Source organism: Callithrix jacchus, chromosome 12, assembly GCF_049354715.1.
Source record: "Callithrix jacchus isolate 240 chromosome 12, calJac240_pri, whole genome shotgun sequence".
NCBI classification, from domain to species: Eukaryota; Metazoa; Chordata; class Mammalia; order Primates; family Cebidae; genus Callithrix; species Callithrix jacchus.
The window spans coordinates 29,254,191-29,365,811 of record NC_133513.1 but is presented as its reverse complement, the minus strand read 5'-3'; the positions used below and the strand labels follow the sequence as shown (position 1 = coordinate 29,365,811).

General features: G+C 51.0%; 10 protein-coding genes across 25 annotated transcripts; 6 read left to right on the top strand and 4 right to left on the bottom strand.

The window, feature by feature from the left end:
- Positions 1 to 9,225: 9,225 nt before the first annotated feature.
- BOLA2B (bolA family member 2B) lies at positions 9,226 to 27,249 on the bottom strand. 2 transcript variants are annotated; one of them, XR_013524769.1, is made up of 5 exons: positions 27,150 to 27,249; positions 17,838 to 26,760; positions 17,663 to 17,760; positions 10,687 to 17,376; positions 9,226 to 10,252 (listed from the first exon to the last, which is right to left on the bottom strand). XR_013524769.1 is itself a non-coding variant. In XM_002756031.6 (5 exons), exons 3-5 carry the CDS (start codon positions 18,096 to 18,098, stop codon positions 17,277 to 17,279), a joined length of 459 nt encoding a protein of 152 aa, XP_002756077.3. In that variant the 5' UTR covers positions 18,099 to 25,501; positions 26,500 to 26,760; positions 27,150 to 27,249; the 3' UTR covers positions 17,234 to 17,276. The 2 variants fall into 2 exon arrangements, 1 of the variants encoding a protein (XP_002756077.3); XM_002756031.6 differs by lacking the exon at positions 9,226 to 10,252 and having other exon boundaries at positions 17,234 to 17,376; positions 17,838 to 25,501; positions 26,500 to 26,760.
- On the top strand, positions 9,442 to 14,908 carry CORO1A (coronin 1A). 2 transcript variants are annotated; one of them, XM_002756032.6, is made up of 11 exons: positions 9,442 to 9,558; positions 11,064 to 11,262; positions 12,443 to 12,565; positions 12,665 to 12,794; positions 12,884 to 13,068; positions 13,226 to 13,345; positions 13,568 to 13,672; positions 13,785 to 13,930; positions 14,028 to 14,085; positions 14,198 to 14,413; positions 14,691 to 14,908. In XM_002756032.6, exons 2-11 carry the CDS (start codon positions 11,065 to 11,067, stop codon positions 14,793 to 14,795), a joined length of 1,386 nt encoding a protein of 461 aa, XP_002756078.1. In that variant the 5' UTR covers positions 9,442 to 9,558; position 11,064; the 3' UTR covers positions 14,796 to 14,908. The 2 variants fall into 2 exon arrangements, with proteins under 2 accessions (XP_002756078.1, XP_035123227.1); XM_035267336.3 differs by lacking the exon at positions 9,442 to 9,558 and adding an exon at positions 9,668 to 9,794.
- On the top strand, positions 18,198 to 21,726 carry SLX1A (structure-specific endonuclease subunit SLX1A). 2 transcript variants are annotated; one of them, XM_078345094.1, is made up of 6 exons: positions 18,198 to 18,577; positions 19,086 to 19,137; positions 19,231 to 19,572; positions 21,136 to 21,263; positions 21,432 to 21,516; positions 21,593 to 21,726. In XM_078345094.1, exons 1-6 carry the CDS (start codon positions 18,390 to 18,392, stop codon positions 21,620 to 21,622), a joined length of 825 nt encoding a protein of 274 aa, XP_078201220.1. In that variant the 5' UTR covers positions 18,198 to 18,389; the 3' UTR covers positions 21,623 to 21,726. The 2 variants fall into 2 exon arrangements, with proteins under 2 accessions (XP_078201220.1, XP_009007634.1); XM_009009386.4 differs by lacking the exon at positions 19,231 to 19,572.
- On the top strand, positions 18,198 to 28,262 carry SULT1A3 (sulfotransferase family 1A member 3). Of its 4 annotated transcripts, none has more exons than XM_078345093.1 (12): positions 18,198 to 18,577; positions 19,086 to 19,137; positions 19,231 to 19,572; positions 21,136 to 21,263; positions 21,432 to 21,516; positions 24,830 to 24,981; positions 25,066 to 25,191; positions 25,281 to 25,378; positions 26,625 to 26,751; positions 26,846 to 26,940; positions 27,451 to 27,631; positions 27,759 to 28,262. In XM_078345093.1, exons 6-12 carry the CDS (start codon positions 24,834 to 24,836, stop codon positions 27,869 to 27,871), a joined length of 888 nt encoding a protein of 295 aa, XP_078201219.1. In that variant the 5' UTR covers positions 18,198 to 18,577; positions 19,086 to 19,137; positions 19,231 to 19,572; positions 21,136 to 21,263; positions 21,432 to 21,516; positions 24,830 to 24,833; the 3' UTR covers positions 27,872 to 28,262. The 4 variants fall into 4 exon arrangements, with proteins under 4 accessions (XP_078201219.1, XP_078201218.1, XP_054098714.1 ...); XM_078345092.1 differs by having other exon boundaries at positions 27,433 to 27,631; XM_054242739.2 differs by lacking the exons at positions 18,198 to 18,577; positions 19,086 to 19,137 and having other exon boundaries at positions 19,297 to 20,207; positions 27,433 to 27,631.
- A 177-nt stretch (positions 28,263 to 28,439) lies between these two features.
- On the bottom strand, positions 28,440 to 33,184 carry LOC144578796 (uncharacterized). Its single transcript, XM_078346847.1, has 3 exons — positions 33,134 to 33,184; positions 28,887 to 30,461; positions 28,440 to 28,816 (listed from the first exon to the last, which is right to left on the bottom strand). Exons 1-2 carry the CDS (start codon positions 33,182 to 33,184, stop codon positions 29,289 to 29,291), a joined length of 1,224 nt encoding a protein of 407 aa, XP_078202973.1. The 3' UTR covers positions 28,440 to 28,816; positions 28,887 to 29,288.
- Positions 32,998 to 37,433, top strand: LOC100390305 (sulfotransferase 1A1). Of its 2 annotated transcripts, none has more exons than XM_002756027.5 (8): positions 32,998 to 33,096; positions 34,533 to 34,684; positions 34,789 to 34,914; positions 35,004 to 35,101; positions 35,919 to 36,045; positions 36,140 to 36,234; positions 36,779 to 36,959; positions 37,082 to 37,433. In XM_002756027.5, exons 2-8 carry the CDS (start codon positions 34,537 to 34,539, stop codon positions 37,192 to 37,194), a joined length of 888 nt encoding a protein of 295 aa, XP_002756073.1. In that variant the 5' UTR covers positions 32,998 to 33,096; positions 34,533 to 34,536; the 3' UTR covers positions 37,195 to 37,433. The 2 variants fall into 2 exon arrangements, with proteins under 2 accessions (XP_002756073.1, XP_009007632.1); XM_009009384.5 differs by having other exon boundaries at positions 34,472 to 34,684.
- Positions 37,434 to 38,017: 584 nt separating this feature from the next.
- On the bottom strand, positions 38,018 to 50,458 carry LOC103796600 (uncharacterized). 4 transcript variants are annotated; one of them, XM_078345095.1, is made up of 8 exons: positions 43,436 to 50,458; positions 42,629 to 42,821; positions 41,662 to 41,988; positions 39,979 to 40,033; positions 39,213 to 39,329; positions 38,990 to 39,135; positions 38,744 to 38,779; positions 38,018 to 38,636 (listed from the first exon to the last, which is right to left on the bottom strand). In XM_078345095.1, exons 2-6 carry the CDS (start codon positions 42,651 to 42,653, stop codon positions 39,057 to 39,059), a joined length of 603 nt encoding a protein of 200 aa, XP_078201221.1. In that variant the 5' UTR covers positions 42,654 to 42,821; positions 43,436 to 50,458; the 3' UTR covers positions 38,018 to 38,636; positions 38,744 to 38,779; positions 38,990 to 39,056. The 4 variants fall into 4 exon arrangements, 1 of the variants encoding a protein (XP_078201221.1); XR_013524767.1 differs by lacking the exons at positions 41,662 to 41,988; positions 42,629 to 42,821; positions 43,436 to 50,458 and adding an exon at positions 39,750 to 39,883 and having other exon boundaries at positions 39,206 to 39,329; positions 39,979 to 40,219; XR_013524768.1 differs by lacking the exons at positions 41,662 to 41,988; positions 42,629 to 42,821; positions 43,436 to 50,458 and adding an exon at positions 39,750 to 39,883 and having other exon boundaries at positions 39,979 to 40,219.
- LOC100389703 (sulfotransferase 1A1) lies at positions 40,090 to 50,132 on the top strand. 5 transcript variants are annotated; one of them, XM_054242741.2, is made up of 9 exons: positions 44,569 to 44,635; positions 45,862 to 46,013; positions 46,117 to 46,242; positions 46,331 to 46,428; positions 46,569 to 46,634; positions 48,498 to 48,624; positions 48,719 to 48,813; positions 49,628 to 49,808; positions 49,931 to 50,132. In XM_054242741.2, exons 2-9 carry the CDS (start codon positions 45,866 to 45,868, stop codon positions 50,041 to 50,043), a joined length of 954 nt encoding a protein of 317 aa, XP_054098716.1. In that variant the 5' UTR covers positions 44,569 to 44,635; positions 45,862 to 45,865; the 3' UTR covers positions 50,044 to 50,132. The 5 variants fall into 5 exon arrangements, with proteins under 5 accessions (XP_054098718.1, XP_054098716.1, XP_054098717.1 ...); XM_054242742.2 differs by having other exon boundaries at positions 45,831 to 46,013; XM_009009382.5 differs by lacking the exon at positions 46,569 to 46,634.
- Positions 50,281 to 83,337, bottom strand: SGF29 (SAGA complex associated factor 29). 2 transcript variants are annotated; one of them, XM_035267334.3, is made up of 11 exons: positions 83,159 to 83,337; positions 73,945 to 79,228; positions 58,577 to 58,666; positions 56,111 to 56,186; positions 55,367 to 55,439; positions 52,830 to 52,894; positions 51,786 to 51,915; positions 51,570 to 51,716; positions 51,406 to 51,441; positions 51,136 to 51,298; positions 50,281 to 50,481 (listed from the first exon to the last, which is right to left on the bottom strand). In XM_035267334.3, the coding sequence occupies exons 3-11, from the start codon at positions 58,649 to 58,651 to the stop codon at positions 50,365 to 50,367; spliced, it is 882 nt and encodes a 293-aa protein (XP_035123225.1). In that variant the 5' UTR covers positions 58,652 to 58,666; positions 73,945 to 79,228; positions 83,159 to 83,337; the 3' UTR covers positions 50,281 to 50,364. The 2 variants fall into 2 exon arrangements, with proteins under 2 accessions (XP_035123225.1, XP_002756069.1); XM_002756023.7 differs by lacking the exon at positions 73,945 to 79,228.
- Positions 83,338 to 99,465: 16,128 nt separating this feature from the next.
- NUPR1 (nuclear protein 1, transcriptional regulator) lies at positions 99,466 to 101,108 on the top strand. Its single transcript, XM_002756022.6, has 3 exons — positions 99,466 to 99,654; positions 100,318 to 100,467; positions 100,812 to 101,108. Exons 1-2 carry the CDS (start codon positions 99,543 to 99,545, stop codon positions 100,452 to 100,454), a joined length of 249 nt encoding a protein of 82 aa, XP_002756068.1. The 5' UTR covers positions 99,466 to 99,542; the 3' UTR covers positions 100,455 to 100,467; positions 100,812 to 101,108.
- The last annotated feature ends 10,513 nt before the right edge of the window (positions 101,109 to 111,621 follow it).

Sequence of the window (111,621 nt, the reverse complement as noted above, 5' to 3'; positions counted from 1 at the left end):
CATTGGAAAGTGTCAGCATCCCAGAATTCAAAAAAGAAACCTGATGAGGCTTCTCCTGCTTTATATATTACATGGAGAATTTAGATCTTACGTTGGTTTGCACAAATTCCCTGCGGAAAAAAAATTGGTCTGTGTCTCTCTTAGACTATAAGACAATAGTATTTATCCTTTGCAAAGGCAGCTTTAACCGATGTGAAAATACACTCAATTTTAATGTGATCATACAGAAGAGCATGGATGCATTTCAAATGTTAGATATTGCAACTATTATCAAATGATTTCTTCCTTCCTTCCTTTCTTTCTTTTTCTTCCTTTCTCTTTCTCTCTTTCCTTCCTTCCTTCTTTCTTTTGTTCTTTTTCTTTCTTTCTTCTTTTGACAGAGTCTCACTCTCTCACCCAGGTTAGAGTGCAGTGGCACAATCTCGGCTCACTGTAACCTCCGCCTCCCAGGTTCAAGTGATTCTCTTGCCTCAGCCTCCCGAGTAGCTGGGACCGCAGGTGTGTGCCACTACACCTGGCTAATTTTTGTACTTTTAGTATAAACAGGGTTTCGCCATGTTGTCCAGGTTGGTCTCAAACTCCTGACCTCACGTGATCTGCCTGCCTTGGTTTCCCAAAGTGCTAGGATTATAGGCATGAGCCACTGTGGCCTGGCCTATTATCAAATGTTTTCTTTCCTACTTTCTCTCTCTCTCTCTTTTTTTTTTTTTTTTTTTTGAGACAGGATCTCTCTCTGTCACTGAGGCTGGAGTGCAGTGACACAATCTTAGACACTATAACCTTGACCTTCTGGGTCTAAGCAATCCTCCCACCTCAGCCACCACCCGAGTAGCTGAGACTGCAGGCATGCGCCACCATGCCCAGTCACTTGTTTTTTCCTTTTTTTTTTTTTTTTTTGAGATGGAGTCTTGCTCTTGTTACCCAGGCTGGAGTGCAATGGCGCGATCTCGGCTCACCGCAACCTCCTCCTCCTGGGTTCAGGCAATTCTCCTGCCTCAGCCTCCTGAGTAGGTGGGATTACAGGCATGCACCACCATGTCCAACTAATTTTTTGTATTTTTAGTAGAGACGGGGTTTCATCATGTTGACCAGGATGGTCTCGATCTCTTGACCTCGTGATCCACCGGCCTCGGCCTCCCAGAGTGCTGGGATTACAGGCGTGAGCCACCATGCCCAGCCTGTTTTTTCCTTTTAAATTTTTGGTAGAGACAAGGTCCTACTATGTTGCCTAGGCTGGTCTTGAACTCCTGGGTTCAAGCAGTCCTCCCACTTTGGCTTTCTGAAGTGCTAGGATTACAGGCATGAGTCACCACACTCAGCCTCAAATGATTTCATATAGACCTTTTAATCATGATTCCTCTCTGCCAAGCACTGAAAAGTCAAATCATTATATCTGCAATGATATATATTATGAAACTTGCCCTCAAATTCTTGCAGCAGATAACTTTTTGAGCCATTGACTTCATGTTATATTTTAAAAATTATGAGAAATCATCTGTCATTGCATTATAATTAAAATTTGCGCAGAAGGCTTTGGGAAAATGGATCTTTTATAGAAAAAAAGTGGGACAAATGATTTCTATGGCTTTCAAAGGTAAAATATATAATATACTAAACCAGGGTGTCCAATCTTTTGCCTTCCCTGGAGCACAATGGAAGAAGAAGAATTGTCTTGGGCCACACATAAAATACACTAACACTAACGATATATGATGAGCTTAAGAAAAAAAAAATCTCAAAATGTTTTAAGAAAGTTTACAAATTTGTGTTGGGCTGCACTCAAAGCCGTCCTGGGCCACAGGTTGCACAAGCTTATACTAAACCAACTCTAACACAGCTTATTATGTTTTACTGTTAAATTACATCTCTGGGCTGGGTGTGGTGGCTCATGCCTGTAACCCCAGCACTTTGGGAGGCCAAGGTGGGCAGATCACTAGAGGCCAGGAGTTCGAGACCAGCCTGACGAACTGGCGAAACCCCATCTCCACTAAAAATACAAACATTAGCCAGGAGGGGTGGTGCACTCCTGTAGTCCCTGATACTTGGAGGCTGAAGGATGAGAATTGCTTGAACCCAGGAAGTGGAGGCTGTAGTAAACTGAGATTGTCACTGCACTCCAGCCTGGGTGACAGAGCAAGACCCTTTTTGGAAAAATAAACAAAAAACAAAAACCCTTTTATGGATGATTAAATTTTAGTACATTTTAAAAAAATTATTGCTAAATTTTTAAGGTGTAATTAGTTATGTATTACATAATGGTGTTGTGGTAAAATAATCCTAACCTGACATACAATAACGTTATGAATCTTAAAACATTATAAAGAGTGAAAAAACCAGACCCATACTGTATATTTCATTTGTGTGGAACATTCTAGAACAGGCAAAATTAGTTTATAATGACAGCAAATGGCTCAGTGGTTGCTTGGGGCTGAGGCTGGGGATTGTGGAAGGAGCTTTTAAGGGTGATGGGAGTATTTTATATTTTGATTACAGTGGCAATTACATGGGTATCTATATTTGTCAAAACTGACATGCACTTCAAATGAATGTGTTTTATTGTATGAAAATTAAAGTGCATTTTGCTGTATGTAAATACAGATGGTTTTAAAAAGAAAAAAACAAAGTTACAAGTAGAATAAAAATAATCTGCCAGGTATGGTGGTGCACACCTGTAATCCCAGCATTTTGGGAGGCCAAGGTGGGAGGATCGCTTGAGCCCAAGAAATAAGACCAGCCTAGGCAACATGGTGAAACTCTATGTCTACAAAAAATGCAAAAATTAGCCAGGTGTGGTGGTGTGCACCTATCCCAGCTACTCGGGAGGCTGAGGCAGGAGACTCACTTGAACATGGGAGGCAGAAGTTGCAGTGGGCTGAGATCACACCACTGCACTGGGATTATAGGCACATACCACCACGCCCAGATAATTTTTGTATTTTATTAGAGAAAGGGTTTTGTGATGTTGGCCAGGCTCGTCTCGAACTTCTGGCCTCAGGTGATCTGCCCACCTTGATCTCCCTAAGTGCTGGGATTACAGGTGTAAACCACTGCATCTGGCCAGATTAAAGAGATTTTTTTTAAGTCCCTGTGTGTTAGAGGTAAATACTGAAGTATTTAAGTTGAAATGCTAGGATGTCTGAGATTTGTTTTAATATATTCTAAGAAAATAGTGTGGAAGAAGAAATGAATCAATGTTTGTTAATATTGCCATATTTGAATCAAATATTGCCAATATATGTTGACCATTGTCAAAGCTGGATGATGGGTACAAGAGTTTATTATATCATTATTCCCATTTTCTGTATTCAAAAATGTCTACAGGCCGGGCGCGGTGGCTCATGCCTATAATCCCAGCACTTTGGGAGGTCAAAGCAGGTGGATTACCTGTGGTCAGGTGTTCAAGACCAGCCTGGTCAACATGGTGAACCCCCATCTCTACTACAAATACAACATTAGCTAGGTGTGGTAGTGTGCACCTGTAATCCCAGCTACTTGGGAGGCTGAGGCAGGAGAACCGCTTGAACCCAGGAGGTGAAGTTTGCAGTAAATTGAGATTGCACCACTGCACTCCCGCCTGAGCAACAGCATGAGATTCCATTTAAAAAAAAAAAAAAAAAACTACAATAAAAGCTTAAAAGTGTAAATGGTTGCATGCAGTGGCTCATGCTGGTAGTCCCAGCACTTTAGGAAACCAAGGTAGAGGATTGCTTGAGCCTAGGAGATTGAGGCCACAGTGAGCCGGATGTGGTGGTGAACATCTGTAATCCCAGCTACTCGGGTGGCTGAGGCAGGAGAATCGCCTGAACCTGGGAGGCAGAGGTTGCAGTGAGCCAAGATTAAGCATTGCACTCTAGCCTGAACAACAGAGTGAAATGCCATCTCAAAAAAAAATTTTTTTTAAATAAAAAGAGCTAAATAAAACCTTATTACCATCACAAGTTAAAAAGAAAGAAAGAAACCTAGCTCACATTTGATAAGAAAAAAAAGAGAGAATTTGAAGCTAGAAAAAGCGAGCTTCAAGTGCAGCTGGATCCAGGACTCCAGGAGTCTAGTCTGTCTTGCTTTCTCCCTTTCTTGACTTTACCGTCCTCTAGGCTGGTTTTGTTCTCAGGCAGTCCTGCTTCAGATGGTGAGATGACTACCAGCATTTCTTAGACCTCTATCCTATAACGTGAGTTATCCAACAGAAAGTTCCAATTAAAGGCCTGGAATTAGCACTTCGGGAGGCTGAGGTGGGTGGATCACCTGAGGTCAGGAGTTCCAAACCAGCCTGACCAATATGGTGAAACCCCATCTCTACTAAAAAATTAAAATTAGCTGGGCATGGTGGTGCATGCCTATAATCCCAGCTACTCAGGAGGCTGAGGCAGGACAATCTCTTGAAACAGGGAAGCGGAGGTTGCAGTGAGCTGAGATTGCACCATTGCACTCCAGCCTAGGCAACAAGAGTGAAACTGTCTCAACAAAAAAAAAAAAAAAAAAAAAGGCCTGGAACTAGTTTGCAGGGCACTGTTGGCCTGGCCTGGGTCGCCAGCGTTCATCAGACCTCTCTTGATCAGCTGTCCTCTAAGGGTAAGGGTGTGCTAATTAGCCTCTGAATTCCCCCCCGCCCCCCATCAAGCATCCTTCCTGGGACACAATTACATGGGTGGGTCAGTGGAAGGATGGGTGAGGAAGAGGATGGCAAATAAGCAACACAGTGAGACCCTGTCTCTAAAAAAAATTGAAAGAGGGCTGGCTGAGGTGGCGCACACCTGTAATCCCAGCACTTTGGGAAAAGCTGAGGCAGGAGAATTGCTTGCATTCAGGAGTTCAGGACCAGCCCGGGCAATATAGCAAAACCCCTGTCTCTACAAAAAATTTAAGTTAGGTGGGTATTACGGCATGTACCTGTAGTCCCAGCGACTTGAGAGGCTGAGGTGGGAAGATTGCTCACTTGAACCTGGGAGGTGGAGGCTGCAGCAAGCTGTGTTTGTGCCACTGCACTCCAGTCTGGGTGACAGTGAGACCCTGTCTCAAAAATAAATAAGTTAATTAAATTAAATTAAAAATAAGAAAAAGGGCCAGGTGCAGTGGCTCACACCTGTAATTTCAGCACTTTGGGAGGCAAAGGCAGGTAGATCACCTGAGATCAGGAGTTGGAGACCAGCCTGGCCAACATGGTGAAACCCTGTGTCTACTAAAAATACAAAAAATTAGCCGGGCATGGTGACAAGTGCCTGTAATCCCAGCTATTCAGGAGGCTGAGGCAGGAGACTCGCTTGAACCCGGGAGGCAGAGGTTACAGTGAACCAAGATCGGGCCACTGCTCTCCAGCCTGGGCAACAGAGTAAGACTCTTGCAAAAAAAAAAAAGAAAGAAAGAAAAAGAGTCCCTTTCATGTGTATATAAAGCATGCTACCAAGAGAAGGGCAGAAACTCCAAGAGGAAGTGACTTCCCAAAGACAACATGTTACTTGTTCTAGGGCCACACTTTCTCCATGGAGAAGGCAGAGCGGATGGGGAAATTTGCCAGCACACTCCAGCCTGGTTCCTGGTGCCATGCTGTGCATTTATATACAGTTTCCATTAGTCCTCATCCTCTGTAAAGTAAGGGCCACTGTGCACCTGTCCTAGATGAGGAAACCACACCTGGTCAGGGACAGCCAGGAGATGCTGAAACCAGGGTTCTCAGGGATTCCCCACCCCACCATGCCCCACAGCCTCCTTTGGGTGGGACAGACCAGGGAAGCTCTGTGAACCTTGCTATAGACTCTGGACTTTGGCTGGGCATGGTGGCTCACGCCTGCAATCCCAACACTTTGGGAGGTCAAGGCTGGTGGATCACCTGAGCTCAGGAGTTCGAGACCAGCCTGGCCAACATGGTGAAACCCCTCTCTACTAAAAATACAAAAATTTGCCAGGCAAGGTGGCATGAGCCCATAATCCCAGCTACTTCGGAGGCTGAGTCAGTAGAATCGCTCAAACCTGGGAGGCGCATGTTGCAGTGAGCAGAGATGGTACCACTGTACTCAAGCCTGGGTGACAGAGCGAGACTGCCTCAAAAAAAAAAAAATAGTCTGGACTTTATCCCAACACTACAATCTACTTCTACTGTAGGTATCTGGCTCCTTGGAAAGATCTCTCTCTGGTCCTGTCTCCCTCCTGAGTAGGTGTAATCAGAACCTTTTCAGCTGCAAGTGACAGAAATCCAACTCAAATTTATTGGCTTTCGTGAAAAAGGACTGCATTGCCTTACACAACACAAAAGTTAAGGATTTCAGACACAGCTTGATCTAGATACTCTAACGATCTCAAGAATATGTCTGCATATCTTGCCTCTGCAGACCTCTGTGTAGACACATTCTGGCCAGCTTTCTTTTTTTTTTTTTTTATGGAGTCTTGTGTTGTCATCCAGGCTGGAGTACAGTGGTGTGATCTCAGTTTACCAAAACCTCTGCCTCCCAGGTTCAAGTGATTCTCATGCCTCAGCCTTCCAAGCAACTGGGACTACAGGTGCACACCACCATGCCTGGCAAATTTTTGTATTTTTAGTGGAGATGGGGTTTCGCCATGTTGGCCAGCCTGGTCTCAAACTCCTGGCCTCAGGTGATCCACCTGCCTTGGCCTCCCAAAGTGCTGGGATTACAGGCGTAAGCCACCATGCCCAGCTCTGGCCAGCTTTTTCTGCATGCCAACAAGATGTCACCAGTAGTGCTGGGCTTACATCCTATCAGTTTCCTAACCCCCAGGGGAAAGAGGGCATCTTTTCACAGCAGCTCCAAGATGAGTCTTGGGCACAAGATGAATCATCAAGTGCCCATCCCTGTGCCAATGAAAACAGATTGCTTTGGCTGGAAAGCACAGGCCATGTGACTACGCTAGGTCCCCTCCTGAACCTCATGGACTGCCTGTGAGGAAGTTGGTTCCCCAAAAGAAAATCCAATGAAGGGGCACTGGGGCCAGGCACAGTGGTTCATGCCTGTTAATTGAAGCACTTTGGGAGGCTGAGGCAGGAGGGTTGCTGGAGCCCAAGAGGTTGAGACTCACCTAGGCCACATAGTGAGATCCTGTCTCTACCAAAATTTAAAAATTAGGCTGGCCACGGTGGCTCACACTTGTAATCCCAGTACTTTGGGAGGTCGAGGTGGGCAGATCACAAGGTCAGGAGATCATGACCACCCTAGTGAACACATTGAAACCCCATCTCTACTAAAAAAAACATTAGCCAGGCATGGTGGCATGCACCTATAGTCCCAGCTACTTGGGAGGCTGAGGCAGGAGAATCGCTTGAACCCAGGAGGCGGAAGTTGCAGTGAGCTGAGATCACACCATTGCACTCCAGTCTGGGTGACAGAGAGACTCCATCTCAAAAAGAAAATAATTAGCTAGGTATGGTGGGCATGTGCCTGTGGTCCCGGCTACTAGGGAGACTCCAAGGATGGATGGGAGGATCGTTTGAGCATGGGAGATTGAGGCTGCAGTGAGCTGTGATCATGCCACTGCACCCCAGACTGAGCAACAAAGCAAGACCCTGTCTAAAAAATAGAGAGAGAGAGAGGCAATGATAAGAGGCTAGACCAGCAGGAGCAAGAGAGGCAAAGGTCCCCCCTTTTTATTCTTTGAATTGAGACTGGTTCTCCCTCTGTCATCCAGGGTGGAGCGCAATGGTGCAATCACAGCCCACTGTTAACCTGGAACTCCTGTGCTCAACCAATCCTCCCCCCTCCCTCCTAAGTACCTGGGAGCACAGGTGCATGCCATCACAGCTGGCTAATTTCAATTTTTTTTGTAGAGATGAGGTCTTGTTATGTTGCCCAGGCTGGTCTCCAACTCCCGACCTCAGGTCTGCCTGCCTTGACCTTCCAAACTGTTGGGATTACAGGCATGAGCCACCACACCCGGCTGGAGCCTCATAACTTAGTGAGTTGGGCAGGACAAATCTTATTAATTCCCCATTTACCAATGAGAAAATGAGGTTCAGAGAGATTAGGCTTCTTGGTCAAGATGGCACAGTCAATCAATGGCAGGGGTGGGACTTGAACCCATCCCTTGCTGTTCCTTGAACCTTTCCACATGACTGGGCTGTTCCTCAGCCTACAGGACACCCCTCTAGCCTTACCTGTTGGCTCTTCCTCATCCTTTCAGGCCCAGCCCAGATACTTTAAACAAGAATGATGAGAGTTAACCTTTTCTTTTCTATTTTAATGAGACAGAGTCTTGCTCTTTCTCAAGTCTGGAGTGTAGTGGTGCGATCTTGGCTCACTGCAGCCTCTGCCTCCTGTGTTCAAGCTATTCTCATGCCTCAGCCTCCTGAGTAGCTAGGATTACAGGCATGTGCCACCACAACAGGCTAATATTTGTATTTTTAGTAGAGATGCAATTTCACCGTGTTGGCCAGGCCAGTCTCAAACTCCTGACCTCAGGGGATCGGCCAGCCTTGGCTTCCAAAGTGCTGGGATTACAGGCATGAGCCACAGTGACTGCCCCAGAACTAACATTTATTAAGCACCTGCCATTTTCTAGATGAGGTGCTTACTACCTTCCTTGAGTTATTTTAGGTAATCATCCCCATACCTCTTATGTGGCAGGTATGAGTGTTACAGAGGGAGAAACTAAGGCTGAGAAAAGCTAAGTAGCAGCCCCACGTCAGTCAACAGGTGACAGATTGCGGTCACACTCACGACAGAGTCTGACTCTAGAGCGGACCTTTTCTGCCCTCTGTTGCTGCCTCCAGGAGCCCCTCTGATTCCAAGGGTGGGAACTACCCCTCCTTGCCCTCGAGCCCGATGGAAGTCTGGGCTAGGAGCGGCTGTGGGCTCTTCCTCCTTCTCCCAGGCTGGCTCTTCAGGGGCGGAAGCCTGCCTGGCTTGCTCGCCTCTATAGTCCCTGGCACAAAGTAGGTGCCCGTGATGCCCAATTATTTCAGCAGGAGGGCAGGGGTGCCCCCAATGAAGACAGGAGAGCCAGGGAGGCGAAGCGACTCCCGGGGCCACCTATGCGTAGATTTTAGAGCCAGGCAAGAGCCAGGTCCCCTAGGTCCAGGGGCGCGCCCGGGGCTCCTTCTCGCCCGCCCTCCCTGCGCCCCCAGAGCTCGCGTCTGCAGGGCTGGGAGGCGGCGGCGGCGCAGCCGGGCCGGGCCGGACACCTAGGCCTGGAGGGCTGGCCTGGGGCGCTTTCGTGCCTGCCAGGGAAAGGCTGGAGAGGAGGCTGGGGGCGGACGCAGGAAGGAAAGAAGCAACGGGGTATTTTTGCGTTTTGACATGTTAAAAAGAAGTGCAGATTCACTTCCCGGCGGCGGACCGGTAGCCTATGCTTCTGTTGGGGACCCGCGTAGGGCGCGGGCTGGGGGCCGGGGAGGGAGGTGGCCGCCGCGGGGACCGGGGGAACGCAGGGCGGGCCTGAAAGAGCTCCGCCCCAAGGGGCGCGGCCACCCCGGAGGCGGGCGCACGGCTGCTTCTCATTCATTGTCTTGACAAGAGCATCCTCAGCGGGCGAGTCCCCGGCTCCTCCAGCTCCTTCCTCCTTCTCCTCCTCCACCTCCGGCTTCTGGGGGTCACTGTCCTCTCTTGGCAGCAGGTGAGGCTGGGCCTGGGAGGCGCGGGTGGGCCGCGGCGAGGGCCACCTGTGGGGCGGCGCGCGCGTGGGAGCCGCGGGCTGCGGGGGCGCGCGGCTGTCACAGCAACCCGGCCGGCGCCGGGGCCAGGGAGCGGGCGCAGCAGCACGCGGGGGGACGCTGCCTGGAGTGGGGGCTGCCGGGGCTCCAGATCGCTCTGTGGAGGCGAGGGCGAGGGACCACCGTGGCCAAGATGGAGGTGGGTGGCCGGGGGTCAGCACAGTGGCGAGGCCCCGACTCCCCCCGCAATTGAGTCTCGAGGAGGGTGGGGATGGGGGCAGGGTAGGGTGAGTGGGGCAGCTGCCCTAGCCTTGGAGACAGGAAGAGGTTGAGAGCAAAACAAGAAAAGCCCAAGTTCCCCTTTCCGTGGTTTCCGGGCCTGGTACCTGTGGCGGGGGAGGAGGCAGGGTGGGGCGATGGCTTCCTGCCCCCCACCTCTGGTCCGGGGCTCCCCTCTCTCTAGACCCAGGCTGCTCCTCAAGACTAGGGCTCTTCACTTATGCTCCTCACCGCTCTCTCAGCAGGCCGACCTAGCAGCCTCCTCGGGAATCCTGGGGTGGCTGGGGGTGCTAGAGCCCCCAGTGAGCAGGCGAAACTGAGGCTAGGGGCAGAAGCTCTGGGCATGGCATCCTCTGAGCGGCAGCAAAGATCCCTTCCCTGAGCAAGAAGGTGATGCGGTTGGCACAGGGTCGCCCCTGGAGTTCCTGGCTCCCCACCCAGACACGGGGGAAATCATCCTAGCTGGACATCAGAGAAGTCGGGGTGGCCTCTCCCTTCCTGTGTGTAGTTCACAAGGGGGTGGAGATGGCTCTTAAGGGCACCTGCTTTTCTGAGCGGAGGCGAGAGGCAGAGGTATGGGGAGGAGGAGATACTGGGACCTGAGCCACTGATGGCTTCTGGTGCCCAGAGACCTGCTGGGGAAGCCATCCTGCCGCCTCACTTTGCTCCAGCAGCCCCCACGCCACTTCCTCCTGTATCCAGCCCTGTGCCAGCAGGCAAGGGAAGCCAGCCCCTGCCCCTGCCTTTAGGAGGCACTCTGTGTGGGTGTGAGGGAGGTGGGCTCTGGACACGGTAACTAAGAGAGAACCCACCCTCAGAGCCATCTGGGCTGATGACGCCTGAGTCTGAACCATTAGGAAGGATGGGCTCTGCATCCGTCAGCCAGTCAGTCAGTCAGTCAGCAAACATGCAGTGGGGGCAACACCACGCCGGGCTCTGCTGCAGAGGCTAAGGGTACAGAGTGAGAAGGTGGCTCAGAGTGGCCGGGGGCCAAGGAGAAAGGAGCTTGCAGGTTAGACAGGAGGAGAGGCTGGCAAAGGGGAGCAGGCATCAGCCACAGTAGGGAGCCTCTGGAGATGATGCTGGGACCTCAAAAGCCAGACTGAGGGGTGTCCTAGGGGAGGTGGAGGCCATTGGAAGATCAGAGTTGACCTGAAGGGAGAAACGCTCTTAATCTGTGTGCCCCCAGAATGAGCCGGCAGGTAGTCCGTTCCAGCAAGTTCCGCCACGTGTTTGGACAGCCAGCCAAGGCCGACCAGTGCTATGAGGATGTTCGCGTCTCACAGACCACCTGGGACAGTGGTTTCTGTGCCGTCAACCCTAAGTTCGTGGCCCTGATCTGTGAGGCCAGTGGGGGAGGGGCCTTCCTGGTGCTGCCCCTGGCCAAGGTGAGCCCCTGGGGCCCTGTGGGGAGCAGCTTCTCCACCTGACCATGGCTCTGTGGAGGTCCTGATTAGGTGACTGTCACCAAGTCTTCTGGGGCCTGTGTTGCCATCTGGAAAACTGAGCTGGGCCCCAGGAGCCTCATGCTTCCTCCAGCACCTCTGTGCAGTGGCTGTGTGGAAACTGACGCTCAGAAGGAGCCAACACAAGATGGGTCACACCACTGCCCAGGACTGCAGACAGTCCTGCACACCCACAACCCACCCTCCCGAGCCTCAGCCTGGGGCTTTCTCCCCATGGAAACACCGAGAAGGCTGGGATGGGGTCTGGGGGCCCGGCAGCATTTTCAGGGTTGGGAGGGACTCTGGCTCTGGGCCTGCCTGAGGACCTCGAAACTCTGGCCCCCAGCTCACAGGCAGAGAGGATGCAAGAGGCGCTCTCCCCTCCCCCAGCCCTGCCCTCCCCTGAAGCCTGCTGTCCCTTCCACCGGCTGCCTGCTGCCCTGCACCCCCAGCACACTCCTGTGCTCTTTGGGGGGTGAGACAGGAAGGGGAGATGGGCCCCAAGTTGTTACCTTAAAAGGGCCGATAGAAGCAAAGAGAAGAGGAAGTGGTTGTCGGGGTGAGAGCTGGGCCTGAGCCCCGCACTGCCGTCACACAGGAAGCCCTGCTGGAGCAGCTGTCCCCGGAAGAAGCCATTTCCAAACCTCTGCCCTCGCCTGGGGCTGGTTATGACAGGCTCCCTGGCCCCTCTCCTTTGGGGAGGACCCACCCCTGCAGCCCCACCACTCACACTCGCTCTCTGGGGAGCCAACCGTGCCCCCCTACTCCCCATACACCTGTCCTGGCTCTAGGGCCAGTTGGGCCCATGGAAGGCTCACTCAGGGAAGCTGGGGTGGGGTGCAAACCCTAAGGGCAGAGAGAGACTGAGACAGAGACCAGCGGGAACTCTGCCAGGGTCTCGCATGGCCCACATCCTCTGCCATGCGTGGCCAGCCCTCCTGGGGTTTACCCAGGCCATTTTGGGACTAGAACAAGAGAACAAACCCTCTCCACCCCAGGGCCTGGTCCAGCTCCCAGGGACCCCACAGTCTTCCTCTCTGGGCCTCTCTGAAGGAGGTGTGGGGAGGTTGGATTGGGTTTGGGGGCAAAAGCAACTCCATCCAAGGCCCTGCTGTGCCTTTAGACTGGACGTGTGGACAAGAACGTGCCCATGGTCTGTGGCCACACAGCCCCTGTGCTAGACATCACCTGGTGCCCGCACAATGACAACGTCATTGCCAGTGGCTCTGAGGACTGCACAGTCATGGTGAGCGGTGGTAGGGACCCAGGGACTGGGGCGGGGCGGTGCTCTAGGATGGGATCTGACATTTGGAACCCCGAAGACTCACTGGCCTCTCCTCTGCAGGTGTGGGAGATCCCGGATGGGGGCCTGACACTGCCCCTGCGGGAGCCTGTCGTCACCCTGGAGGGCCACACCAAGCGTGTGGGCGTTGTAGCCTGGCACCCCACAGCCCAGAACGTGCTGCTCAGTGCAGGTGCTGTGGGAGGGGCTGGGGGTGGCTGGTGACCTGCCGTGGGTTATGGTAGGAGGCTCGTGGCTTCTGACACTGTGGGGAATGTGCAGGTTGTGACAACGTGATCATGGTGTGGGATGTGGGCACTGGGGCAGCTGTGCTGACGCTGGGCCCAGATGTGCACCCGGACACGATCTACAGTGTGGACTGGAGCCGAGACGGAGGCCTCATCTGTACCTCCTGCCGCGACAAGCGCGTGCGCATCATCGAGCCCCGCAAAGGCACTGTTGTAGCTGTGAGTCGCCATGCCCCTCACCCTTGACCCTACAGCCTGGATCCTTCTTATCCACCACCAACCAGGCCCTTGGATGCTGCCCTCCCTCACCTCCAGCTGGGACTGGCCCCGTAGGGTGTGTATGGGTGCCCGACCTACCACCTTCCTTTCCTTGCAGGAGAAGGATCGTCCCCACGAGGGGACCCGGCCAGTGCGTGCTGTGTTCGTGTCTGAGGGGAAGATCCTGACCACGGGCTTCAGCCGCATGAGTGAGCGGCAGGTGGCGCTGTGGGACACAGTGAGTGCCGGGGCAGGAAGCTGAGGGCCCTGGGGCGGGGAATCAAGGCTGGAGGTTTCGTCCCTGCTCTGCCACTTACCTTGCAGGATGGCCATGGGCCTCAGTTTACCCAGGCATAAGATGGGTGTTCCCGCTGGTTGGTCAGGAGGGCCCTCACAGGTCACTGCCCAGGGAAACCACCATCCCAGGGCCTGGCATGTTACCTCTCACCTGTGTCTACAGAAGCACCTGGAAGAGCCGCTGTCCCTGCAGGAGCTGGACACCAGTAGTGGTGTCCTGCTGCCCTTCTTTGACCCTGACACCAACATCGTCTACCTCTGTGGCAAGGTGGCCTCATCAGGCGGGGTGGGGGTGGGAGGTGGGCAGGAAGGGCCTGGAGAGGGCCAGGGGAGGGGTCATCCACTGGCATTGACCCACCCTCCACATCCATCACCTGCAGGGTGACAGCTCGATCCGGTACTTCGAGATCACTTCCGAGGCCCCGTTCCTGCACTATCTCTCCATGTTCAGTTCCAAGGAGTCCCAGCGGGGCATGGGCTACATGCCCAAACGTGGCCTGGAGGTGAACAAGTGTGAGATCGCCAGGTGACTAACCCTCCGTCCTGACCGCAGCATGCTCCTCGGGCAGTCCCATGCCTGCCCAACTAGGCTGTGGGCCCCACTCACCTCCCCCTTCCCACAGGTTCTACAAGCTGCACGAGAGGAGGTGTGAGCCCATCGCCATGACAGTGCCTCGAAAGGTGATGCTTCCCCACCCCGCCCTGGGCTCTGGGCTGTGCACTGACTTTGAGGCCTTGCTGGGGGGTGTCCTGCCATAAGCACGCTCCTCACCAGCCCTGGCCTTGCCCACAGTCGGACCTGTTCCAGGAGGACCTGTATCCACCCACTGCAGGGCCCGACCCTGCTCTCACGGCTGAGGAGTGGCTGGGGGGTCGGGATGCTGGGCCCCTCCTCATCTCCCTCAAGGATGGCTATGTGCCCCCGAAAAGCCGGGAGCTGAGGGTCAACCGGGGCCTGGACACTGGACGAAGGAGGGCAGCACCAGAGGCCAGTGGCACTCCCAGCTCGGTGAGAGGGCTAGGGAGCCAGGGAATAAGGCAGGGAGGGTGGGGTGGGTCTGGCATTTGGGGCAGCTGAAACTCCCAACATTGGGAATCTTTGCAGGGCTGAGAGTGGGTAATCCTGAGGCCTCAGAAAACAGGTTTCAGATTGATAGGCCTGCAGGTCTCCAGGCAGCAACTGGCTGAGCAACAGAAGGGCCTGAGGCCCGGGGGGCTGTTGGGATGGGGCTCAGGGCAAGGGGAGTCCTGAAGAAGCTGGGCCTAATGCAGCACGGGGTCCCCAGGATGCTGTGTCCCGGCTGGAGGAGGAGATGCGGAAGCTCCAGGCCACAGTGCAGGAGCTACAGAAGCGCTTGGACAGGCTGGAGGAGACGGTCCAGGCCAAGTAGAGCCCCGCAGGGCCTTCAGCAGGGTCAGCCATTCACACCCATCCACTCCTTCCCGACTCCCAGCCACATGGCAGAGAAAAAAAATCGTAATAAAATGGCTTTATTTTCGTGTATCTCCCAGACTCTAATGACTGGTCCCCTAGATGTTTGGGGTTTGCTGAACCAACCAGCCCTTGAGCTTCCTTCCCCTCTACTGTGCTGAGGGGACTAACCCACGGTAAAGGATGCGGGATGCCCCCTAACATTCTACAGCATGGGAACAGGGCCTTCGAGGGTAGAAACCAGCCACGCTGATGTGGGCCAGGAGACTGCTCTCCGATTCCCAGCTCCTTCTCAGAGCTGACACAGCTGAGCTATTTAAGGCCCTAGCCTGGGACCTCAAAAATTCCCATATTTACCCAAAATCTGCCTTTCCTAGTCAACCAAAGCATCAGGTTGCAAGTGACTCTGCTAGTAGTTGTTTGTGAGGAAATGAACCATCACTTAAGGAGTGGACATCTTTTTTTTTTTGAGACAGAGTCTTGCTCTGTCGCCAGGCTGAAGTGCTGTGGTGCAATCTCGGCTCACTGCAACCTCTGCCTCCCAGGTAGTGATTCACCTCTCCTCAAGTGATTCACCTGCCTCAGCCTCTCAAGTATCTGGGATTACAGGCACATACCACCATGCCCAGCTAATTTTTGTATTTTTAGTAGTCTTGATCTCTTGACCTTGTGATCTGCCCACCTCGGCCTCCCAAAGCGCTGGGACTACAGGTGTGAGCCCCACACCCGGCAGACATCTTTTAAACTGCAGGTCCAAAGATAAAACTAACAAGGGAGGCCAGGCAAGGGGGCTCACGCCTGTAATCCCAGCACTCTGGGAGGCCAAGGCGAGAGGATCACTTGAGCCCAGGGGTTTGAGATCTGGTCTCTACAAAAAAATTAACATGGCGTGGGGGTGCGCACCTGTAGTTCCAGCTATTCAGGAGGCTGAGGCGGGAGGATCCCTTGAGCCCACGAGATCAATGGTGCAATGAGCTACTATGGCACCACTGCACTGTAGCCTGGGTGACAGAGCAAGACCCTGTCTTTTACAAATATAAATAAACAACAAGGAAACTTTTTGTACGAAAAAGACAGAACTAGCAACAGGCTGACCCTAGTTTACAAAACAAAGTGAGGCTGAAAGCAGAAGCCCAGATCACTGAAGGCAGATTCCATGTCAGAGCTTAAGTCTCCTGCTTTTTTATTTATTTTCTTAGTTTTTTCTGAGGCAGAGTTTCATTCCTGGTGCCTAGAATGGAGTACAATGGTGCAATCTCGGCTCACCACAACCTCTGCCTCTCAGGTTCAAGTGATTCTCGTGCCTTGGCCTCCCAAGCAGCAGGGACCACAGGCGCATGCCACCACGTCCAGCTAACTTTTGTGTTTTTCAGTAGAGATGGGGTCTCACCATGTTGGCCAAACTGGTCTCAAACTCCTGGCCTCAAGTGATCCTGTGATCCTAGCACTTTGGGAAGCCGAGGTGGGCAGATCACTTGAGGCCAGGAGTTTGAGACTGGCCTGGCCAGCATGGTGAAACCCCGTTTCTACTAAAAGTACAAAAATTAGCTGGGCGTGGGGGGGGGCACACCTGTAATTCCAGCTACTCAGGAGGCTGAGGTACAAGAATCTTTGGAACCTGGGAGGAGGAGGTTGCAGTGAGCAGAGATGGCACCTCTGCACTCCAGCCTGGGCAACAGAGCAAGACCCTGTCTCAAACAAACAAACAAAACAAGGTGCTAGCATCCCCACTAACCTGGGACATCACCCATCCCAATTTTCTGACTTGGTCAGTCTTAGATTCCTGCTCTAGTCTCACCCCATCCCCTTCCCACATCTACTATTCCTAAAACTTCCATGGTCCTCCAGGGGCAGCTGTAGCCACATCAAGCCCAGGGCTATGGGGCCACTGAACTTTCTCCAGTGGGTCCGAAAACATCAGCATTTCAGGTGGGAATGACCCCCTACTTGGGTACCACTCCCTCTTGGGCGTGACAAGGCCTGGGGAAGCTGCAGGGAATATATGGAATTCTGCATTATGCCTCTGACACTGCGGTGATGTCGAGGAGAGGAAGAGGTTTGTTCCACTGGTCACAGCCTTGAAACCCAGATCACTTTCTCATCTCTGCATCTTGAAGGCTGCAGAGAGCAGGAGTCCTGAGCTCTCTGGGAGTTGGGTGGGTGGTGGCAGTACAGACTCCTAGATGTCTACATGTAATTACAGAGAGAAGGCTTTCTAGGCAGACCCTGGAAGGGACTTTCATGATAAAACTTTCATTTTACAAGCAGGGATAGAGCCTACGTGGGGAAAGGGACTTGTCCAAGGTAAAACAACAAACAGAGGCAGGGCAGGGAGAGAGACCAGGTCCTAGACTCGGCCTCAGCACCCCTCCCACACACACACACCGAGACAGAAGCTGGTCCAGATTTATAATTTAATGGCTGTGCAGGTCCTAGTCCCTCATTTCTGCCGCTCACGGGCCCACTGCTCTGGGGTCAGGGTTTTCTGTTCAAAGGCATGGATCTGCGGGAGCTCTTCTGCTAGGCACGCGTTCACCAGCCTGGGACGAGAGATGAGGTTAGGAAACAGCAGGCCGGGATCACACACCCGAGGCTGGGGTGACCCAAGAGACTGTAGATGTCCCCAAGGTTGTAGTCCCCAGGCCGTGGGAACACGTACGTGGGGAGTGTCTACATCGAAATACTCGAAGCAGGGACCACGAAGGCGGGATCCTCAAGGTCCCTGAGCCACGCCCGCGGGAGTTAGGTTGCAGGGGAAAGGGGAGTGGCTGGGGTTGTGGTGCAGGAGCTGACACTGCGCTGGGCAAGGTGTTCCCAAGGCCTCACCGGTGTCTCTGAAGCAGCGGCTTCCCCTCGAACTTGGCCGACACCACCAGGACTCGGAAGCTACAGGCGCAACGGTTGAGGGTCGTGTCCTCCACCTCCTACCGGGCGGAAGAATATGAATGGTGCCGAACCCGCCCGCAGAGCTCTTTTCCCCTCTTCGGGCGATTCAACTCACCACATGCTCCGCCTCCAGGTCCCGCTGCAGCTTCTCCCGAAGGTATTCGGCGCTGAGTTCCATGGCAGTATGCCAGCCGGGGCGGTAGCCCAGAGGGGATAGAACCCCAGCTAGGACCCCGGCCACAGGGCTTTGTGCCCTTACAGGAGCCACTTCCGTTGGAGAAGCCACTTCCGCCCTTACTAAGGCGTACGTCGACGCAGTACTTCCGCCCTCAAGCAGTCGGGCTTTCCAACGGTCTGGGCTTTTCGCGCCTGCCATCTGTCAGCCAATCAGAGTCCTCAGAAAGTGGGACTCGGGCGGAGCCGATGCTGATTGGTAGGTGCTCGCCGCCTGCACAGCAGCCTGGCTTCCGAGGTCGGACTTCTGCACCCGCCTCCAGACGGGAGAGGGCCACGAACTCGCACCACGGCGGCTTCCAGGCAGCCGCGGGATAGTCCCTGAGAGCTTGTTCCGAAGCAAGCACCCTGCAGCCCTAGCGATCCAGCCCTCCCCTGGGCCCTAGGTCACGGCAGTCAGCCCGCTGCTGCTGTCCCCGAAGTCCGAGGCCCGATGGGTCCCGCGGGGGTCGCAGCGAGGCCGAGGCGCTTCTTCGGCGTCTACCTGCTCTACTGCCTGAACCCCCGGCACCGGGGCCGCGTCTACGTGGGGTTCACTGTCAATCCTGCTCGTCGGGTTCAGCAGCACAACGGGGGTCGGAAAAAAGGCGGGGCCTGGAGGACTAGCGGGCGAGGGCCTTGGTGAGAGGGGTTGGGCTTCTGTGCCCAGAGGAAGGCTTCCTGGAGGAGGCCGACCCCGCGGGGCACAGGCCTGAGGAGAGGGACCGAACTGATGTAACATGGGCGGGGCGTCCAGGGCGGGGGGCGGGGTCTGTTGCAGGGGAGGAGCGTGACGGGGAGGCGGTGCCCGGGGCAACTCCGTGGTGGAACTCTGGGAGGAGCTGGCTGGGGCGTGGGTGATGATCCAGGCTGGGGTCCGGCGTAGGGGGTTTAGTTGGCACCCTGGGGTCGGGTGGAGCGCAGGAGAGAGAGGAGTGGGGACAGGTAAGTACCTGGACTGGAGGCGTGGCCTGAGGTGGGTAGGCACAAAGGGCGTGCCTTCAGGCAGGGGCGGGGCCTGGGGCTCGGCTGAAGCCGGGAGTAAGGACCCCGATCTCGGGTGGGATTGGCAGGGACCCACGGCGAGGGTGCTGGGCTGGACCTGCGGTGGGGCTCACAGGGACACTCCCGTTCCCGTTCTCCTCCCCAGGGAGATGGTGCTCGTTGTGCACGGCTTCCCATCCGCCGTAGCTGCCCTTCGGGTAAGGAAGGAGACTGGGCGGCTGCGGGCCGGGAAGGGTTTGGGGTCCGCCTCCTGCACCGAGCCGCCCTGACGCCCCGTACCCCGCCCACAGTTCGAGTGGGCCTGGCAGCACCCGCACGCCTCGCGCCGCCTAGCTCACGTGGGGCCGCGCCTGCGTGGAGAGACGGCCTTCACGTTTCACTTGCGCGTGCTGGCACACATGCTGCGCGCACCGCCCTGGGCGCGCCTCCCGCTCACGCTGCGCTGGCTGCGCCCTGACCTCCGCCAGGACCTCTGCCTGCCGCCGCCACCGCATGTGCCCCTGGCCTTCGGGCCTCCACCGCCCCAGGCCCCGGCCCTAAGGCGCCGCGCAGGCCCCTTTGATGACGCCAAGCCTGAGCCAGACCAAGGGGATGCAGGGGCCTGCTGCGCCCTGTGCGCCCGGACCATCCAGGTGAGGTCTACCCCAGGCACAGGTGGCTCTAGGGTCCAGACGACTTCAGATCCAGCTCTTTCTTGAAGGAACCCACTGACACGCTTTGGCCATCCTATCCCCATCTCTAAGATGCAGATGCTATAGTACTTATGGCCATTCCTGAGCACGGCGGGACCTGCTCAGGGCCTTCACCATTTCCCTTTGATGAAAAGGTTCTTCCCAAGGCCATCTGTCTTGATAACCTACCACCTTCTCAGTGAGGTCTTCTCTGGCTCTGAGTGGAGACTGTAATCTGAGCTACTGGGGAGGCTGTGATGGGAGGATCACTCAAACCCAGGAGTTCAAGGCTACAGTGAGTTATGATCGCTCCGCTGCACTCTCTCTCTCTCTCTTTTTTTTAGGCGGAGACTTGCTCTGTTGCCCAGGCTGAAGTGCAGTGATCTTAGCTCACTGGAACCTCTGCCTCTCGGGTTCAAGCGATTCTCTTGTCTCAACCTCCCAAGTAGCTGGGATTACAGGCATGGGCCACCACACCTGGCAAATTTTTGTGTTTTTAGTAGAGACGAGGTTTCGCCATGTTGGCTAGGCTGGTCACAAATTCCTGACTTCAAGTGATCCTTCTGCCTCAGCCTCCGGGAGTACTGGGATTATAGGTGTGAGCCACCATGCCTGGACATGACCCTGTCTCTAATACAATGAAATTAATTGAGCTCATTCTTGTGCACTTCTCTGCCACTCCCTTTTTCCTTAACACTTGATATCGTCTGGCATGCTAAGTGTTTTATTAATCTCATTAGTCTCTCCCACCCCAACTGCTATACTGTACTCTCAGAGGGCAGCTTTTATCACTGCTGTAGAACAAAGTCCTGCACAGAGCCGATGGCCAAGACATTTTTTTTTTTTTTGAGATGTAATCTCGCTCTGTCACTCAGGCTGGAGTGCAGTGGTATAATCTCAGCTCACTGCAACCTCTGCCTCCCAGTTTAAAGCGATTCACCTGCCTCAGCCTCCCAAGTAGATGGGATTACAGGCCTGCGCCACCACATCTGGCTAATTTTTGTATTTTTCGTAGAGATGGGGTTTCAACCATGTTGGCCAGGCTGCTCTCAAATTCCTGACCTCAGGTGATCCCACATGATCTCACCTGCCTCAGCCTCCTAAAATGCTGGGATTACAGACTTGAGCCACTGCGCCCAGCCTAAATATTTAATAAAATAATGGACGATGGGCACCTTCTACTGAGCTCCTGATAATTGTGAGTGAGTAGAGGGCTTGCCCTGCAGAGATTCAGTGTCCTGTCGGGGGTTGCTGAGCTGTTAGGAAGTTCAGGTCTGGCTGCAGTGGCGAGGCTGTGACTCAATTAGTCACTGCTGATGTTCACAGGACATTTACCAGCTTAGCTCCAGGGGGCAAGGATTTAAACTCCCCACCTCAGTTTCTTCATCTGTAAGACGCAAATAAGTCGCTGCTGCCTCTGGGGATGGAGCTGTGTAATGCCCAGAACAGTGCCTGCTGCACAGAGGGACTCGCTGCCAGCTCCCTCTCTCTCCTTGTGTCCTACCTGCCTGCTGCCTAGGACAGGATGAACAGGGACCCTTGTGTTGCCCCCATCCTGGCTGCCTCCTAAGGGCCCACATGATCTGCCTGGCAGAGGAATTCCTTCGGGAAGAACCAGGGCAGCTTCTGCCCCTAGAGGGCCAATGCCCCAGGTGAGTGCAGTCCCCCAGCCCCAGCCTGGTTCAGCTCTGGAAAGAGGGTTCCCAGTTGTGCAGTCCAGGCCCTGGACAGCTGAGTGCTCATGTCAGCCTCCAGGGCTGAGCCTGGAGGGGGCTCGTGGAGTCTGACTCTGTATCTCCTACCACCCCTCCCATTGGTAGCTGTGAGAAGTCACTGCTGTGGGGAGACCTGATCTGGCTGTGCCAGATGAACACTGAGAAAGAAGAAGACTTGGAATTAGAAGAGGTGACTGGGCTTTGGCTGCGGGCTCCCTACCCCACTCCCTGCCCTGGGCTGCCTGTGACCTTTCTTGCCTCTGCAGGCACACTGGACAGACCTGCTGGAGACCTGATCCTTGGTGTTCCTATCCCCCTCCTACCTCTTTTCTGTGCCACCTGCCATGGATCCAGATATGGCGGGTTTTTACTTGAATACAATAAAAAAAAGTCTGAGTCAGGGGTGCTTTATGATCATTGTTAAGGGTGTGGGTAGAGCTAGTAGCCCAAGGTCCTGCCAGGCACAGGGCTTCCTTAGGGGCACAGAGGAGGGAGAAGCCTGTGGCCCTAGCGTGTGAGCAGCATCTGCTCTGCCTGGAAACCCCATGCCTCAGCTTGCTCCCCATGCCTCAGCTTGCCCCTGCTTGCCTCTGAGCTTATGCAGTTATTGGAAGGCTTGGAGACTCACCTTGGAATTAAATGCAAATAGTGAGGATAAAGACCAAGGAGGATGGGGGATGCTCTCTTTCCATAGGGCCCTGTGGCTTCCAAGCCCGAACCTCCTCTAGCCTCTGTCTGCAGAGCCTCCTTCAAACCCAGGGAAAGAAAAGCACCTGCAGGGTTATGTTCTTCTAGGATCTTCTACTGATGCTCTGTGAGGTGCCCTGGGAGCCATGAAGCTGAAGCTGGCTCCCAGGGCAATGGGACTCCATTGTGTCCTTGTTCCCTTGTTCTTTTTTTTTTTTTTTTGCGGGGGAGGGGATGGAGTCTTACTCTGTTGCCCAGGCTGGAGTGTAGTGGTGTGATCTCGCCTTACTGAAGCCTCCGCCTCCCAGGTTCACGCAGTTCTCCCTCAGCCTCCCAAATAGCTGGGATTACAGGCACCTGCCACCATGCCTAGCTAATTTTGTATTTTTAGTAGAGACGGGGTTTCACCATGTTGGCCAGGCTGGTCTCGAACTCCTGACCCCAGGTGATCCACCCTAATCAGCCTCCCAAAGTGCTGGGATTACAGGCGTGAGCCACCACGCCCAGCCTCTTCTGTGCATCCATGCTCTGCTCCACCCCTACCCCTTCACTCTGTCCACACACATCACTCCAGACTGGCCTTGTGGTCAGAACCTGAATGCCTGGGCTGATAGGGACCTGAGGGCTGCACTGGGTCAGAACCCCTGGCACCTTCAAGACTATCTTGGAGCCAGCAGGTAGGTGACCTTTCCCAGGCCTGCCTGTCACACCTTTCCCCTCTACTCACTCACCTCCCCTGTCTGGATCAATTAGAGAAAGCTTGTCCACCAGGCTTGGTGACTCACACCTGTAATCTCAGCGCTTTAGGAGGCTGAGGTGGGCAGGTCATCTGAGCTCAGGAGTTTGAGACCATCCTGGCCAACATGGTGAAACCATCTCTACTAAAAATACAAAAATTAGCTGAGTGTGGTGGCGCAGGCCTATAATCCTAACTACTCCCCAACTACTCGGCAGGCTGAGGCAGGAGAATCACTTCAACTCAGGAGGCGGAGGTTGCAGTGTGCCAAGATTGCACCACTGCACTCCAGCCTGCACGACAGAGCAAGACTCTGTCTCAAGAAAAACAGAAAAAAGAAAACTTGTCTGTTGGCCTGCCCTGCTGGGTGGAGTTCAGAGAGAAGGTCAGGAACCCGGTGACAGCTCACAAAAAAACTCCAAATACCAAAGGCCCCTTTTGCCTTTCAGTCTTGTGTTTTCTACACACTAAACTCACATCTTGGGTTTGTAGATGGTTCTCAGCTCGGCTGCAGCTGAGGTCCTCACCCTCAACCCCACCCCTTCCTTCCTGGAGCTGAGCCAAGTCCCCGCCCTGACTCCAGATCCCTCCCACATTGAACATTCAAAACTTTCAGTGCAGAGCACAGCCCTGCATTCCCCACACCGAAACCACACTAAGCCCCTGCAGGCCAGGAGAGCGTGAGGCCAGGTTCCAGAGAGCTCAGGTGAGTTCCAGAGTGGAGTGGCCCAGGTCGCCCTCACCCTGCACAGCTTCTGGCTCCAACATTCCAGAAGCCCGGGCCTCTGCCATCCCTGCTCTTTCCCCATGGATATCCCATTTCAGTAGGACAACACAGCCTGGCCGGAATCCCCCTCTCTCCCTTTTCCTTTGTGTATTTTTTAGACAGGGTGTTGCTGTCACCCAGGCTGGAGTGTAGTGGGATCCTGGCCCACTGCAGCCTCAAAATCCTAGGCTGAGGCCATCCTCCCACCTCAACTTCCTGAATAGCTGGGGTTACAACAGCAAGCCACCGTACCCAGCTAATTTTTAAAAGTACTTTTTGTAGAGGGGTCTTGCTTTGTTGCCCAGGTTGGTCTCAAACTCCTGGGCTCAAGGGATCCTTCTCTGTTGATGTCCCAAGGGATTACAGGCGGGAGTCACCCTGCCCGGGCTTCTCCTTCTGCTAAGTCATTAGTTTTGCTCATTCCAACACCAGCCTCTGGCCCCCAATACCAGCTAGTTGCTCAATGTGCCATGTTTGTCTTGGAGCCCAAGTGGACTGTGACCGGGCAAGTGGATCACAAGCCTGGTGGACCTGGGAGGTTTCCACATATGAGGGGCCTAGAAGGAGCGGAGCATTAGGGAGAGGAGCCCACTGGGTGGAGGCTGGGGTCTCAGCAGGAAATGGTAAGACAGAGGGTGCTGGCTGGCAGGGAGACAGCACAGGCAGGCCTAGAGCTTCCTCAGGGCAGCTGGAATCTGGAGACCTTCACACACCCTGATACCTGGGCCCTGCCCCGTGAGGGCACTTTCACTGGTCTGCACTATGGCCCAGGCCCTGGGATTTTGCATAGCTCTGCAGGTGAATGAAAGGTGCGGCCAGGTGGGGGAACCACCGCACTAGATGCAGACCTGGTTTTCAGCCCCCGCCCCGCCACTGACTGGCTTTGTGAGCTCAGGCAAGTCACTCAGCCTCCCTAGGCCTCAGTGACTCCCCTGAAAGCAAAAACTGCAAAGGAGCAGCTGGGCGCTGGCTCACACCTGTAATCCCAGCCCATTGGGAGGCCGAGGCGGGCGAATCACTTGAGACCAATTTAAGACCAGCCTGGCCAACATGGTAAAACCCCATCTCTACTTCCACTAAAAAAAAAATTAGCTGGGTGTGGTTGCACATGCGTGTCATCCCAGCTACTTGGGAGACCAAGGGGAGAGGCTTGCTTGAACCTCCAAGAAACTGAGGTTGCAGTGAGCTGAGATTCTGCCACTGCACTTCAGCTTGGGTGGCAGAGTGAGAATCCGTTTCAAAAGAAAAAAGAATTCTGTACATGGTGTTGTGATGGTGTTAAGGATGTGGGCCTGGGTCTGGCCCCTGACATAGGAACATGGAGCTGAACCAGGACACCACCCGCTGGCCTCTGGAGTACGTGAAGGGGGTCCCGCTCATCAAGTACTTTGCAGACGCACTGGAGCCCCTGGAGAGCTTCCAAGCCCTTCCTGATGACCTGCTCATCAACACCTACCCCAAGTCTGGTAGGTGAGGAGGGCCATCCACCCTCTCCCAGGCGGCAGCCCCCACCTTGGTTGTGTTCATCTCCCATCTCCCTCACCCTCCAGGCACTACCTGGGTGAGCCAAATACTGGACATGATCTACCAGGGCGGTGACCTAGAGAAGTGTAACCGGGCTCCCATCTACATACGGGTGCCCTTCCTTGAGCTCAATGATCCCGGGGATCCCTCAGGTGTGTGGCTGGGTCCTGGGGGGAAGGAGAGTGGAGGAAGACAGGGCTGGGGCTTCAGCTCACCAGACCTTCCCTGACCCACTACTCAGGGCTGGAGACTCTGAAAGTCACACCGTCCCCACGCCTCATCAAGTCACACCTACCCCTGGCCCTGCTCCCCCAGACTCTGTTGGATCAGAAGGTCAAGGTGAGGCTGGGCACACTGGTTCATACCTTTCATCCCAGATTGAAGCTGAGGTGTGAGGATCCCTTGAAGGCGAGAGATGGAGACCAGCCTGGGCAACACTGCTGTAGAGATGATGTCCCATCTCTACAAAAAAATTTAAAAACCTGGTGTGGTGGCACAGACTGTTCCCAGTTACTTAGTAGGCTCAGTGGGGAGGATTGTTCATGCGAACTGGAGGCTGCAGTGAGCCCTGCCTGCTGCTGCTGCACTCCAACCTGGGCAACAGAGCAAAACCATCTCTACAAAATAAAAAAGTTCCTGCTGAGTGGCAGGGAAGGCCAGAAAGGGAGGCTTGGGCACCCTCCCAGCCATGTTTCTGTTCTTCTGGAAAGGCTGCCGCGCTTTCACCGGGCTCATCACATCTTTTTTGTTTTTTTAAGACAGAATTTCGCTCTTATTGCCCAGGCTAGAGTACAGTGGCTTGATCTCAGCTCACTACAACTTCCAACTTCCATGTTCAAGCAATTCTCCTGCCTCAGCCTCTTTTCGTTTATTTTTTTTTTTATATGTGGTTTCACCATGATGGCCAGGCTGGTCTTGAACTCCTAACCTCAGGTGATCCACCCACCTCGGCGTCCCAAAGTGCTAGGATTACAGGTGTGAGCCACCGCACTGGGGCTGCCTCAGCCTCAGAAGAAGCTGGGAGTACAGGCACCCACCATCACCCTCGGCTAATTTTGAATTTGTAGTCGAGATGGGGTTTCGCCATGTTGGTCAGGCTGGTCTTGAACTCCTGACCTCAGGTAATCTGCCCACCTTGGCCTCCCAAAGTGCTGGAATTAAAGGCATGAGCCACTGTGCCCAGGCTTCATCACATCTTGACAGAGGATATGGTCTGCCCTCTTGCTCTGAAGGGGGTCCAATGCCAGGATAGTGAGTCTCTACAGTGCACACTTGAGAAAGGCAGCATGTGGGTGCTCACAGCCCAGCAGAGGAGGAGGGGCTGGTGGGAACTGGGCATGCCTTGCTCCAGATCGGGGTGTGACAGCGTTGATGCAGTTTATATTAGTGTAGAATACAGATCCAGGGACCAGGCCAGACTTTGACATCTGAGCAGTGTTCAGATCCCCGCTTGGACCTACCTGTGCCGTGAGATCTCAAGCAAGTCAGCCTCTAAGCCTCAGGTTCCTCCTTTGCCAAACTAAGAGATGAGCTGGCCTGGGGCGGGCCGTGTGATGGCGCTGGGCCGGGTCCTCTGCCCCCGCAGGTGGTCTATGTTGCCCGCAACGCAAAGGACGTGGCCGTCTCCTACTACCACTTCCACCGAATGGAAAAGACACATCCTGACCCTGGGACCTGGGACAGCTTCCTGGAGAAGTTCATGGCCGGAGAAGGTGGGTTGACTGGAGGAAGGAGGGTGTGGAGCTGAGGGGTGGTGGCTACAACACACAGCAACCCTGTGTCGGTGGCCCCCGCCCACTCCTCCAGTGTCCTACGGGTCCTGGTACCAGCACGTGCGGGAGTGGTGGGAGCTGAGCTGCACACACCCTGTTCTCTACCTCTTCTATGAAGACATGAAGGAGGTGAGACCACCTGTGCTGCTGCCCTCCATGTGACACCTGGGGGCAGGCACCTCACAGGGAGCCACCAAGGCCACCCAGTCCCCTCTCCAGGCAGCCCCACAGCAAGCCCGGATTCCCCATCCTGTCTCCCTGGCCCAGACCTCCCAGCTGCAGCCCCACCTGGCAGCAGCACCCCCCCGCCCCCCGCGCCCAGCTCTCATCTCCCGCACCTGAGTCAGCTCCATAGGTGGCCACAGATCAGATACTTAGTCCTCTTGCTTCTCCCTGCCAAAGTGTTCCAGCCCGGAGCCACAGTCATGAAAGAAGACCATCCCTACCATCACTCGTTTGTAGGAGCCAAGCCCAGCTTATCATGGGATCACAGGGCAGAGAGCAATTCATTTTACTCGGGACTGTGGCCCGAGGGTCAAGGCTCTTCCGGGTTTCTAGGGGAAGTGGCCAGATGCCCTCTGAAGTTAGAGAAGGGAACCCCTTTTATTTTGCTCCACTGAGGAGCCCTCTGCTGCTCAGAACCCCAAAAGGGAGATTCAGAAGATCCTGGAGTTTTTGGGGCGCTCCCTGCCAGAGGAGACCGTGGACCTCATCGTTCAGCACACATCGTTCAAGGAGATGAAGAAGAACCCCATGACCAACTACACCACCATCCCCCAGGAGTTCATGGACCATAGCATCTCCCCTTTCATGAGGAGAGGTGAGCGCCGGCCAGCACGGGGGTTTGGGGCTGGGGGGAGCAGCAGCTGGAGCCTCCCCATAGTTACTCGGCTGAGGGCCTCCCCTGGGGTGAGACTCCAGCTTTGCTCCCTGCCTTCCTCTCCCAGGCACGGCTGGGGACTGGAAAACCACCTTCACCGTGGCGCAGAATGAGCGCTTCGACGCGGACTATGAGGAGAAGATGGCAGGCTGCAGCCTCAGCTTCCGCTCCCAGCTATGACAGAGGCTCCCGGGGTCACTGCAGAGGGAGTGTTCGAGTCAAGCCTGACCAAGGGGCTCAAGAATAAAGTGTGATTTTTGGGCCAGGCACAGTGGCTCATGTCTGCAATCCCAGAGGTTTGGGAGGCTGAGCTGGGAGGATCGCAGTAGGCCACAAGTTTGAAACCAGCCTGGTAAAATAGTGAGACCTAATCTCACAAAGAGTAAAAAAAATTAGCCCCGTGTGCTGGCACTCACCTGTAGTCCCAGCTACTTGGGAAGCGGAGGCTGGACGATCATTTCAGCCCAGGAGGTTGTGGATACAGTGAGTTATGATTATGCCCATTCACTACAGCCTGGATGACAGAGCAAGACCCTCCCTCCAAAGAAAATAAAGTTTAATTAAAATAAAATATGTTTGGTGTTCGATGTAGAGCCTGCATTGGAAAGGAAGAGAAACTCTGAGCTGAAAGAGTGAATACCCAGTGGGGCCAAATATGGTCACCTCTTCCCCAGCCTCCAGCTCCGCAGGTCACCAATATCTGGGGAGGGGAGAGGGATCTGGAGAAGTAAAACTCAGGAGACCTTCAGAGGAACGATGTCTGTTTAATCCCAGCACATCCTCTGCTATCCTGCCCCAAGATGGTGGAGGACGTCACTTTTTCTTGGGCTCTTTAGAAGCCACCAGGTAACTCTGGGCCACACTGAAGTGAGGGGAGAAGCTGTCTACATAGGAGGTGTCTTCAGATAGGGTGGAGTAGTCATCCTGGGGCTGGGGGCAGGAGGGGCTGAGAGCAGCCCTGGGGCTGGTGTCACTCACTTGGTGGTGGTGTGGCTGTAACTGACCACCTTGGCCAGGATCCACTGCTCATCCCCATCCACGGCCTTCACCCAGGCAGCCACCTTGTCTCCAGGTCTGGCCACGTAGTCCCCTGAGGCAGGGATGACCCCACAGAGGAGTGGGGGCCTGTGAGTGAAACTAAGAATCAGTCCCAGCCCCTGGGCACCAGCCCGTCCCTTGCAGCTGCTGCCCTCACTTGTCACCAGGCTTCGAGATCCACAGGGCAGGGTCATCAGCACCCCTCTGCACAAGGTCTTCTGGGGCAGTTCCGAGTCATTGTAGGGACCTGTGATCTTGGCAGCTGTGAGAAGGAAGGGAGCCCTGAGACCCCAGGGACAGGTGGCAGCCCCCACCACCCCTAGCCTGCTGCACTGAGCTGCTGGAGGAGCCCCCAGCTCCAGAGTGAGCCCGAGAGCCCAGCAGGACTGTGACCCCATCTGCCAATTGTCCTACAGGGGCTGCTGCACTCAACTACAGATGGGTGGGATGGCACCACAGCGGGCACCCAGGGGAAGGAACCAGGGAGGGACAAAGAGGGCATGGAGGTGCTGGTCAGGTTCTCTTCTTGATGTCGGTGCTGACACAGAAGTATGCTTCCTTAGTGATTATTTCCTAAAATTCGAAGGGACCCGTGGGAATCGCGGTGAGTTCGGGGCGCTTCTTCAGTGTCTATGTGCTCTACTGCCTGAACCCCTGGCACTGGGGCGGAGTCTACGTGGTGTTTACTGTCAACCCTGCTCGTCCGGTCCAGCAGCACAATGGGGTGCTGCAAAAAAGGCGGGGCTTGGTAGACCAGCGGGCGAGGGCCCTGGTGAGACGGGGAGGGCTTCTGTGCAGGAAGGAAGGCTTCCTGGAGGAGACGGACCCCGCGTGGCACAGGCCTGCTGAGAGGGACCAGACAGGCCTGTGAAGTAGGCGGGGCGTCCAGGGCGGGGACGGAGACTGTGTAGGGGAGGAGCGTAACGGGGAGGCGATGCCCTGGGAATGTCGGCAGTGGAACTCTGGGAGGAGCTGGCTGGGGCGGGAGTGATGGTCCAGGCTGGGGTCCAGAGTAGGGGTCTTGGTGGGCACTCTGGGGTCTGGTGGAGCGCAGGAGCAAAGCAGGGGGGACAGGTGGGTACTTGGAATGGAGGCGGGGCCTGAGATTGGCAGGTGAAGGGGGCGTGCCTTCAGCCGGGGGCGGGCCTGGGGCTGGTCTGAAGGCTGGAGTGAGGATCCAGCTCTCGGGTGGGATTGGAGGAGACTTGTGATGGGAAGCGGCGGGGCTCATGGGGACACCCTCGTTCTCCTCCCCTGAGAAATGGTGCTCCTTGTGCACGGCTTCCCTTCCTCCGTGGCCGCCCTTCCGGTAGGAAGGAGACCGCGCGGCGGCGTGTGGTCGGGGTTTGCGATCGGACCCCTGCCCGACGCCGCCCTTGCGGCCCCGTACCCCGCCGCGGTTGTAGTGGACCCGGCTCCCCCGCCCTGGGCGCGCCTGCTGCTTCCGCAGCGCCCAGACCTCCGCCGGGAGCTCTGACGGCTGTGCAGTAGTGGCCGCTGGCCTTCGGGCCTCCCCCGCCCCAATGCGCCGCGCAGGTCCCTTCGCCGACGCCGAGCCTGGGCCTGACCCTGAGCCTGAGCCCGACCCGGAACCCCAGAGGCCTGTGCGCCCGCGCCCTCCGGGGGAGGTTCGCCCCAGGCAAGGGGGCTGGATGGTCCCGACGACTTCGGATCCAGCTGTTTGTTGAGGAACCAGGAAACGCCCTGACACTTTTGCGGCGCTGTCCCGTCTCTAAGATAGGGAATGACAGTACTTGGCGGCCATTCCTGAGCACAGCACGACCTGTCTTATCCCTTTGACTGGAAGGTTCTCTCCACCATCTGTCTTGATAACCTGCCACCTCTGCAGAGAGGTCTTCCCTGTCTCCCGATTTAAAATTGCAGCTCTGAGAAGCCCGGCATGGTGGCACATGCCTATAGTCCCAGCTACGGGGGAGGCTGGGATGGGAGGATTGCTTTAGCCCAGGGGTTGGAGGCTGATGTGAACTATGACTGCTCCATTGCACTTCAGCCTGGGTGAAACAGCAAGACCCTTTCTCTAAAAAAATAAAATACAAGGCCGGGCGCAGTGGCTCACGCCTGTAATCCCAGCACTTTGGGAGGCTGAGGCGGGTGGATCAGGAGGTCAAGAGATCGAGACCATCCTGGTCAACGAGGTGAAACCCCGTCTCTACTAAAAATACCAAAATTAGCTGGGCATGGTGGTGCACGCCTGTAGTCCCAGCTACTCAGGAGGCTGAGGCAGGAGAATTGCTTGAACCCAGAAGGCGGAGGTTGCGGTGAGCCGAGATCGTGCCATTTCACTCCAGTCTGGGTAACAACAGCAAAACTCCGTCTCAAAAAATAAAATAAAATAAAATACAAGTCAGGAGCAGTGGCTCACACCTGTAATCCCAGCACTTTGGGAGGCGGAAGCAGGCCAATCACCTGAGGTCTGGAGTTCGAGACCAGTCTGACCAACATGGAGAAACCTCGTCTCTAAAAAAAATTTTTTTAAATAAATAAATTTAAAAACATAAATAAAAATACATTGCAGCTCTTTCTAACAGACGATGGTCCCGGATTTACTGAGCTCTCAGAAAATTTGAGTGAGTAGAGGACAAGCCCTGCAGAGATTCAGTAACCTGCTGGGGTGTGAGGAAGTTCAGCTCTGGCTGCGGTAGTGAGGCTGTGACTCAGTCACTGCTGATGCTTGCAGGACATTGGCCAAGTTAGTTTCTGAGGACAAGGATTTTAACCCCCCATCTCCATTTCTTCATCTCTAAGATGTGAAGGATAGTCACCCCTGCCTCATAGGGTCGAGCTGTGGAACCCTCCTCCCACCTCCTTTCTGTGCCACCCCCAGCGGGTTCGGGGCTTTTTACAGGTGTGCAATACAAAGTCTGAATCCAGGATGCCTTCTGGTTGTTGCTGGGGGTGGGGGTGGGGGCGGAGCTAGTAGCCTGTGGACCTGCCAGTCAAGGGGCTTCCAAAGGAGGGAGAAGGGGCCCCTGGCCCTAGTTTGTGAGCAGCCTCTCCTCTGCCTGAAAGTCCCAAGCCTCAGTTTTCCCCCACTCCCTCCTACCTGCTTGCCTCTGAACTCGTGCAATCCTTGGAAGGCTTGGGAGACTCACCTCTACTCAGATGATTACCTGAGTAGCCTTGTGTTCTTGTACCCAGCTTGACCTTGGATTTTAAATAGTGAAGACAAAGAAGGAGGAGGATGGGGGATGCCCTCCTTTCACAGGGCCCCATGGCTTCCAAGCCTCAGCCTCCTCTGGCCTCTGTCTGCAGAGCCTCCTTCAAACCCAGGGAAAGAAAAGCACCTGCCAGGGGCTGCTGTTCTTCTAGGATATGCTACTGATGCTCTGTAAGTTCCCCAGAGGGCCATGTAGCTGGAACTCGCTTCCAGGGCAAGTGTCCTTCTTCTTTCTTGATCTATGAGTCCATACTGTGCTCCACCCCTGCCCCTTGACTCTGTGCACACACATTACTCCAGACTGGCCTTGTGTTCAGAGCCCGGAGTGCCTGGGCTGTTGAGGGCTTGTGTATGGGCTGCACCAGACTAGAAGCATTGGTGCCTTCAAGGTATCCCTGGAAAACATGACCTGCCCCTTTTCTGCCTAGCTAGTACCCATTTTTCCCCACTCACAGGCATACTTCCCTTGCCTGGGTCAATTAGTAAAAGCTCATCTGTTGGCCTGCCCTGCAGGGTTGTGTTCAGCGGGCAGGTCAAGAGCCCAGTGACAGCTCAAAAAATAAAAAAGGGCCGGGCGCAGTGGCTCACACTTGTGATCCCAGCAGTTTGGGAGGCTGAGGCAGGCAAATCACGTGAGATCAGGAGCTGGACACCAGCCTGACCAACATGGCGAAACCCCATCTACAAAACAAAAATTAGCCAGATGGTGGCATGCAGTTGTAATCTCAGCCACTCAGGAGAGTGAGGTAGGAGAATTGCTTGAACCTGGGAGGCAGAAGTTGCAGTGAGCCAAGATTGCACCACTGTACCACAGCCTGGGCCACAGAGCAAGAATCCGTCTCAGAAAAATAAAAATAGAATAAAATAAAAATAAAAATAAAATAAATCTATATATTCGGTTCTTTTGCCTTTCATTCTGTTTCCTAATCACTACTAAACACTAAACTCACATCTTGGCTTTGGAGATCACTCTAAGCTTGACTGCAGCTGTGGTGCTAGGGAGGGTAATAGAGAAGCTCCCCCCACCCTCAACCCCAGCCCTTCCTTCCGGGAGCAAACCCAACTCTGGCCCAGACTCCAGATCCCTCCCACATTGTACTACGACACCCTTGCAAACAGCAGCTCTTCACTCCCCACACTCAGCCACTGCGGGCAAGGAGGGCAGGAAACCAGGGTCTGGAGAACTCCGGTGAGTACCAGAGTGGAATGGCCCAGGACGCCCTTACCCTGCTCAGCTTCTGGCTCCAACATTCCAGAAGCCGAGGCCTCTCTGCCATACTGGCTCTTTCCCCATGGATATCCAGTTTCACTAGGGGAACTCCAGCCTGGCTGCCCTTCCTTCTTTTTTATTTTTGTTTTTTTGAGATGGATCTTGGCTCTGACACCCAGAATGGAGTGCAGTGGTCAAACTGTAGCTCACTGCAGCCTCAAAATCCTGGGCTAACCTGATCATCATGCCTCAGCCTCCCAAGTATCTGAGTGTACAGGAGAGAGCAACCAGGCCCAGCTAAGTTTTTTTTTTTTTTTTTTGAGGCTGAGTTTTTCGCTTGTTGCCCAGGCTGGAGTGCAATGTCACCATCTTGGTTCACCACAACCTCCGCCTCCCGGGTTAAAGCGATTCTCCTGCCTCAGCCTCCCAAGTAGCTGGGATTATAGGACAGACGCTGGCCACTACGCCCACCTGATTTTGTGTTTTTAGTAGAGATGGGGTTTCTCCATATTGGTCAGGCTGGTCTCAGACTCCTGACCTCAGGTGATCCACCCTCCTCAGCCTCCCAAAGTGCTAGGATTACAGTCGTGAGCCACTGTGCCCAGCTTGCCCAGCTAATTTTTAAATGTATTTTTTTCTAGAGACAGGGTCTTGCTATATTGCCCAGGTTGGTCTCAAAGTCCAAGACTCAAGTGATCCTTCCCCCTTGGGCTCCCAGAGCTATGGGATTATAAGCATGAGCCATCCTGTCCCATCCTCCTTCTGTTGAGTCATCCAAAATTTTGTTTATTCCCACACCAGGCTCTGGCCCCCAATACGAGCTAGTTGCTCAATGGGCTGTGTTTGTCTTGGAGCCCAGATGGACTGTGACTGGACAAATGGATCACAGGCTTGGCCGGCCTGGGAGGTTTCCATATGTGAGGGGCCCTGAGGGGGTCAAGGAGAGGAGCATTGGGGAGAGGAGCCCACTGGGTGGAGGCTGGGGTCTCAGCAGGAAATGGTGAGACAAAGGGCGCTGGCTGGCAGGGAGACAGCACAGGCAGGCCTAGAGCTTCCTCAGAGCAGCTGGAGTCTCCTGGAGACCTTCACACACCCTGACACCTGGGCCCCGTCCCGTGAGGGCACTTTCACTGGTCTGCACCATGGCCCAGGCCCTGGGATTTTGCATAGCTCTGCAGGTGAATGAAAGGTGCGGCCAGGCAGGGGAACCACCACACTAGATGCAGACCTGGTTTTCAGCCCCCGCCCCGCCACTGACTGGCTTTGTGAGCTCAGGCAAGTCACTCAGCCTCCCTAGGCATCAGTGACTTCCCTGAAAGTGAGAATTCTGCACACGGTGTGTGATGGTGTTAAGGGTGTGGGCCTGGCTCTGGCCCTGGCCCCTGGCCTGGCTCTGGCCCTGGCCCCTGACGTAGGAACATGGAACTGATCCAGGACGGCCTCCGCCAGCAACTGCAGTACGTGAAGGGGGTCCCGCTCATCAAGGACTTTGCGGAGGCACTGGGGCCCCTGGAGAGCTTCCAGGCCCGGCCCGATGACCTGCTCATCAGCACCTACCCCAAGTCCGGTAGGTGAGGAGGGCCACCCACCCCCTCCCACGTGGCAGCCCTCACCTTGGCCAGCCAGGTCATACCCTCAACCTGCTCACCTACTATCTCCCTCCCTCTCCAGGCACCACCTGGGTGAGCCAGATACTGGACATGATCTACCAGAATGGTGACCTGGACAAGTGTCATCGGGCTCCCATCTTCATGCGGGTGCCCTTCCTTGAGTTCAAAGCCCCAGGGGTTGCCTCAGGTGTGTGACTGGGACCTGGGGAGAAAGGGAGTGGAGGAAGACAGGGCTGGGGCTTCAGCTCACCAGACCTTCCCTGACCCACCGCTCAGGGCTGGAGACTCTGAAGGACACACCGGCCCCACGGCTCATCAAGACGCACCTGCCCCTGGTCCTGCTCCCCCAGACTCTGTTGGATCAGAAGGTCAAGGTGAGGCCAGGCACAGTGGCTTAGACCTGTCAGCCCAGCACTTTGAGAGTCCAAGGCAGGAGGCTCACTTGCAACCAGGAGTTGGAAGACAGCATGGGTAACATAGTGACGCAGTCTCTTTCAATTAAGAAAAAGAAAAGCCAGGTGTGATAGCACGTGCCTATGGTCTCAGCTTCCAGGGAAACTGACGTGGGAGGATCGCTAGAGCCGAGAAGTTTGAGGCTGCAGTGAGCCATGATCACACCACTGCACTCCAACCTGTGTGACAGAGAGAGACACCAACTCAAAGAAAGAAAGAAAAACTAAAAGAAAAGAATAGAAAAGGTCCAGATGCACGGCATGGCAATCCAGGGAAGGAGGCTCCGCATAGCTCAGCTTGGGTTTTGTTCTTCCGGGAAGGTTGCCCCACATCCTTCAGTCTTGTCTCATCTGCAGCAGGGATACTGGCTGCCTCTTGCTCTGGCAAGGGTCTGCTGGCCAGAAACATGAGACTCTTCAGTGGCTGCCTCAGAAATGCAGCGTATGGGTGCTCACAGGCCAGCAGAGGAGGGGGCTGGGGGGGACCAGGCATGCCTTGCTCCAGATTGGGGTGTGACAACATTGATGCAGTTTCTATTAGTGTAGAACATGGATCCAGGGACCAGGCCAGACTTTGACATCTGAGCAGGGTTCAGATCCCCGCTTGGACCTACCTGTGCCGTGAGATCTCAAGCAAGTCAGCCTCTAAGCCTCAGGTTCCTCCTTTGCCAAACTAAGAGATGAGCTGGCCTGGGGCGGGCCGTGTGATGGCGCTGGGCCGGGTCCTCTGCCCCTGCAGGTGGTCTATGTTGCCCGCAACGCAAAGGACGTGGCCGTCTCCTACTACCACTTCTACCAGATGGCCAAGGTGCACCCTGACCCTGGGACCTGGGACAGCTTCCTGGAGAAGTTCATGGCCGGAGAAGGTGAGTTGACTGGAGGAAGGAGGGTGTGGAGCTGAGGGGTGGTGGCTACAACACACAGCAACCCTGTGTCGGTGGCCCCCGCCCGCTTCTCCAGTGTCCTACGGGTCCTGGTACCAGCACGTGCGGGAGTGGTGGGAGCTGAGCTGCACACACCCTGTTCTCTACCTCTTCTATGAAGACATGAAGGAGGTGAGACCACCTGTGCTGCTGCCCTCCATGTGACACCTGGGGGCAGGCACCTCACAGGGAGCCACCAAGGCCACCCAGTCCCCTCTCCAGGCAGCCCCACAGCAGGCCCAGATTTCCCATCCCCAGAGGCTGAGGTCAGAGGACCACTTGAGCTGAGGAGTTCAAAACCAACCTGTCTGAGCTCCCCTTGGCAGCAGGCCCAGCACAGTACTTATCTCCCGTGCCTGAGTCAGCTGCACAGGTGGCCACGGATCAGATACTTAGTCCTCTTGCTTCTCCCTGCCAGGTGTGCCAGCCTGGAGCCACAGTCATGAAAGAAGACTGTCCCGTTGTCACCCATAGGAGCCAAGTCCAGCTCATTACGGGATCACAGGGCAGAAAGCAATTCATTTTACCCCAGGGAAAAGGGCCCCAGGGGTTGAGCAGTTGGCTCTAGAGGGTTTCTAGAAGTGGCCAGATTCCCTCTGAGGTTAGAAAGGGAGACCCCTCTTATTTTCTTGAATGAGCAATCCCAGCCTCCACTGAGGAGCCCTCTGCTGCTCAGAACCCAAAAAGGGAGATTCTGAAGATCCTGGAGTTTGTGGGGCGCTCCCTGCCAGAGGAGACCGTGGACCTCATGGTTCAGCACACATCGTTTGAGGAGATGAAGAAGAACCCCATGACCAACTACACTGTCGTTCCCCAGGAGTTAATGGACCACAGCATCTCCCCCTTCATGCGGAGAGGTGGGCGCCGGCCAGCACGGGGGTTTGGGGCGGGTGGCAGCAGCAGCTGGAGCCTCCCCATAGGTACTCGGGGCCTCCCCTGGGGTGAGACTCCAGCTTTGCTCCCTCCCTTCCTCCCCCAGGCATGGCTGGAGACTGGAAAACCACCTTCACTGTGGCGCAGAATGAGCGCTTCGACGAGGACTATGCGGAGAAGATGGCAGGCTGCAGCCTCAGCTTCCGCTCCCAGCTGTGACAGGGGCTCCCGGGGTCACTGCAGAGGGAGTGTTCGAGTCAAGCCTGACCACTGGGCTCAAGAATAAAATATGAATTGTAGGCCAGGGACAGTAGGTCATGTCTGTAATCCCAGCAATTTGGGAGGCTGAGGTAGGAGGATCACTTGAGCCCATGAGTTCAAGACCAAGCTGGGCAACATAGTGAGATTCTGTTGCAAAAAGTAATAAAATAAAATCAATTTTTAAAAAGAGAATAAAATATGATTTGTGGGTCAGGCAGGGTGGCTCATGCCTGTAATCCCAGCCATTTGAGAAGTTGAGAGGATCACTGGAGGACAGGAGTTTGGGACCAGCCTGGTCAACGTTATAAGACACCATCCCTACACATTTGAGAGAAATCATCTTCACGTGGTGGTGAGCGCCTGTAGTTCCAGGTACTTGGCAAATTAAGGCAGAAGGATCCCCTAAGCCAGGGAGGTTGTGGCCACAGTGAGCGGTGATTAAGCCAATCCACTCAAGCCTGAGGGACAGAGCAAACCCTGCCTGAGAAATAAATAAAAAGCAATTTAATTAAAATAAATTATGACTCCTGACCAGACTGGCCAACATGGCAAAACCTCGTCACTACTAAAAATACAAAATTAGCCGGGCTTGGTGGTGCACGCCCGTAATCCCAGCTACTTGGGAGGCTGAGGCACGAAAATCGCTTGAACCCGGAAGGTGGAGCTTGCAGTGAGTCGAGATCATGCCACTGCACTCAAGCCTGGGCGACAGAGCAAGACTCTATCTCAAAATAAACGAATAAATAAAATAGTTTAAACAAGAGACACACAGCAAAAGAAGTGCAGCACAGAGTAACTTATTGCAAGAGACAAACAGTATTTTGAAAGTACAAAATGGGCAATATACCTTGGAGAGTTCAGAACAGGCTGTTCGTCGGGGTGAGACAGTGTTGATTACTGCAGGAAAAACCCCCGTGTTGGGAGTCTTACACAATTGTTCATAAGGGTGGGAAGAGGAGTCACTAGTAAGCATATTCTGGGTGGTTCTGGGTGTACATGGGCATTTGCTATGCATGCTTGTTCCTAGGACGAATGTCTCAATAGCATTTTAAGTCTCCACCCAGAGGTGTATTTTTACTATTAAAATGAGCAAAGGGTCAGTTTGAGGACAGGTAAAATCCAAACACACACGTTCTCAAAAGGGGAAGTTCTACTGGAGATAGCTTTGCTTGAATGAGCTCAGTGACCAGGCGAATGCTCAGGCTTACTATGTTGGCTATGCGGTCACCAGGGTGGCAGCATCCCCAGAACGTCGTTGTCTCCTTCATGGCCTATCCTGCCTCACTCGGGCTCCATGCCCTGCCATGGTCCAAACAAGCTCTTGGAGTCCGTCTCGGGGTTGGCCTTCCACTGGGGCAGCGGGATGACCCACACCAGCTCAGGGTAGTGGGTCTTGTGTCCTGGGGGTAGAGGGGCTTGTGTCAACCTGCGGCCAGGTGGGGAAGCTCCTTCCCGGCTGTTATGCTGCCCCCCAGGCTCTGTGCCCTGCCCTGGCCTGGACACTCACTCTTTGCCTTCTTCATCGATGTCATCTACCTCATACCTGCAGACAAAAGGAAGAATACGCTGGATGCAGTCAGGGTCTCAGTCTCTGTCGGGAAGTGAAGAGGACAGGGACAGCCCAAGAACTGGGTGCTCCCTGCACAGCAGACCCCGCCCACAGCACCCTCTGGGGAGCTATTCTCCTGCTGCAGAGCCAAAGCCCAGGCAGGTGTGGTGACCAGAGAGCATTCCTGGGGCTGGTGTCACTTGCCTGTTGGTGGCGTGGCTGTAACTGACCACCTTGGCCAAGATCCACTGCTCGTTCCCATCCACAGCCTTCACTGGGCAGCCACCTTGTCTCCAGGTCTGGCCACGTAGTCCCCTGAGGCAGGGATGGCCCCACAGAGGGGTGGGGGCCTGTGAGTGGAACAAAGGGTCAGCCCCAGCCCCTGGGCACCAGCCCCTCCCTCGAAGCCGCTGCCCTCACTTGTCACCAGGCTTCCCGATCCACAGGGGCAGGGTCGTGGCCAACTGCTGCAGCAGGGTCACCAGCACCCCTCTGTGCACGGTCTTCCGGGGCGGCTCTGAGTAGAAACTCGGGATCTTGGCCGCTGTGGGAAGGAAGAAAGCCCTGAAGCCAAAGGGGCAGGTGCTGGCCCCAACCCCACCTAGCCTGCTGCAATGAGCTGTTGGAGGAGCCCCTGAGAGCCCTAGCTCCCGAGTGAGCCAGAGGGCTCAGCAGGACTGTGGCCCCATCTGCCAGGTGTCCTACAGGGGCTGCTGCGCTCAGCTACAGATGGGTGAGGTGGCACCACAGCGGGCACCCAGGTGGAGGAACCAGGGAGGGACAAAGCGGGTTCGGAGATGCAGGTCAGGTTCTCTTCTGGATGTTGGTGCTGACACAGAAGTGTGTTTAATAAAAATTTCCTAAAATTCAAAGGGTCCCGCGGTGGTTGCGGCAAGGCCCAGGCGCTTCTTCTACCTCTACCTGCTCTACTGCCTGAACCCCTCAGAACCAGGATGGAGTCTACCTGGGGTTCACTGTCCACCCTGCTCGTCGGCTCCAGCACCATAATGGAGGCTGCACAGAAGGCAGGACCCAGGTCGGGCGAAGTGGCTTATGTCGGTAATCCCAGCACTTTGGGAGGCCGAAGCGGTCTGATCACTTGAGGTCAGAAGTTCGAAATCAGCCCGGCAAACATAGCGAACCCCCCGTCTCTACTAAAAATGTAAAAATTAACCAGGCATGGTGGCACGTACCTGTAATCCCAGCTACTCAAGAGGCCGAGGCAGGAGAATAAGCAGGGGTGGAAGCCTGAGGAGAAGGAGGAGGTGCGGGGGCACGTCGGAGGTTGCAGTGAGCGCAATAGCGCCATTGCACTCCTGGTGAGACGCGGAGGGTCTCTGTGCCGGGAGGAAGGCTTCCTGGAGGAGGCGGACCGCGCTGGGCACAGGTCTGATGAGAGGGACCTGCCAGGCCTGTGAAGCGGGCGGGGTTTCCAGGGCGGGGACGGGGCCCGTCCCAGGGGAGGAGCGTGACGGGTAGGCGGTGCCCTGGGAATCTTGATGGTGGAACTCCGGGAGGAGGTGGCTGGGGCGGGGGTGATGATCCAGGCTGGGGTCCAGCGTAGGGTTCCTGGTGGGCACGCTGGGATTGGGTGGGACGCAGGAGGAGAGCAGGGGTGACAGACGGGTACCAAGGCTGGAGGAGGGGTCTGAGATTGGCAGGTGGAGGGGGCGCGGCTGCAGGCAGGGGCGGAGCCTGGGGCTCGGCTGAAGCTGGGAGTGAGGACCCGGCTCTTGGGTAGAATTGGAGGGGACTCGTGATGGGGCGCCGCGGGGCTCAAAGAGACACCCACGTTCTCCTCCCCAGGGAGATGGTGCATGTTCTGCACGGTTTCCTATCCGCCGTGGCCGCCATTCCGGCAAGGAAGGAGACCGCGTGGCGGCGAGTGTCCGGGGTTTGGGGGTCCTACCCCTACCCGACGCAGTTCTGGCGCCCCCGTACCCCGCCGGGGTTGTAGTGGACCCGTCTCCCCCGCCCTGGGCGCTCCTGCCGCTCCCGCAGCGCCCAGACCTCAGCCGGGAGCTCTGACCGCTGTGCAGTAGCGGCCGCTGGCCTTAGGGCCTTCCCCGCCCCAAGGCGCCGCGCAGGTCCCTTTGCTGACCCCGAGCCTGCGCCTGAGCCGGACCCGGGACCCCAGAGGCCTGGGCGCCCGCGCGCTTCAGGGGAGGTTCGCTCCAGGCACGGGAGATGCATCGTCCCGACGACTTCCGGGCACGGTGGCACATGCCCGTAGTGCCAACTACTGGGGAGTCTGAGGTGGGAGGATTGCTTGAGCCCAGGAGTTGGAGGCTGCAGTGAGCTCTGATAGCTCCATTGCACTCCAGCCTGGGCTAAAGAGCAAGACTCTGTCTCTAAAAAGATAAACTAAAATTGCATGTCTTGTGTACTCCACCGGGGCTCCTTTTCCTGAATACTTACTTATTATCTGACATGCTGCCTGTTTTATTGATCTCATTAGTGTCTCCCACCCCAGTCCTTGTACTAAACTGCCTTTAGGCAGCTCTTGTCACTGCTGAACAGAATCCCGCAGGGTCAATGGCTAAAAAATAGTTAATGAAATAATGGATGATGGGCCGGTGGTACTAAGTTCACCTTCAATGGGAGTGAGCGGAGGACTAGGCCTGCAGAGATTCAGTGACCTGCTGGTGGTTGCTGAGCTGTCACAAAGTTCAAGTCTGGCTGCAGTGTCCAGGCTGTGACTCAGTCACTGCTGATGCTCACGGGACCTTCACCAGCTTAGTCCCAGAGGGCAAGCATTTTAACACCCCACCTCCATTTCCTCACCTGTAAAATGCAAATATGGAGCTGTGTAATGCCCAGAACAGTGCCTGCTGCAGAGGCTCGCTGCCAGCTCCCTCTCCCTCCTTGCCTCTTACCTGCCTGCTGCCTGGGACTGGATAAGCAGGGGCCTTTGTGTTGCCCTGACCCTGGCTGCCCGCCAAGGGCCCATGTGATCTGCCTGGCAGAGGAGTTCCTTTGGGAAGAACCAGGGCAGCTTCTGCCCCTAGAGGGCCGATGCCTAGGTGAGTGCAGTCTCCTGGTGCCAGCCTGGTCCAGCTCTGGGAAGAGGGTGCCCAGTTGTATAAGCCAGGCCTGGGCAGCCGAGTCCTTATCTTGATATTCAGGGTCCAGCCTGGAGGGGGCTTGTGATGCCTGACTGTATCTCTCTGGCCCCATGCCTTGGTAGCTGTGAGATGTCACTGCTTTGGGTGTGCGGATGGGCACAGAGGAAATAGAAGAAGACTCGGAATTAGAAGACATGAGTGGGCTTTGGCCCCGGCCTCGCCACCCCACTCCCTGCCCTGGGCTATCTGTCACCAACCTGGCCATGCTAACCTGCTTTTTGTTGGCTTAAACTGACTCTCTTTCTTAGCTAAGAGCTGTTCGGGCCTCATGTTAGCTTCTTGAGCTGGACAGACTCCATCTTAGCTTCTTCATTTTAGTTATTCCCCTCATTAAGTGTGCAACTGTAGTATGTAGCTGGGGCAGGATGACACCGGGCACATCCAGGACTGCATTTGCTGATTAAGAGGCTGAGTTAAGTGGCACCAGCACAGCCTGGGAATGCAGGTGCTGTCGAGTGCCCAGAGCCCCCGTGTCTATAAGTTGTATGTCTTTTTCTGACAGCTCTAGCCCTTGCACCTGGTTCTGTTTTATTTCTCATGTACTAGTTTAACTTTTAACTTTTTGCTTACTCTGCTTCCATGAGAAAACTTGCTTCAGCTAGGTTCCCCCCTCCCTTTTCAAACTGGGGTATAAAAAACCCCCATACTCTTTCTTCGGTGCCAAGAGAATTTGGGGCGTTAGCCATCTCCAGGTTGCCAGCTAAAATAAAGGACTCACAATTCAATCTCAGAGTGTGGCGCATTCCTTAACCCACTCAGGTATAACATTGCCTCTACAGACACACTGGATAGCTCTGCTGGGGACCCGATCCTCAGCGTCTCTAACCCCCTGCAGATACACCGGTGGCCTAGGGGAGGTCCTCAAAGGCCGGTGGGACATCCACCTCAGTCAGTCTCCAGGCTCTTGACACCTTTGCCAGAAGGAATTTAAGACAAGTCAGAAAGTCACAAATGTAGGGAGATTGCTTGCAGCACAAAAGGACACACTCAAGAAGGAGAATGTGGGGGTCGTCAAGAGAGTGTCTCATGTCCTAGGAGGTTTGGGGCTGACCTTTATGGGCTTAACTAAAGACGATATATTCATGAAGATTTCAGCAAAAGGTTAAGATTTCTCAAAACCGTGGTGCCACAATTTACACCCAAATACAGGTGTTCCTGGAGCTGTCTTGGCACCGGTGGGTGTATGAGGTAACATCTTACTGATCATATAAGGGGACCCTAGGTGAAACCTACATCAAATGCAGTGCCATGCTGGGTCTGGTTGGTTTTAGTCAGCTTGGTCCTCATCCTATTTTTCAGGGACTTATTGGCCCTTAGCACATGCAGCTGTTTCTTTTCTTTGTTGATACAGAGTCTCGCTCTGCTGCCCAGGCTGGGGTGCAATGGTGTGATCTCAGCTCACTGCAACCTCCGCCTCCTGGGTTCAAGAGATTCTCCTGCCTCGGCCTCCTGAGTAGCCAGGACTACAGGTGCGCACCACCACACCCAGCTAATTTTTGTATTTTTAGTAGAGACGGGGTTTCACCTTGTTGGTCAGGCTGGTCTCGAACTCCAGACCTCATTCTCCACCTGCCGCATCCTTGCAAAGTGCTGGGATTACAGGCGTGAGCCTCCGCGCCTGGGTACATGCGGCTATTTCAAGTTTACTTCTTCAGGTCACGTGAAACTGCGGCCTGGGATTTTCTATTCTCCGTCTACCACCCTGTGTTAATCTCAGATTCTTGCCTCTTTTCTGTGCCACTTCAAGAGGTCCAGCTAGTCTTTCCTGGAGTGCAATACAAAGTCTGCGTCAAGGGGGCCTCCTAATGGTCGGCTAAGAGCATATGAGGGTGGAGCTAGTAGCCCAAGGACCTGCCAGTCACGGATTTTCCTCAAGGCACAGAAGAAGGAGGAGGGGCCGTGACCCCAGCAGGTGAGCAGTCTCTCCTCTGCCTGGAAACCCCATGCCTCGGCTTTCCCCTGCTTGCCTCTGAGTTCACGGAATCCTTGGAAGGCCTGGGAGACTCACCTTTACTCAGATGGTTACCTGTCTCGTACCCAGCTTGACCCTGGACTTTCAACAGTGAGGACAAAGAACAAGGATAATGGGGGGATGCCCTCTTTCCATGGAGGCCCGTGGCTTGTAAGCCCCAACCTCCTCTGGCCTCTGTCTGTGGAGCCTCCTTCAAACTGACAGAAAGAAAAGCACCTGCTAGGGACTGCCGTTCTTCTAGAGTCTTTCTACTGATGCTCTGTGAGGTCCCCTGCGAGCCATGAAGCCGGGGCTGGTCTTTCCTGGGCTTGCCTATCCCATCTTTCTCCTCCAATCCCTCCCCTCTCTCCTCTGGGTTAATTAGAGAAAGTTGTCTGTTGGCCTGCCTGGCAGGGTGGAGTTCAGGGGCAGGTCAGGAGCCCCATGACAGCTCAAAAAGAAAAAAGAAAACAAAACCCACCATTGGGCCCTTGTTCTTTCATTCTTCTGTTTTCTAAAAACCAAACGTCTTGGCTTTGCAGATCCACGCTAAGCTTGCCTCCAGCTGGCAACCTAAGGAGGGTAAAGGAGAAGCTCCCCGACTCCCAACCCCACCCCTTCCTCCGGGGAGCAAAACTAAGTCCCGCCCTGGCTGCAGATCCCTCCCACACTGGACTTAGGAAACCCTCAGCACAGACAATAGCCCTGCATTCCCCACACCGCACCCACACTCAGCCACTGTGGGCGAGGAGGGCCAGGCTCCCGAAAGCTCAGGTGAGTGACATGGTGGAATGGCCCAGGTCGCCCTCACCCTGCTCAGCTTCTGGCTCTTTCCTCATGGTTATTCCCGCTCTTTCCTCATGGATATCCCATTTCAATCAGACAACCCCAGCCAGGCGTGAATCCCCCTCCCTTCCTTTTTTTCTTGGGGCAGAGGAGGCCAGGTCTCTCTGTCACCCAGACTGGAGTACAGTAGGATTCTGGCCACTGTAGCCTTGAATTCCTGCCTCAGCCTCTGGAGTAGCTGGGACTACAGGCCCTTGCCATCCTGCCTGATTAACTTAATTAATTAATTAATTTTGTTTTTTGAGACGGAGTTTCGCTGTTGTTACCCAGACTGGAGTGCAATGACACGATCTCGGCTCACTGCAACCTCCGCCTCCTGGGTTCAAGCAATTCTCCTGCCTCAGCTTCCCGAGTAGCTGGGACTACAGGCGCACACCACCATGCCCAGCTAATTTTTGTATTTTTAGTAGAGACGGGGTTTCACCTCGTTGACCAGGATGGTCTCGATCTCTTGACCTCCTGATCCACCCGCCTCAGCCTCCCAAAGTGCTGGGATTATAGGCGTGAGCCACTGCGTCCGGCTAATTTAAAAAATTGTAAAAAGATTTTTAGACATGGGGCTTGCAATGCTGCCCAGGTTGGTCTCCAGCTCCTGGCCTCCTAGGGTTTGTCTTTGTGTTTGTCTTGGAGCCCAGATGGGTCACGGCTGGGCAAGTGGGTCACAGGCCTGGCCGACCTGGGAGGTTTCCACATGTGAGGAGCCCAGAAGGAGGGGAGTATTGGGGAGAGGAGCCCACTGGGTGGAGCCTGGGGTCTCAGCAGGAAATGGTGAGACAAAGGGCGCTGGCTGGCAGGGAGACAGCACAGGCAGGCTGAGAGCTTCCTCAGGGTAGCTGGAGTCTCCTGGAGACCTTCACGCACCCTGACACCTGGGCCCCGCCCCATGAGGGCACTTTCACTGGTCTGCACCATGGCCCAGGCCCTGGGATTTTGCATAGCTCTGCAGGTGAATGAAAGGTGCGGCCAGGCAGGAAAACCACCACACTAGATGCAGACCTGGTTTTCAGCCCCCCGCCCCATCACTGACTGGCTTTGTGAGCTCAGGCAAGTCACTCAGCCTCCCTAGGTCTCAGTGACTTCCCTGAAAGTGAGAATTCTGCACATGGTGTGTGATGGTGTTAAGGGTGTGGGCCTGGCTCTGGCCCCTGACGCAGGAACATGGAGCTGATCCAGGACGGCCTCCACCAGCGACTGGAGTACGTGAAGGGGGTCCCGCTCATCAAGTACTTTGCAGAGGCACTGGGGCCCCTGGAGAGCTTCCAGGCCCGGCCCGATGACCTGCTCATCAGCACCTACCCCAAGTCCGGTAGGTGAGGAGGGCCACCCACCCTCTCCCATGCGGCAGCCCCCACCTTGGCCTGCCAGGTTGTACCCTCAGCCTATTCACCTCCCTCTCCCTCCCTCTCCAGGCACCACCTGGGTGAGCCAGATACTGGACATGATCTACCAGAATGGTGACCTGGACAAGTGTCATCGGGCTCCCATCTTCATGCGGGTGCCCTTCCTTGAGTTCAAAGCCCCAGGGGTTCCCTCAGGTGTGTGACTGGGTCCTGGGGGCAAGGAGAGTGGAGGAGACAGGGCTGGGGCTTCAGCTCACCAGACCTTCCCTGACCCACCGATCAGGGCTGGAGACTCTGAAAGACACACCGGCCCCACGGCTCCTAAAGACACACCTGCCCCTGGCTCTAGTCCCCCAGACCCTGTTGGATCAGAAGGTCAAGGTGAGGCCGGGCACAGTGATTCACACCCACAATCCCAGCACTTTGGGAGGCTGAGGTGGGAAGACCCCTTGAAGCCAGAATTTCCAGACCAGTCTCTTCCAAAAAAAAAATTAGCTGAGCATACTGTTGTGTGCCTGTAGTTCCAACTACTCCGGAGGCTGAGGTGGGAGGATCATCTGAGCCTAAGAGTTCAAGACTGCAGTGAGGTATGATCACACCACTGCACTCCAGACTGGGTGAAGAGAAACACTGTCTCAAAAAAAGATGAAGAATAAAAAGAGGGGCTGGCAGGCATGGTAGCTAACACCTGTATTTCCAGTACATGGCAGGCCAAGGCTGGCAGATACCTGAAGTCAGGAGTTCGACATCATCCTAGCCAACATGTCGAAACCCCATCTTTACTAAAAAAAAAAAAAAAAAAAAAATAGCCTGGTCTGGTGGTGGGCACCTGTAATCTTGGCTACTTGGGAGGCTGAGGCAGGAGAATCATTTCAACCTGGGAGGCATAGGTTGCAGTGAGCCGAGACCACACCATTGCACCCCAGCCTGGTCACCAATAGCGAAACTCATTCTCAAAAATAAATAAATAAATAATTAGAAAATAAAAATATAAAGGCCGGGCGCGTTGTGGCTTATGCCTGTAATCCAACCATTTTGGGAGGTCGAGGTGGGCATATCACCTGATGTCAGGAGTTCAAGACCAGGCTGGCCAACATGGGGAAACCCCATATTCTACTAGAAATACAAAAATTAGCCAGGCATGGGGGCAAGCCCCTGTAATCCTAGCTACTCAGGAGGCTGAGGCAGGAATATCACTTGAACCTAGGAGGAGGTGGTTACAGTGTGCCAACATCGTGCCACTGCACTCTAGCCTGGAAAACAGAGGGAAACTCTGTTTCAAACAAACGAAATAAATAAATAAATAAAGATTAAAAAAAGGTTTGCCACCTGTGTTGGCTCACTCCTTATGCCAGCACTTTGGGACTCCAAGGTGGGTGGATCACTTGAGCTCAGGAGTGACAGAGCAGCCCGGGGAAACATGCGGAGACTCCATTTCTATAAAGAATGCAACACATCCCAGAGTGTGGTGGTGCTGTAGTCCCAGCTACTCAAAAGCCTGAAGTTGGACTGATTGCTTGAGTGTGAGAGGTCAAGGTTGCAGTGAGCTATTATCACTCCAGTGCACTCCAACCTGGGCAACAGAAAAAAAGAAAGATCAACAGCTTTTCTTTTTTTGAGACAGAGTTTTGTTCTTGTTACCCAGGCTGGAGTGCAACGGCGCGATCTCGGCTCACTGCAGCCTCTGCCTCCTGGGTTCAAGCAATTCTCCCGCCTCAGCCTCCTGAGTATCTGGGATTACAGGCACGCGCCACTATGCCCAGCTAATTTCTTGTATTTTTAGTAGAGATGGGGTTTCACCATGTTGACCAGGATGGTCTCAATCTCTTGACCTCGTGATCCATCCGCCTCGGCCTCCCAAAGTGCTGGGATTACAGGTTTGAGCCACCGCGCCTGGCCTAGGTCTTTTCTTTTTGACACTCTCTGTCAAAAAATAAAAATAAAAATAAAAAATTCCAGAACAAAAGGAAAAAGAAAAGGTCCAGGTGTGGAGCATGTGAATCTAGGGAAGGAGGCCCCAGCTTAGCCCAGCCTGGTCCCGTTTTCTGGGGGAGTCGCCTCACTGCCCCCAGCCTTGTCATATCTTCAGTGGGGAGACTGTCTGCTTCTTGCTCTGATGACCGAGAACATGAGACTCTTCAGTGTAGTGGGTGGATTCTCACATGCCCACAACTTGGGAATTTGGGGCTGGTGGGAACATGCCTGACTTGCTCTAAATTGGGGGGTGTAGACATTTATGCAGATTATACTAGCATAGAACACAGATCCAGGGACCAGGCTGGACTTTGACATCTGAGCAGGGTTCAGATCCCCGCTTGGACCTACCTGTGCCGTGAGATCTCAAGCAAGTCAGCCTCTAAGCCTCAGGTTCCTCCTTTGCCAAACTAAGAGATGAGCTGGCCTGGGGCGGGCCGTGTGATGGCGCTGGGCCGGGTCCTCTGCCCCCGCAGGTGGTCTATGTTGCCCGCAACGCAAAGGACGTGGCCGTCTCCTACCACCATTTCTACCAGATGGCCAAGGTGCACCCTGACCCTGGGACCTGGGACAGCTTCCTGGAGAAGTTCATGGCCGGAGAAGGTGGATTGACTGGAGGAAGGAGGGTGTGGAGCTGAGGGGTGGTGGCTACAACACACAGCAACCCTGTGTCGGTGCCCCCCGCCCGCTTATCCAGTGTGCTACGGTTCCTGGTACCAGCACGTGCGGGAGTGGTGGGAGCTGAGCTGCACACACCCTGTTCTCTACCTCTTCTATGAAGACATGAAGGAGGTCAGACCGCCTGTGCTGCTGCCCTCCATGTGACACCTGGGGGCAGGCACCTCACAGGGAGCCACCAAGGCCACCCAGTCCCCTCTTCAGGCAGCCCCACAGCAAGCCCAGATTCCCCATCCTGCCTCCCTGCCCCAGACCTCCCAGCTGCAGCCCCACCTGGCAGCAGGCCTGGCACAGCTCTCATCTCCCACACCTGAGTCAGCTCCACAGGTGGACACTGATCAGATACTTGTTCTGAGACAGTTTCCCACTGTTGCCCATGCTGGTGTGCTGTGGTATTATCTTGGCTACTGTAACTTCCCCTGCCAGGTTCAAATGATTCTCCTGCCTCAGCCTCCCCACAAGCTGAGATTACAGGTGCACATGACCACGCCTGACGAGTTTTTGTATTTTTAGTAGAGAGGAGTTTTTGTCATGTTGGCCAGGCTGGTCTTGAACTCCTGAGCTCAGGTGATCCGCCTGCCTCAGCTCCCACAGTGCTGGGATAACAGGCCTGAGCCATGGCCCCTGCCACAGATCAAATATTTATTCCTATTGCTTCTCCCTGCCAGAGGGTGTCCCACCCAGAGCCACAGTCACAGAAAACCATCCCGGTCCTCACCCATAGGAGCCAAGCCCAGCTCATCAAGGGATCACAGGGCAGAGAGCAATTCATTTTACCCCAGGGACAGGGCCCCAAGGGTCCAGGAGCTGGCTCCGTGGGTTTTCCAGTGGAAGTGGCCAGATCCCCTCTGAGGTCAGAGAAGGGGACCCCTTTTACTTTTCCGAATCAGCAATCCCAGCCTCCACTGAGGAGCCCTCTGCTGCTCAGAACCCCAAAAGGGAGATTCAGAAGATCCTGGAGTTTGTGGGGCGCTCCCTGCCAGAGGACACCCTGGACTTCATCGTTCAGCACACGTCATTCAAGGAGATGAAGAAGAACCCCATGACCAACTACTCCACTCTCCCCAAGGAGTTAATGGACCACAGCATCTCCCCCTTCATGAGGAAAGGTGGGCGCCGGCCAGCACGGGGGTTTGGGGCGGGTGGCAGCAGCAGCTGAAGCCTCCCCATAGGCACTCCGGGCTTCCCCTGGGGTGAGACTCCAGCTTTGCTCCCTGCCTTCGTCTCCCAGGCACGGCTGGGGACTGGAAAACCACCTTCACCGTGGCGCAGAATGAGCGCTTCGACGCGGACTATGAGGAGAAGATGGCAGGCTGCAGCCTCAGCTTCCGCTCCCAGCTGTGACAGGGGCTCCCGGGGTCACTGCAGAGGGAGTGTTCGAGTCAAGCCTGACCAAGGGGCTCAAGAATAAAGTGTGATTTGTGTTCAATGCAGAGCCTGTGTTGGAAGCCAAGAAAATCCCTGAGCTGAAAGAGTGATCGCCCACTGGGGCCAGATACAGCTACCGCCCTGCTCCAGCTCCCCAGCTGCCCTGTTTGGAGAGGGAAGAGGGTCTGGAGAAGTAAAACCCAGGACACGCGTGGAGGGGAATGTCCGTTTAATCCCAGCACATCCTCTGCTGTCCTGCCCTGTGCCGCTGGGGGATGGCGAGTACACTGGACAGCTTCACTTTTTCTTGGGCTCCTTACAAGCCACCACGTACCTCTGGGCCACATTGAGGGGAGGGGAATAGCCATCTGCATAGGAGGTGTCTTCAAACAGGACAGAGTAGTCATCCTGGGGCTGTGGGGCAGGCAGACAGGAGGGGCTGCTCAGAGACCCCCAGGCCAGGCCAGGACCCCTTCCCCCAGCCTAGACCACAGAAGCCTCCAGGTCCTGGACTCTCAGCCAATCTTGTCATTGTTCACTCTGGGGTCAAGAAGTCTCGGCCCAGTCCCTGCTGCTACAGAGGTGTTTTCTTAGTGGCGGGAGTCCCAGGGCAGGGCACAGGCGGGAAGAGGAAGGAAACTCCCTCCCTCCCCAGTGGGGCCATAGCTGGAGGGTCTGCTGCCTTTTGGGACTCTGTTCAGAGAACTGAAGGAAACCCAGAGGGTGGCAGGCAGGGATCCTAGCCTCAGGTGGCTTGTGTCCCATGTCACCAGGAGCACGAGGGGACAGGAGCCTGGGGTTCAGGGCAGAAGCTTCCCATCTCGAAGCTGCTTCTCCTGCGGTTGCTGAAGTGAAGCCACTGATTCGGGGCTTGCCAAGGCTACCAGGGCTGGCAAGGGGACAGTCGCCTTTGGGGCTGGAGTGCAAGAGGGAGGGCAGCTGGTGGGTCCTGTCAGCTTGGGGGCTGTGAGATGAAGACAAGGGGGAGGGAGCAGGGAGAGGACCCCCAGCCTGTCTGATCAGCCTGTTTCTGACATTACCCATGGCCTCCATTGGAGGCTGCTTTACCCGCTGTGGGGGTGCATGGATCAGGGCGCGGTAGAAGCAGGTGGTCTGGGGATACAGGGCCAGCACGAGCTGCTCCTTCTGGAACAAGGCCTCGGGGTCTGTCTCGGGGTTGGCCTTCCACTGGGGCAGTGGGATGACCCGGCGCCGGCTCAGGGTGTGTCTCCTGGGGGTGGAGAGACTAGTGTCAACACGTGGCCAGGTGGGGAAGCTCCTTCCTGGCTGTTACGCTGACCCCTAGGCTCTGTGCCCTGCCCTGGCCTGGACACTCACTCTTTGCCTTCTTCATCGATGTCATCTACTTCATACCTGCGGACAAAAGGAAGAAAACACTGGATGCAGCCAGGGTCGTGGTCCCTGTCGGGGAGTGAGGAGGGTGGGGGCAGCCCAGGCAGGTACTTCGACAAGTGAGTGGCCCTGGGGCGGGTGTCACTCACTTGTTGGTGGCGTGGCTGTAACTGACCACCTCGGCCAGGATCCACTGCTCGTCCCCATCCACAGCCTTCACCCGGGCAGCCACCTTGTCTCCAGGTCTGGCCACGTAGTCCCCTGAGGCAGGGATGGCCCCACAGAGGGGTGGGGGCCTGTGAGTGGAACAAAGGGTCAGCCCCAGCCCCTGGGCACCAGCCCCTCCTTCGAAGCTGCTTCCTCACTTGTCACCAGGCTTCCCGATCCACAGGGGCAGGGTCATGGCCGACTGCTGCAGCAGGGTCATCAGCACACCTCTGCGCATGGTCTTCCGGGGTGGCTCTGAATCATTGTAGAGACCCGCGATCTTGGCCGCTGTGGGAAGGAAGGAAGCCCTGAGGTCACAGGGAGAGGTGCTGGCTTTAACCCCCACTATCGTCCTGCATCCAGCTGTTGGAGAAGTCACTGGGAGCCCCAGCTCCTAAGTGAGCCTGAGGACCCAGCAGGACTCTCACTCCATCAGCCAGCTGTCAATACTCATAAAGACTGCTGCGCTCAACTACAGATGGGTGAGATGGCAGCTCAGCAGGCACCCAGGGGGAAGAACCAAGAAGATAGTGGGGTTCCGAGCTGCTGGTCTGGCTGTTTGCTGATCTGAATGGCGGTTACAGAAGTGTGTTCAGTTAGTGAATATTTCATGGAACTCTGCACTTATGTGTACTTTTCTATTAATATGTGTTGTAACTCAACAGAAAGTTAAAAAAATATATTAAGTGTGCACCTTGGACCTCTTCAGACACAGCTGCACACCTCAACTTCACACAGAACCAGGATGGCCACATGGGCACACTGACGTGCCAAGAGTCTGCCCACCGTGGGTTTGCTGGGAGGGCAGAACAGTAGGAGAGCCAAGGAAATGCAGGCTGAAGGGGTCTGGAAGGCAGGCTTTAAGACACAGTGTGTGGTTCTGCACAAACCAGCCAGGGCAAGAAATGGGCATGGGCTGTGGCAGGAAGGGGCAGGCCACTGGCCTAGGCCCCAGAAGGGGCAGGAGACAAGGGGCGGGCACAGGATGACCTCTGGCTGCTGAGGGAGAACTGGGAAACCCCTGTTTCTGAGCGCTGAGAATGATCTCCTGTCCCTTCTCAGGGGCAGAGCCAGTCTGCCAGAGCCTCTACGGGAGGATCCGAGCAGGCAGTGGCCGCAGGCCTCCACCGGCAGGTGACTGCTGCCTGAAGGGCCTTCCTCCTCCTAGCCAAGGACTTCCCAGCACGTCCTCTCCCACTCACCAATCCGCCTCTCCTCCAATAGAGACTTGATTTCTGCAATCTTGTCCAGAGCTTTCCGAAGGATGCTGAGGGCAGGGAGAAGGGAGAAAGAGGGTTTGGTTGAAGTACATAGCATAGACTTCTTTTCCATTTTTGCTGTTTCGGGTCTCGCAACATGGCCCTGGCTAGTCCCGGTCTTTAGTGGTCCCCCCCAGGAGTCTCCTGCGCAGGTCAAATACAGGTGTATGCAGCTTCCTGTTCTGGTCAAGGATGGCTGGATTATTCGGATCAATCCCACTGGTGAACACTAGAAATCCGGCCGGGCGCGGTGGCTCACGCCTGTAATCCCAGCACTTTGGGAGGCCGAGGTGGGTGATCACCTCAAGCCTGGAGTTCAAGACCAGACTGAGCAACATTGCAAAACCCCATCTCTACTAAAAATACAAAAATTAGCAGGGCGTGCTGGCGGGTGCCTATAATCCTACCTACTCAGGAGGCTGAGGCAGAAGAATCCCTTGAACCCAGGAGGCAGAGGTTGCAGTGAGCTGAGATAGCATCATTGCATCCAGTCTGGGCAACAAGAACAAAACTCCATCTCAAAAACAAAAAATAAAGAAAACTAGAAATCTTTAGTATGTGTTTTTTTAGTCTTAAAAGTGTAAAAAACAAGACTATAGGAAGCAGCTGGCCAAAAACTAAGAGAACGCAGGATTCCAGAGAGGAAAGGATACAGGCAAGTGGCCTTCAGCAAACCTGCAGAAGGGCTGCCCTCTTCTGGCAGCCTCTCCCCACCTCCTGAGATGAGGAGGACAGCAGCCTCAGGTCTGCCTGAGGGTCACGAAAAAGGAGGGGAGACTCTGGGGAGAGATGCTGACTCAGAGCAGGGCTGGGTGGAAGGAATTCTTCCTTTCTGAAGGGATGCACCCCCACATGGCCTTACAGCCCCAGGAAGCCTTCTAGAAGTTAGTTTATGGGGGTTCCAGGGTGGCAGGAACCCAAGGAACCCAGCAGAAGCAGCAAACACAGAGCTTTGTTGGAGGCAGGCTTCTTCATCCTAAATCTCAGATTCCCAAAGAATATTTCCATAGCAGGCCTGGGTGTGGTAGCTTATGCCTGTAATTCCAGCACTTTGGGAGGTGGAGGCAGGAAGATCACGAGATCAGGAGTTGGAGACCAGCCTGGCCAACAATGGCAAAACCCTATCTCTAGAAAAAATTAAAAAATTAGCTGGGCGTGGTGTGTTCTGCCTGTAATCCCGGCTACTCAGGAGGTTGAGGCAGGAGGATCACTTGAGCCCAGGAGTTTGAGGATACAGTGAGCCATGATCATGCCACTCCACTCCAGCCTGGACAACAGAGTGAGACAGTGTCTTAAATCAATCAATCACACAAGGGAAAACAGCAGCAATCTGATACAGGAGAAACGTGGAAAAGACCACTTTAACCAGTGGAACAGGTAGCATCTTCTGCTGTCTAATATAATTCACCAAGGACATTTCTTCTGTGCCAAAAGTGTAAACTCTCCTACTAGTGAGGAAATGTCAGACAGTCAATACCAGTGTTGGAGGTCCACCCCAGATAAACAGAGCCTCTGGTACAGGCAGACTTGAGAACCACTGTGTTCTCCAAAGAGGAATGTAATGTTCAAGTTCCTGAAGTTACAGCCGTTGCACTATAGAGATTTAAGGAAACAATGTTTTTAGATCATTTTATTTTTTATTTTTACTTTTTGAGATGGAGTCTTGCTCTGTCGCCCAGGCTAGAATGCAGTGGCACGATCTTGGCTCACTGCAACCTCCGACTTCTGGGTTCAAGCAATTCTCCTACCTCAGCCTCCCGAGAGGCTAGGATTACAGGTATGTGTCACCACACCTGGCTAATTTTTGTATTTTTAGTAGAGACAGGGTTTAGCCATGTCAGCCAGGCTGGTCTTGAACCCCCAACCTTAGGTGATCTGCCCACCTCAAGACTGCAGGCATGAGCCACCGTGCTTGGCCTTAAGCTCATTTTAAAAGCAGTAGTTTTCTGGAAGTGAAACTTCTCTATCTCAGAATCATAAAACCTTCAGGTCATCTGAGTTGACCTTCTAGACAACCTTACAGACACATGCCACCAGGCTCAGCTAATTTTAAAATTTTTTGTAGAGACAAAGTCTCACTTTGCTGCCCAGGCTGGTCTTGAACACCTGGACTCCAGTGATCCTCTAACCTTGGCCTCCCAATCACCTCTGTAATGCTGTGATTACAGATCTGAGCTACCTAGCCCCTGATATCCCTATTTTAATGACTGAATCTCAGCCAGAGTGATTGCCAAGGTCACAGAACCAGTAAATGGTAGTACTGCCTCACGCCTTGCTGCCTTCTGTAAAGGCGTTAGCAGCAGAGGTAACAAAAGAGTAGGCCTAGCAGTGGGCTCCAGGGAAGGTGGGACCCAAGGGAGAGGCTGGGAGTAGGAATCGGCTTATCCATGGGAGGAAAGCAGGCTGGGGGCTTGGTCCAAATGCGACTGTAGCCCAGTACCCAGGTGAGGAGGGAGCAGCGGCGGGGTGGGCGCACTCACTTGCACTCAGCCTCTGCATCAGCCTTGGCGGTTGTATAGAGGCCACGCAGCTTTGTCCGATAATAGGGAGAAACTGCAGAGGAAACAGAGGAATAAGGAGGCAGGGCCAGGGTAGGCGCAGTAGTGTGGCACTGCTTCCGTGTACCGGAATCACACTTGCGGAGGCACAGAGAGGCTGTGGCCACAGTCAGAGCTCTGCTGGCTCAGGAGTGCTACCGAGGCAGATACCCCAGGCTCCAAGAGTCCGCATTTCCATATGGTACAAATGCCATCACTACATCTGCAAGAGGACTGTCTCACCTTTTCCCCATCATGACACACACAGAAAATATTTGTTAAGACACAGGAAACCACAATTCTCAGTTACCTAGAGTAGGAAAGCCCCATCCCCAGGGTCTGACCTCCTACGGGGCCTCAGGGCACATGGAGGGGCCGCCTGGGAAGGAAGCTCTGTTCTAGAAAACACCAGCTAACTAGGGTGCTTATACGCTCTAAGGGGAACTTTCCCTGGACGCAGTCTCACTGTACTACCTTTCCAGTCCTCAGAATGGAGGGATTTTAGTTCTTCAGGTCACCCAGACTAAGGGAAAGCTGTCCCTCCTGCCTCAGGAGCAGTGCATTTCTGAACATGCAGATACATGCAAATCCACTTTGAATACAATATCTACCTAATTCCCAGCCCTGGCCACACCTACCACCCCGCCCCCATCTCATCCCCTTTCTCTCCTGAGCCCAGCTACTCACTCTTGTTCTCTGTCTGCATCCGCTCGTGGGTCTTCTGGATGTTCACTAAGTTGTGTTCGCTCCGTGAACGCTCTTCCTGTAAGGAGGAGAGCAGCAGGACGTGATGGAGGCCCTCCCTGCTGCCGTGGCACCCTACGAGCCAGGCCAGAGGCCCCATCCCAAAAACATGACCCTCATTTTCTAAATCCAAATTCAGGAGAGATTCAAGATGATTTTCTCCTTTGACTAATGCAAAAGCATTACAAAAGGCATTAAAGGGCCTGGTGCAGTGGCTCATGCCTATAATCCCAGCACTCTGAGAGGCCAAAGTGGGCAAATCACTTTCAGGTCAGGAGTTCAAGACCATCCTGGCCAATATAGTAAAACCCCATCTCTACTAAAAATACAAAAATTAGCTGGGCATGGTGGCGTGCACCTGTAGTCCCAGCTACTCGGGAAGCTGAGGCAGGAGAATTGCTTGAACCTGGGAGGCGGAGGTTGCAGTGAGCCAAGATTGCACCACTGCACTCCAGCCTGGCGCCTGGCGATAAAGCAAGACTCTGTCTCAAAAAAAAAAAAAGAATTAAAGTGTCATCTTAAGTGATATCTTTAATGACAGTCCTTTATCAAAGAGACAAATCAATCTATATAGTCAATGCAATCCCCATGAAAATTTTTGTTGACTTCTTTGTAGAAATTGATAACTTCATCCTAAAATTCATATGGAAATTCAAAGGACCCAGATTACATCTTGAGAGGAAAAAAAAAGTTGGAAAGCTCACACTTCCCATTTTCAAAATTTACTGCAAAGCTACAGTAATCATGATGGTGTGGTACTGGCATATACATTAATAGAACAGGTTCCAGAGTCCAGAAACTGACATATACAGGTATGATCAACTGATGTGGGGAAGAAGGGGTAGGGAAGAACACTGCTACAATTCCTCCCATATCAGTGGTCCTGAGACCAGAGGTGCAACTGCAGATGCTGGAAATCAGGATGGTTCCTAAGCAAAATATTATGACTATGCTTTATAGCCTTTATGTGAGAATTTTTAAGTGCCTAATGGGTGGCTTTTGCCTTTACCTCAACCTGCAAAATAGGGTTAATGGTGAACATGGCTGCCTATGCTCGAGACAGCTGATAGTGTATACCCATGTGACCCCACCCTGTATGAACAGGAATGGACTGGGGTTGGGGGGACACTTGCTAGACTAGTACTGCTGCTGCTGCAATCTGGACCAGGACAGTGGCCCAAGCTAACATCCCTTCCTTTTTTTTTTTTTTTTTTTTCAAAAGAACCTGTGTTGCCCAGGCTGGAGTGCAGTGGCTATTCACAGGCACGCTCCCGTTACTGATCAGCATGGGACTTTTGACCTGCTCCGTTTCCAACCTGGGCCAGTTCACCTCTCCTTAGGCAACCTGGTGGCCCCCCACTCCCAGGAGGTAACCATATTGATGCCAAACTTAGTGCAGACACTCTATGGGCATAAAGCAGTACAGCCCAGAACTCCTGGGCTCAAGCGATCCTCCCACCTCAGCCTCCCAAGTAGCTGGGACTACAGGCACGCACCACCGAACCTGGCGCTAACATCCCTTCCAAAGATGGAAAAGTTTGGGTGAAAACCAATCACAAATGGAGAGGAGAAATAGTAGCCAAGTTAACAGAACAAATTAAATGGGTTATGCAATGACGGAAATACAGTATTGTATTCATACCTCAAGAGAGGCTCAGAGTAAGAGAATGCCATCTCTTAGATCAGTTACATGGGTGCCTGAAAGGGTGAAGCCATGCATCTGTCAGGACCATGCCTGCTTTTAGAAGTTGACAGGTGAGATGGGAGTCTGGGAACCCAGTGGCAGCCGTCTGAGGGACACCCTGGTTATATGGGATGATGATAAACAGGTCTAACTGTGGATGACTCAATGGAATGCATAATCTGCCAGTATCTTTTTTTCATTCACTCATTCATTCATTTTTTGAGACGAAGTTTCACTCTTGCTGCCCAGGCTAGAGTGCAGTGGTACGATCGTGCCACTGCACTCCAGCCTGGATGACAGAGTGAGATTCTGTCTCAAAAAAAAAATATGTGTTTTTGTTTGCCTGGATTAATGGAGTGGAAGGAAAAGATATGGGGCATTTTTGTTGGGTGCTAAAAATGTTCTGAAATTGATCATGGTAATGACTGCACAACTCTGTGAGTTGCGAAAAACCACTGGATTATACACTTTACATGGATGCATTGTACGGCAGGCATGTGAATTCTATCTCAGGATAGTTGTTAAAATCAATCATGAAATCCTGTATGTGGAGAAAATCAAGAGGAATTGCAGCCATAGCCCAAATTCCCCTCCTCTCACCTTTATGACATCATCTTGGTTCCTGCATGTCCAATCTCTCTGAACACAAATGCCACCCCCACTTCACAGCTCAGTGCATCAAAGCCCTTGTTCCCATCTGAGAGTGGAGGGTGCTGACTTTTTACCTGGGTTTGCTTGATCAGCTGATGGAGTTCTGTGAGAAGTTCTGCAATACGGGAATCGGCAGACACGAGGGCCATTGTCTACAGGGGTGCCTGGTGGGGGAGTGAGGACAGAAGAGAACTCTGTTAGTGGCTGGTTAGAGGGCCCTCTCAAAGTTACATTCGGCCCAGAGGCTCACACCTGTAATCCCAGAACGTTGGGAGGCCAAGGTGGGCAGACTGCTTGGGGCCGGGAGTTCAAGACCACCCTAGGCAACATAGTGAGACCCCGTCTTTACCAAAAAAAAAAAAAAAATTAAAATTAAAAACGTAGCCCAGTAAGGTGGCACACACCTGTAGTCCCAGTTATCTGAGAAGCTGAGGTGAGTGGATCACTAGGGCCTAGGAGGTCAAGGCTGCAGTGAGCTATTGCACTCCAGCCTGCATGACAGAGTGACACCCTATCTCTTTAAACAATAATAATAATAATAAAATACATTGTAGTCCTAACCGAGATACCTGGAATGTAACCTTGCTGGGAATTAGGATCTTTACAGACATATTTAAGATGTCACTAAGATGAGGTCATAGTAGAATAGGGTGTACCCTTAATCCAGACACACAACCAGGTGGGGACAGAGGCAGAGATGGGACTTGGACTGCTGCAAGCCAAGGGATCCCAAGTACTGCCAGCATCCACCTAACCAGCTAGGAGAGACACATGCCTGTAATCCCAGCACTTTGGGAGGCCAAGGTGGGCAGATCACGAGGTCAAGAGATCCAGACCATCTTGGCCAACATGGTGAAACCCCGTCTCTACTAAAAATACAAAAATTAGCTGGGCGTGGTGGTGCATAGTCCCAGCTACTCGGGAGGCTGAGGCTGAGGGGAATTGCTTGAACCCGGGAGGCGGAGGTTGCAGTGAACCGTGATCACGCCACTGCACTCCAGCCTGGAGCCTGGTGACAGAGTGAGACTGTCTCAAAAAAAAAAAAAAAAAAAAAAAGATAATTAGAACAAGAGTAAAAAGACAACCAAAAGTAATCAAAATTATAACTAGGTGAAAATGGACATATGCTTAAAGATAAAAGCATATTAGATACAATAAGGGGAGTTTTTTTAGGGTGCTGAAATTTTGCATAATAGCCTGCACCTTACAAAGTTTGTTCAGTCTGGGTGCAGTGACTCAAACCTGTAATCCCAGCACTTTGGGAGGCAAAGGTAGGAGGATGGGTTGAGTCCAGGAGCTGAAGACCAGCCTGGGCAATATATCAAGATCCTGTCTCTATTTTTATTGCTTAAAAAAAGGTTGTTCAGCTGGGTGCAGTAGCTCACGCCTGTAATTCCAGCACTTTGGGAGGGAGAGGTGGGCAGATCACAAGGTCAGGAATTCCAGGCCAGCCTGGCCAATATGGTGAAACCCCATCTCTACTAAAAATACAAACATTAGCTGGGCATGGTGGCATATGACTGTAATCCCAGCTACTTGGGAGGCTGAGGCAGAATTGCTTGAACCTGGGAAGTATAGGTTACAGTGAGCCTAGATCATGTCACTGTACTCCAGCCTGGGTGACAGAGTGTGACTCCATCTCAAAAAAATAATAGTTCAACTAACACACCCTCCTACCCACAGAGATCAGATTCACACTGAATGGAGTAAACTCTTCCCCTCACTTAACAAACTGTGAACCTCTCCCCATGTATTTATTTGTAACTTCTTACAGGCTCGGCTGCTGTTATTTAAAAGTATAATAACATACAAACTAGGAACAGAGGGAAACTTCCTCAACCTGATGAAGTGCATTTATGAAAAACACACAACTAACATCAGACTTAAAGGTGAAAGACTAAAAGCTTTCTCCTAAGTCAGGAACAAGACGAGCGTAGGTCCTTGTCATTTCTAGTCAACACTGTCCTGGAAGCACTAGCCAAGGCAATGAGGCAATAAGATGAACTAAAAGGCATCCAGATTGGAAAGGAAGAAGTACAGCTATTTCTATTTGCATGTGACATGACCTTGTACACAGAAAACCCGAAGGAATCCACTAAACAACTATTAGGACTAAGAACAAGGTTAGATCTAATTGCAAAGTTGCAGGATACAAGATCAATAAACAAAAATCAATTGTGGCCAGGCCCAGAGGCTCATGCCTCTAATCCCAGCACTTTGGGAGGCTGAGGCAGACGGATTGCTTGCAGCCAGAGGTCCAGACAAGCCTGGGCAACACAGCGAAGCCCCCACTTTCACTTTATAAATGTTTTAACTTAAAAAAAAAAAAGGCTACAGTAATCAAGATGGCATGGTACTAGCATAAAGATAGACATCTAGTTCAATGAACAGAACTGAGAGGCCAAAAATGGCCAAATAATTTTCAACAAGGGCGTCAAGACAAATTTGTGGGAAAAGAATAATCTTTCAGCAAATGTTACTGGGACAACTGAGTATCCACATGTAAAAGAATGCATCTGGTTCCCTACCTCAGCCCACATACAAAAGTGATCCGAATAGACAGTTGTCCAAAATAGACATACAAATGACCACCAAGCACATGACAAGATGCTCCATATCATTAGCCATTGGGAAATGCAAGTCAAAACCACTGAAGACACCACTTCACACCTACAGTAAAAAAGAGACAGAGTTGGGAAGGACGTAGAGAAACTGTATGAATGCATAAAGTGTGATATCCATAGAGTGGAATATTACTTGCTAATAAAAAGAAAAGTAGTAGTGAGACATGCTATGACACGAATGAACGTTGAAAACATGCTAAGTGAAAGAAGCTGCAGTCATGAAAGACCACATATTGTATGTTTCCATTTACATGAAATATCCAGAAGAGCCAAATCCATTGGAAGCTGGGTGGGAAGGGTTGGGGAAAAGACAGTGACAGTTAATGCGTATGGTTTTTTTTTTTTGGACCAGGTGATGAAAATGTTCTAAAATTGTGCTGATGGTTGCAAAATTCTGAATACACTAAAAACCAACGAGTCGCACACTTTAAATACGTGGTACATGGCCACCCCATCCCCAGGTAAATATTATTTACTTTCTGTCTCTTTCAATTTGCATAGTCTGCACTTTATTTTTTTTTATGAGACGGAGTCTCGGTCCGTCGCCCAGGCTGCAGTGCAGTGGCACGATCTCAGCTCACTGTCACCTCTGACTCTCAGCTTCAAGTCCTTCTCCTGTCTCAATCTCCTGAGTAGCTGGGACTACACATGCATGCCACCATGCCTAGCTAATTTTTGTATTTTCAGTAGAGACAGCATTTTGCCATGTTAGCCAGGCATGCACTCCTGACTTCGGGTGATCCACCCATCTCGGCCTCCCAAAGTGCTGGGATTATAAGCATGAGCCACCATGCCAGGCCTACACTTGCTTTTTATTACTAATATTCCACTGTTTTGCTCTAACACAGTCCATTTTTTTGGCTATTATGAATCATGATGCTATGAGCGTCGTGTGCAAGTTTTTGTATGGGCATGTTTTCTTTGCTTTTTTTTTTTTTTAATAGAGATGGGGTTTCACCATGTTGGCCAGGCTGGTCTCAAACTCCTGACCTCAAGTGATCTGCCCACCTCAGCCTCCCAAAGTGCTGGGATTATAGGTGTGAGCTACCGCATCCGGCCAGTTGTCTTATTATTGAGTTGTGTCCTTAGAAGCACATGGTTTTAATTTTTATCAAGTCCAATTCCTTTTTCTTTTGGTTGCTTGTGATATTGATCTATGTTGTCTCACATGTATGACACTTTTTACCATCACAGCTTTACATAATGCACTGTCATCTAGAGAAGAAAATATTCCCTTAGAAACATTTAGAGACCTAGGAACAGAAGCTACATCTGTGTCTCGACGTGGCGGTGAGACCAGATGGTGGATCCTGGTGCCACTACCCTCAGGGCTTGTATACTGTAGGGAAGGGGTGGTTCGGAAGGGACGCATCGGACAGCTGAAGTACAATAACATCAAGGCTGTATGACCCCAGGCAGGATTTACGGTAAAGATTTATTGACCACAAGGAACAAGAGACAAACTGGAAATCTTGGAGTCCTTCCCAGAACTGGAATTAATCAGAAGTCAACACGATGCATTAGCATCCAGGATGAAGTTGCTTTAGCCTCCCTAGCTGCATTAGCTAAAAACCACACAAAAGAATAAAACTGGAGTTTAGATCGAAGATTGGGAGTGGATAAATCTGATAATGATCAGCATGCAGGCTGTTGCTCAAGTCTTGGGAACTGATGAGGCTAGAGATTATCTGCTAAGTGAGGAAAAGGGAAAGAACCCCAGTGAGCCAGAACAAATAAAGTGAAGCTGCGGACAGAAGATTCAAGCTTAGTGGAGAGATAAGGAAGGTGTGGACCGGCACAGAAAGGGTTATTCTCTCCTGCTACAGCAGGAATCTTGGCTGAAACTGTTATAAGGGAGTTAGACAGGCTCTCCCCTACCCACTAGGAAAGTTGGGTGATGGCTTGGCAATTATCACATTGCCTCTCTAAAAGTGATAAATTGGCAGCCGGTACCAGAGAGAGGCCATTTCCTGATGGTCCACACCTGGTGCACTAAAGTGTTCAAAGAATGCAGACACCAGGGAGATGCCACTTCCTGGGCATGCACATTAACAGACCAAATGGCAGCGCATGACCTCCCAGGGGCACATCACCAGAACAGGGAAGAAAGCCTTAGAAGGGCACCTGCACAACTTCCTACACACACTATGTGTGCTCACCTCCCAACGATAAGGAGTGCACTGTGCATGCAGGCAGCTCACCCTAAGGGAAGAACCATGGGCAAGGGGCCAGCCTTGACCCTAGAATGCCCTAGGATGGCCTACAATCAAGGTTAAACACCGCACTGGACTGCAGTGCCCACTTGGGTCTCCTTTCTTTCCTGTTACTCCTGCTCTGAAACTTGCCTTGGCCTCTTTTTCTGCCTTGTGACACTCACTCAAATTATTAAGAGGCAAAGTGTGGCTGCTGCAATCTCCTACAGATTTGCTGCTGGTAACTCAGATACCTTCCACCCGTAACAAAATCAGTGGCCCGCCTTCCACATGCCTGCACCTGAGCCCCATTAACAGCCCCACCACTGGACAGGGGTTTACTTTACATGGCACCGTCACAGACAGCGAGAGATGCTGCAACCACGCGGCCATGTTCACACGGTTAGCCTTCCCTTAGCATACTTCAAACCTTCTCTCTCAATATCCTTGCTGCTGCCCTCAGACCCAGGCCTGGGTCCTATTAGCTGATACCTGAGGTTCCTACTTCACTCAGAAGGGAAGCCAGAGACTTTATTCCCACCATCAAAACTACAAGCTCTATACAGCAATGCCTGTCACCTCTGCTTTCGCCCTAAGGGGCAAAAAATGATCACTCATTTGTGTTCTGAACCCCATCTCCCCTCTGACTGTCGGATCATCCTTTCTCCTCTACCAGCGAACAAGCATACTTTAGGAGAGCTCCTCTTGAAAAGACACAAGGGCTTCCGAACCCCTCTAAAGGTCCCCCACCTCTGTTCCTCTTCCTGGCAGAACTTCTTCCCTAAATTGTGCAGGGATGCACTGCTGCTTCCTTGTCCCCACTTCACTTTCCAACCCACTTCTCGGGCTCTGTCCTCACCAGCCTCTCATCAAGAGAGCCAACAGCCTCTGTAGGGGAGCGTGAATGCCTTCTCTGCTGCTTCTGACGCAGCCTCTTGACATCCCGATCTCCTCTAGCTTCAGGGCCTTCCTCCTCGAAGCTGGAGCCTGGCCACCTCCCACACACCCCAGGTCCTCACCCCCACTTCCCCGCTCTGTGGCGCCATCTCCCAATCTGTATGTCCACCAAAGAAAAGTCACAGAAGGGATGATTAACAGCACCAAATGCCACAGAAGAGGACTCAGAGGGGTCTCCCGAAGCTGAGGAAGTCACTGAGGACCTTGGGGAAAACACTTTCGGTGGAAGAGGCAGAAGGCAATACACAGAAGGGGGTGTAGGAAGCAAATGTAGGTTACTGTGTCTTCGAGTAGGGCTGGGAGGACATCAAGTGGTGGAGGGTGTGGGGGGTTGCTGAATGGAGGAAAGTGACATGAAGGAACATGGGCATGTGACTGGGGGGATTTTCATGCTGAGAAGCCAGGACAGAAGAGGGGGCTGTGTGAGAGGAGGCAGGCACAGCGAGAGACAGGCTGTAGCGCTGGATCACACCCAGCAATGTCTCCCCAGCTCAGCTGACATTCCTTCTGGCCTATCCCCTTGACACTATCTCAGACACATGACCTTGCTGCCTGCCCGCTCCTACCTGCAAAGCCCTTTCCCTTCTGACTCAAGGCTGCACTTACCTACTAGTCCTAAATAAGCCACACTTTTCTCTTGCTTGACTCTTCCTGGAACCAACGTGCACTCTGCAACATACTTTTAGAAACTGGCCTTCTACTGGGCGCAGTGCCTCACACTTGTAATTCCAGTACTTTGGAAGACTGAGGCAGGTGGATCACCTGAGGTCAGGAGTTAGAGACGAGCCTGGACAACATGGCAAAACCCTGACTCTACTAAGAATACAAAAATTAGGCTGGGCACGGTGGATTATGCCTGTAATCTCAGCACTTTGGGAAGCCAAGGTGGGTGGATCACCTGAGGTCAGGAGTTCAAGACTAGCCTGACCAACACGGTGAAACCCCATCTCTACGAAAAATGAGAAAATTAGCCAGGCCTGTGGTGCATGCCTGTAATCCCAGCTACTCGGGAGGCTGAGGCATAAGAAACGCTTGAACCCAGGAGGTGAAGGGTGCAGTAAGCCTAGACCATGCCATTGCACTTCAGCCTAGGTGAAAGAGTGAGACTCCATCCCCACCCCCTCCCCAAAAAAACCAAAAAAACAAAAATTAGCCAGGCATGGTGGTGGTGGCAGGTGCCTGTAATCCCAGCTACTTGGGTGGCTGAGGCAGGGGAATTGTTTGAACCCTGGAGGCGGATGTTACAGTGAGCCGAGATCATGCCACCGTGCTCCAGCCTGAGCAACAAGAGCAAAACTCTTGTCTCAAAAAATAAAAATAAAAAAAGAAGAAACTGACATTCTAGTCAGCTGCTGTTGTGTATCTTTTCTTCCCCAACACACTAGCAGCAATTCAGGCAAGAATGGAAATCTCTGCTGTCATCAGAGATTCCAATCAATGGTGATTCCAATCAATCACCACTCAGTAGTGTCAGGGGCTTAGAAGAAACTTTTCTAATTTTCACTACTTCTCACTCTAGCTCTCTCCTCCTCCCAACTCCCAACTCCACAGTTAGGGCCACTCTGAATTTCCTTACATTGACTCTTCCAAATCTTTTTCTTAAAGTATAGGCTTTCCTTGGCTTCTGCAAACTACTGCATCAACTATGACCTACATGGTACCGACTTCCAAATCGATCCCAGCCCAGAGGGCTTCTCAAAGATTCAGAATTTTCTATCATCATTGTCTTAGTTCGGGCTATAACAAAATACCATAAACTGGGAAATTTACAAACAACAGAAATTTATTTATTTACTTTTTTTTTTTTTTAGATGAAGTTTCACTCTTGTTGTCTAGGCTGGAGTGCAATGGCAGGATCTTGGCTCACTGCAACCTCTGCCTACCGGTTCAAGCGATTCTCCTGCCTCAGCCTTCCAAGTAGCTGGGATCACAGGTGTGTGCCACCACACCTGGCTAATTTTGTATTTAAAATAATTTTTTTTTGTTTATTTATTTTTGAGACAGAGTCTCGCTCTGCCGCCACACTGGAATGCAGTGGTGTGATCTTGGCCTACTACAACCTCCACCTCTGGGTTCAAGCGATTCTCCTGCCTCAGCCTCCTGAGTAGCTGGGACTACAGGCACATGCCACCACGCCTGTCCAATTTTTGTATTTTTAATAGAGATGAGGTTTCACCATCTTGGCCAGGATGGTCTCAATCTCTTGACTTTGTGATCTGCCCACTTCAGCCTCCCAAAGTGCTGAGATTACAGGTGTGAGCCATGGTACCTGGCCAACAACAGAAATGTATTGCTCACAGTTCTGGAGGCTGGGAATTACAAGATCAAGGCCCCAGTATATCTGGTGTCACTCTCTGCTTCAAAGATGGTACCTTCTCACTGCATTCTCAACATGGCAGAAGGGGCAACACACGCCTCTCAGACCTCTTTCATAAGGGCGCTAACCCCATTCCTGAGAGTGAAGCCTGAGGATCATTTTTCTCTCCCGTCCTCAGAGTTAGAGGTGAAGAGTCATTGTTTCTTCCATCATTATTTTCCTTATTTTTAGCGGGTTTCTGAGTAGAGCAGTTGCGCTCTCGTCTGTGATGGGGGTGATAGCCCCCACATGCCTTCAGGGTCGTCCTTCCATTGTCTAGATGAGTAGTGCCTGGCTTCCACATCCATACTAGTCTCCTTATCAAAGGATGGCTTGGCCACACCCTTCATATTCTCTCTGAATACAGTTATTCCTTTTTTTTTTTTTTTTTTTTTTGAGACAGGGTCTCGCTCTGTCACGGAGGCTAGAGTACACTGGTGCAATTTCAGCTCACTGCAGCCTCAATCTCCCAGGTTCAAGCGATCCTCCCACCTCAGCCTCCTGAGAAGCGGGGACCACAGGCATATGCCACCATGCCCGGCTAATGTTTTGTAGAGATGGGGTTGCACCATGTTGCCCAGGCTGGTCTTGAACTCCTGAGCTCAAATGATCTGCCTGCCTCAACCTCCCAAAATGCTAGGATTACAAGTGTAAGCCATTGTGCCCAGCCTACTTTTTCATTCTTTACAACATGGCCATGCTGAAAATCTTCCAAATGCTTAAGTTCTGTTTCCCTCTTGGTTTTCCGTATTTGTTTCTTTCTTCTCACATTTTACTATAAGCCATCAAGAGAAACCATGCTGCCCCCTCACCACTTTGCTTAGCGACTTCATCCACCAAATATCTGATTTCATCACTCTTTTAAGTTCTCCCACAAAACACTAGGACATGAGAAATAAAAGAAACTTTTAATCTGAAGAATGTGAGCACCCCCCTTAGTTGTCAGGCCCAAAGAAGCACTGAAATGCAACAGCAGTCATGTCTCACTGCTCACTTAAGCTAAATAATGACCTCACAAAGTCACTTGCTATGTGAGCTCTAGACTGACTAACTCTAAAGTAGCCATAAAATGCCATTCACTGGATTTTCCGTAATTTCTCATATCCTATAGTTCAACAATGTATAACCAGTTACTAATTCATGTTATCTCCGTAAACCAGTGAGAATCCCTGTCAAACAACTTTTTTTTTTTTTTAGATGGAGTTTTGCTCTTGTCACCCAGGCTTAAGTAGGACAATCTCGGCTCACTGCAACCTCCCCCTCCTGGATTCAAGCGATTCTCCTGCCTTAGCCTCCTGAGGAGCTGAGTTTAGAGGCGCCCGCTACCACGCATGGCTAATTTTTTAAATTTTTTAGTAGAGATGGGGTTTCACCATGTTGGTCAGGCTGGTCTTGAACCCCTGATCTCAGGTGATCCACCCGCCTCAGCCTCCCAAAGTGATGGGGTTACAGTTATAAGCCACCACGCCCAGCCCCTGTCAAACAACTTCGTGAGAGCCCATTCCTCATTCCCTTTTGCCTTTAAAAATCTGCTTGTAACAAAGGCCAAACAGAGCACTCCCAAGGCAACCTACAAGTGTGTCCCAGGTTGCAGTCCCCAACCTTGGCCAAAATAAACTCTACGTTAATTCTGCCTAGGCTTGACCCTTTAGGTCAACAGACACAAACCCAAATCAGCCAAGTTCTTTGCCACTTTATAACAAAAATCACCTTTCCCCCAGTTTCCACTAACATGTTCCTCATTTCCATCTGAGATCTCATCAGGATGGCCTTTGCCATCCTTATTTCTACCAACATTCTGTTCATGCCCTCTTAGGGTATCTCTAAGAAGAAGGCTTTCTCCACAGCTCTCCTCCTGTGCCCTAACCAGATCTGTGCTTAATGCTCCGTTCTTGACAATGTAGACTTTTTCTAGTAAGAACATCAAAACTCTTCCAGCCTCTACCCACTACCCACTTCCAAAGCTGCTTCCACATCTTCAGGTATTTGTTATAGCAGCACCCCACTTCTGGCACCAATCTGTATTAATTCATTTGACTGCTATAACAAAATACTTTAGACTACATAATGTATAAACAACAGAAATGCACTGCTCTAGAGGCTATGAAGTCCACGATCATGGTGCCAGCAGATTCAGCATCTGGTGAAGGCTTGCTCTGTGTTCAAGGATGACGCCTCCAGAACTGTGAGCAATACGTTTCTGTTGTTTACAAATATCCAGACTAAGGTATTTTGCTACAGCAATCCAAATGAACTAAGATACTCATGGGTTGAACATCTCTACCCAGAGGAGACCCCATATGACTATGTTCAACACAGATATTCCTTATACAGTCTTACTTCTTTATGGCTAGAAATTTCCATAATAAAAATAATATTTTAAAAATCATACAGAAGTTGAAGCCTTAAAAAAATATAAAAAATCACTGCATCCAGAAAATATTCTAAAATTGGATTATGGCAATGACTTTACAATTGAATATACTTTAAAAGCCAATGAAGTGGCCAGGCGCAATGGGTCACACCTGTAATCCCAACATTCTGGGAGGCTGAGGTGGAGGGATCACAAGGTCAGGAGTTCCAGACCAACCTCGCCAACATGGTGAAACCCCATCTCTAGTAAAAATACAAAAAAATTATCCAGGTGTAGTGGTGCAAACCTATAATCCCAGCTACTTGGGAGGCTGAGGCAGGAGAATTGCTTGAACCCGGGAGGCAGAGGTTGCAGTGAGCCAAGATCATGCCACTGTACTCCAGCCTGGGCAACAAGAGCAAAAACTCCATCTTAGGGAAAAAAAAAAAAAAAGCCAATAAACGGTATGCTCTAAATGGGTAAACTGTATGGTATGAGTATTATACCAATATAATGGTTTAAAAATTGTCCCGGTTATGGTGGCTCATACCTGTATTCCCAGCACTTTAATCACCTGAGGTCGGGAGTTCAAGACTAGCCTGACCAACATGGAGGAAACTCCATCTCTACTAAAAATACAAAATCAGCCAGGCATCATTGCAGGCTCCTGTAATTCTAGCAACTTGGGAGGCTGAGGCAGGAGAATCACTTGAACCCGGCAGGCGGAGGTTGCAGTGAACCAAGACTGTGCCATTGCTCTCCAGCCTGGGCAACAAGAACAAAACTCTGTCTCAAAAAAAAAAAAAAAAAAAAAATCAATCTGTCTAAAGGCAAAGTCATCACTTCCCTACCCACCCCTCCTCTCAAAAATCCTCGGTGGTAGCATGCCCCTTCTCTGTTGTTTTCATAACCCATTCAGCTACCGATGCTGGGACTGGGTTATCTTCAACTCCCCTTTTCCCCTCAATTTCCATGTCCAATCAATCAACACTCTCATTATTAATTTACTGCCTCAATATTTCTGGACTCTATCCACTCCTCTTTATCCTTCGCTCACTGGTTCAGGGCATGTCAGGTTAGTTTCACTGTAATATACACAGCAGCTTCCTGGATAAATGCCTTTATGCCTATATTCTCATCTCCAACACATCTGGCCTCTACCCCTCCCTAGAACCATCCAAGTAAAAGACATGTGTTACCCTATCATTGCCCTACCACAGGCTTTCAACCCTCTGCCTCTAGGATACATCATGCCTTTAACATAGGACACAAGGTCTCCATGAAGAGGTGGCTTCCATGTGTCGCTATCCCCAACACCTGTTATTACTCTTTACCCCACATTTTATGTTCCATCAATACTGACACTGAACTGCTCTGCTCTGACTACATACCATGTAATTTCCCTTCCTCCTCACCCTGCCCCCGTCACTCTCTCTCTTTCTTTTTATTGAGATGGGGTCTCACTCTGTTGCCAAGGCCAGTATGCAGTGGTGCAATCTTAGTTCACTGCAACCTCTACTTCCTGGGTTCAAGCAATTGTCTCTCCAGGCTCAGCCTCCTGAGTAGCTGAGACTACAGGTGTGCACCATCATGCCCAGGCAATTTTTGTATTTTTTATAGAGACAAGGTTTCACCACGTTGCCCAGGCTGGTCTTAAAATCCTGAGCCCAAAGTGATTCGCCTGCCTCAGACTTAAAAAGTGTTGGAATTACAGGTGTGAGCTGCCACGTCCAGCCCCATATAACTTCTTATCTCCTTGCCTGCCCTAGGTTCACACTGTTCCCTCTGTGTGGGACGTCCGGATCACTCCTAATCCTCTGAGTTTAATCTTTAAGACCTAGCTTAGTACCAAGTCACCTCCTCCACTGATCACAGCCTGAAATTTTCTGTTCCACTAAGACCCTCTTTCCACCCCTGCTCCCACCAAATCACATGAACATCCTCTTTGTATATATTTGTCTCCTCCCCTAGTTTGTCCAGTCTTTGAGGGCAAGGATCACTTTATCCTCCATACCCAGCACAGAGCCTGGCACACTGTGGGTTCTCATTAAACATCAACTGCATCACTATCCTTTTCTTCACCACAAAACTACCATACCTACCATCGTCACTTCTCCCATTCACGCCTCAGCTACCCTCAAGCTCCCAGGGAGCTCCTGCCAGCTCCTGGGCCTTCTGCTACACTGCATACCTGCTCACATGCTGTGCCTCAAAGCTCTACTCTCTAGATTTCAGGTGTGATGGTTAATCCTAGGTAACAACTCGTCTGGATTGATGGATGCTTAGACGGCTGGTGAAGCGCTGTTCCTGGGTGTGTCTGTGGTGTTGCTGCAGAAGGCTGACATTTGTTGGTGGACTAGGAGAGGAAGACCCACCCTCCCTATGGGTGGGGACCATCCAGTTGGCTGCCAGCATGGCTAGCACAAGCAGGCGGAAGAAGGGGGATGAACAGCTTGCTGGGTCTTCATGCTCATTCTGTTCTGTGCCATGCCGGACACTTGGCCTCTCCTCTTGCCCCTGGACTTCACACTCCAGGTTCTTTGGCCTTTAGACTCTGAGGCTTGCACCTCCCAGGGGCTCTCAGGCCTTTGGCCTCAGACTGTACTGTTGGTTCCCCTGGCTTTAAGGCTGGCAGACTTGGATGGAATCATGCTACCAGCTTCTCTCTTTCCCCCGCTTGCCCATGGCCTATCAGGGGATTTCACCTTGTAATAGTGTGAGGCAATTCTCCCTAATAAACTCCTGTGTGTGTGTATATATCTGCTATTGGTTCTGTCCCACTGGAGAATGCTGACGAACACACCAGGCTCCACGCTCCCCAGTCTGTAACCACCATTCTGGTTTCCTGCTGCCTCCTCCTCTACCCCAGTGGAAGATCACTCTGGGATCCTCTCATTCTCTACACACGCCCTAAGCACTCTCATCAGCTTCAGGCTAAACTTCCAAATCAGTGCCGTCAACCCTGACCTCTTTCCAAGGCTCCCAACTCTAGACTTCCAGCTGCCTCCTGAATAACCCCGAGATGCCCCGCAGACATTCACACTTCCTGTCCTGCAGGGCGCTGCCTTCTAGATGCTGCTTATCTGCATCATGGCACAGCTGGCTTCCCAAGCTGGAAACCCAGCCCCCTCTCCCCCCCACACTTGTCACTGTTTTAGTTTAGCCCCTCATTACCCATCACTGTCGCATGTGGTTGTTAATAAAACTGTTTCTCTCTAGAAACATATACACACACAAAAGTTTGAGTAAACAATATATGCACTTAGTAAAACAACTCAGACTACCCTAGCAATACAATGAAATCTCCTATCCCTACAGGCAACTAGTTCTTTCTTGGGTATTCCTTCAAAGATATCCCGTGAACATATAACAAGAAAAAATGGTGTGTAGCTCATAAAAGCTTTTGCAAAGACACACACACACACACACACACACACACATTCTCACTCACTCATGAAAGTGAGATCGAAATTTTCAGAGACATAGCTGACCACATGGTCTGAAGGATCACTGTGTCTACTGGGTAGTGCCTTACCTGGCAGAATCACCTCATTTTATAATTTCATAATAAGCTATTGCCATCCCTGGATCCCAATGGCCATGAACTCTCAAAGCAGACCATCCAACTGTGCCCACTGCCTTGATGCCCCTTCCCCCTGGCACGTAGCCGGCAAATGGCAACACACTCTTACTACGCACATGCCCTCTCTTCTTTGGGGCCTCCCTGGCTACCAACAGTTATTACAGTGCCTCTGCCTCCCCAGAGCACTCTCGCCACCCCTCTGTTTCCAACTATCTGCCTTTTTCCTCTAATTAAAGTGAAAGAAAAGTACAACATTAGCTGGACACAGTGGCTCACACTTGTACTCCTAGCACTTTGGGAGGCTGAGGGTGGATCACTTGAGGTTAAGAGTTCGAGACCAGCCTGACCAACATGGAGAAACCCTGCCTCTACTAAAAATACAAAATTAGCTGGGCGTGGTGGTGCATGCCTGTAATCCCAGCTAATTAGGAGGCTGAGGCCGGAGAATCACTTGAACTCCAGAGGTGGAAGTCGCAGTGAGCCGAGATCACTCCATCGCACTCCAGCCAGGGCAACAAGAGCAAAACTCCGTCTCGAAAAAAAAAAAGAAAAAAGAAAAGCACAACATGAAAGCATGTTTTAAAGCAAATCCCAACAACCTCAAGTGATTTTCATTTTGTATCCACCTCTGTAAATGTTAAATAACCACAATCAGAGCACACACACCCTTTTAAAACTTCTTTCTATGTGTGGAAGAGTCTAATTCTCAGACTTCCAGCCCCTTACGTAGAAGAACTAAGTTGGTTGGTTTTTTTTGAGACAGAGTCTCACTCTGTCACCCAAGCTGGAATGTAGTGGCGCAATCTCGGCTCATTGTAGCCTCCACCTCCTAGGCTCAAGTGATCCTCCTACCTCACTCTCCCACATAGCCGAGACTATAGCCATGTACCATCACACCCCCTAATTTTTAAATTTTTTTTTTATAGGGATGGGGTCTTGCCTTGTTGCCCAAAAGGACCTCAAACTCCTGGGCACAAGCAATCCTCCCGCCTCAGCCTCCTAAAGTGCTGGGATGACAGGCATGAGCCATGACATGTGGCCAAGAACTAAGTCTTAGTGGATTATCTTTGCATCTTCGTGCCCCAAATAAAGCCAGAAATCCAGGAGGGCTTGTCCACCTGTTTGTCAGACCCTACTCAGGAAAACACTGGAAGAGGTGCGTCCAGCACCAATACAAGTAAAAGCCCTGCAAAGAAATGACATACACCACCTGCCATACAGCCATCAGGGAAAGGAACTGACCTTCATATTTTAGGAATAGTCCAAGGAGGGGGAAGGGAGAGAACAACTGTTAAGTTCTCATAAAGCCTCACACTCGCCTTGGATTAATTAGTTAACCTTTCTGGGTCTCAATAAAATCAAAACAAGAGCACTTACTTGATGATCAAATACCTAAGAAAGGTCCTAGGCAGTGGCTGGCCCAGAGCGTTCACTTAGTGAACGTTCGTGGCCCTTCTCATCTGGAGGCCAGGAGTCTGCTGTCACATTGATTGAGAAAGCCAATCGCACAAGCAAAATAAATGCTGGCCGGGCGCGGTGGCTCATGCCTGTAATTCCAGCACTTTGGGAGGCCGAAGTGGGTGGATCATGAGGTTGAGAGATCGAGATCATCCTGGCCAACATGGTGAAACCCTGTCTCCACTAAAAATACAAAAAAATTAGCTGGGCGTGGTGGCACACGTCTGTAGTCCCAGCTACTCGAGGCTGAGGCAGGAGAATTGCTTGAACCCGGGAGGCAGAGGTTGCAGTGAGCTGAGGTCACTCCTGGTGCCTGGTGACGGAGTGAGACTCTGTCTCAAAAAAAAAAAAAAATGCTAACGCTTGCCAAACCTGGGAATAAACCCTCGATGACAGCCTGGCCAAAGATCACACTATTATTTCAAGGCTATTTTGTTTGAGATTGGCCTACTGGGCAGTGACTTGTCTGAGAGAACAAGCTCTTCTTACAATTTTACAACAAAGTGCTGCTATCTCTGGATCCATCAGTTATACACCTAAACTTCCCCAGGAAACGTGTTCTAAGTAGAAGCAAAGGTTTCTGTGACCCTCTGAGAACAAATGCCAAGCCTGCTGGTGCAAAGCAAGTGGGAATGCGGCCCTGGGGGTTGGAGCCATTAACTAATTAGAAGGCCAGATGGGAGGACACTGTGCTTCCAGGCCACGTTGCCAGTTTTATCAGAGTCCAAGAGTGCCAGCTAATCTTATCACAATTCCATCGTGTAAACAAAACTGTCTCAAACCCCAAGAGACTCAGCAATTGCTGCAAGGTTTCAAGCATTCTTAGGAATGCTCAGGTAACGCCCAGCACCCTGAACTCTTTGGCTCCTAGCATGCTTGTTTTCCCACTGACTTAGAAGGATACACCTTTATCTCTAAACAGAGATACACACACTGTGCTGACATTTCACACTGTAGTTTACTTATGCCTGTTCAAGAACTTCATATAAATGTAATCACGCAATATGTATTCTTTGGGGCCAGGATTCTCTCACTGAACATGTTTTTGAAATTCATCTATATTGTATCAGTAGTGTAGGGCTGAGGGCCCCACAGGGTTGTGGGGTGTGCCTTATGCTGTGCTGAGGTGCAGGATCTGAGAAATAGACAGGACACAGAAGTACAAGAAAAACGCAGCTGGGCTCAGGGGGCCACGCCACCTATAAGCAGAGTCAGGTGAGGCCCCAAATGTCCAGAAGCGTGAGTATTTATTGTGCGTAGGTTAGAGGGCAGGGCAGTGAGTGAAATCATCTTTAAGGATAGTGATAGGGTCGTGAGCAATAAAACATGGGGTCCACCCCAATTAGATCACCTAGGCCAGGAGGTGGATAGTGTGCAGCAAGGGGCCTGTTCCCATGAAGGCAAGGGCTGTGTGCAGTAAGGGGTTCGCCCCCATTAGGTCACCGAGGCTTGAAGGTGGGCCGTGTGCAGTGAAGAGGGTGCAGTGAAGAGGGTACAGTCTGCAATACTTCTATCTATGGGCAAACTACTTCTAAGAAGATTTATAGGAGGATGCTTTAAGTCACACAGCAGTGACAGAACTGTCAAGGTTACCGCCACCTTCTGGCAGTTTCCAATGAGTTCTATGGAAAGATGCTTTTCGAGCAGCATAGCAGCAAGAGCTGATAAAGTTCACAGTCACCAAGGTGGATTGCCGGTCTGAGGGCAGCCCTCCACAAGAACTGGAGCAAGGTCCTACAACTCCTTTTCCAGGAGGAGTGGCTCTTGCCCCAAGCCTGCCACACAGCGGGTATCTTTACGATACTGAATGTTGCCACCTGGGCCATGGATTCTTGTCCTGGTATAACTGTTTTTACCTTAAATCATGCTCTGCACTGTGTCTGCTCTAGGCATCCCTCCGATTAAGGAATAAGCTGCTTATTCCTTAATTCATGCTCTGTACTGTGTCCACTCTAGGCATTCCTCCAATTATGAACTAAGATATAACTATATATATATATATATATATATATATATATATATATGTAGGGCAATATTCTTTAGGCACTCATACTATCAACTATTATATGATTATATATAGAGGATTATATAAAGGGATTCTTCAAGCCCTAATTCTATAAACTAACACATAATTGTATAAGGATTATATGAAAGGAAATTGCTAAGTAGTAACACTATAAAGTGAGATATTCCTCAAGCCCTAACTGGGCCAGGGTTCTGCTTAGCTCTCATTCTTAGCCTATATGGGGGGTTACCCACAAGTAGTTGGTTCCTTTCCATTTTTTTGAGACAAAGTCTCACTCTATGGCCGAGGCTGGAGTGCAATGGCACAATCTTGGCTCACTGCAACCTCTGCCTCCCAGGTTCAAGTGATTATCCTGCCTCAGCCTCCCAAGTAGTTGGGACTACAAGCGCCCACCACCATGCCCAGCTAATTTTTGTATTCTTAGTAGAGGCAGGGTTTCACTGTGTTGACCTGGCTGGTCTCGAACTCCTGACCTCATGATCTGCCCGCCTCAGCCTCCCAGTGCTAGGCCTGAACCACTGCGCCCAGCTGTTTTGTTCCTTTTCATTGCTGAGGAGCACACTATCATATGAACAACACACTAGTTTAGCCAGTTCTCTTTTGATGGCACTTTGGTAATATTCAGTTTAGGGGTATTATTGTTTTATTGTTTTTTTAGAGACAGTCTCGTTTCTGTCTCCTGGGCTGGAGAGCAGTGGTACAATCACGGCTTACTCTAGCCTCGACCTCCCAGACTCAAGTAATTCTTCCAGTTCAGTGTCCTGAGTAGCTGGGACTACAGGCACACGCCACCAGGCCAAGCTACTTTTTATTTTTTATTGTTGAGACAGAGTCTGGCTCTGTTGCCCAGGCTGGAGTGCAGTGGTGTGATCTCGGCTCACTGCAATCTCCACCTCCCAGGTGCAGCAATTCTCCTGCCTCAGCGTCCCAAGTAGCTGGAATTACAGGTGCTAGCTACCACTTCCCGCTAATTTTTGTATTTTTAGTAGAGACGGGGTTTCACCATGTTGGCTAGGCTGGTCTCTCAACTCCTGACCTCAAGTGATCTGCCCACCCTGACCTCCCAAAGTGCTGGGATTACAGGTGTGAGCCACCGTGCCTGGCCTCCAGCTAATTTTTAAACTTTTTATAGAGATGAGGTCTCACTATGTTGCCCAGGTTGGTCTTGAACTCCTAGGCTCAAGCAATCCTCCCAATTCAGCCTCCCAAATTGCTGGGATTACAGGTGTGAGCCACCACAGGGCCTGACAAAGTTTTAATAACTGCTTTAAATTAAAAGAATTTTTTTTCTTTAACTAATTAATTCTTTTGATTCTCCTTTAGAATTCTTGTCAGTTGGTACCAGCACCTGGGTCCTCTTGGGGTTGATCTTCGTTTATTGCCTTTTTTTGTGAATACAAGTAATATTTTCCTGTTTTTTAAAAAAATACATTTTAAAAATGTCTTTTTCTTCCTTTTTTTTTTTTTTTGAGACAGAGTCTTGCTCTGTTGCCCAGACTGGAGTGGTGGTGCCATCTTAGCTCACTGCAACCTCTGCTACCTGGGTTCACATAACTGTCGTGCCTCAGCCTCCTGAGCCTCCCGTGTACCACCAAGCCTGGCTAATTCTTTTTTGTATTTTTAGTAGAGACAGGGTTTTGCTACGTTGGCCAGGCTGGTCTCAAACTCCTTTCTCAAGTGATCCACCTGCCTCTGCCTCTCAAAGTGCTGTACTGGGATTATAGGCCTGAGCCACCACACCCGGCCCGTTTTTTTGTGTCTAATAATTTTGGATTGTATCATGGACATTGTGGATGATATGTTATAGGCTTTGGATTCTGTTACATTCTTGAGAGTTTGGTGTTTTGTTAGCAAGCAGTTAATTGCAGCTGAACTCAAACTCCAAATATAGTTTCCCTGAAGCAGCTGAAATCTGTACTGATCTTTTGAACTTAACTACGTTGCTTGGAATGTGCCCCACGTTTGTCTAGTTCAGAGGTTTAGGCAGACTTTCTAAAATAACAGCTTAATGGGCAGGGTGCAGTGGCTCACATCTATAATCCCAGCACTTTGGGAGGGTGAATCACTTGAGGCCAGGAGTTTGAGACCAGCCTGGCCAACATGGTGAAACACTGTCTCTATTTAAAAAATACAAACATTAGCGGGCATGGTGGTGCACACCTGTAATCCCAGCTACTTGGCAGGCTGAGGCATGAGAATAGCTTGAATCTGGGAGGTGGAGGTTGAAGTGAGCCAAGATCACATCACTGTACTCCAGTGTGGGTGAGAGTGAGACTCTGTCTCACAAAAACAACAAAAACAGCTTAATGGAAATAATTCGAATGGCATACAATACCCTATCAATGTATCTATCAATGTTTCTGTGTATCTATCTATTTGAGACAGGGTCTCATCCCTATTGCCCAGGCTGGAGAAAAGTGGTACAATCACAGCTCACTGCAGCCTTGACTTCCTTAGCTCAGTCGATCCTCCTGCCCTAGCCTCCCAAGTGGCTGGGATTACAGGCCCAGCTAATTTTTGTATTTTTAGTAGAGACGGGTTTCTCCATGTTGGTTACACTGGTCTCAAACTCCTGACCTCGGGATCTGCCCACCTCGGCCTCACAAAGTGCTGGGATTACAGGTGTGAGCCACCGCACCTGGCCTACTTCATTCCTTTTTATGGTTAAATAACGTTCCATTGTATGGATAGATCTCAGTTTTTTAATCCATTCATCTAATGATGGACATTTGAGCGTTTGAGGAAGACTTTTACATGAAGAATTCAGAACCCCTCCTCTGGGGCTATCTTCTTTACATGATGAGCTTTTTAACGCCTACCAAGGCATTTAACAAAACTAATAAACAGGCGGGTCACAGTGGCTCATGCCTGTAATCCCAACACCTTGGGAGGCTGAGGACAGAGGACTGCTTGAGCCCAGGAGTTGGAGACCAGCCTGGTCACCACAGCAAGGCTCTATCTCTACCAAAAATAAAAAGTACCCAGGTGTAGTGGTGGGCTCCTGCAGCCCCAGCTTTCAGGAGGCTGAGACAAGAAGATCTCTTGAGGCCAGGAGTTCAAGACCCTGTCTCAACAAAAAAAAAAAAAAAAAAAAAAAAAAATACTGGTGACATAGTTTAGGCTTCTGGATAGAGTCCCATCTGAAGCTGGTTTACTCCAGGCCTCTTCAGCTGGAGTCTGTGAGGAAAAAAAAACATGGTTTCTCCTCTGCTGTCAAAATGTGCAATCAATCAACATCTAAGATTTCTGTGGCCAAACGTGTAGGGATTTCTCCCAACAATCAATCCATCAAGTCTACAGTGGATGTACGCTGGATATCCTCTAATTCAGTTTATTTCCAACACTATCCACCCAGACAGGGTGTCAAACCCCACATGCTGGGGGTTCAGTTCCACAAGCATGTCCCCCCAAGTCTCGATGCCAGTCATAAGCCCTGGTTACTTTAATTGTGATTCTGACCAACTGACTTTTATAAATCAGGGTTTCCACGACTCCCTCCTTGGGTTCCATAAATTTACAGGAGCAGCTCTCAGCACTCAGGGAAACACTTAGGTTTACTGGTTTATTATAAAAGACGTCACAGTGGATACAAAAGAAGGAAGCAGCACACAGGGCAAAGCACACAGGAAGAAGCGAGGAGCTTTCATGTCCTCCCTGGGCAGACCACCCTCCAGGAAGCTCCATAAGCATTTCGAACTGGGACACAGACCAGATATATATTTACAATATCACAGAGTCAACAAAAACCCCTTTCATGCTTAGGCTAGTCGGGGTTAGCTTTCTGTTATCTGCTGCAACTGAGTAGCTTGATTAACAAGAAAAACTTTAATTAAGGATGATCGAGAGAGCTCAAACTGAGGGACAAAAGCTGCAGGGTAGAAGCACATGTTAACCACTAATACCCCACCTAAAATTGCTGGCCCTTTTACTATAATAGTGTCCAAGGCCTCAAACAAATCCAAATATCCTATATGTAAGCCACTCAAAGATGAATGCTATAGAGGATTAAGGTTCTGTCTGGCTCAAAGAGAAAGAGGAACCTAATACTCTACACATAGATCTCACAATCTCAAATCAGTCACTGGCAATGAGAATCTGCAAACTGGGTACAGTGGCTCATGTCTATAATCCCAGCACTTTGGGTGGCCAAAATGGGAGGGTCACTTGAGGTCAGGAGTTTGGGACTAGCCTGGGCCACACAGGAAGGCCCTGTCTCTACAAAAACAAAATAAAATAATTAGCCCGGCATGGTGGTGCACATGTATAGTCCTAGCTACTGAGAAGCTGTGGCAGGAGGATCACTTGAGCCCAGGAGTTTGAGAATACAGTGAGCTATTATTGCACCACTACACTCCAGCCTGGAACAAAGCCTTTGTTTCTAATAAATAAATAAATAAATAAATAAATAAATAAAGGCCAGTCACAGTGACTCACACCTGTAATCCCAGCTCTCTGGGAGGACAAGGTAGACAGATCGCTTGAAGTCAGGAGTTCCAGACCAGCCTGGCCAACATGGTGAAACCCCATCTCTACTAAAAATACAAAAATTAGCCAAGCATGGTGATGCATGCTTGTAATCCCAGCTACTCAGGAGGCTGAGGCAGGAGAATTGTTTGAACCCAGGAGGCGGAGATTGCAGTGAGCCGAGATCGTGCCATTGCACTCCAGCCTGGGCGACAGAGCAAGACTCCATCTCAAAAATAAATAGAATCTATATTCATCAATTAGTTAAAGAGACATTAAGATGACGATTTTTTTTCTCCATGCCTCTGTATTGCAACTTATGCCAGTGTTTCTCATTTAAACCTTACAGCAATCCTATCAGTACAGAAGGAGCAGTGTTAAAAAAAAAACAAAAAACAAAAAAACAAATAGATATCAGAATGGTAAGTAGAGTGGGAAAACTGCAGTTCAGATAGGTTATGCAGGGAACTCAGGAAAAATAGTTGAGCTGGGGCTACAAGGCTACAAATTCTAAAACCCATGCTCCTCCCCTGAATTCCAAGTTTTGTTACAAATTCACCATATTCAATAGTAAAAGATCATGGAAGTGGAAGCTTCTGGTCTCTTGTAAACTGCCAATCCACCATTAGCTATTATTATAACACTTGTCAAAGTATCACCAGTAAAATGATGATTGGGGCAACTGAAAAACGTTAGGGAAATGTGATGGTTAACTTTATGTGCAACCTGATTCGGCTAGAGGATGCCCAGATAGCTGGTGGTAACACTTCTGAGTGTGTCTGTGAGTTCCAGAGGGTTTGCTTTACTGGGCTTCCAGCTTGCAGATGGCAAATCTTGGGACTTTTCAGCCTCTATAATTGTATGACCCAATCCATCACAATAAATCTCAATACATCTATACATCTATACAGTTCAATACATCTACACAGTTGACCCTTGAACAATATAGGTTTAATTGTGCAGGTCCACTTATACATGGATTTTCTTCCACCTCTAGGACTCTTTTGAGACAGGGTCTTGCTTTGTCACCCAGGTTGGGGTGCAGTGGCACAATTTTGGCTCACTGTAGCCTCCACCTCCTGAGTTCAAGCGATTCCTGTGCCTCAGCCTCTCAAGTACCTGGGATTACAGGCACACACCACATGCCTGGCTAATTTTTGCTGTTACTGTATTTTTAGAAGAGACTGGATTTTACCACGTTGACCGGGCTGGTCTCAAACCCCTGACCTCAGGCAATCTGCCCACCTCAGCCTCCCAAATTGCTAGGATTACAGGCATGTGCCACCGCGCCTGGCCGGTATTTACATTTAAAATGTGAAACTGGGGCCGGCTGTGGTGGCTTGCGCCTGTAATTCCAGCATTTGGGGAGGCTTTGGTTAGGACTGCTTAAACCCAGACGTTTGAGGCTGCAAGAGGCTGCAGTGAGCTGTGACAGCACCACTGCTCTCCAGTCTGAGCAACAGAGAACCTGTCTCGAAGAAAAAAAAAAAAAAAAGAGATTGATAATGCCTAGGGAAGAATCAGCAGGCCAGAGGCAAAGGAAGAGAATGTTCAGCAAGCCAAATGAAGACAGCATTTCAAGAAGAGGCAGTGATCAACAGCATCAAATGCTGCTACAAGACTGAGACCTAACTTAACAATGAATTTGGCCACCTAGAGATCACCGATGGCTCTGATAAAGAGCTGTTTATGTTTTTTGTTTTTGTTTTTTTTTTTTTTTGAAACGGAGTCTCACTGTCACCCAGGCTGGAGTGCAACTGTGGCACCATCTCAGCTCACTGCAACCTCCACCTCTCGGGTTCAAGCGATTCTCGTGCCTCAGCCTCCCAAGTAGCTGGGATTATAGGCACACACCACCATGCCAGGCTAATTTCTGTATTTTTAGTAGAAATGGGGGTTTGCCAGGCTGGACTCAAACTCCTGACAGGTAATCCACCCACCTCGGCCTCCCAAAGTGCTGGGATTACAGGCGTGAGCCACCGCTCCTGGCGACAAGGAACTGTTTTAGTGAAGTGGTGGAGACCAAAGCCTGACTATAGGCTCAAGGGTTCAAGACTTGGAGGAGGCACTAGGGAAGATAGGCTGAGGTCTCTGGCTGCAAACCCGAGCTGAGAAGGTAACTAGAGAATAGGGAGAGTGAAGGAGGTTGTTTTGCTGTTAAGACGGGCATTTTTGTCCGGGCGCGGGGACTCACGCCTATACTCCCCACACTTTGGGAGGGCGAGGCGGGATGCTGAGTCCACGAGTTAGAGACCAGCCTGAGCAAATGACAAGCTGTGTATCTTTAAAAAAACAAAAAAAGATTCTTTTGTGCAAATAATAAGTGCTGGAGTTCGGGGCCCAGCCTCTGTCCGCATCTTCGTGACCCTGGGCCGAGTATGCCACCTGGGGGGCCGCGTCCCTGTCAAGCCCGGCGTGCCGCAGTTTCCCATCATCCGGGATGGAAGCGCGCACGCGCAGACCTCGAGAGGCCGGGCACAGGGCCCGCCCTCCCCGAGCCCCGCCCCTCCCATCCGCAGCGCTAGCGCACCGCCCCTCGAGCGCCGCCTCAGGGAGGCCGGGAACCACTGCTCAAAGGGAGGACTCAGCCCTTGGCTCCCGCGCTTTGCCGGAGGGCTTAGGCCACAGCCCGTCCCCACCTACCCAGTCTCGGACAAAACAAGCTCGTCGGGCTGGAAACCGACGTGGGGAACAGGCGCATTCGTCGAACGCTTTTTCGGAGTCTGCGATGGTCACGGACCTCCGTTCGAAGATTGGCGGCACGTCGAGAACCGTACACGCTTTTTTTTCCTTGTATGAGCGTAGTCGCGCGAGGCCCCTCTACGCATGCGCGGTCGTTCCTCTGTGACGTGACGCGCTGCCCCTTGGGAAATGTAGTTTTTACTTGCCATACCTCTCCGGCTCCTGGCGGAACCCTTTCAACCAACCAGAGTGCGGGTGCGTTTTCAGCGTTTTCTTCCATTCTTCCAGACTCTGTTTTAAACAAAATGCAAAAAATAAAACAACAACAGCTTGAAAGCGAGCAGATTGTTGCTTGCTGGAGGAGGGTGGGCGCAGGAAATATGGTAATATGGAAACTGCACTTTCTGCTCAATTTTGCTGCGAACCTAAAACTGCCCTAAAAAATAAAGTCTGTTGTTAAAAAATTAAAAACAAGTAGATCGCTAAGAAATTGAAATTTTAGGGAGTCTTCTTAGAAAAGTATTAAGGATATGGAAGTGCAATGGACGTGTAGCCTCAATGGTATTTATCGAAGGCCATCATAGTATCATACAATTTCTTAACGCTTCAAATGTCCGTAATTATATATTTGTTTGTTGATTATTTGATGGACTTGCAAGTCCTATGAGATTGGGATCATCTTTTGTTCACCTGTGTATTCTTAGGACCTAGCACAGTGCCTGGACATCAGCATGCTTTTTTCTTTTTTTCTCTTTGAGACAGGGTCTTGCTCTGTTGTCCAGGTTGGAGTGCAATGGTGCCACCAGGGCTCTTGAGCCGCTAGGACTACAAGCTCACACCAGCACATTCTGCTAATTAAAAAAAAATTTTGTAGAGATGGGGGTCTTGCTATGTTGCCTAGGCTGTTCTTTAGTTCCTGGGGTCAAGTGATTCTCCTGCCTCAGCCTCCCAAAGTGCTGGGATTACAGCCGTGAGCCACTGGACTCAGCCCCGTCAGTATTTTTCTGTTTATTAGAGAATCTCAGGCTTAGCACTGGAACTATATTAACCCGAAAATTAATTCGTCGTTTTCTTCCATCACACTTGGCATTTCTTTCTGTGTGCTCTAGGTCAGTGAATAACATGTCCATCCACCCAGCCTCAGTTCGACTTACTGCATTTTAGGAAAGTTATGCTTTGAGGGATTTCACAATTTTTGAATTTGTAAAGATCTCAGGAGCTCTTTCTCCTGATTGTTAAATATCAGCCGTAACCCAGCTGCGGCTCACGCCTGTAATGCCAGCACTTTGGGAGGCCGAAGCGGGTAGGTCACAAGGCCAGGAGTTGGAGACCAGCCTGGCCAATATGGTGAAACCCTGTCTTCACTAAAAATACAAAAATTAGCTGGGCATGGTGGCGCTCGCCTGTAGTCCAAATACTCGGAAGGCTGAGGGAGAAGAATTGCTTGAACCCAGGAGGCGAAGGTTGCAGTGAGCTGAGATCCTGCCACCGCACTTCAGCCTGGGCGACAGTGTGAGACTCTGTCGCAAAAAAAAAAACACAAAAAACAAAAATAAGCCAGGTGTAGTGGTGCACACCTATAATCCCAGCTACTCAGGAGGCTGAGGCAGGAGAATAACCTGAACTGGGAGGCGGAGTTTGTGATGACACAATATTGCAGCGCTGCACTCCAGTCTGGGTGACAGAGCAAGACTCTGTCTCAAAAAATAAAATAAATTAAAAAAAAATAACCCTACGCCAGGCGTGGTGGCTCACACCTGTAATCCCAGCACTTTGGGAGGGTGAGGTGGGCAGATCACCTGAGGTCAGGAATTCGAGATTAGCCTGGCCAACAGGGTGAAACCCCGTCCCTACTAAAAATACAAAAATTAGCTGGGTGTGGTGGTGGGTGCTTGTAATCCCAGCTACTCGGGAGGCTGAGCCAGGAGATTCGCTTGAACCCGGGAGGCAGAGGTTGCAGTGAGCCAAGGTCACACACTGGACTCCAGCCTGGGCAACAAAGAGTGAAACTCCAACCGGGCACATTGGCTCACACCTGTAATCCCAGCACTCTGGGAGGCCAAGGCAGGTGGATCATGAGGTCCGGAGATTGAGACCATCCTGGCCAACATGGTGAAACCCCATAAAAAAGTACAAAAATTAGCTGGGCATGTTGGTGCATGCCTGTAGTCTCAGCTACTCAGGAGGCTGAGGCAGGAAAATTGCTTCAACCCAGGAGGCAGAGGTTGCAGTGAGCTGAGATGGCGCCACTTCACTCCAGCCTAGGGACAGAGCAAGACTCCATCTCAAAAATATAAATAAATAAATAAATAAAACAATCCTAGTCACTGATCAGGAGAGATTTGGGGCTCACAATTGTTTTTTAAATTTTTTTCGCTCTGCCCTGTTTTAAACATTTATGTTAATATCTGATTTTCTACAATAAACATGTATTTATTAACTTTTTACAATGTGTTTTAGAGTGATGTCCACATGTAAGGAATTGCTCTGTCTTCCCCACATCCTCATTTCTCAAAAGAATGATCTAGACTCAGTTTTCTTTTTCTTTCTTTCTTTTCTTTTTTTTTTTTTTTTTAACTGCTCTAAGCCCCATCTGCTCTGAGCTCCATCTTGCTGGAGTGCAGTGGCACGAGACCGGCTAGGATGGTCTCGGTCTCTTGACCTCGTGATCCACCTGCCTTGGCCTCCCAAAGCGCTGGGATTACAGGTGTGAGCCACCGCGCCCAGCCAAGGCTTTCTGTGTGTGTGTGTGTGTGTGTGTGTGTGTGTGTGTGTGACTAAGTCTTGCTCTTGTTCCCCAGGCTGGAGTGCAGTGGCGCCATCTCCCTTCACTGCAACCTCTGCCCCCTGGGTTCAAGTTATTCTTCTGCCTCAGTCTCCCGAGTAGCTGGGATTACAGGCGTCCACCACCGCACCCAGCTAATTTTTGTATTTTTAGTAGAGATGGGGTTTCGCCACATTGGCCAGACTGGTTTCGAACTCCTGACCTCAGGTGATCTGCCCACTTCAGCCTCCCAAAGTGCTGGGATTACAGGAGTTAGCCATCACACCCGGCCAGCTTTCTGTTTTTTAATTGCTGTTGCCAAGGTTGAATTATTTATTTCTACTTAATGACTTGCTTTGTCATTAGGCTCTGCATGGACTCCCTATTTATTTATCACTTTTAAAATTTTTTGAGACAGAGTCTCACGCTGTCACTCAGGCTGGAGTACAGTAGTGCGATTTCATCTTACTGCTACCTCTGCCTCCCGGGTTCAAGCAATTCTTGTGCCTCAGCCTCCTCAGTAGCTGGGATTACAGGCAAGCACCACCACGCCTGGCTAATTTTTGAATGTTTAGTAGATATGGGGTTTCACCATGTTGGCCAGGCTGGTCTTAAACTCCTGACCTCAAGTGATCCACCTTGGCCTCCCAAGGTGCTGGAATTACAGGTGTGAGCCACCTTGCCCAGCATTGTTTTATATATTTATGTCCTTTTAACCCTTTCCTCCTCTCCTCCTGCCTTGGCCAACTGTGTGTTCTAATAAAACATGAGTTGTTTAGTGTGTATTTGTATTTTCAATTTAATGGTATTGTGCTATCAACCTCATCGTATTTCTTTTTCTACCCAGTCTTGTGCTTTCTTTTTTCTTTTTCTTTTTCTTTTTTTTTTCTGAGATGGAGTCTCCCAAGCTGGAGTGCAATGATGTAATCTCGGCTCATGCCAACCTCTGCTTTCCGGGTCCAAGAAATTCTCCTGCCTCAGCCTCCCAAGTAGCTGAGATTACAGGTGCGTGCCACCATGCTGGGCTAATTTTTTTGTATTTTTAGTGGAGACAGGTTTTCACCATGTTGCCAGGCTGGTCTCAAACTCCTGACCTCAGGCGATCGATCCACCTACCTCAACCTCCCAAAGTGAGCCTGTTTTTTAATTGCTGTTGCCAAGGTTGAGCACAGGCATGAGCCACCATGCCCGGCCTCAGCCCTGTGTTTTCAAGACCTGTCGTCGTGCACACATCACCTATGATTTACAGCAACCATGCAATATTTCAAAGTGGGCACCCACATTTTACTTATGATGGGCCTGTAAGTTGCCTACTGGCTACCACAAACAATGCCACAGTGAACAACTTCATGCTCATTTCCTTGTGGGCTATGTGAAGATTACTCTGGGATGTGTGCCCACTAATGAGATTAAGCAGTGCCCTCTTAAGTGATCTCCCCTCATCCATTCTGGCCAGAGTGGCACATACAGTCCCACTGCTTTGGGAGGCTGAGGGAAGACGATCACTTCAGGCCAGGAGTTCGAGACTACAGTGAGCTATGATCGTGCCACTGTACTCCAGACTGGGAAACATAGCAAGACCCTGTCTCTACAAAAAATAATTTTCTTTTTTTTTTAAAGATGAGATTTTACCATGTTGGTCAGGCTGGTCTCGAACTCCCGACCTCAGGTGATCCGCCTGCCTTGGCCTCCAAAGTGCTTGGATTACAAGCATGAGCCACCACACCCAGCCAAAAAAAAATTTTTTTTAATTAGCCAGGCATGGTGGCATGCACCTGTAGTCCAGCTACTAGGGAGACTGAGGCAGGAGGATTGCTTGAGCCCAGGAGTTCAAGACCAGTCTGGGTAACAGAGTGAGATTTCATCTCTACAAAAAAAAAATTTTAAACTCAGGCTAGGTGGGGTGGCTCACACCTGTAATCCCAGCACTTTGGGAGGCCAAGGCAGGTGGATCACCTGAAGTCAGGAGTTCGAGACCAGCCTGGCCAACATGGTGAAACCCTGTCTCTACTAAAAATACAAAAATTAGCTGGGCATGGTGGCACATGCCTGTATTCCCAGCTATTTGATAGGGCTGAGGCAGGAGAATCACTTGAAACCAGGAGGCGGAGGTCGAAGTGAGCTGAGATGGTACCACTGTACTCCAGCCTAAAAAAAAAAAAGCCAGGCATCGTGTTGCTCACCTGTAGTCCCAGCTACTAGGGAGGCTGAAGTGGGAGGATTGCTTGAATCCAAGAGGCGGAGGTTGCAGTGAGCTGAGATTGCACCACTGCATTCCAGCTTGGGTGACAGAGCAAGACTCTGTCTCAAAGAAAAATAAAAATATCAGCCTGGTATGGTGGGGGGGGGGGGGCAGGGAGGTGGGGCTGGAGGACCACTTGAGCCCAAGAGGTTGAGGCTGCAGTGAATTGTGATTGCGCCACTGCACTGCACTCCAACCTGGGCGACGGAGCGAGACCCTGTCTCAAAACACACACACACACACACACACAGCTCTCACAAGGAGGAAATTATAACTATTCACGATTTAATGGTTTTCGTCCCTGCTGCATATCACAACCAGAAGGTGGTATAGTGTGCATGCAATCCAAGGGGAAAAAGGCAATGAAATACATTAACTCTTAAATGTTGCCTTTTTTCTGATCATAAAATAGCTGTACATTGTGCAAAAGCCCAACACTACAGAGATTTAGAGTCTATAATGGAGAAAGTAAAAATTCTCCAGAACCCTAGTCTAGGATATAAGCACTATCGAGAGTTTGGTTCACATGTCAATGCCCCCCACCCACTTTTGTTTTCAGTAATGAAAATAATTTTTCTGGCCAGGCACGGTGGCTCACACCTGTAATCTCAGCACTTTGGGAGGCCGAGGTGGGTGGGCCACCTGAGGTCAGGAGTTCGAGACCAACCCGGCCAACATAGTGAAACCTGGACTGGCCCTAGAGACCCCGAAAACCCAGAAGTGACGGCATTGTACATCTCTACTAAAAATACAAAAAAATAGCTAGGGGTGGTGGCAAACGCCTGTGTCCCAGATATTCAGTACTTAGGAGGCTGAGGTAGGAGAATTGCTTGAACCCAGAAGATGGAGGCAGTGACAAGATTGCGTCACTGCACTCAGTCTAGCCTGGGAGAGCAGGACCCTCTTTCAAAAAAAAAAAAGAATTTTTCTTAAATAGGAGCATAGACGCGCTGTTGCTGGGGGGCAACGATGGTGTCTGGGCTCACTTCCCTCCGCATGGGCTCGGAAATGGGGTACGAGGGCACCGCCCCTTGGCCCGAGGGTGGGAGGGTAGGGGACGGTGTATGTGGCTCAGGGGTGGGTGGGGTGGGCACAACGCACTGGTCACGAGGCATCCGGTCTACAACCGCAACGTTCCCCGTGGAGCCGGCCCAGGTTTCCACCCACCAGCCCGGCCCTCACGTGCAGGGCAGGACGCCAGGAAGGCGCATTTGACTTACAAGAGACTGTTTGAATACATCTTCCCTAAAAGGATGGACTGGTGCTGCAGACTGGACAAACCGCCAAGCGGAGCTCCAAGGTCCCCCTGACCAAGCAAGCCCTGGGATCCTTTTGACCTTCAGAACTCCCCCTTTGAAGTCCGGTAGCCACCAGGGGGCACGATAACCGCGCCTCCATCCAGGGTCGCTCAGGCAGAAAGCCAGAGCAGATGAAACCTGAATTCGTATCCTAACCAAAAAGCCTTCACCAAAAATTACAGTGCTATGTTGCCCTCCCTGTTTTTTCGACATACCCCTGGCCGTTAAAGACCCCTCCATGTTGACCCCGTGGGGCATGGGCCAGACAGCCCAGTGGAGAAGGTGACCAGGACTGGCCCTAGAGACCCCGAAAACCCAGAAGTGACGGCATTGTACATCAGACGTCAGTGGCCCCAGCTGGAGACACATTTGAGACTTGAGAATTTTCACTGGACCTTAAATATCATGAGTTTAGGAAGGGAGTCATTTTTGTGGGTTTTTTTGTAAGTATGATCTTAGCTAATCAAACTATCTGTAAAAGAATGGAGAATATATAGTGATATGAACTGAATCGATGGCTAATATGGATGCCTCAGGGTTCGGTTTTGTTTTGTTTTCGAGACAGGGTCTTGCCTAGATTAGGTTCTCATTGCAGCTTGAACATGTTTTTGTTATTTCTCATTAAGCTGCGTGTAATGTCCTGCCTGTGGGACACTATCATTCACGCTCCTGTGAACTCCTTGAGAGTAGGTACTGTGTTTCGTTCGCTTTATTTTTATTCTTTTCGTTTGTTTGTTTGTTTGTTTTGTTTTGTTTGAGAAGGCTTTATCGCCCAGGCTGGAGTGCAGTGGCACGATCTTGGCTCTCTGCAACCTCTGCCTCCTGGGTTCAAGCGATTCTCCTGCCTCAGCCTCCCAAGTAGCTGGGATTACAGGTGTGTGCCACCATGCCTGGCTAATTTCTTTGTATTTTTAGTAGAGACGAGGTTTCACCGTCTTAGCCAGGATGGTCTCTATCTCCTGACCTCGTGATCCACCCTCCTAAGCCTCCCAAAGTGCTGGGATTACAGGCGTGAGCCACCACGCCCGGCACTTTATTTTTATTCTTTAGAGATAGAGTCTTACTCTGATGCCCAGGCTGGAGTGCAGTGGTACAGTCCCAGCTCACTGTAGCCTCCAATTCCTGGGCTCAGGCCATCTTCCCACCTTAGCCTCCAGAGTAGCTGGAGCATAACACTGCACCTGGCTATTAATAATTTATATCTTATTTTTTGTTGAGACAGGGTCTTGCTTTGTTGCCTAGGCTGGTCTCAAACCCCTGGCCTCAAGCAATCCTTCCCCCTCGGCCTCCCAAATTCTGAGATTACAGGTAAGAGCCACTGCGCCTGGCCCATGTTTATTTTATTTTATTGTTTTGAGATGGAGTTTCGTTCTTGTTGCCCAGGCTGGAGTGCAATGGCACCATCTCGACTCATTGCAACCTCTGCCTCCTGGGTTCAAGTGATTCTTCTGCCTCAGCCTCCTGAATAGTTGGGATTACAGATGTCTGCTAACACACTCGGCTAACTTTTCATATTTTTAGTAAATAAAGACAGGGTTTCACCGTGTTGGCCAGGCTGGTCTTGAACTCCTGACCAGCGGAGTTCAAGCAGAGGTGGCCACTGGAGTTCAGCAGAGGTGATCCACCTGCCTCGGCCTCCCAAAATGCTAGGATTACAGGTGTGAGCCACCATGCCCGGCCCCGTGTTTACTTTTATAGCCCCAGCACCAAGCAAGTGCCTGGCACATGGTTAGTACCCTAAACATATATAGACTGGAGAATGCGTGGCTCTCTGGTCTTTACTTTCCTCTTCTGTTAAATAGGGTTAGGTTTGCTGATCTCTCAGGAGACATCCAGTAATATCATTTATTATTCTAGATTTTTCTTTTTTTTTTTTTGAGATGAAGTTTTGCTCTTGTTGCCCAGGTTTGAGTGCAATGGTGCAATTTTGGCTCACTGCAACCTCCACCTCCTGGGCTCAAGCAATTCTCCTGCTTCAGCCTCCCGAGTGGCTGAGATGACAGACATGCACCACCATGCCTGGCTAATTTTTTACTTTTTAGTAGAGATGGGGTTTCATCATGTTGGTCAGGCTGGTCTCGAACTCCTGATCTCAGGTGATCCACCTGCCTCAGCCTCCCAAAGTGCTGGCATTACAGGCATTACACCACAACTGGCCTTGTTCCAGATTTTTCTACCACTATATTTTATCTGGCTATCTGTCTATTTTAGTATCAGGAGAAAAGTGTCACATCTCTATTATGCTGAAAACCGTGTATTACTCATATTATCTATATATTTAATGTAAAAATAGAATGTAGAGTAGATAATGTTTTCCAACCTGTGTCTTTCATTAACAATGTATTATGAACATCTTTCTCATCAGAGATAGAGACACAGACTACCTCTAATGCTATGGAATGGCTACACAGTATTTCACAGAAGGAAACTGATCAGTCACCAACTGATGGACATTTAGATTGTTTCCCATTTTTTGTTTTTGTTTTTAAAGAGACAGGGTCTTGCTCTGTCGCCGAGGCTGGAGTGCAGTGGTACCATCATAGCTCAGGGATCCTCCTGCCTCATCCTCCTGAGTAGCTGGGACTACAGGTACATACCACCATGCCAGGCTTTTTGCTTTGTTTTGTAGAGATGGGGTCTCACTATGTTGCCCAGGCTAGGTTTGTCACTACAACAAACAAGTGAACTGCCTTGTACCTGCCTCTTTACTCACCTCTGGGAAGATTTCTATAGGAGAGACTCCTGCAGTGGAACTGCAATATCAGGGGGATATGACCATTTCAAAATCTTATCAATGTTGCCACACTGCCAATTAAAGACAGCATCCTGCCGGGCACTGGGGTTCAAGCCTGCAATCCCAGCACTTTGGGAGGCCAAGGTCGATCACCTGAGGTCAGGAGTTCAAAACCAGCCTGACCAACATGGTGACGGTCTCTACTAAAAATAAGAAAATTAGGCATCGTGGCATCTGCCTGTAATCCCAGCTACTGGGGAGACTGAAGCAGGAGAATCGCTTGAACCTAGGAGGCAGAGGTTGCAGTGAGCCAAGACTGTGCCATTGCAGCTTGGGCGACAAGAGTGAAAGTCTATTAAAAAAAAAAAAAAAAAAGAGGAGCGTAGGAGATGGAGGAAAAAGAAAAGAGCATCTGTTGATATTTAAACTGATGAGATCACACAGTCAAGAAAAATTCCAAATGCAGCTGCCAGATTTGACATTTTATCTGGAATGGGGTTGCAAGATCATATGGATATATTTTGTTTCACCTCAGTCAGACTCCTTGCATTCACCTTCATTGCACATCTTGCTTTCAGCCTAGGAAGCTTCTGTTTCTTTGAGTTAGTGACTTCCCACATCCCTCAGGCTATCCAACAGAGACAAAGTCTTGCTCTGTTGCCCAGGCTGGAGTGCAGTGGTTTGATCACGGCTCACTGTAGCCTCAACCTCCTGGGCTCAAGTCATCCTCCTGCCTCAGCCTCCTGGGTACTTGGAGCTACAGGCACGCACCACCACACCTGGCTAATTTTTGGATATTTTTGTAAAAATGAGATCTCACTCTGTTGCCCAGGTTGGTTTTAAATTCCTGGGCTCAAGCGATCCTCCTGCCTCAGCCTCCCAAAGTGCTGGAATTACAGGTGTGAGCCTTTGCACTTGGCCCACAGTCATTCTTGTTCAAACTTCACCACCAGGCCTGGTGTGGTGGCTTACGCCTGTAATCCCAGCAATTTGGGAGGCCAAGGTGAGAGGATCACTTTAACCCAGAATTTCGAGACCAGTCTCAGCAACATCGGAAATCCTTGCCTCTACAAAAAATAAAATTAGTTGGACATGGTGGTGCGGGCCTAAAGTCCCAGCTACTTGGGAGGCTGTGGTGGGAGGATCCCTTGAGCCCTAGAAGTCTAGGCTGTAGTGAGCAAGACTGCTCCACTGCACTCAGCCTGGGTGACAGTGAGAACCTGTCTCAAAATAAATAAATAGGATGGGTGCAGTAGCTCACGCCTATAATCCTAGCACTTTGGGAGGCCAAGGCGGGCAGATCACCTGAAGTCAGGAGATCAAAATCAGCCTGGCCAACATGGTAAAAGCCTATCTCTACTAAAAATACAAAAATTATCTGGGCGCAGTGGTGTGCATCTGTGATCCCAGCTACTTGGGAGGCTGAGACAGGAGAATTGCTTGAACCCAGGACATAGAGGTTGCAGTGAGCCCAAGATCATGGCACTCCAGCCTGGACAACAGAGCGAAACTCCATCTCAAAAAAAAAAAAAAAAATTTTTTAATAAATATATAAATAAATTTTAAATGAAAGAATTAGAACACAAGCTTCACCTCCTTCAGGAAGTGCACGCCCTCATCTCCCTATCTCCAGCGAGGTTAGGTGCCCTCCTGGGAGCTCCCAGCCCTTTGCTGCGTTTACTCCAGGCTGATCGCACTGGCTTGTCATAGGTGTGCTCAGCAGTGTCATGAAGGTATAACCCTGAGCAGGAAGAAAATAAACTTCCTCGTGGTGGATTTTACAGGCAACTGGAGGCTTGAGGATGGGAAAATGAAACCGTCCCTGTAAACCTTACACAACTGATCAGAGAACAGAGAGGAGAAATGGAAACACACCAGGCTTGCAGCACACCCAGCGCTGATCATGACGTCAGCTGCCCACTACCTGCTTCCTCTTTGTTGTCCGGTACCTGCTGTCCTAGAATCACGTAGATCTGGTTACAAGATCACAGTTCCCCTTAACTGCACTAGAGATAGCAACTTGGACATTATGAAACATCAAATGCTCCTTTTGAGAGATTCCTTTAGGTCCTGTGTGCCAGTGAAGCAACTGACTCTACCAACCTGAAGGAACACACAAGTAGCTAACTCCCCAAAAATTTCTTTTCCACAACCTGACGATTGCATCTCCCTGGGATTACAGGCATGAGCCACTAAGCCCGGACCCAGCCTTCTTTTCTTTTCTTTTTCTTTTTCTTTTTTTTTGAGAAGAAATCTCGCTTTGTCACCCAGGCTGGAGTGCAGTGACACGATCTCAGCTCACTGCAACTTTCACCTCCCGAGTTCAAGCAATTCTCCTGCCTCAGCCTTTTGGGTAGCTGGGACTACAATCACACACTGCCACACCCAGCTGATTTTTTGTATTTTAGTAGAGATGGGGTTTCACCATGTTGTCCAGGCTGGTCTCAAACTCCTGAGCCCAGGAAATCTGTCCGCCTTGGCCCCCCAAAGTGCTAGGCTTACAGGCGTGAGCCACCGAGCCCAGCCCTCTTTTCTTTTTCCTTTTCTTTTTTTTTTTTGTATATGAGACAGGGTTTCACCATGTTGGCCAGGCTGGTCTCAAACTCCTGACCTCAGGTGATCTGCCCTCTTCAGCCTCCCGAAGTGCTGGGATTATAGGCATGAGTCACCGTGCTGGCTCTTTTTCTTTTTAGAGTACAGTGGTATGATCATAGCTTGCTGCAGCCTCAAACTCCTGGCCTCAAGTGATCCTCCCAGCTCAGTCTCTCCAAAACAGTGGAATTGCAGGCGTGCCTCACCTTACCCAGCCAAGGTATCATTTTATTTATTTATTTATTTTTGAGACGGAGTCTTGCTGTGTCACCCAGGCTGGAGTGCAGTGGTGCAATCTCGGCTCACTGCAACCTCAACCTGCTGGATTCAAGCAATTCTCCTGCCTCAACCTCCCGAGTAGCTGGGATTACAGGCATCCTGCTGCCATGCCTGGCTAATTTTTTATTTTATTTTAAAAAAAATTTTTAGGGTTTCACCATGCTGGCCAGGCTGGTCTTAAAACTTCTGACCTCATGATCCGCCTGCCTCAGCCTCCCAAGGTGCTGGGATTACAGACATGAGCCACCATGCCCAGGCCCCTAGGTACCAATTATTAACCCCATTTTACAGATGAGTAAACAAATGTGCAGACTAAGCTTGTCTAAGGGCACACAGCTAAACATGGGATAGAGCCAAGCTTTAGACCCAGGAAGTCCAGTTCCAGAGCCTACTCCTTTAACCATTAACTAAACTAAACCAATGGTTGCATGCCAATGGGGACAAATAATGGAGAAGTAAACAAATAAAAAAGATGCTGGGTTGGGTGGCTCATGCCTATAGTCCCAGCACTTTGGGAGGCCGAGGCGAGCAGATCACTTGAGGTCAGTTCGAGACCAGCCTGGCTAACGTGGTGAAACCCTGTCTCTACTAATAATATAAAAATTAGCTGAGCCTGGTGTCATGTGCCTGTAATCCCAGCTACTCAGGAGGCTGAGGCAGGAGAATCACTTGAACCCAGGAGGTGGAGGTTGCAGTGAGCCGAGATTGTGCCACTGCACTCCAGCCTGGGTGACAGACTGAGACCCTGTCTCAAAAAACCAAAAACAACAAAAACCAAACACACTTTTGGTTAGGGAATGCTATGAAGAAAGTAAAATAAAATCAGGGCAATGGAATAAAAGAGAAGTAGAGGTGTGTGGTGCTGTGGACAGGATGTGTACTGACTTGACCTGCTGAAAACCCAGCCCCTCCATTGCACAGACCTTCCAGAAAGTGCAGGAGATTGCATTCTCAGCACTGGGTGTGGGCCAAAGTAGGCACTAATAAATGTTTGGGAAGGGAGGAGGAAGGAGAGAGGGAGGAAGGAGAAGGGAGGAGGGAAAGAGGGAGGAAGGGAGGAGGGAGGAGGGAGGAGAGAAAGAGGGAGGAAGGGAGGAGGGAAGAGGGAGGAGAGAAAGAGGGAGGAAGGGAGGAGGGAAGAGGGAGGAGAGAAAGAGGGAGGAAGGGAGGAGGGAGGAGGAGGGAGGGAAGAATCGTTGATAAGTGCTCCCACACACGGAGTGGCCAAATCTTTGCCAGTGTTTGGCCGGCTGTGCTTAGAATGAGCACTGGGATTGGGATCAGCTGGACAGGCCATGGGGGAAATCTTTCACTACTCACTAGTGGCGTGACTCCAGCAAGGCACTCATTGAGCCTTCGTTTTCTTTTTTTGGAGAATGGGGAGACAACAGTGTGCCAAGTGCCTGACTCTGGGCTGAGCCCTTCCATACATGCGGGGCTCTCACCCTCCTCCTTTTTCCTTTTCTTTTTTAATTTTCTTTTTTATTTTTATTTTTGAGATGGAGTCTTGATTTGTTGCCCAGGCTGGAGGGCAGTGGCACAATCTCGGCTCACTGCAACCTCCACCTCCCCGGCTCAAGTGACTCTCCTGCCTCGGCCTCCTTGTAGCTGGGATTACAGGTGCCCGCCACCACAACCAGCTAATTTTTTGTATTTTTATTAGAGATGGGGGTTTCACCATTTTGGCCAGGCTGGTCTTGAACTCCTGACCTCAGGTGATCTACCTGCCTTGGCCTCCCAAAGTGCTGGGATTATGAGCATGAGCCACTAAGCCTCGCTTTTTAAAAAATATACATTTTTATTTATATATTCATATATTTTTAGAGATGAGTCTCTCACTGTTGCCCAAGCTGGAATGCAGTGGGGTGTGATCATGGCTCACTGCACCCTTGACCTCCTGGGTTGAGGCCATCCTTCTGCCTTGGCTTCCCAAAGTACTGGAATGACAGGCATGAGTGACCACACCTGGACTCTTAATTTTTTTTTTTTTTTTTTGAGATGGAGTTTTGCTCTTGTTGCCCAGGCTGGAGTGCAATGGCGCAGTCTCAGCTCACTGCAACCTCTGCCTCCTGAGTTTAAGTGATTAGGAGAATCACTGCCTCAGTCTCCCGAGTAGCTGGGATTACAGACACGCACCGCCACACCTGGCTAATTTTGTATTTTTAGTGGAGATGGGGTTTCTCCATGTTGACCTGACCTCAGGTGATCCGCCCATCTCAGCCTCCCAAAGTGCTGGGATTATAGGCGCAACCCACCACACTGGGCCCTATATATATTTTTTAAGACAGGGTGTTTCAGGCTGGGCGCAGTGGCTCATGCCTGTAATCCCAGAACTTTTGGAGGCTGAGGAGGGCAGATCACAAGGTCAGAAGATCGAGACCAGCCTGGCCAAGATGATGAAACCCTGTCTCTACTAAAAATACAAAAATTAGCTGGGCGTGGTGGTACATGCCTCTCGGGAGGCTGAGGCAGGAAAATCGCTTGATCCCGGGAGGTAGAGGTTGCAGTAAGCCAACATCATACCACTGCATTCTAGCCTGTACTATAGAGGAAGACTCCATCTCAAAAACAAAAAACAAAAAACAAAAGAAAACAAAAAACAGGGTCTTGCTCTATTGCCAAAGCTGGTCTTAAACTCCTAGCCTCAAGCCATCCTCCCACCTTACCCTCCCAGAGCCCTGGAATCACAGGCATGAGCTACCATGCTAGGCCAATCTTTGCTTAATTTAAGGTTATTTTCCTCTTTCTCTTATCACCTGGTCTGTTATATCACCGCAGCTCTGTTTTCATTCAATATCCTGTCTTCACTTTCATTTCCTGGGTGTTAAGGAACTCACCCATCACCCAAATCTGGGAAAACAAAGACTAAATTCAATTCTGGCTCAGGCAAGGGAGAAACACAAGCAGAAGTTCAGCTTCTTGTGTTTTTATTTTTGTTTTGAGACACAGTCTCGTTCTGTCACTGAGGCTGGAGTGCAGTGGCTCAATCTTGGCTCACTGCAACCTCCGCCTCCTGAGTTCAAGCGATTCTCCTACCTCAGCCTCCCAAGTAGCTGGGAGTACAGGCACTTGCCACCACACCTGGCTAATTTTTGTATTTTTAGTAGAGAAGGGATTTCACCATGTTAGCCAGGCTGGTCTCGAACTCCTGACCTCAGGTGATCTGCCTGCCTCGGCCTCCCAAAGTGCTGGTGCTCGGACTACAGGCATGAGCTTGGCCTCATTATGTCTTCTGTTTCAGTATATCCATATTTTGAAATACGTATTATTTTATTATAATTTGTTTTTGAGACAGGGTCTCGCTCTGTCACCAGGCACTGTGGCAAGTGTCTTTTAAACATTATCTTCATTTGATCCTCTCCCCAACTCTAGGAAGAAGATACAATTATTATCGTTCTTGTTTTACAGAATTGGAAACCAAGGCACAGAGAGGTGAAGGGACTCACCCAACGTCACACGGAAAGTGGTGGGTCCGAGGTTTGAACTGAGGGCATCTGGCTCCAGACCCTGAACTCTCCAACCGTCTGCCACCCTCCTCTGAGGTGAGGAAGATTACATTACTGGGGACCATGTTTCAGGATATTAAGGGGTTTTCCAAGACGTTTCTCAGGAAAAAAAAGCGGGGGCTGTGGCTCACACCTGTAATCCCAGGACTTTGGGAGGCCGAGGTGGGTGAGGTTGTCTTGAGGTTTCAGAAGTTTGAGACCGGCCTGGCCAACATACCCCATCTCTACTAAAAATACAAAAATTGGCCAGGTGTGGTGGCAGGTGCCTGTAATCCAGCTACTCGGGAGGCTGATGCAGGAGAATCGCTTGAATCCCGGGAGGAGGAGGTTGCAGTGAGCTGAGACTGCGCCACTGCACTACAGTCTGGGTGACAGACTTCGTCTCAAAAAAAAAGAAGAAGAAGAAGAAAAACAAAATGTTGAGTGTGACTGGATGGAAGCTGCCAACTTGCCCCGGCACAGGGTGTGCTCCCCTTCCTTCCTCACGTCCTGCGTCTCAGCAAGAATTCTGGTGCTGGGGTTAGCTGTGTGGCCATCACCCCAGGCCCAGGTGAAGCCCTCAATCAGATGAGGCCATGATCCCAAGGAGTGTTTAAGCCCAGATCCTGCCTCTTCCCTGCTCCCTGCCGAGAGGCGGGACCTCCATATGGAAAATATCCAACTGGGTGAGCCTGGAAGGGAGGAGGCAGAGTGGGGCTGGACTCAGGGACCAACTCTTCCCCTCTCGTGACTGTGTTTACTGGCTGGATTCCGGCAAGGAGCCAGATTGCATCAGACAGGGCCTGATGGGCTGGAGCCAGACTGGTCTGAGAAGGAGACACAGCCTTATAAGCTGAGGGAGTGGACTGGGAGTGGAGAGGCACAGGCGCAGGAAAGCAGAGACAGATAAAGCATTAAGAGAAGAGAGGCAGGGAAGACAAGCCAGGCACGATGGCCAGCTTCCCTCCAGCAGCCAGTGCCCCCCAGCAGCCCCCAGCCCCAGAGGACGAGGACCCCAGCCTGGATGAATCTGACCTCTACAGCCTGGCCCATTCCTACCTGGGTAAGGCCCACTTGGCCATCTCCACGGTCCTTCCTCCTCTCCCGAAATCAGGACCCCTCCGTGGACTTCCCACGTCCCTTTGCCCTTCCTCTCTTCCTCTCTTTCTTCTTTCTCTCTCTCCTCACTCTATCTCCTCACTCTTTCTTTCTTTTTTTTGAGAGTCTCACTCTGTCAGCCAGGCTGGAGTGCAGTGATGTGATCACAACTCACTGCAGCCTCGAACTCCTGGGCTCATGTGATCCTCCTGCTTCAATCTCCCAAGTACCTGGAACTTCAGGTGTGCACCACCTGTAGTGGGGAGATGGGGTCTCACTGTGTTGCCCAGGCTGATCTCGAACTGCCGGGCTCAAGCAATTCTCCTGCCTTGGCCTCCCAAAGCGCTGAGATTACAGGAGTGAGTCACCACGCCCAGCCCACTCACCCTTTTCTAGCAAGCTGTTCCTTCGATCCTCAGGTCACCCCTCTCTAGTCCCTCATCCCCGGAGTGCTGTCTTACTCAGCCTGGGACCTCACACATATCCGGGGAAGCAACATCCCACATTTCACAGAGGGGAAGCTTCCCCCTGCTCGCTCCATCCCCGCAACCCTGAATCCCTGCCTCTCTTCCGAGGCCTCTCATCCTGCCTCTGCCCATTTCACCTCTAAATCCTGCCTTGGTGACAGGAGGCGGAGGCCGGAAAGGTCGCTCCAAGAGAGAAGCTGCTGCCAACACCAACCGCCCCAGCCCTGGCGGGCACGAGAGGAAGCTGGTGACCAAGCTGCAGAATTCAGAGAGGAAGAAGCGAGGGGCACGGCGCTGAGACAGAGCTGGAGGTAAGGAGTCCGGAGACCCAGAGAGCCCAAGGCGGTGCCTCTGCCATAAAGGACAGGCCAGAATGTGTGTGGTTGGGTGTGAAGGAGGGATCAGACAGATTGTTGTCTCAATGCAGAATAAAATGAGACGATGCAGAATAAAATGTTTGGCTGTGAGTTTCCTAGTGGCCAGAGCAAAGGGGGAACACAGAACCTTTCCAATTGAAGGGAAATTTAATTTACAGAGACAGAAACTGAGGCCAAAGAGGGTGGGTCCTTCCCTGAAGTCACACATTGAGTGGAAGAGGCAGAATTAGAACCCAGGTCTCTGTCCCTTTCACCACTTGCTTTTCCTCACCCCCCAGATGAGGCCAGACCACGGACACTACACCCAGCAACGGAGACGGGACTGTGGAGGAAGGAGGACCCGGGACAGGATCCAGGCCAGCTTGCCACACCCCACACCCCTAGGACTTACCCTGCTGACTGAGTCTCTAAGGGGCTACCAGGAAAGCACCTCCAACCCCAGAAAAAGTGCAAGATGGGGATTGAGATGCAAGGAAGGGAGGGGCAGAGCCAGGAAGATACCCCAGAAAAGAAAGCTACAGAAGAAACTGGGGCTTCTCCAGGGTGGCAGCAACAATAAATAGATGAGCACAGCAGCCACAGCTTTGGTGTGTGTTTTGCTCGGGCACGTGCGAGCCTGCCTGTACCTGCACATGCATGAACGCGGGAGAGCCTCTGGGATGTGTGTCTGTATTTGGTGTATCTGGGGCAGGGAGTGTTCTTGCTTTTGGAGGAGTCTATGCTGTGACTGTGGCTTTTGGTTTGTTTACGCGTGCATATATTTTAGTGCATACATTTCTGTGGGCTCCTACATAGTGGAAAAGAATTTCTTCTGCTTTTTTGTGATACTGCCCATGAACATGGCTCTCCCCAGCACCTGTCTGTTTTTGTTGATTACGTCCTGTTCATAGAAAACCATCTTTTTCAATCTGAAAAAAAAAAAAGACAAAAGAAAAAAATAATAATTAAAACAAACAAACAAAAAAAAAAAAACACTTTTTGAGGCCAGGCATGGTGGCTCATGCCTGTAATCCCAGCACTTTAGGAGGCCGAGGAGGGCAGATCCTCTGAGGTCAGGAGTTTGAGACCAGCCTGGCCAACGTGGAGAAACCCTGTCTCTACTAAAAATACAAAATTAGCTGGGTGGTGTAGTGGTGCGTGCCTGTAATCCCAGATAGTCAGGAGGCTGAGGCAGGGGAATTACTTGAACCCTGGAGGTGGAGGTTGTGGTGAGCTGGGATTACGCCATTGCACTCTAGCCTGGGCAACAAGAGTGAACTCTGTCTCAAAATAATAATAATAATAATAATATCCTGCTGAACACTCTAGAGAGAAAGAAAAAATAATAAACAGAAGACCACTTTTGAAGGGAATGCTACTTATGGATGCCATCTATAAGATGGAGAAAACTGAGATTTAAAATATTAAAGGCCAGGAGCAGTGGCTCATGCCTGTAATCACCGCACTTTAGGAGGCTGAGGTGGGAGGATCACTTGAGCCCAGGAGTTCGAGACCAGCGTGGGCATCATAGTGAGACCCCCATCTCTATCAATTTTTTTTTTTAAAGAGAGAGTCTCGCTCTGTTGCTCAGGCCAGAGTGTAGTGGTGCCATCTTGGCTTACTGCAACCTCTGCCTCCTGGGTTCAAGCAATTCTTGTGCCTCAGCCCCCTGAGTAGCTGGGACTACAGGTGAGCACCACCACACCCAGCTAATTTTTGTATTTTTAGTAGAGATGGGGTTTCACCATGTTGTCCCGGCTGGCCTCAAACTGTCCCCCTCAGCCTCCAAGCCTTTGGGAGGCCAAGGAGGGAGGATTGCTTGAGGCCAGCCGGGGCAATATAGCAAGACCCTGTTTCTACAAAAAATTTAAAAATTAGCGAAGCGTGGTGGCTCACTCCTGTAGTCCTAGCTGCTAAGAGGCTGAAGTGGGAGGATCCCTTGAACCCAGGAGTTGGCAGGTGCAGTGATGCATGATGGTGCCACTGCACTCCAGCATGAGCAACAGAGTGAAAACATGTCTTGAAAAAGAGAGAGAGGGAAGAAGGAAGGAAGGAAGGAAGAAAGAAAGAAAAGAGAGCAAGAAGGAAGGGAGGGAGGGACAGAGGCAGGGAGGGAGGGAGGGAACTATTAAGGGATTTGGCCTAGCTCACTCAGGGCTCCTATTCAAGGCTCTTACTGTTTTCAACTTCTCTTCTAGTTCTGGGAGGTGAGATGGGGAGGGAGATTCTTATCCAGTGCTATGTCTCAGGACCAGCGTTGAAGAAGAATATGGGGCAAACAAGAAGCACGATTGGAGCTGAGATCATGTATTGATTGAGATACAGGCTTGGGTTGCTGTTATGAAGAATCAAACAAAACAAGATAGAAAGTTATTCCTCTCTTACTCAGCCCCAAGTCCTCCTGGGCTCAAATAGCAGCTCCATTGTATTAAGGATTCCAGCTACTTTTACGAATTGTTTTGCCACATTCAAAACATGGCTTCCACTTTGAGGCCTAAAATAGCGGCTCCAGTACCTGCCATCGAATCTGCATCTCAGCCTGTGGAAAGAGAGTGTGAAAGAGACAGAGGAGGCCACATCTCTTCAGGTTTTTTTTGTTTTTTTTTTTTTGAGATAGAATTTTGCTCTTGTTGCCCAGGCTGGAGTGCAACATTGCAATCTCAGTTCACTACAACCTCCACTTCCCAAGTTCAAGCAATTCTCCTACCTCAGCCTCCCAAGTAGCTGGAATTACAGGCATCCACCACCACGCCCAGCTAATTTTGTATTTTTAGTAGAGACAGGGTTTCTCCATGTTGGTCAGGCTGGTCTCACTCCCGACCTCAGGTGATCCGCCTGCCTCAGCCTCTCAAAGTACTGACATGATTATAGGCATGAGCCACTGCGCCCAGCTGACACCTCTTCAATTTGAGGGCATAACCAAAAAGTAGAACGTATCACATCTGCTTGGAATGTGGTTACACGGCCACACCCAACTACAAGAGAAGTTGGGAAATGTAGCATTTAGCTGCTTAGCCATGTGGAAGCCAAAACTTGGGCAAGAAGGTAACTGGAAACATTGACCACATGCAGACTCAGCAGATGTCGGGGGAGAAAACTCTGAGATTGGGGCCCGGGCAGAACCTGTTTCCTTTTCTCCTGTCCCTTTCATACAAGCCCCACACTGTAGAACTTGGAGTCAGTGGTTCTTGGGGACCCAAGGACATCCACAGGGGACCAAGGTACCTGATAGAGCAGGAACAGATGCACATCAGACTACAACCAGCTTGAAGCCTTGGGGACCTGTATCCATCCCCTTCCCTTGAGTCCAGCCTAATCACAGCAATAGCATGAATCCATGACCGGGAAGGACATTTAAGGATATCTGGCCCAACTCTACCCCACTTAGTGGAATCACCTCTTCTTGTTTGAATACCACTATGGATGGGGAACTGGCTACTTTTGAAGGTTGCCTAACTCTTCTGTTTTTGAGACAGAGTCTCACTCTGTCGCCCAAGCTGGAGTGCAGTGGTACGATCTCAACTCACTGCAACCTCCGCCTTCAGGGTTCATTCTCCTGCTTCAGCCTCCCAAGTAGCTGGGATTATAGGCATGCACTACCATGCCTGGCTAATTTTTGTGTTTTTAGTAGAGACAGGGTTTCACCATGTTGGCCAGGCTGGTCTCGAACTCCTGACCTCAGGTGATCCACCTGCCTCGGCCTCCTAAAGTGCTAGGATTACAGTCCTGCCACCATGCCCAGCGAAGATTGCCTAATTCTATCTCAGGGCAGATCCTTCATGTGGGCTGAAATCTGTCTTTCATACCTGTCCTTAAACAAGCTTCTGTTTTTCCGGTCCTTTCTGTCTGAGGTGACTTTAATTCCTCCCCCAACCCCATCTCATGAGGCTCAGCTCAGGTGTCTCCTTTTCTTCAAAGTCCTCCCTGATGGTTGGGTGCAGAAGCTCATGCCTGCAATCCCAGCACTTTGGGAGGCCAAGGTGGGAGGATCCCTCGAGCCCAGGAGTTCCAGGCCAGCCTGGCAACATAGCAAGACCCTCTCAATAAAAAATTAAAAATTAGGCCAGGCAGAGTGGCTCATGTCTGTAATCCCAGCATTTTGGGAGGCCGAGGCAGGCGGATCATGAGGTCAAGAGATGGAGACCGTCCTGGCCAATGTGGTAAAATCCTGTCTCTACTAAAATACAAAAATTAGCTGGGCATGCCTGTAGTCCCAGCTACTCGGGAGGCTGAGGCAGGAGAATTGCTTGAACCCGGGAGGCAGAGGTTGCAGTGAGCCCGGATCGCACCACTGCACTCCAGTCTGGTGCCTGGCAACAGAGCAAGACTCTATCTAAAAAAAAAAAAAGTTTTAAATTAGCCAGGTGTGGTGGCTTGTGCCTGTGGTCTCACCTACTTGGGAGGCTGAGGCAAGAGGATCTCTTGAGCCTGGGAGGTGGAGGCTGTAGTGAGTCATGATCATACCACTGCACTCCAGCCTGGGCATCAGAGTAAGACCTGTCTGAAAAAAAACCCACAAAAAACAAAAAACAAAGTTGTCTTTGAATTGCGATCCTCCACCCATCTCCCGACCTCTACCCCAGGCCGACCCCTCCTCTGGAATCACGCTGGAGACAGGGCCCGGAATCTTACAGTCATCTTGGAAATCCTTCAGATTTTGCCTCCATCTCTCTCTTTCCATACAAATTACTTATTAACTCAATCAATGCTTATTGGATGCCTACTGAGTTACCAGGACCCAGCTGAAGGCTTGGGCTGCCAAGAGGGGTAAATGGAATCCTGATATGTCTGGAACCAGGCCTGGGGACACCGACAGCTCTAGAGCCCAGGGAGCAAGTGGCAGGAGCAATCCCAGGCAGTCGGCCTTCAGCCCAGCACAGAGCTGGTGTGTCGGCTTCCGAAAATCCTAGAAACAGCTCTCCTGGGTTTGGAGCTCCTATTCTGTGACAGGTGTTGCGTAGGCTTTGCTCCATTTAATCCTTCCAACAACCCAATAGGACATATTATTAATGATCCCCTTTTTTCAGACCGGAAAACTGAGGTTCAGAGAGGTTAAGTAATTTGCCCGAAGTCACACAACCACAACCTGTAGGGATTGGAATTGTGAACTCAGGTCTGTCTGAATTTTAAAGCCTGGATTTTTTTCCCATTTGCTACATGACTGGGAAAAACCATGTATTAACAATGAGGAATCCTAGACTCCCATTAATTTCTGGTCAGTTACTCCTCTGAGCCTGGGTTTCCTCACCTGTCAAATGATGAGACTGGCCTCTCTTCTGTCAAAAGAGAAAAGGGAGGCTGGGAAACATGGTATCCCTGGAATGGTCACTCCCTGTCCTGGGTCCTTTGACACTGGCCAGGAGGAGGCGTCACACACTGCCTCTCACTCCTGACCTCTGATTGGCCTTTCCTGGCCTTGCCTTCACCTGACATAGCCTCTGCCTGGGAGGCCTTTAAGTGGCTATTCCAAGAATGAAGGCAATTCTTGGAATTGCAGAAATTTTGGATATCAGACGATCCCGCCCAGAATCTTTCTTTTCTGTCTCCATCCCCTTTCCTAAACCCTTTCTTTTTCTTCTGGTGGCATGCAATGTCTGTTTCCCCATTTTGGAGGGATCCCCCTGAGAACTAGAGAAATCACTGACCTCTTTCCCACCCCAGGGCTTATAAAATCGGCCCTGTCAGGCTTCTATGACTCTCCCAACTCCTTGCAGAGAACTGAGAAACTCACTATGGGATTGTCTATCTGTTTTGCAAACAACTGATTCTCTTCCACCTTCACCTTCCTCAAAGGCCACCTCACAGAAAGAGTAGTACATTTTAAAATTTCAGAATCACCCTGAGTTTTATCTTTTTTGAGACAGGGTCTCACTCTGTCACGCAGGCTGAAGTACAGTAGTGCAATCACTGCAGCCTTGACCTCCTGGGCTAATTTTTTAATTTGCTGTAGAGATGGGGTCTTGCTATGATGCCAAGCCCGGTTTCAAACTCCTGTCCTCAAGTGATCCTGCTGCCTCGGCCTCCCAAAGTGCTGGGATTATAGGCATGAGCCACCATGCCCAGCCCCAAAAGTGATTTTTTTTAACTAGAATCCCCTAAAGTTAATGCTAATGACAATAATAGTTATAGCCACCATTACTGATGATCTACCTTAGGTCTTAGGATTTTCCCAACTCCATCTTTCCCATAGCACTTTTGTGATTGATTTCTGCTGTCCGTGCATTCAAATTATACCATATTGATTATGCTATATTTACTTGGCATTTAAAAACTAGCTCCTTACCCTTTTCACTCAAATGTACTTAAAAAGGAAGCTACAGCATACAACCACCAAAAATGGAAAACCACAGTCATGTGTCATAAAAAGAAAAGCCACCAAAAATGGAAAACCTCAGTCATGTGCCATAATTAGAAAATAACTTCAGGCCAGGCACGGTGGGTCACGCCTGTAATCCCAGCACTTTGGGAGGCTAAGGTGAGTGGATCACCTGAGATCAGGAGTTTGAGACAAGCCTGACGAATGTGGTGAAACCCCGTCACTACTAAAAACACAAAAATATTTAGCCAGGCATGGTGGCAGGCACCTGCAATCCCAGCCACTCGGGAGGCTGAGACAGGAAAATCGCTTGAATCCAGAAGGCGGAGGTTGCAGTGAGTCAAGATTGCACCACTGCACTCCAGCCTGGGCAACAGAGTGACACTCCATCTTAAAAAAATAATAATAGGCTGGGCACAGTGGCTCACACCTGTAATCCCAGCACTTTGGGAGATCGAGGCAGGCAGATCATGAGGTCAGGAGATCAAGACCAGCCTGGCCAACATGGTGAAACCCCAACTTTACTAAAAATACAAAAATTAGCTGAGCATGGTGGCAGGCACCTGTAATCGCAGCTACTTGGGAGGCTGAGGTAGGAGACTCTTGAACCCGGGAGGCGGAGGTTGCAGTGAGCTGAGATTGGACCATTACACTCCTGCCTGGGCAGCAAGAGCAAAACTCCATCTCTGAAAAAAAAAGAAAGAAAGGAAGAAAGAATGAATGAAAAAAGAAAGAAAGAAAAGAAGAAAGGAAGGAAGGAAGGAAGGAAGGAAGGAAGGAAGGAAGGAAGGAAGGAAGGAAGGAAGGAAGGAAATTAATTGTAAAAAGAAAAACAAGTAGTTAGTCCCAGCCACTTGAGAGGCTGAGGTGGGAGGATCGTTTGAGCACAGGAGTTCAAGGTTGCAGCAAACTGTGATTGCACCACCCACCGCACTCCAGCCTGAGCAACAGAGCCAGACCCTGTCTCAAAAAAAAAAAAAAAAAAAAAACTAAAAGAAAAGAAAAAGAAAAAAAAGGAACACGTAACTAAAGCATTTTTTAAAGTTCATCCATGTAGGGCCCGGCGTGGTGGCTCACGCCTGTAATCCAAGCACTTTGGAGGCCAAGGCATGCGGATCACCTGAGGTTGGGAGTTCAAGACCAGCCTGACCAACATGGTGAAATCCTGTCTTAAAAATAAAATAAATAAATAATTTTTAAAAAGTTTATCCATGTACTACCTATGATGACCTTGACCTAAGAGTCACAAGTGTATGTGTGCTAACCTACCCTGTGTTAGCCAAACTGACTCCATTTTTAGATGAGAGCCAGACAGACTCCATCTTAGCCTCTCTCCTCCCCACCATTTGTCCCTCAGGTGTACAGCTGGGTCACGCTGTACCCAGTATCTTGTAATGGTTGTAACCACATCCTGCTCCGCAAGTCCCCAGCTGTTGTGTGTACCCCCATGGTAAACAGCAATCATGGGAACCACTTGCGTTACCCTCCCTAGTAATCAACAATCATGAGAACCACTTGCTTCCTGGTGATCAGCTCCCCCGTCCCAACTTGCTTGTTCTGCTTCCGTAAATTTTGCTTCAGCTAGGCTCCCACTCCCCTCCTTTAAGCAAGGTATAAAAAGGAATCAAATCCTTTCTTCAGGGTGTGAGCTGCCTCTTGGTCGTAGGCAATGAAGGACTCTTAATTTGAAACTCAGAGTGTGGCGCTTTCCTTCTAACTCACTCGGTGACAACACATGCTCTTGGAGTGCTGCTGGGTTCTGTCTGGTGAAAACAGGGTGCGGTCCCTTCTGCACTCTGACGTCTCCAAACTACTCAGAACGAGCAGGGCATGAGAGTCCCTTCTCAGTGACACATAAGCTCTAGGTGTTTGCTCTCCAAATTGCCTTTCCTTGACTTGGGGAAATTGCTGAAGGTTTGCGCCCCCCTGCCACAGCCTAGCCTCATCCACCTTGCTGCTTCATAATCATGGCTTTCAGTCTTGAGTCCCCTAAGGCTGTGGAGTGAAGAATGAAGCTGTGATGATGGCTTTTCCCTTGAGCTATGAAAGCAACTCACTGATTGAAGGAGAATGGGCTGAAAATTAGGCCAGTGCAGTGGCTCACACCTGTAATCCCAGCACTTTGGGAGGCCGATTCAGGTGGATCACCTGAGGTCAGAAGTTCGAGATCGGCCTGACCAACATGGCAAAACCTGTCTCTATTTAAAAATACAAAAAAAAAAAAAAAAAAAAAAAAAAAATTAGGGTGGGCGTGGTGGCTAATGCCTGTAATCCCAGCACTTTGGCAAGACAAGGCAGGCAGATTACTTGAGGTCAGGAGATCGAGACCATCCTAGCCAACATGGTGAAACCTCACCTCTACTAAAAATACAAAAAATTAGCCAGACGTGGTGGCACGTGTCTGTAGTCCCAGCTACTTGGGAGGCTGAGGCAGGAGAATCACTTGAACTTGGGAGGTGGAGGTTGCAGTGAGCCGAGATCATGCCGTTGGACTCCAGCCTGGGCAACAAGAGGGAAACTCCGTCTAAAAAAAGAGAAAAAAATTATGAGACGTCATTGTTTTGAGTTGAGCTCCTGCACTAGCCCCAACAGAAAAGGCCAAAACAAAATGGAGTTACTCAGGCTAAATGCCACATAATCCAACTGAAACTTGAAGGAAGGTGATAGATCCCCCAAACAGACCAGTTTTTCCTGAAAACAAGAGATTCCAGTTAACCTGAGTCAGTGTAATATGGGTTCCCTTTGCTTTAACCCTTACAAAGTCACATGAAGGAACCTGATGTTAACCAATCAGCTTTTTTCCTATTGGTCTGTTTCCGTGGCCAGTGAGAGATCTTGATTCTATTTTGTAGATGAAGGCTACGTCAATTCATGAATTGCAAATAAAAGCCAATTAGATCTATATTTGTTGTCATTTTGTCTTTTGACAGGGTGAAAGGTGACTAGGAGAAACTCCACCTTGGTTTGTATATAAAAATATTATCCAGGCCAGGCGCAGCGGCTCATGCCTATAATCCCAGCACTTTGGGAGGTCGAGGCAGGCAGATCACCTGAGATCAGGGATTCAAGACCAGCCTCATCAATATAGTGAAACCCCGCCTCTACTAAAAATACAAAAATTAGCCAGGCATGGTGGCTCGTGCCTGTAGCCTCAGCTGTTAGGGAAGCTGAGGCACAAGAATTGCTTGAACCCAGGAAGCAGAGGTTGCACTGAGCCGAGACACACCACTGCACTCCAGCCTGGGAGTGAGACTCCACCTAAAAAAAAGAATCCAGCCACAGCAATTATTATCACACTGGATATTTCCTGAAGCTTGCAGGAGGGAAAAACACCTGGGTCATGGGTTCACTGCTGGTCGGAAGCTGAGCCAAGAGGGAACCAAGTGTGCTGATACCCACACCCCTGATTTCTAGAGAGTTCTGTGGCCTTCAGGGAGTCCCAGGGGAGGAGGATAAGAAGAACGCCCAGTCCCTGAGTGCCCTGCTATCAGCCAGCCTTGACAGAGGAGATCTCTCCCTGGCAGCTGGAATCAGCAGCACTCAGGGCTCTGTCAACTATTATAGAAACATTTCCTCTTCTCTTTGTAAAACTAAAGTTATCTTTTCTTTTCTGATTGCAAAAGAAGTTATTGCTGTGGAATTGCAAGACAATCCTCATCCTCTGGTCTGTCTGTCCTTTGTCCCCATAACTGAACTCCAACTTTTGCAAAACACTTACTTTTATTTTATGTTTTATTTTAGAGACAGGCTCTTCTCTGCTGCCCAGGCTGGAGTGCAGTGGTGCAATCTCAGCTCACTGAAACCTTGACCTCCCGGGTCTCAAGTGACCCTCCCACCTCGGCCTCGCGAGTAGCTGGGACTATAGGCACACACCTCCACACCCTGCTAATTTTTGAATTTTTTTTTTTTGAGAGATGGGTAGGGGATGGGTCTCTCTGTGTTGCCCAGGCTTGTCTCGAACTCCTGGGCTCAAGTGATCCTACTGCCTTGGCCTCCGAAAGTGCTGGGATTACAGGTGTGAGCCACTGTGACAGGCCTGCAAAAACATTAAATTATAAAATTAATGTTTCTCTGTTAGTGCTTCATAGAATTCTCATATCAGCTCTGTACAACCATATCCTGTTCTCTTTTCTGGAAACTAGTGCCTAAAGTTTCATTTCTTTCTTTTTAGATAGAGTCTTGCTCTGTCACCCAGGCTGGATGCAGTGGTGTGATCTCAACTCTCTGCAATCTCCATCTCCCAGGTTCAAGCGATTCTCCTGCCTCAGCCCCCCGAGTAGCTGGGATCACAGGCGTGTGCCACCATGCCTGGCTAATTTTTTTTTAGTAGAGACGGTGTTTCAGCATGTTGGCCAGGCTGGTCTCAAACTCCTGACCTCAGGTGATCTGCCTGCCTCAGCCTCCCAAAGTGCTGGGATTACAGGCATGAGTCACCTCGCCTGGCCAGAAAGTTTTGTGTCTTTAACTGTTTGGGGAAATATCATTTATTCCTTCAACAAATACTTACCTACCATATGCCAGGGAATAGTCTAAAACCGTGGACATCATAGTAGCTAGACACACTGTCCTGTCCTTACAAACTTACAGTGGGGGCACACAAATAATTATGAGAGAACAAACAAATAAGAATTTCAACACGGCTTGCACAGCTCGGACATTTTAAAATGTCTTGTTTAAGGAACACTTCACTGAGGAGGCATTTAAGCAAAGGCCAGAAGGAAGTTTCAGTCATGCTGAAATTCCTGTTTGTTTCCTTAAGAGCAGGTATTACCATCTGGCATGCTACGTCTTTT

Excerpts from the sequence above, each read along its gene's own strand:
- LOC144578796 (XM_078346847.1), bottom strand. The coding sequence starts at position 33,184 with ATGGCAGAGAGGCCTCGGCTTCTGGAATGTTGGAGCCAGAAGCTGAGC. Across the intron at positions 30,462-33,133 it reads GGAGCCAGAAGCTGAGCAGG|AGACGGGACAGCGCCGCAAA; the intron begins GTAAGGGCGTCC and ends TCCCTATCTTAG.
- BOLA2B (XM_002756031.6), bottom strand. The coding sequence starts at position 18,098 with ATGGCAGGCGCGAAAAGCCCAGACCGTTGGAAAGCCCGACTGCTTGAG. Across the intron at positions 17,761-17,837 it reads ACCTGGAGGCGGAGCATGTG|GAGGTGGAGGACACGACCCT; the intron begins GTGAGTTGAATC and ends TCCGCCCGGTAG. Across the intron at positions 17,377-17,662 it reads CCGCTGCTTCAGAGACACCG|GCTGGTGAACGCGTGCCTAG; the intron begins GTGAGGCCTTGG and ends CTCTCGTCCCAG.
- SLX1A (XM_078345094.1), top strand. The coding sequence starts at position 18,390 with ATGGGTCCCGCGGGGGTCGCAGCGAGGCCGAGGCGCTTCTTCGGCGTC. Across the intron at positions 19,573-21,135 it reads TGTGCGCCCGGACCATCCAG|GATGAACAGGGACCCTTGTG; the intron begins GTGAGGTCTACC and ends TGCCTAGGACAG. Across the intron at positions 21,517-21,592 it reads AAGACTTGGAATTAGAAGAG|GCACACTGGACAGACCTGCT; the intron begins GTGACTGGGCTT and ends TTGCCTCTGCAG.
- LOC100390305 (XM_002756027.5), top strand. The coding sequence starts at position 34,537 with ATGGAACTGATCCAGGACGGCCTCCGCCAGCAACTGCAGTACGTGAAG. Across the intron at positions 34,685-34,788 it reads CAGCACCTACCCCAAGTCCG|GCACCACCTGGGTGAGCCAG; the intron begins GTAGGTGAGGAG and ends CTCCCTCTCCAG. Across the intron at positions 36,235-36,778 it reads TCTATGAAGACATGAAGGAG|AACCCAAAAAGGGAGATTCT; the intron begins GTGAGACCACCT and ends TCTGCTGCTCAG.
- LOC100389703 (XM_054242741.2), top strand. The coding sequence starts at position 45,866 with ATGGAGCTGATCCAGGACGGCCTCCACCAGCGACTGGAGTACGTGAAG. Across the intron at positions 46,243-46,330 it reads AGCCCCAGGGGTTCCCTCAG|GGCTGGAGACTCTGAAAGAC; the intron begins GTGTGTGACTGG and ends CCCACCGATCAG. Across the intron at positions 48,625-48,718 it reads GAAGTTCATGGCCGGAGAAG|TGTGCTACGGTTCCTGGTAC; the intron begins GTGGATTGACTG and ends CCGCTTATCCAG.
- SULT1A3 (XM_078345092.1), top strand. The coding sequence starts at position 24,834 with ATGGAGCTGAACCAGGACACCACCCGCTGGCCTCTGGAGTACGTGAAG. Across the intron at positions 24,982-25,065 it reads CAACACCTACCCCAAGTCTG|GCACTACCTGGGTGAGCCAA; the intron begins GTAGGTGAGGAG and ends CTCACCCTCCAG. Across the intron at positions 27,632-27,758 it reads CTCCCCTTTCATGAGGAGAG|GCACGGCTGGGGACTGGAAA; the intron begins GTGAGCGCCGGC and ends TTCCTCTCCCAG.
- SGF29 (XM_035267334.3), bottom strand. The coding sequence starts at position 58,651 with ATGGCCCTCGTGTCTGCCGATTCCCGTATTGCAGAACTTCTCACAGAA. Across the intron at positions 56,187-58,576 it reads AGCTGATCAAGCAAACCCAG|GAAGAGCGTTCACGGAGCGA; the intron begins GTAAAAAGTCAG and ends TCCTCCTTACAG. Across the intron at positions 51,717-51,785 it reads ATCGGGAAGCCTGGTGACAA|GCCCCCACCCCTCTGTGGGG; the intron begins GTGAGGAAGCAG and ends TTCCACTCACAG.
- NUPR1 (XM_002756022.6), top strand. The coding sequence starts at position 99,543 with ATGGCCAGCTTCCCTCCAGCAGCCAGTGCCCCCCAGCAGCCCCCAGCC. Across the intron at positions 99,655-100,317 it reads CCTGGCCCATTCCTACCTGG|GAGGCGGAGGCCGGAAAGGT; the intron begins GTAAGGCCCACT and ends CCTTGGTGACAG.
- CORO1A (XM_002756032.6), top strand. The coding sequence starts at position 11,065 with ATGAGCCGGCAGGTAGTCCGTTCCAGCAAGTTCCGCCACGTGTTTGGA. Across the intron at positions 11,263-12,442 it reads TGGTGCTGCCCCTGGCCAAG|ACTGGACGTGTGGACAAGAA; the intron begins GTGAGCCCCTGG and ends CTGTGCCTTTAG. Across the intron at positions 13,931-14,027 it reads AACAAGTGTGAGATCGCCAG|GTTCTACAAGCTGCACGAGA; the intron begins GTGACTAACCCT and ends CCCTTCCCACAG.
- LOC103796600 (XM_078345095.1), bottom strand. The coding sequence starts at position 42,653 with ATGCGCCACACTCTGAGATTGAATT. Across the intron at positions 41,989-42,628 it reads CCACACTCTGAGATTGAATT|CAGTGACATCTCACAGCTAC; the intron begins GTGAGTCCTTTA and ends GCACACCCAAAG. Across the intron at positions 39,136-39,212 it reads CCTGTGGATCGGGAAGCCTG|GCCCCCACCCCTCTGTGGGG; the intron begins GTGACAAGTGAG and ends TTCCACTCACAG.